The sequence below is a fragment of the Pseudorca crassidens genome, chromosome 2, assembly GCF_039906515.1.
Source record: "Pseudorca crassidens isolate mPseCra1 chromosome 2, mPseCra1.hap1, whole genome shotgun sequence".
In the NCBI taxonomy this organism is placed as follows: domain Eukaryota; kingdom Metazoa; phylum Chordata; class Mammalia; order Artiodactyla; family Delphinidae; genus Pseudorca; species Pseudorca crassidens.
Window position 1 is genome coordinate 14,073,914 of NC_090297.1, and position 143,770 is coordinate 14,217,683.

General features: G+C 51.4%; 1 protein-coding gene and 1 long non-coding RNA gene across 2 annotated transcripts; both read left to right on the forward strand.

Annotated features, from left to right (window-relative positions):
• The first annotated feature begins 17,821 nt into the window (after window positions 1–17,821).
• LOC137216232 (uncharacterized) lies at window positions 17,822–74,783 on the forward strand. The gene is made up of 2 exons (XR_010939654.1): window positions 17,822–18,135; window positions 74,021–74,783. It is a non-coding gene; the product is annotated as an uncharacterized lncRNA (long non-coding RNA).
• Window positions 18,281–74,783, forward strand: PAX7 (paired box 7; the record flags this gene model as incomplete). Its single annotated transcript, XM_067715612.1, has 7 exons — window positions 18,281–18,339; window positions 18,828–18,916; window positions 25,226–25,425; window positions 32,719–32,884; window positions 34,039–34,241; window positions 63,372–63,618; window positions 70,753–74,783. Coding segments are annotated over 7 exons (1,080 nt in total), but the record flags the coding sequence as incomplete, so codon positions are not given.
• Window positions 74,784–143,770: the final 68,987 nt, after the last annotated feature.

The following is a 143,770-nucleotide window of genomic DNA, read 5'->3' on the forward strand; positions in this document are numbered from 1 at the left end:
GGGGTGGGGGATGATTGAGGATTGAAGTAGTTGGCGCTCGGTTGTCAGTCCATCAGTTAGTCTTTGTTGAGCTCTAACTAAATGCCAGGCGCTGGGCTGAAGCAGGGAACAACATGGGAACATCCTTGCCCTCAGGGGCCCCTTGTTTGGCGTGGGGGACAGACAGACATACAGATGTGCCCCCCCCACATTCAGTGTGGGAGGTGCTTGGGGTGAGGCACAGGGGCCGTGAGAGATTTCAGGCTTTAAGTTTCATGAGGTGGAAATGAACTTACGGGCAAAGCAGAAATAGAGTCACAGATGTAGAGAACAATGTTTTGGTTACCAGGGGGGGAAGAGGGGAGGGACAAATTGGGAGATTGGGATTGACATATATACAGTACTATGATAAAACAGATAACTAATGAGAACCTACTGTTTAGCACAGGGAACCCTACTCAGTGATCTATGGTGACCTAAATGGGAAGGAAATCTTAAAAAGAGGGGATATATGTATACATATAACTGATTCACTTTGCTGTACAGCAAAAACTAATGCAACGTTGTAAAGCGACTGTACTCCAATGAAAATTAATTTTAAAAAACGGTAGAATAAGAAAAAAAGAGGTGGAAATGAATTTGTTTTTAGTTTTTCGCATTTCCTGTGCATCTTTCCAAAACTTTCTGAGCCTCAGTCTTCTCATCTGTAAAATAGGGTGAATGACACCCAAAGTACAGTGTTGGAAAAAGCCAAGTGCCTGGTGCCAGGCCTGCACACAGTGGGTCCTCAGGGTGCAGGTGCAGAGGTGGGCCTGGAGCCCAAGCTGCCTTCCAGCTGCACACAGGAGCCAGGGCTCCGCTCCCGTGGCCGGGCCAGCCTTTGAAGCTCAGTGCAGCTCCTTATTACTGCAATTAATTACCCAGGACAATGGCGCTCAGCCCTGCCCTCTGCCCGCGCCTTCCAGTGGCAGGGGGTAGGCGGAGGGCTCCCGGAGGGGGGGGTGTTAAGCGGCTGCCTGTTTGTTTATGGGCACTGGAAGCTTTATTGGTTTTACACTCCAGCCTGTTTTGAAATCAAAGGACGTTTCCAGGGAGGGGGGTAGAAGCCAGCCTGCCGGAGCCCAGAGAGTGGTGTTATTTATTTTTTGGTCCCTGGTTGAGCACAGCCTGGTCTCGGCCTGCACCGGTGTCCTCAGAGGCTGCTCTGGGGCTGGACAGCAGGGGTGGGTGCTTTGCCAGGGACAGGGTGGGCACTCAAGGGCGAGGGGGGCAGCCTCTCTTCCATGAGCTGCTGGCAGGCTGGGGAGAACGCTGAGTCGGGCGTGGCGGGCAGGAGCCTTGGCTTCCCAGAGCCTGAAGTAAGCACTTCTGAATCGTGTGACCGGGGCCCTGGCCAAGTCATTCATTCTCTCTGAGCTTCAGTGATCTTGTCCTCAAAACAGACCTAAAGATGAGGACCCCAGCACCCTTGCAGGGTGCACTAAGTGATGCTCAGCGACGTGAAAACATTCGGGAATCTTTATGACGTCGTGGAGTTTGTAGTGGCTTCTTTGTTCTTTCTTTAGTTCATTCATTCATTCACTTATTCTCTTGCCCTGTAAGAGAGGCTACAGCTGCAGGTCAGGCTTCTGCTTAGAATTAGACAAAAGAAAGCTGTTTCTAACATCCTATTAGTTCTTTATTATAAAAGAATTAACGTGCTTCATGTGAGCGCAAAAGTCAGACACCCGAAAAGGATACAGAAAGTAAAGAAAGTTGTCTTCCTTTTCTTTCTTTCTATCCTACAGAGTTAAATACTGTGAATAATTTGGGAGTCAGATCTTCTAGATATTTCTCTGCAGGGGAACGTGCACACCCGTACATATATTTATTTTGACGAAGTGGGCAATATGAACTGTTCTGGGCTTAAAAGTTCAGGTGTCAAGAAAATGTCAAACATCATTTTCTGGAGACTGGTACAAGAAGCTGCTTCCTCTGTGATGCCTCACGGGCCATGGGCTTTGTCAGTTGTTCTGTCACTGTTGATCTGACAAGTGAGACCTGGTGTGCTTTTGGCCCTGTGCCTGTCATTCTCACCTGTTAACTCCAGGAGCCATTGCTGCCCCTATTTCACAGATGGTTAAGACTGAGGACCAGAGAAGTAGAATGTTCCTTCAAGCCCCTTGCTAGAATGTAGCTGAGCTGGAATTTGAATTTGGGTTTTCTGATTCTAAGTCCTCTGGAATATTCTGGGGGGTGCGGAGGAGTTGGTCCCATCCTAAAACACAACTGCTGAGTTCCGAGGACAGACTCCAGATAAGAATGGCCCGGCCCCATGGCGAAAGATAAGGAGTGCTGACATTCACCTGACGGGCCAGGAACTGTTACGAGACTTTAACATGGCCTTGAAGTTAAGGCCGGCTGGTACCAGCCCATCCAAGATGGCTCACTAATACCACAGCCTTCCCTTCTCCCTCTTATTAAGAGAGAGCAGAGAGAAAAAAAGATGTCAACCCACATCTCATCCATTGGCATTAAGAACATGGGATCCCGGGGCCACAATTCCCTTTCCCATCTAGGATGGTGAAACTCACAGCTCCCCCAGATCCTTGCACTAAGATTGCGATTTGGAGCTGAAAGAAGCTTCTCCTGCATCAGATCCATCTCTTATATCAGCTCTGGAAGCATCTAGTCTGACCCTCTCACTTTCACAGATGGAGGGGCAAAGGCCCCAGAAACTTTAAGTGACTTGCCCAAGGTCATACGGCTAATTAGTGGCAGCACCGGGACCTATTCCATCTTCCTGGAAAGAAGATCTCATCCCTCTGAGGCAGTGGTGACCTCTCTCCTGGCCCCCACACGGCCTATAGCCACATCTGGGTTTTTCCTTCCCCACTGTTGAGAGTATTCCAGACCCAGAGGAGGGCAGGAGGCATAACAAATGGGGAGCTAGTGACCTGGAAAAGGGAAGACAAAGCCTGTTTGGGGGAGGGTGGGGGAGAAGAGCTGCTCCCAGGGCTGAGGGTGAGGCAGCCATGGTGGGAGTCCATTTACGAAGTTATCGCAGCCCTCTCCTCTGGCCATTACCTTACAGTTTACAAAGCTCTTCCAAGGCTGTGATCTTTACAACCCTCTGTGGAGTAGCCTTGTCACCCTGCTTTACCTATGGGGAAATTGAGGCCCAAAGGATGACATCAGTAGCTCAGAGCCACACAGTAAGTGACGGAGTGTCAGTCCAGGGCTGGGGGGGGGGGCATGGGGCTTTGGAATCATCTAGCTCTCTGCCCCCATTTTACAGATGAGAAAGGTAAGGCCCAGAGGAGGGGAGGCCAGGAGCTCACTCTTCGAGGACCTCCTCCCCTAGACACATACTGTTCCCCGAGACATATGACAGGTGAACCCCAAATCCTGTGGGGAAGCAGGACAATGCATGACCTTCCCCAGGAACCATGCCAGCTTCCTGATGAGGCCCAGCCTGAGATACCATCCTTTACTTCCAGTGATTCTAAACATGGCAGTGGAAGGTGGTGGCTAAGCTCCCAGGCTCCAGAGGCAGCTAGACCCCGAATTCCAATCCTGACTGTCCTGTGCTGTGTGTCCTTGGGGAAACGACCTAATCTCTCTGAACCTTACTTCTCTCACTGTGGAGTTTCGTTACAGATCATGGCTGAGTGGTTTACATGATGTGATGCATACACACAGCTCAGCAGAGAGCCTTGACACACCTCTTGATAAACGTGGCCGCTGATTATTTTTACTTCCAAGACAGACTGAGAGGGGTTGAGATTGGCCCAGCTCTCGGCCCCAGTGGCCTTGACAACACACCTGTGGTACGTGCCCTTCCCAGGTCTCCAGCCAGCACAGAAGGCCGAGGGACCAGGTGTCTTGGGCCTGCAGCTAGACAGATGTGGGCATGCGCAGGCTCGGGATTGGGGAGGGGAACGCCGCAGAGCTGGTGAAGTTTCCTGCACCTCCTTTATCCAGAGACTGCTAATTCGACTCATTCTGTTTCAAAATAATCATTTAATCTGCAGCTCCAAACCTCAGGCCTATCCCCAGCTGTTCTCCACACAGTGGTCTGGTTTCAGTCCAGGGGGACCCTGAGCACGCTAGCCTGTGGGGACCTCATGCGCCCTCCAGAAAAGATGTTGTTGGGTGTCCAGCCCCAGAAGGGCTAAGGGCACAGGTGAACACCCCTGCAAGTGCCGCATTCCCTCTAATAGCTGCCCAGTAAGATGCTCCAGGGTGCGCTGGGGCTTGCAGCCTGCCTGCCCATCTTGGCTCCCAATCAGAGTCAACTCCATGGCAGCCGGTGACTGTGGGCAAGGCTTTGGGGTGGAGGAAGGGGTTGGTGGGGCCCTGAGACGACTCTGGGAGGCATCCAGCCAATCTCGGAGCTCGGATACCTCCCCATTCATTCCCTGGCAAAGTCCTCGGAGTTCAACCCTTTGCCCAGGTGGTGCATGGCAGCGTTCCACCTGAAGACAGGCTTTGAAAGTCAATTATTTGAAACCGAGGAAGCCAAGGCCTCACGGGCCTCTCAGAGAAAACAAGCTTTTGGCAAGTTCAGAGAAAAGGAAACAGGATTGAATTTCCCTTCCGACTCACCTGGGGGAAAATTCAGACTGCTTGGTGGTGGGAGTACCTGGGAGCCTGGCTCCAGTGGTAGGCTTAGGGGCCAGGGGTGCTTTGGGGTCATCCAGAAAAGCCCCCGAGACATCCTACAGCTTCCCCCTAACAGCTGGTTCTAGGGCTTTGGACTACTAAGGTTGGGCAGTTCTTCCTTTGGTCTGACTTTATTCCCTCCTGCTGCAGATCAGAGCTAGATGCGTGTGCTGTCAGGCAAGCTGCTTTACCTCCCTGTGCCTGTTTCCCATCTGTGAAATGGAGGAGAAGAATAATACCCACTCCGAGGTTCTCGGCCAAGTGTAAAGCCCTCCAGAAGGGAAGGGCTGGGGACAAGTTTGTTCTGCGGCTGGGCTTCGTCTACATCCTTCAGAGACTTGCAGGGGAAGGAAGGATGCTTGGGACCACACACACCCCTGACCCTGCAGCAGCCCAACAAAGGGAGGTCCTTCTCCCAAGAAGCCTAGATCCTCACACAGTGACGCAGCGCAAGGAGGACAAATTCCAGGAGATAGATTCCGGGGGATGCGACCGCGGGGATTGAGGTTAGATTTAGGGAAATGCAGGCTCATTAGTCTCTACAAGTCGTGAGGTCCTGGGGGTGAGGAGGAAGATTAGCTGGGGGACGGGGGTGGGATTTACTCTGAGAATGTGGCAGAGGCAGGGGGATGGTGTGAATGACCTCCCCAGCCCAGCCCAGGAGCTCCTGCCTACCTGTCACCTTCAGCTGGGACCCCTGAGCCAGCCCAGCCAGCACCAGGGCTTGGGAAGGGTCCAATCTTTGCTCTTCTCTTCCCCCAGCCAACGTCAATGGGACACATGATCCTGATTCTCCCCTTTCCTCTGAAATCTCTTAACCATCCATCTCTTAACCATGCCACCTCAAGAGCTAAATAGGAGACAGGAAATTCTGGAGCAAAGCCCAGGAGCCTTAGCTGCACGAGAGAGTCAATGGGGGAGCTTTAAAAAATCTCAGTGCCCAAGTTGCACCCCAGACCATTACATCAGAAGGGGGGCAGTATTTTTAAAAAGCTCCCCAGGGGATTCTTATGAGCGGCCCAGGTTGAAAACCCCTGGGCCAGAATCAGAGCTGTGGGCATTCCAGCCACATGGACGCCTGAGCCACACCCTCCCAGGTTCAGCCTCCTCACCTGCAAAAACCAGACACCATCAGAACCCTCTTAGGCCGGAAGGCAGCTTAGAAGGGAGAGCATGTGAGAAAGCACGTGGTACCTAGTAGGTGCTCATTAAATGCTTGTTAAAATAATAATGGCTCCCAATCATGGAGCACACACTCAGTGCCAGGTATTTTGCATGCATTTACATAAGCTTTTTTCTGGACCTGGATGACTCCTGGGTTGGCACGTCTTTTCCCAGGGGGAGGGTTGCCTTTGTCCCGGTTTTGGACAGGCGGGTATGTCTGGAGGCCCTGGAGGAGGAGGACCCTGGCTGGTTCTCGTTTGGACACATCTTAGGTAACCTTCGGCAAACAGTGACTCAGCTGTAGCCGAGTCCCTTCCCCAGCCAGGCCTGTCTTCCTCAAGTTTCTTCCTGCAACATGTCAGGGCCCATGAGGATGTAGCAAGCGCCTGTGTCTGTTTTCCTTGGGGGCCCTTGGGAGGGATGGGGGTGAAGGACAGCGGGTCTCTCCTTTGCCTTCCCATCCTCAGACACTTACTTCACCTGAGCACCCACCTGCCTCCTGTATGCTGGAGCTCAGAGAGGCTAAGTACCAGCCCGAGCTCACCCAGGATTCAGACTCCCAGTTCTTGGTCTCCAAAGCCATATCTTGCTGGCAGCCTCTTAGTTCCACCTGGGGAACAAAAGAATGATGCTCTGATCCCCAGCCTGGCCGACACCACTCAGTTCCTGGCACTTGGCCTCACTCTCCTTTTTCTCCTTCCCTCCTCTCAGTCCTGGAGCATCCTCAGACTGGGGGTGGCAGCTGATGGCATTGCTTCCGGGTTTGCAGGGGAGGGTCAGGAGGAATTCAGGGCATCGTCTGAATGCAGAGCCTGCATCCCGAGTCAGTGGCCCCAGGACTTAGCTAAAACCATGACCATACTGGCAGCACCCTCTCCAGAGCCCTGTCCAGGAGGCCTGCTGTCGACCACCCCTCCTCCCGTTGCTGACATACCCTGAGAGTGTCTGCGGGTCTCTGGGACTAGAGGGGGACCTGACACCAGTCCCGGCTCTCCTACTGACTTGCTGTGTGACCTCAGGCAAGTCACACCCCGTCTCTGGTCTCAGTTTTTTCAACTGTAAGTTGAGTCCCAATGAGTTGGGACTCAGCGATCTCTCAGGTTGCTCCTAGCTTGAACCAACGGACCCTCTTGAAACAAAACGGAGATTTCAAACATTTAGAGACCAAGTTCATCTGGGGAAGCCTCCCCTTCCCAAACAGGGAGGTCGGTGCCGGCACCAGACCTGCAATCAACTCACATTCTGCCTCTCTGAGCCTTGGTTTCTTCACCTGTAGATGGAATAATAATCATTGCAACATGTTGCCGTAGTTAGGTGAGTTCACTAATCCGCAAAAAGCCTTTGAACAGCGCCTGGCGCGTGGAAAGCGCTTCGTGGGAGCGGTAATGACCACTGGGAATGGTTTCTCTGCATTCCAGAGCCCTCCTCTGTAAAGTGCGGATAACAGTGCCTACCTGGTGGGGATATTGCCAGGATTAAATGAGATAATAAGTGCCTGGACCTCGGTGCCTGGCCCATGGTCCCAGTTGCTGTAAACTGAATTATGTGTACGGGCGCAGCTGAGTCTTTCTCCCATCTCCAAGCCCCATCATGGGAGCAGGGGCGGTAGGAGCTGGGAAGTGGCGGGACGGAGGGGGTGTAGCCCTGCTCCGGGTGCCAGAGACACTCCGTCCCACATGTCCTGAGTGCCCAGGCCCCGGGGACCCGCTGTGCTCCACCACCCTCTTCGCCCACGTGGGGCCGTGGTCACGCCCGCCGCGCCCTCGGCGCAGCCCCTGCCCGGGCCTCTTTCTGCAGCCAGCTCCCCGACTCCGCCCTCTTGCTTCCCCTTGGGCCAGAGCTCTCAAATTCTAATTTATGAAACCTGTCCACTCAGAGCCCAGATCTGCAGCCCCCCGCGGGCGTCCGTCAATCCGTCGGTCTGTCCGTCCGTCACACGTCATTGCTGGTCTGGCTCCAGCGACTGAAGAGTGGGTGCCCAGCAGCCCGTGTGGGCTGCAGACTGTACAGATGACCGCCCACGCCTGTGTGACACCATCCACCTGGCTCCTGGTCCCATCAGGCTCCACTTAAAGGGATGTACCCTTAAATGTGGAGGGCGAAGGCAGAGCCGGGGATGCTTTCAGAAATGGAAATGGGACCCATTTGTTTATAATTTACTCTCTGACACTTAACGGGAACCCGATGGGACCAATAAAGGCCCTGCCCTCACCCAACTCCCACCTCAAAAGTGCTGGAGCCGGTCCAGTTCTCTGGAGGCAAAAGTATCTCAAAGTGGAGCGAACGGCTTTGCTCCCCCCGCTCCGCCCCTCCCCCTGCCTGCCCGCCCGCCTGCTCTCTCAACTTTTGAAAGACTCTTCACTGTTCCCAAGATCACTGGGGCTGCCAGCCTTTCCAGGCTGTGGGGCAGGATGGCAGGGGGCCTTGCTTTCGAGGTAGAGGAGGGCCCAGGAGGGGTTTGGGAATGGACTATAGCATATTCTGGGCACAAGATAGGCCAAGAGAGGGGGCCCGGTGATGGAGGAGAATCCAGTTTTCAATTTTCCTCAAGAGAAAAACGAGTGCACGAGAGACAGAATAATTTTCCAGTGTGCAGGCCCTAAGTAAAACCTCCTTGAGACATTGTGAGTTATTAAAGAGGAGGAAAGAAAAGAAATTGTAAAATCAGTTTGCCTTCAGCAGAACGGTACAATGCACTCTTATTTCCAGGGGAATCTAATTAGAGGGCAGGCGGCCCAGCCTGTGGGGGGAATGAAAGCTGGAGGCTGGGTCTGGGAGGCCCCATGGGCTGTGTGGGAGGAGGGCTGCGAGGGTAAAAGTTGGGGTTTGGGAGATGCATTTCCCTTCCGAGCATCACGGGAGGCTCGACTTGCTTGGATTCGAATCTTGCATCTTGGCTCTGACGTATGTCTTTGAGTTAGAGGCTTGATATGATCATCTGTTTCTTCATTTAAAAATGGGAATGAAAGGGCTTCCCTGGTGGTCCAGTGGTTAAAACTCTGCGTTTCCACTGCAGAGGTCACGGGTTCGATCCCTGGTCAGCGAGCAGGGATCCCGCATGCTGCATGGTGCGGTTAAAATAAAAGGGAATGATAAAATTCATTATTGCTGTAGTTGTCAGGATGAAATGAGGGAATGTATGATCTGAGCTGGACCCACACTGGGCCCTCTGGGTTTGTATATTTCTGTCCTTCCTCATCCACTACCTTACCCGTCTCCACGCCTCCGTCACTGACACCTTCCGAATCTCCAGGCACCTCGATCATCCCCTTGACTTTCAGAATCTCACGCCACCATCTCCCTCTCTTTCACCACTGACCCTCTGAATCTAGCCTCCAGGTCCCCTAGACTCCCGGTATCACACGTCTAGCTCAGCCTCTGAGGTCGCCAAGCCATCCCCCCCTCCTTCACCTTCTCCTTCGACCTCTTGCAGGATACTTCAGATTCTTTTAGTGTAAGATCAACTTTTTTGTTCAGAAATATATAACAGAAAGTAAAAGTCCCGTGAACTGTAAGCACGCGTGCACACACCCAGCGGGACCACGGCTAACAGCAGATGTGGGTCCTTCCACGTGTATTTCACAACGCACAGGATCCAGACCTTCCCATGATGTTCATCCACTTATCGAGGGCTGCATCCCTTCCCACCAATGCCACCCCATGCCAGAGAGCACTGTCTTTTCAGCAACCCTATCAGGGTGATTTGGGGCAAGCACAGTACGGCACTGCAAGGAGAGGGGAAGGAAGCAAAGGACTGTAGAGAAAGGGGCATTGGATTGTGAACCTTCTCTAGTTTCCAAGGCCTTGTCACTGCCCTCACTTAGTGAAAGGCAGATGGAGGGGCAACGGGGTCTGACCATAGGTTCAGACTCCTGATGGACCTGGGTTCAAGTCCTGATACAGCCACATAGAGCTGTGTGACCTTGGATAAGTCATTGCCCCTCCTCTGAGTCTCATTCTTACAACCAGTTCAATATCAGTGCCTGCCAGCTCTGAGTGTTGTGGGATGAGGCCAGTTATGTGTGCCAGGCGTAGCACCTGGCACCAGTAAGAGCATCGCAAATGCCTATTATCACTGTTTTATCCCCGTGGAGTTTTATCCCCACTTGTTCCCCAGAACTGGGAAGTCCAGTCCCTCACCATCTCGAAGCATGATTTTGCCCTCTGAGAACCACTATGTTTTCAGATTCCACCCCCTCCCTGCTGGTTTAACGTAACTAACCTATAGCTGGCCACATTTGGGGAAAATAACATTATTTATTCTATCAAGATTCAGCACCCCAGGGTGCGAGTGACAGATTTTATTTTTATTGATCAAAAAAATTTTTTTTTATCAAAAACACATCAAACTAGAAAAGGCGTAAGCAGCAGGATCAAATTGGATTTTAACTCCTTTAAAAACGGGCTCCTCCAACAGCCCACTTGCAAAGATGTCTGAGGCTTTGCAGGGAGGTGCTTGCAGTCCGGGGTGCCTGAGGGGTTCCGCGGCCGCGGAGGCTGTTTTGCCACCATCCTTCAGACGCCGCATTAGCATTTGGGCCGCCTCTGAGTGGACCAAACATCTGGATGTGGATGAGGGGATTCAGTGGAGTACCTGTGTGTTGCTTTACAGAGCGTCAATCCTCCAGACCTCTTGGAACCGTGCAGCTGGCTAGCTGGGGCTTTCAGCCTGGTGCCAGGTGTCTGGCGATGCATAAATACATTTCTAATGAGATCATTGTGCAGGATGAGTCTGCTTGCCAATAAGCACGTTGGCCTGAAGAGCAAACCTTCGTCAGCATCTGTCGGAACGTTGCAAGTTATTGCCGAGCTCTCAGCATATGGGGGCGGGGGGCAGTGCATTCATTCCATAAATGTGCATTTATTCACTCATTCATTCATTCATTCAGCAAATCTGTGTTGAGCTCTTCCCATGGGCCAGGCCCTCTTCTGGGCAGTGGGAATAAAGCAGTAAACAGAACAGATAAAGGTCCTCGTTCTTCTGGAGCGGAAACATCATCTCTTCAAATAACTCAAGCTGGGAGGCTGGAAGATGGGTCAGGGAGGAGGCATGTGTCAGGCGTGGTCCCTGACTTCAGCCTTTTGAAGTCACTGTTTTGATGCTGTGGCAGCTCTTTCCCCTGTTAATACCAGTGCACATCTGATTGCTGATGGTGGAGGGAAAGATGGTGGGAGAAGGAAGAGGGCTTAGGACAGAAGCCAGGGTAGATAGGAGTGGAAAGAGGTGGGTCCAGAGACTGGGGCAGGGCAGGGACAGGCTGGGCCCTGGTCAGGGTTCCAGACACCAGGTGGTCTGTCCTGAGTCTGATGACCCAGCCACCGTGGCAAGCTGCAGGAGCAAGGACCGCAGAGAAGAAAGTTCACCGCCAGACTGGCCCCCCGCTGGGTCCCCCTGGGTGTCTTCTCCCCCATCATTGTGAAAAAGATCTAGGGTTTTGGTGCGTGAAGCGCTGTGGGCTTGGCACTCTCAGCCGCTCTACCTCCATTCTGATAATAGCAAGAAAAGTATGCTTTTCCCTTTCCCTGGAGCAGCGTGGTTTTTGTTTGTTAGCTGTTGCTACTTTTCTTTGAATTTCTATGAACGGTGGTTCTCAAAGTGTGGCCCCCAGCAGCAGAGGCGGTATCACTGGGGTACTTGTTGGAAATGCAACTTCTTAGGCTCCACCTACTGAATCAGAAACTCCCCCCGGGGGAGGGGCCCAGCAATCTGTGTTTCCACAAGCCCTCCCAGGGATTCTGATGCCCTAAGAACCACTCCTCTAGGAGATGCTGGGGAGGCAGCTTGATTGACTTAAAACGTATTCGCTGGCTTTGGCCTGGAGCCCACCTTGGCTAAAGGAAGGCTTTGCCACTGAGCACCCGACAGGTCTCCACACCTTTCTGAGCGTTTACCAAAGAGCACTGGCCCTAAGAGATGCTTGTGAGGATTTCACGAAAGGACACAATGCATGTTGAGTTCCTGGCACCTAGCAGACCCTAAATAAACTGTGACCTCCCCCCCCTTCTATTACTGCATCACGTGAGGGAAACAAACAAAAGATGAAAGTATTTAACAGGACAAGTGCTGATCACCTTTGAAAAATCAACCCCACCAACCCCAACAGCAACAGAATCACAGCATCTTAGAATTTCAGAACCACACTATGTTAGAGCCAAAAGGGGAGAACTTAGTCCTGCCCCTCTTTTCACAGGTGAAGAAACAGAGGTTCACAGAGGCTGTGTGCCTGGCCCATGTGACGCAGCACACCAGAGCGTCCCTCTTCTCCCTCCACCCCCTTCCGGTCACACAGCCTGCCTCCTTCCCCCTTCCGTCCTGCCTGCTCACTTACTTTGCAGGAGGAGCCCCAAATGAGCCCCTCCCTAGCTGCCTTTCACGAATATCTTTTCAAGCTGGACATCTTGTCCATTTCATCCTCTGCTCTGTCACCCATAGCTGGCTTAGAACCTACACCTATGTGTGGAGTGAATGAATTAATATCTGGGGGCAGGAGCCTGGACAGGAGGAGAGGTCATCGGGCCCTGGGAACCCCCTGCCCTTGATGGGTGCGGTCGATGGCTTGCCGTGGACCCACCAGCATCCCAGCACTGGGACCTGGCTCCGAGCTGGTGTCTGCTTCAAGACCAAGTTTTCCAGGGCTGGGGCGTCCGCCTGACATAATACGTAACAGTAATTAAGAAATAAGCCGCCTTGCCCAGCTTCACAGCGATCATTTGGCTAAGTAACTACCATGGTCCAGTGCCTCAAAAATCACCAGTAGAGTACGCTCCTTATGGCCATAAAATTTCTCGTTTTCTGCCTTTCATCAGCCTCCCCCTGCAATCTTCGCCTTGCTTTATTTATACATTCGTCCTCAAACAATGGCAATAAACTCTTTCCCAGAGTGTTGCAAATCAGAAATTTGTCCACATTTTTCCACCACCTTCCACTGTGGACCTGCTCTGCCTGGGAACAGCCCAGCCAGGCCAGCTGGAGAGGCTGGGTTGCCGTAGATTGATGGGGGCACGACAGGATGGGCTTGTGGGGAGCGAGGGTGGGGAGCGGGCAGCAGGAGAATGCACCATGAAAGGCCAGGCTGCCCAGCGACCAGCCATAGACACAAGGGGCCCACGACCGGCTGGGGAGAGGTGGGGGGGGAGGGGCAGGGAGGGGAGGGGGAAGGGGCAGGGAGGGGAAAAGCCTTCCCCCACCTCCTCCCCCTAAGAGAGGAAGAAGGGTTGGGGACTACTGGCAAGCAGGGTTGGCCCTGGGCAGAATACGAGGGTCACGAAATCCATCCTTCTTCACCCCCACAGGAATCAGATGATCTTGGGGTGTCTTGTAGCCCACACTGCACTCCCAGCTTAGAATCCCAATCCCTTCTGGAGCTCCTCACTAGCCCCACCCATCATCATTCTTTCATCCAGCAACAGACATTTATCCAAAGCCCTACGTATGCCAGTGACTGTACTGGGTTCTGGAGTGTGACGTAACGAATAAATCAGATACAGCCCAGGCCCCCTTCTCAGGGTCATTCTTAGAGACCCAGGAGGACCTCTGGTTTTCAGGGATGGGGAAAAGGGGGCCCAGAGAGGGGTTTAGACTTGCCAAAGTCACACAGCAAGTTGGAGACAAAGGCAGGAACAAACTTCAGGCTTCCAGTCTGGAATCCCCTAGCCTTTCCAAGCAGCCCACAGGCTCCCTGGAGACCCTCCTCTGGGCAAGGTAATGGTCCCCTCCTCTGGCCGGGGTGCCAGCTGCCCGTAGCGGGCCTGGGCGTGTCACGTCTGCAGTGACTATCTGTATTTTAATCTGGAGTTCCCGGAGGCAGCAATAGGTGGAGAAGTAACTCACGTTGAAGGCTTTGGTGTTGGTCTACAACAGAGGGGAAGTCTGTTCTGTTAGGTGGGCTTCCCAAGTAAAGCTTTCTGCTCCTAAGGAGGAAGGCTGGACTCCATTAAGCGACATTAAGGGCCTGACTTGTTTTTCCAGTGATCCTGCTTCACTTTCAAACCCACGCTCACAGCACTGCCCACCTGTATGAGTGGTTCTCTTCGAAGGCGGTAGGGTTCTGAGAAATGCACTTGTTTCCGTGGTGGTGGACGGTAACTGCTATGGCTTTTGTCCGTGTGGGTCTGTGGGGCACCCAGTAAGGTGCACCTTGATATGCAATGTGATGTTAGGTTTCAGAGTTTTCTGGGAGGCCCATTTAAAGAAAGATGGAGGTGGGGCTGGATGGAAGTTGGATGGCTATAAATGGCTCCCGAGGGAAAAGGAATCAGCCCAGAGTCCCGAGAGAGAAACTGTGACTTTGAGGAAGCTTGAGTCATTTCTCCTTGTTGTGTTTGGGAGGGCAAGGTCCATGGTTTCTTCGTTTAACTGACAGCTGCAGTTTCCATGGGAGACTGTTATTAAGAACATTCTAGAATGATAGGAACTCAGAGCTATGCCCAGTCACCCCACCCTGGGGTAATGCCCAGTTATAACAGAAGAAATATAGTTTCCAACTTTAAGAAGCTGCCAGTCTTATTGTGAAGGTGAAGCCTCTACTCTGGAGTGTCCCCAACTTGATGGGGGAGACCTCGTTCCCATCCTCAAGAAGTTCAAATAAACCTTTTGCGAACTGGATGATAAGATAAACAGAACACAGGCCTTAAAACATTGGGACTTCCTTGGTGGTCCAGTGGTTAAGACTACACGTTTCCAATTCAGGGGGCACAGGTTCGATCCCTGGTCGGGGAACTAAGATCCCGCATGCCGTGAGGTGTGGCGAAAAACTAAAAACAAACAAACAAAAAACCCCACAAACTTAATTGTCAGTCCCCAGCAGGAGTTGAGGCCATGTGCTGAGAGGGTGGCATGGGGGGCAAATGCCACAGGGATTCCAGGAGAGCGCTCAGGGTGTGGCAGTCATGGAGGGCTTCCTGGACTAGGTGGACTTCAAGTCCAGACTTGAAGGATGGGGGAAGTGAGACAGTAGGAACTAGTGTGAGGGCACCATCCCAGGCCACTGCAGGGTACAAAGGCCTGGCAGTGACCTTCAGGGGAGGCACATTTGGGGCAGGGCAGGGAGGACCCTGAATGCCAGGCTCACAGGGGTCACCTTGATGGTGAAGACAGTGACTCAGGGGCAAGCTGCCCGGGTTTAATTGTCAGTCTGCCACTAAGTCCCTCTGAGCCTCAGTTTCCTCATCTGTAACATGGGGCTCATAGTAACACTCACCTCTTAGAGTTATCATGGGACCGACCACGTGACTTACCACGAGAAAGGCACATAGCTCAAAACACATCAGCAGCTCTTTTAATGTTTATTCTCCTGTGGCCTTCCTGCCCGGTTGTGCTGTAGGAGACTTTGTGTGGTCACAGAGCCCAGTCTTCAGGGTTCAGTGAGCCCCAGGTTTAAGCCCTTCCTCAGAGCTGAGCCTGGAGGCAGGAGGGTTGATGGATGGAGCCGGGGTCCTGAAATCACTTTCCATCCCACCTTCTGTGACGACTTTCCAGTGGCTGCAGCCTTCCAGGCTCCAGCTTTGAGGAGGGGGAGTGGAGGTTGGGAGGTAGAGGAAGGAGGGTCTGGGCAGGCTTGACTTCCCAGGCATGGGGTCCTTTCACGGTGGCTTTGTGGGGCTCTGACGGGTGGCCAAGCTGCCTCTTCCTTGCTGCCACGCAGGGCGGCTTCGTCTGGCCACTGGGGCCCCAGGTGCTGCCATTTCTCCTCACTGATTTGGAGACCTCACCCCAGGCCTCTCCCAGCCCAGCTTTCTGAGTGCCTGCCTTGGTCCCTTCATGCCTGCCAGCATTAGTGCCCCAGCTGGATGGCTTACTTGAGACCCTTGCACCTCTCCTCTCCATGGGCACCACTTGCCCTGGGATGGCTCCCCCCGGGGATGGGATGCGGGGTCCGTGGATGTGGCTGGGGTTGTGCAAAGCCTCCACCGTAGGAGAATAAGGAAGGAATGACCAAGAGATATTCATTCATTTGTTCATGCATGCTTGCATTCCTTGCCTTCGAGTTTTGTGCCAGGCAAATGTGCTTTTGCCCCAGAGGTAGAGGAAGTTCTCATTGTATTCGGGCATCAGTCGTAACAGCAATGATAATAACAACTAACACATGTTGAGCACTTACTGTATACATGGCAGTGTTGTAAGCCTTGTCTTGCAGTAGTTCATTTAATTTTCACGTATGACGACTCTGTGAGGTCAGCGCTATGTGATTTTCCTCCTTTTACAGATGAGGAAATTGTGGCCCGGAGGAGCGAAGTAACTTCCCTGAGTGAGTAGGGCAGCAGGCTGTGATCACTGCCTCAGAGGCGCCCCTTGGTGATTTCTCGAGGTTTCCATCTGTGCAGCTACACCGACAGCCTGAGGGGCAGGCGGATGGCAGTTCTTACTTCCCGTGGGCGGATGGGGAAATGGAGATGCCACGAGGACGAGTGACACGTTCAGGGTCACACAGCAGGTCGGGGACTGAGCCCAGAGTGCCGGCTCCCCGCCTGCCAGGCTTCTGCCTGAATGAGAAGAGAGACGGGGTCTGCTCAGCCAGGGCTGGGGGGGCCCATCACCCCCACTCTTGGAGCTCAGCCTCTGGACATAGTTTTCTCTCTTCCTTTCCTCCTTGACTCCCATCACTACCCCCATTTTAGAAAGGATGAGAATGAGGCTTGGAATTCAATCACACATTCAGCATCTAGAGCAGTAGGGCGCAGAGCCAGAATTCAAACTCAGGTGCCTCTGATCCCACAGCTTCTGTTCTGCCCACCTCTTCCCAGTGTCTGCCGGTGACAGGCTCGGCCACGCTCTGTGAGGTGGAGCCCCGTTGGCAAAGCCCCTTTCGGGAACTGACTCTGCTGTCTACCCAGCACTAATCACCACTCTTCAGCTTCAGCCTCTTGCCCTAAGCAGGCAAACATTAGTTTTGAACTCTGTCCCCAGGAAGTCTCCCCTGACTGAGTACTGGCTCAGGCAGTTCCAGCCCTCTACCAACCCACTCTTCTCTCCCACACGTGACTTGGGCTTGGTTCACAGTTTGGTGCAGACAGAGCTCTGGATCCATCATGAGAAAACATGGCTCTGAATTCTGGAGATGCAACTACACAGTACCATTTCAAACAGTACTACTTCCTTCTTCCTAGATAGTCCCCTTCCTGGCAGGAATGTATAAAGAGTGCCCTCTAGTGCCTGAGGACAGGACCATACTGTGAGCATAGAAGCCACAGTCAGAGAATACCCCATGTGGGCCTCGTATTTTGTAATGCGAATTAGCTACCAAAGGTTCAGAGTTTTTAAAAAAGGCAGCCTGCTGGGGTTTGATGGGGACTTCCGGGAGAAGGAAAAGTTTTCTCACGTTTAGGTTATGAACAAAGTGAGAGTTCCACCCAGTCGTCCTGAAGACACTCTCCTCCCTTCCCTCTCCTCCTGGAGTTGGCAGAGTGAAGTTGGGTCTCCGTCAGTCGCTGAGAAATAGCATAGGATTTGGAGTCAGACAGAACCTATTTGGACCCCTACCTCACCAATGCCTCCCGACCCCTCGGGAGGCCTCTTGGAGAGCAGGACTGAAATGAATCCGCGGGGACAGTTTGGCTGAGCTCCAGCCGTGAGGGCACAGAGGTGGGCACCCCAGACCCAGATGGAGAGGGTGCCGTCCTCCAGAAGGCTTCCTGGAGGAGTGGTCCCAAACTGAGTGGGAAAATGACGAGGCTTGATGGAAGCTCACACTTGCTGAGCACGCGCTTGTCCCTGGCACTCTTTCCTGGCCTTAATATACTCACTCATTTACTCATTCCTTCCGTTATTCAACAAATATTTGGGTGTCCACTTTATGCCAAGCACTGGAGATTCAGCAGTGAACAAAAGAGACAAAAACGCCCAGCTGCTTGGAGCTTGCACTCTGGTGAGGGCCAGGATGATGCGGGGAGGGGGGTGGGGACGGGCAGTAAAATGGAATATTTGGCATATCTGACTGTGCTATGTGCCGCGGAAAAACTGCAAAGCAAGGAACGTGGTTCTTGGGGGGAGGGGATTCCCATCATTATCCATATTTTCAACGTGTGGAATCTACACAATCCAAGCAAACTGTGTTGGGAGCCTGTGCTTTTTTTTTTTTCTTCTTTTTTGGTCGCGCCGCTGGGCTTGCAGGATCTTAGTTCCAGGACCAGGATCAAACCGCGCCCGCTGCAGTGGAAGCACAGAGTCTTAACCACTGGACCGCCAGGGAAGTCCCAGCAGTGCTTTTCAATGCCCTGATCCAGCCAGCAGCAAACTGCAGGCCAAGAGGGGAATGGGAAGGGTGTTCCGGGCGGAGGGCACAGCCTGTGCGAAGGCCCACGATTGCTGGGGCCGGAGACAACTGCTGGAGTCCAGGGAGAGATGGACAGGTTCTGGGGCAGGGCCAGGGTGGGGTGGCAGGGTGGGTTCGCAGCTAAGCGGGATGCTGAGTCACCCACTTCTGGGGCTGGGCTGACTGCCTGTGAGGCTTGATGGGAGAGCAAAGGGGTTATTGAGGACTCCTAAGGTCTGTGACCTGGATGCCTGGGTGCTGGTGCTGGGAAGGGTACCCGAGAGAAGTTTGGGCAGAGAAGGTGAGTGGGAGGGGTCGCTTCCAGGGAGGTGTAACTAGGGGTCTGATTCCCTCCTCTCCATCCACCCACTTCACCAGGCCTTGTGTGCTGTCTGGTCCGGCTCCCGCCGGCCCTACTGAGCTGCATGAACCCCACGCTGGTTACAGCTGAGCAGTTCCTGTGGAGGGGCTGGGAGGGCGCCTGCCACGGCCCGGGGCCCCCAGCTGAGCTGTAAATGACTTTTCCATTTTCCAAGACCTGCGCCCAGGCCTGTTTGGTATTCAGGGACACCCAGCCCACACTCACTGGCTCTCGGCTCTGCCCGAATTACTTGATTAAAACGCATATCAACTATTATGTGATTCATTTCTCTGCTGCGGCTGTGAGCCGGCCTATGTTAAACTGTAATAAAGGCTGGGCTGGGAGGCTGCGGGGACGGGGGAGCTCAGGAGCGGGGTGGGAGGGCGTCTCTGAGTTGGGGGGGCTGAGATAAGGACCCCAAACCTCAGGGCCAACTGCTGGCTTCCACGGATCTTCGATGACAAGGACTTGGTTTGGAGAAGGTTCAGCTCCCTCCCACCTTCTGAGGGAGAGGTGGGTAGGTCCAGAAATTGTGACCATCTCATTTCCATGCTTTTCTTTGGCAAAAGGGAGAACAGAGAAAGTTTGGGAGGGTGGGATGGAGAAGAAGCCACCTGGGTTTTCATGATCAGAAATGGAATTCTCCATCACCTGGGAATTATAGCAAAGTTGGCTTTCACTGGGCTGGGAGTCCCAAGTCCTGGGTTTTCTTCCTGGCCTCACTGGCCTGAGACTTCACCGACCATCTGTAAAATGGGCCTAATCCTGCCTGCTTGACACTCCATTGGGAGAGATTAGTGTCAGAACTATGAAAGGGCCTGTAAACTGTAGAGTGCATGCACAAGTATAGGCTCGTGACTGCTGCAGTGTGTCAGAGTTTGAAAGGAACCTTCTGAGCATTCTGCCAAGCTCTATTCATTTAAGGAGGCTTCATTAGGCCCCTGCTGTGTGCCAGGCACAGTCTCTGCTGGACTCAAGGATCTCCCTGTCCAGTGGGACCAAGAGACCAGAAACAGGCCAGTTTGATGTCTCCCGATGAGCTCTGAGAGCTCTGAGGATGAGAAGTGAAACCAGCCTGGCCTGGATGGACCCAGGACACCCACCAGCTGGGTTCTGCAGGGTGAACAGGAGTGCACTGATGAAAGGGTGAGGCATTCCGAGCAGAGGAGGCTGGAGTTCAAAGGCAGGGAGGTGTGAGACAGCCCAGCTGGGTCATTTAGGACTCTGAGAGCTGGACAGGGAGTGGTGGGGTGAGTCTGGACATGTGGGCAGGACCAATGATGGTGGGGCCTCGCTGGTGTAACTGAGGCCCCCCATGTCAGTGGCTGTGAAATTCAGCACGCTTCAAAGGAGGGGGCAGAGGCTGGGGTAGAGAACAGGAGAGCTGCCCCCCAGCGATTTTCTCTCCACTTCCATCAACCTGGCCTGAGCTGGACTCTGACCTGAGCAGACCTGCTTCCGTCCACCCTAAAGCTTTGACAAGCCAGACAGCTCTTGTCACCCGCTCATCCCTTATTCTATCCTCAGGCTGCTCTCAACTCATGGAGCTGTCTTCCTCGTTTATGCCTGTCCTGGCCCCAGTTCATCTGGAAGTAGTGTTTCCTCCATCAGACTGGGACATTCCTATCACAGGGGTGAGGCCTCCTCCATCAGATTGGAAGCTTCCTAAGCCAGAGACTGTTTTTCCCCCATAAGATCGGGAGGGCCCCAAGGGAGGGGCTGTTTCTTCCTTGCTCTGTAGTGGACTCCTCACATCCCTAAGCAAGACAGGATCTGGGAACCCAGAGAGAGGGTCCCTCATCATATTCCTCTCCTGGGGCTATCCAGACCAGCTCCAGGCTCTGTCCCACCCCCACTGGGGCCTTTCTATCCAGAGCTGCTTCAGAGCAGGAAGGCAGGGGCTGCAGATGGCCAGGAGGCTGCTCCCCCACTGGTCACCCCAAATCCAGCCTCTGTTTAATGGATGTGAGCCTGTGTCCCCCTCCCTATATGTCCCCCACCCTGTGCCAGCTGCCCAGGCTTCACCAAGAGGCAACCAGCTTCCAGTGCATGGAGGACTCAGCCCCAGCCAGCAGGGCCTCTCTGTGGCCAAGTCCACCTAATTCTATTAATTTAACTCAGAGGCTAAAGGGTTCCCAGGGGTGGGGAGGGGGAGAGGCAGCACAGGGGAAACCAAAGTGAAGGTGATGTGGTGGCAACAGGGCTCTTTGTGTCCCTTCTCCCAGTCCAGTGGGACCAAGAGACCCATAAACAGGCAAGTTTGATGTCTCCTGATGAGCTTTGAGAGCTCCAAGGATGAGCAGTGAAACCAGCCTGGCCTGGATGGGCCAGGAAGGCTTCCTGGGGGAGGACACCCGCCATCTGGGTTCTGCTGGATGAGTAGGAGTGCGTTGATGCTCCTTTTTTCTGTTATTATCATCATTATCCTCGTCAATAATAATAATCCTTCATGTGCCCTTTACATGTTCCAAATTACTCCCATAGTCTTCATTTCATTCTGTTCTCACAGCAGTCCAGTGAGGCATGCAGGGAAGTATCATTATCCTCATGTGTACCTCCGAGACAGTGGAGGTCCAGGGAGAGGATGCAACTTGTCCAAGGCCACACAGCAAGGCTGGAGACAGAGCTCAGAATCCAGGTGTCAGGCCTCCCAGAGAAGGACTCTTGACTAGACCAGAGCTGCCCCAGAGGGTCCCCGAAACTCCCTCTCAACCTGTCCTTCCGCCCCATCCCTCTCCAGGAATGAGCATGGGCTTACTGGCTATGTGGCCGCTCTCAAGTTACTGAACCTTTCTGAGCTTTGTTTCCCTATTTGTAAAAGAACCAATAGTGCCAGCTTCATAGACCTGCCATGAGGATGGCATACCAAAGAGTGGCTCCAACCTAGCATGGGGGGGCTCTTCTGCTGGGATGGGCCAGGATGGAGGCGGGAGATCTTTTCCAGGGGCCTGCAGTCCAGACTGTAGTCCAGCTCTCTTGAGATCTCTCTGGATCTCCCAGCTACTGGGACACGGCCCTGCTCTCCCCACTCAGCATCCGGAAGGTTGTTATGGCAACCACCATCATCCTAGTGGATCATTCCAGATCTTTTCAATCAACAGAGACTTGTGGGCCCTGCTCTGCCTTCTTTAGTCTGGGTTTCCATCTGGGTGCCTCTCTGGGCTCGAGGAGATCCCAGATCTGTGCTCAGTAAGGGGCAGGAGGGACAGGGAGATGAGGAAGAAATAAACACAGAATTCCATGAGGCACCTAGAAAGCCAGAAGTACTTTAGATGGCAAGAGCATCCAATGCGCCTGGGGCCTGACTGGGCACTGAGGCTGGGCAAGGTCTAGTAACAGAAGCACCTTGAACTTATCTCCAGTCAGTCATTTGCTAACTGCACTCATGATTTTGGTTACAGTCCTACAGCCTATTCTGTTATTTCCTTAATATTTTACTTGGTGCAAAAGTATCTTTAAAAACTGAATTCAAGGGCTTCCCTGGTGGCGCAGTGGTTGAGAGTCCGCCTGCCGATGCAGGGGACGCGGGTTCGTGCCCCGGTCCGGGAAGATCCCACATGCCGTGGAGCGGCTGGGCCCGTGAGCCATGGCCGCTGAGCCTGAGTGTCCGGAGCCTGTGCTCTGCAATGGGAGAGGCCACAACAGTGAGAGGCCCGCGTACCAAAAAAAAAAAAAAAAAAAAAAAAAACTGAATTCAAAGAAACAAATTCTCTTGTAAATGAAATATGCCTGTCACGTCCTATAAACAGATGGGAACCATAAAAACAAATATCCTAAAAACAAACAATGTCATTTAATTCTACCTGGAGACGAGTGCACGCAGAAGGATCTTGAGGCTTGTCCTCTCCTTGCTAAAAAGAGAGACCAGCGGCTCTAAAGACACGCTGTCCTGTGGGGTAGCCACCAGCCCCGTGCGGCTAAGTAAATTCGAAGGAAAATGAAATAAAATGAAAAACTCGGATCTTCAGTTGCACTAGACACATTTCAAGTGCTCGGTACTACACGTGGCTGATGCTACCGTATTGAACTGCACGGACCTAGAACATTTCCATCATCACAGGAAGTTCTATTGGACGGCACTGCTCTAAACTGAACTGAGACTTAATCAGTCTGGGGGTTCTCCCAGGACAGGGCTGTGCCTTCTCCATCAGGCTGGGGCTCTCCATCTCCTCCCCGATCTGACCTCACAGCTCTGAGTACGATCTCTGCCCATAGGTTTTGCCCCCAACAGCCCTGCTCCCCATCTCAGCTCCTGTCCGAGCCCAAGGGTCCCCACTGGAGGACAGAGCCCGGTGTCCCATTCCCCATCTACAGGCTGGCCTCCCTTGCTGCCTGCCAATCTCAGCTCTCTCCTTCTGAGGCCCCAAGGGCTCTCTCCTGTCAACGTCAGAAAATGAAGTTATGCAGTGAGTTTCAGGAAGTGAACCCTTGGGATTACTTATATTTGGCTCTGAGCCCCAGACGTGCTGGGGAAAGCACCCCAGCATGCCAGCTGTGACCGTTCTGGCCTCCTCTTAGTGACAGGGAGCTGGGAAAGGGCAGGGGGGTGGCTGGATCCGACCCCAGGTGTCTGCCTTTAGGGGTGAGGCAGGCAGCCATGAAGGCAGGTCTCCTTGCCATTGGTTTCCTTGTTGTGTGGCGTCACAATCAGCAGCCAATGAAAAGCAGGGATGACCTCCCGGTGGCCGTGTTAGCAGGATGGGGGAAAGGGGGTCTGGGGCAGAGGAGCATCGCCTCTGGGGGATGCAGCATCATGGGGATGGCATCACGCATCTTGCCCTTTGACACGCCAGGCCTTTGCGCATGCTCTTCCCCCCACCTGGAATGCCTTTCCCTTCACCTCCACTTGACATCTAAGAGGTTGCATTAGGTGTTGTGTTTTTTTCAGGGATGGGGGACAGTTGTCCCTTGTGGGAGGAGCCTAGACCTATCTGTATAACCAACATTTGAAGCCACTGGGTAAGAACAGGATGGGGGACAGGAGAGCAGGGTCTGAGTGTGGGTGTGGACACTTGCTGAGGGACTTTGGGTGTGTGATGTTACTTCTCTGTGACTCAGTTTCTCCCATCTGTGGTGTGAGCACATGATCTCTGAGGCTCTTCCAACTTGACTCAGGTGAGCTTCCAGAACACAGCTTACGTAGTCTGCACATGACACCATAGCAGGTGCTTTGTCAATGCTCTGGGGAATGAATGAATGACAAAACCTAGATGTACTCCACAAATATCAAAGATGGAGATGGAAAGGGAGGGGAGAGAGAAATGAAACAAGAAAAGGGAGAAAGCAGGAGTGGGGAGGAGGAAGACCATCTCTGCCGCTTTCTCTTCTCCCTTCCCTGGTTTCCTCTTCTCACCAGCCCCCTCCCCCATGCTCCTGAGGGTGCAGTTTCAGAGCCCTGGCTAGGGGGCTCCTTGCTAGCATTCCTTCTGCTGGATCAGGGATGGGCACGAGGCCCAAGCTTGATGGGGGTGGAGAGTCAGTTCAGCCCCCAGGGTGTCTTCAGCCCTGACGGCCGAGGAGCTTGATCAAGCCCTTCTTGCAGCCTCCATCACCTGGACCTGGGACAGAAGTAAATTCCTGTCCTGACAGCCCATCCAGGGCCCGACTCCTGGGCTCTCTGCACAGAAGCAAAGGCCTTCACCTACCCCTAGGCTTCAGGGTGGAAATTAATGGGGATGATGTGGTGGGAGTCATGGCTATGGTCAAGGTCATCAGGTGAGGTCTCTTCCAGCCTGTAAGATCACTCAGTGATCCTGGAACATCCCAAGAAGGGCCTGGGTGTGGAAGTCACGTAGTCCAAACGCTTCATACTGTAAATGGGGAAACTGAGACCCAAGGAGGAAAGGTAGCCTTCCTAGGGTCACAGTTCAGGGCATCTGGGGGAGAACCAAGCCTGGAATCTAGGCTTCCTGACTGCCAGCCCTTGGCACAAGCATTTGCTCCCTTCCTCCAACCTTTCCGTTCTTCCTTTCGTTAGTTTTTGCAATATTTTCCAAAAATGCAATAGTGTCATTGTTTAAATGATCATCATTTAAGAAATACTAAACTATAAATAAGTTTTAAAAAGAAAACAAAAATTCTGTCACCCTGAAGGTTAACATTTGTTGGTCTTTTGAGTGTAGTGTTCTATAATGTATTATGCACACTTTTTCCAAAAGTGGGATTGATCTCCACACACTGGTTGTACCTTGCCTTCTTCTTTTTTTTTTTTTTTTTTTGCTGTACGCGGGCCTCTCACTGTTGTGGCCTCTCCCGTTGCGGAGCACAGGTTCCGGATGCGCAGGCTCAGCGGCCATGGCTCACGGGCCCAGCCGCTCCACGGCATGTGGGATCTTCCCGGACTGGGGCATGAACTCGTGTTCCCTGCATCGGCAGGCGGACTCTCAACCACTGCGCCACCAGGGATACCCCCTTGCCTTCTTCTTAAAGTCAGGTTTATTGAGGTGCAGTGAATATTCAGTAAAATTCTCCCCCTTTTGGAGACTATAGTTCTAGGAATTTTGACAAGTGTGTTTCATCATGAAACCATCCCGAGTGCTATGTCATGGACATCCTTCCGTGTCAGTAGAAATAACCTAAATGCCCAACTACAGGGGTTATTTTTTTAAAGGAATGGCTGGGCCATAAGGTATTTAACCAATCCCCTAAGGTTGGGCAGAGAGGTTGCTTCCCAGCCTTCAGGCTGATAAATAGTGCCGGGGGGAACATCCTTCCTGTGCTCAGGAGGGATCTGAGACTCAGTGCCGTGGTGGCCTGCAGGTATGCACAAAGCACCCGTCCATCTCACCGGGCCCCCACCCTCTTCCTCCCTCTCACCTGGCTGTAGGCAACCGTCTGGATGAGGGCTCGGACGTGGAGTCAGAACCCGACCTCCCTCTGAAACGTAAGCAGCGCCGCAGTCGGACCACGTTCACAGCCGAGCAGCTGGAGGAGCTGGAGAAGGCCTTCGAGAGGACTCACTACCCGGACATCTACACCCGGGAGGAGCTGGCGCAGAGGACCAAGCTGACGGAGGCACGCGTGCAGGTGAGGGGGCGCCTGGGGCTTTGTGCTGTGGGCATCATCCGGAGACCAGGATTGGGAAGGTGGGAGTGGCCAGGGTCAGAGGGTTTAGTGGGCACCCCCCAGGGTGGGGATGGAGGTTCTGCAGCAAGTGATCCAGGAACCGTGTAGGCAAGTATTGCCCTGGCACTTGGTACAGAGTAAATGGGCAGCGAATGTTGACTGATTAACTAATCCCTAGGCAGTCCCAGGGAAGCCAGGAGCGGCAGTGAGGACTTGGATTGCCGACAAGAACTTCGTGGGGGGGCGGGGAAGGGGGTAGGAGGGATGGAGGAGAGACAGAAAGGGAGAGGAGAAAAGGGTGAGGGAGGGAGGAAGGAAGGACATTGGTTCAGCCACAAGAGAGGGAGCTCGGGGAGTAGAAAAGCCTCCAAATCTCTGAGGAGGGGAGGAAGTAATCAGGACACACATTCCAGAAGAGACGTAGCTTCCTAAGATGGGTAATGAGTTTCCTGTTATGAGAAGCATGCAAGCCGACTGGGAGCATGTTCCTGGTGAGTTAGAAGCATGCGGGGGAGGGTGGGCAGGCCTAGAACACGCCCTCTGCACCCTCAAAGTGCGTGCCTCCTAATCAGTGGGCCTGGGGGAAGGGAGGGCATGGAAAGAGCAGAGTCTGTCTGGGGTTCAAGGCCTGCAGTGGGGTGGGGGGACTTGCCTCCGCTCCCCAAGCTGTGCTCTCGGATTCCACGAGGTCTACAGTTCTCTAAGTCAGAGTCTCTAGGGGCCCGGCTGGGACGGGCTCAGGCTGGGTGGGTCGGGGAGGGTGCAGAGGAGGAAGAGAGGGGTCTGATGAACAGCTCCTGTGGGGGCCCATTCTTGGCCCGGCTTCTCTGTGAATGGGGGAGGCGGGTCTACAGAGATCCCGCCCCCAACTGTTCACTGGGGGCGCTTCCATCTTATCCAAGGGGGACCAGCCTTGCTTGGGCACCTACCTTATGCCAGCGGCAGTGCTGGGGGCTACTTCCACGTGACCTGGTGGAAGCGCAGACCGCCTTCTCAGGTCGGGATGGCCACTCCCCAAGCCGCAGGCACAGAAGCTGAGGCTCAGAGAAGCGACATGGGGGGAATACAGAGCCCAGCAGAGGCTGAGCTGGGCCTGGAACTCAAGCCTGATGGATGCCAAGCCCAGGTTCTAGCCATTCAGAAGGAAGAAATGGACTCAGAGCCTGGGATTTGCAAAGCAATAAAGTTCTAGAAGCAAAGTGGCATTTAAGCAATCCGGGGACCCGCGTACCTCCCTCTGCCCTCCCCACCCTCATCCTGGAGTCGGGGACCCTTGGCTGCCCCTGAGGGAGATCCTGAGGGGAAGGGGGCAGGCGGCAGCAGCCAGCTCATCTCATTCCTTCCCCTCCTCTCCGGGGTGATACCCGAGCCTGCCCCCCAGCCCCCAGCCTCCCTCCCCCGCCTCTGATCCCCCTGCAGCTGTTCTGGGCACATTCCTGGGTGCTTTCTCATTCCCACGTCTGGTGGCCATGGCTGCTTCCCACCACCTGGAAGCCTGACCGCTCCTTGTAAAATTTCTTGGCTGTCAGGGCAGTGCTTTTATTGGCCCAGGGGACTCAGAAACAGGTGTCACTCAAGGTCCAAGGATGGAGGGGGGCCTGGGAACAGGGGGGGCAGCCAGAGCTCAGGCAGACTCATGGTGAGGGGACCAAGGCCGCCGTCCTCCACCTCCCCCCTCAGGCTCTGAGCTCCCCAGGGTGGGGCGGGGTCTCCCCACAACCCTTAGCCTGAGAACTTGGCCTGATCCCAGCCGAGGAGGGATCAATACATGTTGAGTTTTTAAAAAATAAATAAAGGCGGACCCCAAAATCAAGACAGGAATAACAGAATATTTGTCCCAGAGAAGAGAAGGCTTGGAGGACACAGCTGCTCTGAGAGGCCCCTCGGAGTGGTGGGGAGACCAGGGCCGATAGGACCATGTCCTAAATCCCATATAAAGGTCTGCAGGGACAAAAACACAAGATTGGGAGCCACAGGCCGGGTTCCCATCGGTTTCTGCCTCTGATCAGCTGTGTCACCTTCAACAGGTCAGCTTCCTTTCCTGAGACTTAGTCTCCCATCTATAAATAAAGGGATCAAGCTAAATGAGCACTAAGGCCCTTAAAGCTCTAGGATCCTAACTTACTGACTATCAGAGCTGTCTTGTGAGGTGATGAGATCCCTGTAACCGGAAGTGTTCAAGGAAAAGTGCAATGTCCAGTGGATCGGAGAGCCTGGTGAGAGGGTTCCTGCTGTGGACAAGGGAGCAGGGACCTGAAACCCTCTGAGCACCGCTTTGATTTTAGGGCTGATGACTTCTAAGGTCTTGGCGTCTGATTCTAAGAGCCCGTGATTCGGGGGTTTTGCAGTCCTATGCCATCACATTTCAATGGTGCCGGGAGACGGGATACTGGAGTGGTTCAGAGTGGTCTCGGAGCCAGACGCCCATGTGTGGATTCTAGCTCCATCACTTACTCCCTCGGTCCTCAGTTCCCTCCTCTGCAAAATGGAGATGACAAAAATAGGGTCCACTTTGTTCTGAGGATTAAATGATTGCACGTAAACACACAGACACAGAGTCAGGAAGTGCTTGGCACACAGAAGTGCCCTGAGTAGGGGCCATTAGTATTAAACTCCACCTATTCTTAGTGGTTCCAATTCTGGCCACCCTTGAAACTCCAGGGTCATTCATCTGGCAGTCATGTTGGGTACCTGCTATGTGCCAGACACTGTTCTAAGCACAGGGGATTCAGCAGACAAGAAATCCTTGCTGTCATGGGGCTGATGTCCAAGCAAGCGAGGAAGCAGGTAAATATATGTCAGGCGGGGTTCTATCAGTCAAGTATGTCACCCCCTCTGCCTCCCTTCCAGCCCTGCCCCCCAGCAGAGGGTCGGGAGCCTCCTGGTGAAGCCCCGCAGGGCATTATGTGGTGTTATATGGTACCCCCGATGGCTGGTGGAGACGCCCCATCTCAGCCCACAGAAAGCCCAACCACCGTGAAGGGTAGGAAGGGGGCGTGAGGCAGGAGGACGCATGCCTAGGGCCCAATGACTCCTTTCCCTGGAAGAATCTTCATTGCTAAACACCTGGGGTCCCGAAGCCACCTTTGCATACATCTTCCTTGCAGGTGAACAGATCTGTTTCGTCCTGAGCTCCAAGATCCCTGAGCCTGTGTGTTTCTTCTAGAAACAGAGGCTGCAGGTCTGATAGGTCCCGAGGCCACCCCAGGTGTCTCCCACAACTGCCTATGAAAACATCTCACCCTTCAGATGACCAGCACCAAGAGACCAGGGCTGTGTGCAACTCTTTACATATGGCCCCAAATCATAACCCTGCTATTTGCCTGGGGGTGGGCTGGGCACTCTGAACAGAATTGCATTTTGGAGGCACTAGAGGGACTGGCTAAGTAATAACTTACGCCACATCTTTTCATTACACTAGATGACATTTATGATGCATTTCTATGCGCCAGGCACGACGCTCGGCACCTTACATACATAATCTTCATCATTCTCACTGTAACCCTAGGAGGTAGGGACGATTCGTCTCTCCACTTCGTAGGTGAGAAACCTGAGATTTCTCTAAGAGAAGCAACTTCCTAAAGACACACGTAATAAGTGACTGTCCTGGGACCCGAGCCCAAGTCTGTCCGTCGTGTCCTTTTCCTCGGTGCTACATTGAAAGAAGGGCCAGGTGAAATGTTCAACTCGGTAAACTGATGCTTCCTACAGTGTCCTGCTACCAGGGCTAGGTGTTGAGGGAAGGACCAAAAGTAAGTAATAAAATCCAGCCTCTACTTTTAAAGAACTCAACCCTGAGCAGGGATTCTGGGTGGGACACTGGGGCCACCACTGTCCCTCCTGGAGCCTCCATTTCCCCATACGTAAATAGGAAGCTTGAAGTACATACTGGCTAAGAGCCTTTCCAGCTCAGCCATCGGAGGCTTTCCAGCAGAATAAGAGTTGTAGATGCTGTTCTAAGTAAACACTTTGCCTGTGTTAACTCCTTTGAGGTCCAGAACCACCAAGAAAGTAGGTGGTTCTTAGCAACAAAGAAAATGAGGCCCAGAGGAATAATGGAATTTGCCCATCTTAGCTAGGAGTCAGAGGCAGGATTCAAAGCCAGGCAGTTGGGCTCCAGAGTCCCTGCTCTTAACCATCATGTCACACTTTGTGAGGACGGAGGTGCCTGCTGTGGTGGAGGCAGTCCTGGGGAGACAGGACAGTGAGGAAGAAGCGAGGAGAGGAAAAAAAAAGCAAAAGACGTGTCCTCTCCTCCAGGAAGTCCTCCTGGATGCTGAGAGGAGTTGGAAACCCCTCCTCAGACCTCCTTATAGCACCTTGCTTGCCACCTCATCTGAGCTGACTGCACCAGAGAGCAGCTGTCCTTTGACTTATCTGTCGCGTGCCCAGGCCAAGGGCAGCTTGAGGGCTGGGACTGTGTCCTGCTCACCTTCTATCCTTACTGTCCTGCTTGACACAGAGTGGAGTCCCAGGAACAGTTTGAGATGGGAAGGAAGGAAGTAAGGAGGGCGGGAAGGAGGAGGAAAAGGAAGGGAAAGGAAGGGGAAGGGCGAGAACGCTTCCAACTTGGTTGAGTCCTCTTTGTTTGAGGAACAGATGACCCATGCCGAAGAAACAGCTGCATGCAGTGAAACTAGAGCACGGCGTCCCAAACTTAAGTCTTTCTCTGACCATCTTCAGGACTTTGGCCACGTTTGCGTATTATCTGTATTGTCATTTACTTTTTAAAATAAAATTACTGTTTTTTTTTTTTTTTTTTTTTTTTTTTTTTTGCGGTCTGCGGCCCTCTCACTGCTGTGGCCTCTCCCGTTGCGGAGCACAGGCTCCAGACGCGCAGGCTCAGCGGCCATGGCTCACGGGCCCAGATGCTCTGCAGCATGTGGGATCTTCCCGGACCGGGGCACGAACCCGTGTCCCCTGCATCGGCAGGCGGACTCTCAACCGCTGCACCACCAGGGAAGCCCCAAATCAGTGTATTTTAAAATAAACATGCATATCACTCTCATAAAAAGGAAGGCAACTGGAAACACTCACACAAGGGAAAACAAGACAGCATGGGAAAGTCCTGCCGGAATACATCACCTGCCAGGGCGTCCTCCCTGTGCTTTAAACAGGGAGACTGGCGAGTGTTAGGAAGGATGCTGAGCGCCAAGCTGAGACTGTCTCTTCCACACGCCCCAGGCCCAGAAGAGATGGGAGTGGTTCAGGGTTATTTATCATCTGTGTTACTCACCTTTGGGGATGTCTCTCCACCTCGGAGTGTAGGAGCCCCACCCTTTGGGAAATGCTGATTTAAAACAAAGCCGTTCCCCACACCCTCCGTCTGAAGCAGGGAGCAGGTAACACTGCCTCAGTCGGACTGGCAGACATCTATCCCGCCCAGGACGCCCGTGGGGAAGCCCTCGCTGCCTTGGGGAGGTGGGGAAAAGCCAGGACCTTCATTTTATTTGGGAGCCAGTTTTTGGTCTTGATTTCGCTGCCACATCTCCTTTTTCTGTGAATCCTTAACGGAAGGAACAGCTGCCCTGTTCATCCAGCTTGGTAAGCTGAACACCGTTTCTCCCCTCGGAGAAAGGACAGCCGATACCAGGGGCCATAAACACCCCTCCGTCCCTGCTGAGACCGCCCTCAGGTCAGCAGACATCGTCCAGAGGTTTGGGTGTCTTAAATGATCCATGCCAGGGGATCCGTGTCTTCACCCACCAGTGGGGGGACTCCCTACTGAGCCTTGTGGCCAAACACCAGCAAAGGCACACCAGAGCCATCTCTGCCTTCCACTGTTCATTTGTTTGTTCGTTCATTCATTCATTCATTCATTCATTCAACAAGTATTCCTATAGAGCTGTGAGCCATGGGCCAGGAATTCTTGGCTTCTGCCTGTGAGGCTTAGGGCCTGAAGGGGAAACAAAGAAACAGATAAAGACAATAATTGTTTGTATGAGGCAGCTCACAGCTGGAGGCCTCCTGATAGAAGGGGATGGGGACCTGCCTGGACTTACTTTTGAGGCAGGGATTCCTCATTGGAGCAGGGGGGAGGCATTTCTGCTGAGCCCCGCAGGCCGAGGAGCCAGCCCTGGAAGAGCGTTTAGGTTGGAAGGAACATCGTGTGCAAAGTCCAGAGGTGGAGAAGCATTCTCTCACAGCAGCCCCGTTTTTCACACTCATTCTTGTATTAATATTTCTCTGGTTTGTCCCAGGGAATTTGCTGCAAATCCAGACACGAAGGTTCTAGGAAGTCAGACTGATTGAAGTTTGAACCTCACATCTATTACAGACTAGTGGTGTGGCCTTGGTCAAGTGATTTGACCTCTTTGAGCCTCAGTTTCCCCTCTGTAAATGGGACTAGAAGGGCAGGCCTCACGGGTCTATGTATGAACAGACGTACGAAGAGCTAGCACAGGTCTTGGAGGAAAGGGAGACCCAAAGATGTTAGATTGGGCTTCCCTGGTGGCACAGTGGTTGAGAGTCCACCTGCCAATGCAGGGAACACGGATTCGTGCCCCGGTCCGGGAAGATCTCACATGCCGCGGAGCGGCTGGGCCCGTGAGCCATGGCCGCTGAGCCTGCGCGTCCGGAGCCTGTGCTCCGCAACGGGAGAGGCCACAACAGTGAGAGGCCCACGGATCACAAAAAAAAAAAAAAAAAAGATGTTAGGTTATCTTCCCACTGGTGCTTAATCAATCCCTGTGTCTGTGGAAGGTGGGCTTTCCTAATCAAGGGGGCCCATGCAGCGAAAGCCAAGCAGGGTCTCAGGCTCCTGACAAAGAACTAGACTTTCACATCTGAGTGTGGCAGGTGGGTCTCAATTCAGGTGGGTTCTGGATCTGCGGCCTCCTCCTTGGGGGCTTCCTGGAGGAGGTGAGGAGTGAGCATGTGTATGAACAAGGGTGGTCACACATCTTTGACGGCGGGAGCAGCTGCAGGGAAAGAGCACTGGACTGAGAGTCACTCAGACCCGGCTGTGCCTCGCCGACCCACCCTGTCACGTGGACAAGTCCCCCACTCTCTCTGGGTCTCAGTTTGCTCATCTGTAAAATGGGGATCATGATAATGACCTCCTCATTGGGCGGTCGGGAGGACAGAATGGGATTGTACCTATGAAATCACTTTGCAAACTGTTCCGAGTTGCAGGGAGGTGAGGATCTCCTCCCACGGAAGAGGATGCTGGCTGGATGGAGGGTATAGCCGTGCCTCAGCTCCCTGCCAGGAGCCAAGCTGAGGGCTGTCCATGCTCCGCTCTCCATCCCCCAGGTCTGGTTCAGTAACCGCCGTGCCCGCTGGCGTAAACAGGCAGGAGCCAACCAGCTGGCAGCATTCAACCACCTTCTGCCAGGCGGCTTCCCGCCCACCGGCATGCCCACGCTGCCCCCCTACCAGCTGCCAGACTCCACCTACCCCACCACCACCATCTCCCAAGGTGAGTGCGCAGCCCCATCCAGGCATCTCAGCCACACCTTTTCATTCCCCTCCACCCCCACCCACTCCTTCCTTCCGTAACAAAGAAAGAATAAGAGGGTGTTTGGTTTCTCTTTAATGGCTGCCTGGCTGCTTTCATGGGGACAGACTATTAAGACAGAAGAGATGGGGTCCTGCCCTTGAACTACTAGGCTCTGCACCCAGGTGAAGATAAACAAGGTCGCCTCCATGCACCTGTTTAGAACAGAGCTTCTCAAACTGTAAAGTCACATGCGTCTTCTGGGTCTTATTAAAATGCAGAAGAGATGATGGTGGGCAGAGAAGAGTAACTCCCCTCCCTCCCTGGCTCCTGGCCCCCAGTCTGCCCTCCCCTTCCCACCCTCCGCCCCCAGCACACATTAAGAATCCTGCTACTTGACTTCGGCCTCATGGAGCCCCGTGGCCTCCTCTTAAAGGACTGGCAGGCTAGAGTTCTAGAAGCTGAGGAGAGGCCTCCCTGTGATTTTTGATGAGAAATTGAACTGTGGCCAATGGTGATGGTCCCATCTGCTGGAAGGCCTACGTGGAAGGGCTGGGACAGAGAGGAAGAGCAGCCCCGCAGCTAGGAACAGAACGGCAGTTCAAACTCTGACCCCCCACTCACTAGCCTTGTCACCTTGCACAAGGGCCCTGAGCCCACTGAGCCTTAGTTTCTTCATCTGTAAAATGGGAATCACTATTGCTTCATACCTTTAGACACTATTTGTAAGAGCACCTGGTGAGTGGTCGGCACTCATAAAGCGCTATGGGGACAGGCCTGGGCAGATTGACACAGTCCTCACGGAGATCTGACTTCCAGTCCAGATAATGTTTATTGAGCACCTACTACGTGCCAACCACTGAGAACAAGGCCAGCACGTAGTGGGTGCCTAGAGGTTGTCTGGAATGTTGACTGGTGGTCAGTCAAGACTTGCCAGTCCGTAGTGTCCTGCCCGGAAGCCAGTCGTCCCATCCCAAGTAGCAAGAGAAGGTGGTCCCCTCCCCGCTCCATCTGATGGAAGGAGGCTGGGAGAAGGAGGAGGCTCAGGTCTTGCCTTCCAAACAGGAAGTACTTGCCCTCCCTCGCCCTCTGGGGTGAGGCCACTTGCTCAGGCCCTCTCCTGGGTCTCTCCACAGATGGGGGCAGCACTGTGCACCGGCCCCAGCCCCTCCCGCCGTCCACCATGCACCAGGGGGGCCTGGCTGCGGCCGCTGCAGCCGCAGACACCAGCTCTGCTTACGGAGCTCGCCACAGCTTCACCAGCTACTCCGAGAGCTTCATGAACCCGGCAGCGCCCTCCAACCACATGAACCCTGTCAGCAATGGCCTGTCTCCTCAGGTAGGTGTCCCCACACCCCGCCCAAGGTCCCATCACCAGATGATCGCCAGTCCAGCCAGCGAGGGCTCTGGGGGACACAGGCTGACTCTCCCTTGGGGAAGAATGGCTGTTGGACACCTTGAGAGAGTTTAAGTGGGAGGCGGGGGTGCTCCTTCCACCTGCACTTGTCACTATTCTGTGACCCTTCACCCTGGGTTTATCTTCTTCAAGCCACAGACCTGGGTGACCCAGCGGGCAGATGCAGAGAAAAGGTTTCCATCACAGGTTTCCATATTTCTCACCACCCAGAGCTTATTAAACTGGCCCATCACCCCCCTCATGGCTGTTCAGTCCATAAAAGTCAGGCATTTTCGGCACGTTGATGGAAGCCTTGCACCATTTCCTATGGGATGCTGACTGGTTGGGGCTTTGTTCTAGAATCGGGAGTCTTTCCTGGATTCCATCCTGGGCTCCGTCTCCCACTTTGGTCACTAGGAGTGACCAATGAGTGAAAGAAAGGACCATGTACTACTGGTGGAGAGAACTGTGGCAATGGGTGGGGAGGGGAGGGATGGTTCTAGCCTGGGAACTCTACTCTCATTGGGTCTTGGAACTCTGTTTACTCACATGTGGTTGGTTGCTGGTTAAGTCACTCATCGCCTGACGGTGCTATTAGAAGCGGTGGGACCATCTTTAGATGAAGCCAGAAAGACAAGGCTGAGGCTGATGTGGTTATTGGAGGGTTTGGGGAACAGGACTCAGTGATGCTCGAAATCCTAGTAAATTGGAAGAACTGCTGAGCTCATTTTTGTCGCTATAACAGACTCTCAAATATCTGTGGGGGAAAGAATTGAATCCAAGTCTCATTTTACCTTGCCTCCCATTTTCTGAGACACCTCTGTCATGTCTGTGGTGAGAACACATGGGGTGCAAACTTATCTGAACAGCTGTAACGTGGTAGAAAAGGTGAGGCTTGGAGGGGGTTTAAATCCCAGCTCCTCTGCTCAGGGTGTTAGGCTAGTAAGCATCTTTGAGCCTTAGTTTATCTCCCATTAAACAAAAGAGTAATTAAACAGAGAGCTGCTAACCTCCTAAGAGGGGTATTCTCTGCATTCAATGTGCTAACAGGTCAAAGCACTTAGCACAGAGCCTGGCACAGAATAGGGGCCAAATAAACATTAGTTCTCTCACCCCTGCCCCGCACCCACCCCCACCACCCCGGCCATTCCAGGACAATATAGTTGGTATGAGAAATGTGTTACCTAAAGAAAAGGACCAAAGAGAAGGTCAGCTACATCCCCCCAGGCCACTTCCACCCAGCTACCTGTTTTTGTAAGTAAAGTTTTATTGGAACACAGCCATGTCCGTTCATTACATATTTATTTATGGCTGCCTTTGTGCTACAACAGCAGAGTTGAATAGTTTCAAAAGAGATCACATGGCCCGTAAAGCCTAAAACGTTACTGGCCCTTATAGAAAAAACTGGCTACCGTTGGTCTAAAATATTCCCCCAAATGTTCGATTTCTGCATGTTTGGGGGTCATTCCTATTTGCCTCAATTAACGTGTGTGGTTGAGGACTAACTGTATTTCAGTTCCATCATTTACTTATGGGTAAGATCCCTTTCCCTCTCTACACCCCAGTTTTCTCATCCGTGAAATGGGGTGATGTTAGCCCCTACCTCATAGGGTTGCTGAGGACTGAATGCGATGACCTAGGTAAAGCACTTAGGCCAGGTCCAGTGCAGAGCTGAATGCCCAGTGAACCCACGCAGCTGAAGGGAGAGCTCCCGGGGGGAAGCAGCAGGTCCTCGTGGGCCCCACGTTGGGAGGGTGATGCAGCCTGTAGACCAGAATGTTTTTCCAGTAGAACCTAATTGGCCTCTTTGGGGTTCAAGGCCACCAGCTCCATCTCATTAGTGCCAAGGACTAACTGGCCAAGCTAACCTTCCAGAGCCAGGTTTAGACATGACAGGATCCAGAGCTGGCTGGGTAAGGATGGCTGCAGAGACCCACAGTGTCCACACTCGAGAATGTGGTCCAGGCCTGGCCTTATGATACAAAACATATTGGAGGAAATCTGAAGAGGGGTGTTGAGATCAAGTGGGCCTCCAGCTCACTTTACAGGTGGAGGGCTAGGACGCGTCGGCTGGGCCAGGCCTGAGAGTCCGGGGCACCCGGCTCCCTGACCACGGCTCTTCCGTGTACACCCATCTCCACGTGGGCTGAGGTTCGTCCCCAGAGCAGCGCTTCTGTCACAAGACAGAGGAGAAACTAGCAGATTAAGGGGCCCCTGGCTTCCGGAGCCTATGGTTCAGCAATGGTATTAAAGAGATGTTCCACGCACTGTCTGAGCCCAGAATTGAACCTCAGGGAGGGAAGCAGAAGAACGGAGAGAGCCTGACCCACTAAGGTGAGCAGCCAGACCAAAGCCGACCTTTTCCCCACTTGAGCTGGACCCTCACCCCTCCTCTGAGAGACCCTCAAGGCTTCCGCCCCGTTCCTCAGGGCAGAGGGGCTGTGCAGGGCGTGACGGATTGCGTGAACTTTGGAGACCCATCGGGAGGTTCCCACCAAAGGTGTGAAGACAGATGGAGGGTCTGCCAGGGGCCGAGGGGACCAGGAGGTGAACAGCTGCTAGAGGGCAGGGAGAGGGCTGCGTGTGGGGCGGACGTGAGGGCAGGGTCAGGCTGTGTGTGCTTCTGCGTGTGTGAACCTCCGGGTTAGGCTACAAACACTTCCTGAAGGAAGGGGGCAGCGAGGGGGTGTTTAGGGCCTTATACAGAAATCCCTGGCATTTCCCTGTACTCCTTCCCCCATCTGACAGGCCAGCTACACATGGTCAGCAATCTCTGTGGTCTTGGGGTTCTCCACCAAGAGAGGTTCATTACCATGTCTGTCTTCCCAGCAGGAGGGGTTTCTCCATAGCTCACCTGGGCAACAGGGGGAGGATGGGCCCCACTTGGGCTGCGGGGCCAGCATACCCCTCCCTCATCCAGGATCGCAGGTCCACGGTTGCCCAGGTAGCCTCGGCCCTTGTTCTTAGAGAAGCCCAAGGGGATGCGGTCGGGGACCCAGCTGGGGCTCTGCTGAGCACCTGCTTGTCTCACTAACCGGCTTGCTGCTGCCTGGAGAGGACCTGCCTCCTCCCCGTGGGTTGCCCCGGGTCCTGGCCTCAGACCCAGCCTGGGAAGTGGGTGCTTCCAAACCTCAGAGCCTCCACGGAGAGTCTGCCCAGCAGAATCTCACAGAAAAGCCATTTACTCATCTAAGCTCTGGGCCTGTCCTCTGGCTCTAACATAACACACAGCTATGGAGTGCCGGCTATGGGCCAGGCACTGTTCTCGGCACTTGGGATAAATCAGTGAACACAGGGATGCAGGTCCCTGCTCTAGTGGAGCTGGCAGTGTAACAGGACAGACAGACAATAAACATAATAAAACAGCAAGGCATGCAGCATGTTTAATAACAATGTGGATGAGGACAGCTAAGCTTTCTGAGCCTCTGTGATGTTCTGACCCTGTTCTCAGTGCTTCCTATAGACTAATCTACTCGAGCGTCAAACCCTGGGTTCACCCATCGTTTCCAGAACCCGAGATTGTACCCACTCACACTGCCCTCCTGCCTCTCAGAAACGCCCACACATGCTCTCTTTTTGAGAGACTGGCTGGCGGCGAGGAGAAATCATCTCGGAAGCCAGTCCCTCCTTCTCAGTGGAAGGGAAAGCTCCTTCAGCCCATGTCATGGATGAGAACACTGAGGCCTAACTCAGGTTAGGGGCCAACAGGCAGAGCTGAGTCATATGAGAGGCTTAGATGACCTTGAGGCTTGGTTCCCTCGGGGCCTAGGCCCTCACCCACCCCCAGAACCCAGCCTGGTAGGATTAGGGACTCAGCACGTGGATGGCCCTGGCTTTGCTTGGAAACAACTCTTAGAAACAAGCTCAGGACAGCTTAGGACAAAAGGACCCTTTTGTGACATCACTTCAAGTGATCGGATTCCTGCAGGTGGATCAGTTCATACCAGCCCACGTGTAGGAATCACGAGCAGGGCACAATTTTAAGGGCGGTGGGCAGAGATAGAAAGGGGACACTCAGGTCCTTAGAGATTCCCCGGTCTGATGGGGGAGACACAGCCCCCAACCTGAGGCGCTCTCAGTCTGAGAGGAGGGACACGACTCTGTCCTCAGGAAACCCCTTGTCCTTAGATGCCCCAGTCTGATGGTGGAAGCACAGCCCTGTCTTGGAGAGTTCCCAATGTGATGGGGGAGACAGGCCACGGGGGCCATTCATAGCCGCAGCACTGACCAGTCAAAGCTCCCAAGCAAAGCATCAGGATCAAGGTTCTGCCGTTTCCGGGGTCATGTGAGCTGAAGGCCACAGGCAGGCTGCCCTGTGCTGGGGTCTTCTCCGGGGCCTGTGCAGATGTGTTACCAGGGGCAGCCCGAAGCAGGAGCTGCCTTCTCCCCCAGGCTTTCTTAGATGCGGACTATCAGAGTTGGCAGTGGAAACTGAGGCCCAGAGAGGGGGAGAAAATTGCCCAGATCACACTGTCAGGTTAGCAGCTGAGCTGGGACCCGCACCCAGGGCTCCAGACACCTCACCCACAGCTCCCGCCGCTGCTTCATGGGAAGGGGGAGTTTCTCTCCTGCCACCACCCCTCCTCTTGCCTCTTCATGACGTCCCTTGCGCATCGTCCCCTTTGTTCCTCTCTGGAGCTTAACGTGGAGGAACCTGTAAAGGGATTTACATATTTACAATTTCCCCCATGTGGAATTAATGAAAGATAGTCTCTAAGTGTGAAGTTAATCACACGGCTGTGATCACAGTACGCCAAGCCTCGTTGTCCTTTCCCTCCTATAATAGTTACAGTGACGGCTTACCTAGAATGAACGCTTACCGTGGGCCAGCCGTGAATGGGCTAAGTGTCATACCAGCTCTCACTCAGCCAGTCTTGGCGGCTACCTTGTGACCTTGGTTTACAGATGAGGAAATGGATTTGTCCAGGGTCATCCATCCATCCGCCCATCTAACAAGTATTAATTAAGCCCTACCACATGCCAGGCCCCGTGGTAGGTTCTGGAAAGTGGCAAAGCTAGGATTCAGATGGTCTGGCTCCAGAGCCCACTAGGCTGTTCTCTTTTATCTGCCCCGTAAGATTGGTCCTGTGGTCCATATGGGGAAACTGAGGTCTGAGGCCACAGTGGCAGTTAACGGCATGGTCAGGTTCATGGTTTACACCTTCAAGCTCCCCCTTCCTCCCTAGACCTGTAGGAATAAAGCTCAGGGCTTTTCAATTCTTTATGAACGGGGTCTCCAGAACGCCCCTCCATGGTAGAGTCCCACCACTGCCCTCCTGGCATCCTTTGAGGCCTCCAGGGGAGCCAGTCCAGCAAGGAAAGACACCCCATCAGCTGATCACCTACGGGATGCCACATCCCCTGTCAGCACTTTGCTTCTGTGAAGTTACTCTGGCCCCACAGAACTTGGGAGGAGAGACTCAGAGAGCTTAAGTAACTTGCTGAAGGCCACAGAGCAGGTGAGTGGTGGCGATGCAATTCTAAGGCAGATGTGCCTGACCCACGCACCTCACCTTCTCATCACCCTCAGCGGGATGAGATGGAGAAACCTCTCACACTGCGGACCTGAGCCAGGGCCCTTCGCGCGGTGGCCACTGGAAACTCCCTTTGCCTTTTTCTCCCCTCACTTCCTCTGTGTGTTTTTTTCCCCTTTATTGGCGACACCGCGTTTATAATAAGCATTTAAAATGAGTCTTGCTGGACCAGGGACAGGGAAGGAGGAGGGCGTAAGAGATTTGTCGGCAAGAAGACGGGGAGGGGGATCGTGGAGTGTTAAATAGCCCAGAATTTTTAAAAAACTGATGCAAATCACTGGTAGGAGAGAAAATTATGTGCAATTACGTCCTGATATTGGAAGGTTTTGCCTAGCCCAGGCAACAAGATCTCATTAACAAGCAGAAAATAAGATTGAAATGGTGCGTAAAAGGGCTGAAAAATGAATCTGAATGCTGCGTTTGTCCACAATTACCCCCTCCTTCACACATATTTTATTGCAATTTTTTTATTATTCTTAATCTCTCCATTCCTCAAAGCAGATTGGGGACATCCTGGCATTACTGGGGCGTCGGGAGGAGGTGTGGAGGATTTCCTGCTCCCCTGAAAGGAGACCCTTCTCTCGCACATTTTCCAAGGTTGGGTTTTGGAAGGATCAGAATTCATTTCTCCGGCTTAGCGGGTTGTAGGAACATGAGGCTTTAACCCCAGCCGAGTGAGCGCGCCTCTGGGCCCCGCCCAGCCCTTCCTTTTCCTCCCTTCCTGGCGGCCCCTTTGCCTCCAGCTTCCTTCCCTTCGCCTTCTCAGGGTCTCTTCCAGGCTCGTCCTTTCCCGGGAAGTCTCTCCTGGGAAGCCTGGGGCAAGAGAAACGGCCTGACCTCTGCCAACAAGCAGCCCTGAGTTGGAGTTCTGGTTCTGCCACTATCTGAGTTGCTGTGTGGCCCTGGGGCAGCTTGCCTAACCTCTCTGGGCTTCCTTTTCCTCATCTGTAAAAGGGAATGATAATCCCTACCTCTCAGGGGGTGCTGTGAGGACTAAGGGAGATTTGAGTACAGTGCCTGGCACGTAGTAGGTGCTTAATAAATTCTCCACCCACCTCCCCCTTCTGTGCCCTGGCCTCCCAACTCTGTTTTACTGCCACCTCATTTCTTCTCTTTCCCCCTTTCCTTCCCACCTGGAAAATGCCTGAGTTGGTTTCCAGTCTTGGGAAGAGAGGGTGACAGGGTGCAGGTAGCACCCCTCTCCGCAGAAAGCACAGGAAAGGCCATCTTCCTCCCTCCGCCCTCAGGTCCCAGGGAAAGATGAGCTGGGATGGAAGGAGTGACCGGCTCCAGTTGGAAGGACAGGCTGTGACGCTGGTTTTTCCCAGGATTAGGGGAAAGCTAACTGAATCACCTCAGCCACCTACCCATTGCTCATGGTGACCACTGGTGATGGTGTGGGGTCAGGGGTCAGCTTGTGGAAAGGACCGAGAACCTGTGGCCAGATTTTCTTGGACTTGAAGCCAAATGCCCTTTTGCAGTATCTGCCCTCCCTGACTGGCTTTCACTGCACCAGTAACAGCCCAGCTCCCAGACCTCCCCCACATCAGCCAGCCACATCTGCCAGCCTGAGTCACAGCCCTGATCAGGGTACTAACTGGAGGTCGTGAGGAGCGTCCACTTACCTCATCAGGCCTCCGCACACCCCCAGTGCCCCTTCCCCACAACTCCCGGCCAGGCCCACCCCGGGACGAGGATGAGCTGCAGGCTCAGAGAATCAGCCATGGGGTCCCAGGCGTCCTCAGTCCTTCCAGCCCCTGGGCAGACAGACCTGCCAAGACCCTGCTCTCATGTCCAGCTCTGCCTTTGGCCATGGTTAACCCACCAGTGGGAGAAGCTGAGTTATTTCCCCCCGGGCGGCTGGCCAAACAAAGCCACCTGCTCACGTCAATCAGAGGCCCAGCTCCAGCCCACAGGGAGAGGCCTGGGCAGAGCCTCGTCTCCTGTGAAAACAGACTCGTGTTTATGTCTCTGCCTTTCTCACCCCTTTTCCTGGGTGGAGGGGACTGAGTGGGTGGTGGACAGAAAGATGAGACCGGAATCAGGAACTTTCCAGAATACTGGTGATGGAGGCGGGTCATGCCTGTGTGCAGGCCCTGCTAGGAATTGGGGGGTCTAGCTTATGGCCTGGCTTCTGGGTGACTGCGGGATCTTTTCTTTTTTCTAAAGATTTTTTGATGTGGACCATTTTTAAAGTCTTTATTGAATTTATTTCAGTATTGCTTCTGCTTTTTATGTTTTGGTATTTTGGCCCCAAGGCATGTGGAGTCTTAGCTCCCCAACCAGGGATCGAACCTGCACCCCCTGCATTGGAAGGAGAAGTCTTAACTACTGGACCGCCAGAGAAGTCCCCAACTTTGGGGTCTTTTTACCATTGAGGGCAACCCTGGCTTTTTCTCCTTAGAGGACTGAGTGGGATTCTGGGAAGACGGCATTTTGAGCTCATCTCCCTGAGTCTGGACAAGGGCTGTGGATTGAGGGCTGCCCTCAAGGGATGCTCTGGGCCTCTTTTTTGTCCACTACTGATACATCTATAGCAATCAAGACCCTATACCTTGAGAAGATGTGGGCAGGAGCTGACCTCTGCCCCTCCCCATGAGCAGAGTAAGGCCTGGTATAAACAAGCGGGAAAGAGGAGACCTAGATGTTTCCACACACCATTTGATGTCAGGGACCACGGTCTTCAGTAGGACCCCAGGCGAGGCAGTGGTACTCTGTGTATGGTGATTCATTCTAGCGACACACAGAACTCAGTGTCTGGCCCATAGTAGGCCTCCAGCAAGTGTTGGTGAACCCCCAGGAGTATTGCAGGCTTGACTACACACAGCTGTGGTCCGTACCCAAGAGAGTTTTGAGGCAGCTGATCAGGTAGTTTGAATGTTAGTATGTTCAATTGCCTTCAAATTCATTTCTCTGGCTCCTGTTACTAACACAATGTATAGGGAGGCACAAAAAGGAAATAACACATGGCTGTCTCTGCTCTTACCGAGTATGTTTTAGGGGAGACAGTACTACCCCCATTGCACCACCAAAGAGCAATGAGAGAATCAGTTATTGACAGTTGAGAGGGATTTCTGGTCAGACAGGATAGGAAGAGCAGAGGAGTTTGGAAGAGGGAGGGCATTGTCAAAGAAGGCTTCCTGGAGGAGGAGTCTCAAAGGGCAAGGTAGCATTTGCTCAGGGGAAAATAAGGGAAGGGGTAAGAGGTTGGTGCAGACTGGACAGCAGCAAATAATATGGCAAATGCTAAAACAGTGTCTAATTCAGATACATCATGGGCTGAGTGAAATGATCATACAGACTAGGTTTTGGATCCCAGGTCTTCTATACTTACTTGCTATGTGACCACAGGCAAGTTACATGAGCTCACTGAGCCTCAGTTTCCTCATCTGGAAGATGGGGCCAATACTGGTCACCGTGTGGGATTTTGAGAAATAAATGAGACTATTCATGTGAAATACCTAAAACTATGCCTGGCAATAGAGGGAGAGCTTAATAAGTGACAGTTTTTCCCTCTTCGCTTCTCCCTGCCCTAATTAGAAATTGGGGGCGAGGGGAGGGAGGAGAGATGGATCGGGAGTTTGGGATTAGCAGATACCAACTATTCTATATAGAACGGATAAACAACACGGTCCTACTGTAGAGCACAGGGAACTACATTACATCCTGTAATAAACCGTACCGGACAAGGGAGAAATTGAATTAGCCATTCTTTTCTGGGACTGGAGGTCCGGCTCAGCCCACGCCAGGCCTGGTCACTGGCTGGAAAGTCAGGCGGTCTGAGTTCCCTCCAGACTTTGCTTCTAACGCACTGTGCGACCTTGGTAGATGCCTCTCTGCTCTGGGCCTGAGTTTCCCTATCGGTGCAATGAAAGTGAGAGGCCAACTTCTAGTCAGGAACCTTCCTGATGAGAGTCCGTGATTCCCGTGGGTTCTTTGTATGAGCACGTGAGTCCCAGCCTCTAGGTCTCTGGGTGGGGCCAGCCTTCCTCTTCACCCTCCTGGGGCCCCAGCCTGGGCCTGGGGAGCTTCCCAACAGGCTGGGGCTTTAGCCAACCAGACCTGCCTGGCTTGGTGGGAAAGAATGCAGATAGCGGATTTGTCCTTCTTTCTGATTAGCACGGGGCTGGGGCCTCTGAACCAGACAGTCCCGGCAGATAGAGGGGAAGAAAATGAGAGAGATTAGCATTTAATACAGCAGGCAGACTCAGAACTGCTGAGGCCCGTCCCTGGGGTCCGCAGCAGGAGGGAGGCCTCTGGGATGGCAGGGCAGCCGGACCTGGGAGGCCGGGCACGTACCCAGATAGGAGAGGCAGGAGTGACTTTGAGGGTCCCCAGAGGGCCATACTGTCCCCTGCCTCCAAGCCTTGGCACCTACTGCTCCCTCGGCCTGGGTCTCCTCCACCATCCTGTCATCATCTCAGACTCACTCGTACTTACTTTTAAAGACTTGGTCCCTTCCAGGAAGCCCTCCTGCACCCCCTTATGCTGGGTTAGTTGTGCTTTCCCTGTGCATTGATCACATTTTATCAGTATATTAAAAGTACCTGTGTTGGTAGACAAATACTAAGTGATAATAATAATGGTTCCATTTTCTGAGCCCTTATACCACAGGCCAGGTGCTGTGCTAAGCCCGTTATACGGATTATTCCATTTAATCTTCATAACATCTCCTTTGGACAGGGAGGGCCTGGAATGATTTCTGTCTTACAAATGAGGTGGTGGACAGTGGCACCATGCAGTTTAAACAATTTGTCCAAGGTCAGGAACTAACAAGTGTCAGGGCCTGGACTTGAACTCAGACTGCCTGGCCCCAGTGACCATGCTCTTAGCCAGTACATGTCACAAAAATGGTCTGTTTCCCACTCGCTGGTGAGATCTCTGAGGGCCGCAAACTCTTTGATCTCGGCTATTCCCAGTGCCCTAAGGGGCAGGAGAGGAGAGGCGTCAGGATACCAGCTCTGGAATCCCTGGGCCTGTGCCCAATCCCCAGGACCATCACTTCCTAGCTGGGTGCTTCCAAACAGGTTCTTCTCTGCCTCGGTTTCCCCCTCTGTAAAGTGGGGCTAATAAATACTTCCCATCTCATGGAACCAGTCTGAGGAGTAAGCGTGCTGATAGATGCAGAGCAGGTTGGCATCTCGCACGATGCCGGGTAGCTGTTTGTAGATGGGGGCTCCCAAGGCCACACAGTGAGCTGGCGCAGGACCAGGCCCCCAGCTAATTCTTCTCAGCATCTTTGAGTTCCCCTGCTCCTTCCTGCCTCCCTGTCTACCCTCCTGCCCTGCCCCAGCCTCAGCCCCAGGGTTCCCCCCTCTCTCCAGACCCTCCCACCAGTCCCTTCTCTCTGCTGGCCCTCGCCCCAGCTGGGAACATTTCTCCAACACCTTCAAGGGCTTGGGACAGGTATTTCGAGCTTCCCCTGGGAGTTTTGCTGTGGGGTTGAGGCTGATGGGGAGGAAATGGGCAGAGGAGGCTCCTCTCCTGGGGCTTCTGGGAGTATCCGAGACCTGGGCTAGTGTCCCCCAGGCATCGTGAGCGACCTTTGGAAGGTCAGGCCTGAGTGCCACCCCAGCTCCTGCGGGGTAATTCGGCCAGTCACCACCACTCTCTGCTTCCCTTTCCTTCTCAGTGACGAGAGCCAGCACTTTCTTTGGAGGGAGGACAGTCTCCACCCCAAGCCCTGCGCAGCCAGACTGCCCTCCCCCCGTCCTCCTCCAGCCAGTCTCCTCTCCATGTGCCCTCCCTCAGCCCAGAACTTTCTCTTGGGCCCAGCTGATGGGAAATTAACCGCTGCTTTCTTTTCTGCACTGATTTTCTTCCGCTTCCTTGTTCTCTCCTTTTCCCGTTTCCTCCCCCCAATCCCCAGCTCTCCTGCCCCTTTTCCCCTTTTAGCCCCATCTGCATCCGACCCTCTTTTGCTCCATCCTTCCTTCTCTCAAATCCAGTCCCCTCCCCCACTCTCTTCCCCCTAATCTCTCTCATTCTTCTCCCGGCTTCTCCCGCAAACACCTCTTCTTTCTCCCCGTCCAGCCCCTCCCCGCCCCCTCACCCTCTACCCCCTCCCGTTCTGTGTTCCCTCTTCTCCCCTTCTCTCCTCTCCAGCCCGCTGATGGTGAGCTCCAGGCAGGGACCGGGCGCGGTTCCGGCCCGGCAGACCCGGGTCGGGGCGGGGGCATCGAGGTGGGGGGATCGGGCGGGATCCGCGCGGCCGCCCCTCCCCGCGCTCCGCCGCCTCCACCGCCGCCGCCGCGCGCCTTTGATCCATGGCCCGAGGCCGCCTGACAGTGGAAAATGCGGGGAGACAAAACCACTCAGTCAGAGTGATTCCCAACAACTGTCTCCCCGAGATAAGGACGCGCTCGGGCTCGGCGACCTGCTTAATTCCTGCGGCCCGGGCCTGAGATCGGGGAGCAGCAGCGAGCCTGGCCGCCGCCCGGAACGCCGGGCCCGGCGCGGGGCTTGCGGTTGCGGGTTCTGCCTCCGTCGGCCCAGCGGACGCGCGCACGGTGGTTGGTGGCCGGTGGCCGAGGGCCAGGGGAGCGAGTGCGCTCCGCAGACAGGCACTTCCTTGCTTGGTAGCGCCTCCAGTGAGGGCTTCCTCCCTCATTCCCATCCTCCATTCAGTCGCTTCTCTTAGCCAAGGATGCACTTGCTGGGATGTTCTCACCCTCCCTTCTCATCCCTTAGCCAAGCCCTCTTCACTTCCTCTGAGAAGCTTCCCGTCCTCCAGTATGGGTGGCCGCACTCCTTCCCAGGGTAACAGATTTGCCTCTGAATTCGAACTTTCTGGATACTGCTCTCTCCCCCTAAAGCAAGAACCAGGCTTTTCTGGGGGCGCGTGGCCCCAGCACAAAGCCTGGCTCACAGCAGGGGTCTGATAAACAGCGGTGGGCCCGCATTGGACACAGCATCCATCGTATGCCCAGCCCCACGGTCCCTGCCTTCAAAAACCTTCCAGTTATTTTGGCAAAAGAAAGCAAAGGAAACCAGGCGCCAGAAGGCTCCACAGAGGAGGGGATGCCCCAGACAAGAGGGTGTGGGGAGGTAGGGAAGCATCTGTGGCCCTCACACCCACCTGACAAGAGAAATATGTTTCTCGGGGATGCCAGGCTAGGCTGGACTGGACTGACCAGCTGGAGGTCCACCTTGGCTTTCCCACCACCTTCCTTGGCAAACTGGGGTCTACCTTGGAGGTTCAGGAGGTGACAAGAGGTCAGATTATGTAAAGGGAGAGCAAAAGGGGACCTTCACAATCCCAGCCTAAAGCCCCAGGGCGCTGTCTGTTTGGGACAGAGAGAGCCAGCATGATCGGGGTGATGACAGGGGCCAGAGGTCATGGGGAGGCAGAATCCCCATCTCTGGGGTGCAGGCAGGATCTGGTTCTGTCAAGACTATTGGAGCGTGGGTTCTTAGAATGGGAGGGGATTCAGTTAGAGTCAGTGGTTCCCAACGCTGGGCGTCAGAATGATCTGGAATGCCTGTTAAAAATCGAAATTCCCAGGCTCCACCCTGATGGGTCAATACAGGACCTCTGCTGTGTAAAATACAGCTCTTCTGTATTTTAAAGGAGGCGCCATCTGAGGCAGCTGGGGTGAGGTCCGGCACATGGAAAGCACCGGATTAGCGAGCCTTCACCTTGTCAACATCGCATCAGCACCTTGACCCTCAACCCCCTTTCTTTAGGAAGTGACTCAGGGGCAGGGCTGTTTGAATTGAACTGAGACCCCTCTCCAGCAATCTCTGGGCTGGAAGGCTCCCTTGAAGTAGTTAACCCACTGCCTCCTGTTATAATAGAGACACCTGCGGTAGCCCTCCACACTTCTCACCGCCTAGAAAGACTCAGGGATTAGCTGGGCTTTTCCGCGGCACGGTGGGTGTGGCAATGGCCGGATCCTTCCAGAGGGTTGGTGGACAGCATTTACAGTCCTCTCTGCCTCTGCTCCAAGTGGCACGGGCAATCCCTGCTTTGACACAAAGCCCTGGGCAACCTTTCCAAGGATGGAGCACCAGGCAAGGAGAGGGAGACCCATCCCTGCCTGGCTCCCGTCCCTCCATCCTGCTCGTTTGTTGGGGGCCAGCAGAGAGCACGGAGACTCAGCATGCGGGCGACCCTCTTGCCAGACCGGGGTGTGACCTGCGGCATCGGAGGATTAAGGTCCCACGAGAGCCCTGGCAAGTGTCTTGACAAAGGGGATGGTCCAGGCTGAAATTGAGACGTGAAGCCTGGGGGCAGATGTTCCTGAGCCTCCCCCAGGGGCTGCCTTCCCTTCCCTATCACAGATAATGCCCCCCACCACGCCTAACTGCCCAGGCATCCTTCCCTGAGCCCCCTGGATGCTGACTCCCACCCCAGCCAACTCCAGTCTCCCTCTCTAGGCCTCTGGAGGAAGCGGCTGTCCCAACTGGGGTCCCACCCTGCTCTGGCTCCCAAAGAAATGGAGTTATTCTCTAGCACCTTTACTGTTCATAATGATTACAACAGATCCCCGATTTGTTCAGAACCAGAGGAGTCCACGATGTGCTTTTGCCCCCATTAGCTATTCGGTCCTCACTGAGCCCTGAGGGCCTGGAATTGTCAGAGGGGCAAAGCTCAAGGTCAGCAGCAAGGGACAATGTTGGAATCCAAAAGCCAGGTCCGCCCAACGCCAGAGATTCAGTTCTGTCCTCTGTGCCGGGCTGCCAGAACAGAACCCTGGCCTCTCCAGGTCTGGTCTGCACTTGAACAGGCGCCCAGGGGCTTCCCATGTTGAGGAAAGCTTGAGAAGTACTGGCTAAAATGACCTCGTTATGCCGTCCCAGCTCTCAGATGCCCCATAAGCTCCTTGAGTGACTCAGAGTGGACCACCCTGGGCAGCAGAGGAAGGGGAAAGGAAGGGGCCTTGGAGGGAAGCCACCGAAATCCCTCAGAGGAAGAAGCAGGGGAGCAGAGGAGATGGGCTGAGGGTTCCTCCAGCCTGTAGTCCAGTGCTGGGCTGACAACCAGCTCTACCAGGGTGCTGGCCTGGCCTCCCGGCCTAGTGGCCTCAATCCTGGCACACTAGGCTCCAGGGCTGATTTGGGAGGCGCCCCCTGTTGGAGGTGTGTAGGAGCGGAGGGCAGAGGGGCATGAACGTGGACAGACAGACCCACAGACCCATAGAGAGAATCAGGGTGTGAGATGCTGGTGGAGAGAAGGGAGGTCCGTCCAGACAGATATGCAGAATGGTCAGAGAAAGGGAGGGATGGAGAAGCGGCAGAGGCAGAGGGAGAGAGGCAGGACGAGAGAAGAGACAGAAACAGAGAGACACCCAGAGACCAAGAGACAGAAATGGGAAGAAAGACATGGAGAAGGAAAAGGAGAGAGAGTGTGCAGACAGGGACTGGGATGGGGAGCAAAAGGCAGAAACAGGGAGACACCAGGGTGACGGCAGTGATGGAAAGTCAGAGGCACAGTTGGAGGGAGATGAACTCACAGAAGTGGGATGGGGAAGGGAGCCCAGACAGGAGGGAGGACCCCAAAGCTGGAGGAGAGAAGGGGCAGAGGACTTGAGGGAGACACATACCCAGCTCTGCAGTCAGACTCAAGTGTGAATGCCAGCCCCACCTCCTCCTAGCTGTGTGGCCTTGGGGAGGGAAGGAACTTTACCTGGGGTTCCTGCCAAGCACCAGTGGGACATGGGAACCTGCCAGAGCCCAGCTCCTCTCCATGCTCCTTCTCTCCCCTATGGTCCAGGTGTCCATGGCAGGGACCTTTTCTCAAGCCCAGGCCTGAACCCCAGACGCCCTCCTCCCAGCCCTGGCCTCCTGGTGTGGCAGTGGTTGGTCTCCAAGCCCCCAGAGCCCAGGGTGAAAAGTCTTGGCCTTTTGATGAGTGTTTCCCTTTAGTTCCAGATGCCACCCTGACAGGGGCTCCCCTGTGATTAATGTCCCCACCCCCAAGGCCTGGGACCTGCCCCTCTTCCCCAAGCCAGAGCTGGTGGGTGTGTGGGCAGCTTAGGGACCGAACCTTCCAGAATCACCGCCTGGTTTTCCCTCTTCCTTGACCCTTCCTCAAAGCCACCCTCAGAGGAGCCAGTTAAACTCAGATGAGCTGAGTTTTCATCCAAGTCCCCGTTTTCTCATCTGTGTGACATTCATAATCCTGCAGCCACGGTTAGGAGGCTGTGTCAGCAAAGGGCCTGGAATCCCTTGGGGCAAAGCAGAGAGACCTCTGGGAGCCTGCTGGGAGGACCCTACAGCCCTGATAACAGAAGCACTAAAGGTGGACATAGGGCATAGAAGAACAACTTTGGCTCTGACAGTGACCCCGGGAGGTGAATTAGACAGTCATCAAACCATGTAGGGGGCATACAGGCTTCAGCCATTTGAAGGATCTTATACATAGTGGCAGGGGAGGGGACCATGGATCGTTGGGGGTACTGCCAGGTGGCGTTGGGGACTTCTGTCGGACTTGGGGACCACAGTTGGAGATGCAGGTTGAGTTCAAATTGGTCGTGGTCGAATGGGAGAGCTTTATTTTAGATAATAACTCTCCAGCTGGGATGGGTGGTTACGAGCTGTGTGATCTTGAGCAAATGACTTGACCTCTCTGGGCCTTGGTGTCTTCATCTATAAAATGTGGATGACAGCAGTACCTGTTTCACAGGGTTGTTGTGAGGAGAAAATAGGTTAACACAGGAAATGCTTAGGACCCTGCTTGGCATGGAGTAAGCACTGAAGCCTGTTAGCTGGGATTACAGATGGTTACCTTTGGAAGTGCAGTCAGCGCAGGGTCATGGAGTTGGATTGTATTGGGAGTTGGGAAACCGGCTGCATTGGGGTGCATGTGGTAGAGGATGGGGTGGGCACTCCATTCTGGTTCCTAGCCCACCTTGCCCAGCCCCCTTCTCAGATAACCCAGGGCACCGCCTTCCCAGCCCGCTGCACCATCAGAAAGCTTCTGTCTCCTCCCGCATCTCTCCCAGCCCGGGGCCTGCAAAGAGACAGCATCTCTCCGTGACCGTCCCCAGACTCTTGTTGTTTGGTACATCGGAGCCGTGGGCACGTTTCTGCTAATTTTGTGGCTGCCTTTATCAAATGGGGATTCACAGGCGCTTTATCCTCGATAAGTGGATTAGTCGGTGAGCTAAACAAGATGGTGTGGGACGCAGGGGCTGCTCCGGAGAAGATATTTGTTTCGCAAAGAATGGAGCCCGTGTTGCCTTCCCTGTGCAGGCGAGGCAGGCAGGGCGGTGGAGTAGCTGGAGGGCCGGCCCTCTGAGCTCCTTCCCCCCGGGCAGGGGAGCCCTAACTCTTGGGAACTCCCTACAGGGCAAGCAGGAAATGGGAGGGAGGCTGGGTCCCCAGAGAACAGGGTCCCTCTGGGGAGGAGAGAGTGGAACCCCGGGTTCAATCCAGCTACCTGTCATCCCTGGGCTCATCTGGAGTGTCAAGTCCCTGGGCGGCAGCTTCCTCCCTATCTCCTACCTTCTGATGCCCTTGTCTTCCCTCCTCCCCTTCCTCCTAGCCTTTTGCTTCCCTTTTGTTTCTTTTCTTTCCTCCCTCAAATACCTCCGAAGGCTTTTTGCTAAGTATTGTGAACCCAGACACGGATGAGACGTGGTCCTTGCTTTTACAGACAGAAGAACAAAACCAAACCCAGAAGCCTCCAAACATGGCAGCAAGAGGCAACTCTGGTTGCACACTGGGCTTCTCAAAGTTCTCTCCGAAGTCCAAAGTGTGTTCCCCCGAGGCCCCGGAGGTGGGCTGTAACAGATTTGTATGTATTCGCTTTAAAATGCAGGCTCATTTTGCATGCTTTGCCACTGTGGAGCTATACTTGTTGACCATCACAATAAAATTAATTAGCGTCAGGGCGAGTCGACACTCCAGGAAGTTGTGCCATGTTCTCTCGTGACTTGGTATATGGTACATGACGCCATGCAACATCATGGATGTTGAGACTGAGGGAGAGGCAGAGATGACTGGATGTGTGGAGTTTGGGTGACCAAGAGGCTGATGTAATCGTAGACAGATACAGGGAGTGCAGGAGGAGGGTTGGATCAGGGTAGATGTATGGAGGTCAAGGCCAGGGGGCTGCCCAGGAGGGAGCTCAGGACGGAGATGTGGATTTCAGAGGCCTCTCTCTATAGAGACTCGGAGACGGAATGATATGCTCAGGGGGGAGAGGAGAGAAAGCGGCTGGGAGGATCCTTGGTCCAGCTGTTCCTCTAGGCTGGATGAGAACACGGGGGACCCACATGTTTTCTTTTCCCCCTCCACTTCTTCTATGGGTGGCCGGGATGTTGAGGTCCCTGCTCTGTGCTGCAGCAAGAATCTGGTTGAGGGTGAGGGGGGAGCAGAGACTCTAAGAAGGAGAGAAAAGGATGGAGCAGAGCATCCCGGGTCCCCAGCTGGTCCTTAGCAGCGTCTGTCCTCGCCAAGCTGCCTCCAGCTGAGTGTGATTTTGCTATTTATTTACATGTAATTATTGCTATGAGGTGCAGATATTAACGCTGTCAAGAGCAATTTGCTCTGACATTTTTCACTCACTCAGTGCCCCCGCCACTCTCGATGGAGCCCAGGGCTCTCCCAGCCCGGGCCGCTGCTCGCTCGGTGGCCGGGCCGGAACCACCCAGCCGGCAAGGAGTGGCGTCAGTGAGCTCACCCGGCTCCTCCGCAAACTCATTAAACTTCGAAATTGAATTTGGTCTGGGAAAGGGCCGGCTGGGCCCTGCTCCACCCAGCCGAGGCTGGCTCAAGGCCTCCCCGCCCTGCCTTCCTCCAAGAAAACTGGGCAGGGGCTGGGCTGGCCAGGGCAGGGGCTGGTGGCTGAGGCTGGCAGAGGGCAGCTGGTGAAGATGGTGGAGGGTCATTGTCAGAGAGGTGGGAGAGAACACAGCCGCCAAGGCGGCCAAGGCATAAGGGTCAGGCACGGCGGCTGGAACCCTCTCGACCCCATTACCGGCTCACCCTACAAGAAAACCAGGCAGCTCTAACTTTGGGGGACGTTATTGCAATTGACTGCTATACCCACCTAACAAAGAGACGTCCCTCTGGGGCCCGGCAAGCACCTTAGGCAGCCTGCAGGGCGTGGTACCATGCGTGTAGGAAAGGTGCCGAGCTGGCCCTGCGGTGGGTCCCGGAGATAGATGCTGGAAAGAGAATCGACTTTGGAGTTACACCTTCTGAGTTCAAGCCCCAGTCCACCACCTCCTGATTGTACAGACCTGGGTGAGTTTTTTTTAGCTCCCCTGAGCCTCAGTTTCCTGATCTGTATTGGAACAGCCAATACCCATAGTTCATTGAACCTAAGGCTGGCCCTTTCTTGATCTTCTCAGAAGACCTCAACAAAACCTTTGCACACAGCTGGTGTCATTGCTACCACAGCCGTAGCAAGGTGCAATGGATGGTGAAAGGCATTCCAGTTCTAGAAAGATGAACGTCCACGTTGTTCTGACAGCTGTGGTAAGGAGTGAATGGCTGTGCCGCCCGCCCATAGTAGGTGCTTAATTACGGAAGGCTACGATCAGGTTTCCTTGTGAGCCTCTGGATAACCAGGGGCTGTTTTATACAAGAGGACACTGAGGTTTGTTCCTTTTTTCACTCGTTCTTTCCACTTAAGGGACTTTGCTCCTTGGAGAGGACCAGCAGGGCCTGAGCCATCATGGCCGTGAGTCCCTAACACGTTGTGATACGTGCCAGCTTGTCTGCCCAGGTACTAACGAGGCCTCCCTGCCACCACTCACTCCCTGCCATGGCCAATCTGCGTCCTCGTCTCTGGTAATTACTGAGGGGGAGAACTCCCACCACGCCAGGGGGCCCGAGAGCCCAGGCCACCCTGTCCCCCTCCTCCTCTCCCAACCTGGGCCCGGCCAAAGTCAAGGAGGCCCCCCCTCCCCACTCAGCCCTCCCGGCTCCCCCTCCTCCCTTCAGCTCAGCCAATTAGGCCCCTGACACCTGGAGCCTCTGACAAACTGTTTCTGTCACTTGCTCTCTGTCTTTCATTAGGGCCGCAGAGGAGGGGGAGCTGGAGGGGAGGGGGGCGAGATGGGATCTTTCATGCTTAGTAAGGCCAGATACATTAATTACAAAACGGCCATTTGCCGCGTGAAAGTGTGCTAATTAAATTTATGCAATCATTATCTTTAAATAGTCATATCTTTCCCAGCGATCGGCCCCTTCCTTCTCCAACTCCACCACCGCTCTGAGAGCGGAGTTGCGCTAATCCCCATCCGCCATTATCACGCCATCAGAAATGGTCTCTGAATCCCACCGCACCCCATCAGCTCCAGCACCCACCAGGGACCAGGAGCCCTTGGACCCATCCTGGCACAGACCCCTTCAGACTGGGGCTAACCCACGATCCACCTAGGGAGGGGGAAGCCAAAGTCTGCCCCCACCCCACCAGTGTTTCTAGATGCTTCTAGAAGTTTCCACATATTTGGAGGTTGACATCTTGTAGACCAAACACTGGAAATTTGTGTGTGTGTGTGTGTGAGAGAGAGAGAGAGAGAGTCTTAGCTTCTTGGACAATGAGTGGGAAGTCGTTCTGTGCATCCCGCCATTTTCGAAACAGCCTTTAGCTAAGCCGGCAGGGACCCCTGGGGAGAGGAGGGACCTTCTGTTTATTTTCATCCACCCAACTCTGTGCCAGGCCCTGTGCTGGGGATAAAAGATAAGTAAATTCATTCATTCACGGATTCACTCACTCAATAAATATTTGTTAGACATCTACTGTGTGATGGGCACAGGGAGTAAATAGGACAGCAAATGTGCCTCTAGCAGCTCTTGGTCCAATCCAAGGTCAAGGTCAGTCTGTGCCCAGGGGAGAAAGGGGGACCATGGCAGGGCGGAAAGTTTTCTCTCAGTGATGCCCTTTTTTGGCTTTGTCTCTCAGAGTATCTCCCTTCACACACCAGGAGGTTCTTACCACAGCCTTGGCTGAATCCTTCCTCTGCAGAAATTATCCTCCCTGCTTTCCTCTCCCATCAAACAGAGCCTGACTCCTGAGTCTTTTGGGGTGCGGTCTGTGGAACTCCCACGTGGAGGGAGGAGAGAAGCTGGTGGACTCTGGCGGTGGGGAGGGCCCTCCTGGCCAGAGATGACAGTCAGTGACAGCCTGTTTCCCGAGGGCCCTCTGAGCTCTGAGGTCCCCAAGCCCCAGTGTGTGCCCTTGGTGAGATCAACCAGAGGGGCAGACTGGACATGTGCCCAGACACACATGCTGTACCCATTAGCAACACTCACACGTGAGAATCACAAACGATACTCACACACATGAACACACAATACTATCACACGAACTCAGGAGCACACATACAGAACTCACATCTGCAGACGTACTCTCATGGGTACATGTGTGCACGTACGAGACATGCACACACAGACTCACAAACACACATACAAAATTCAAATATACATACACACAGTACTTTCACGTGCACCTGCGTGCGTACACACCCACGCTAGTCTCACACATGCAGTATCCCCCATATGCTCCCGTATAATACACACACACACAACACACACACATACACAGTGTTAAGAATGACCCAGAGCCACATACGGTAAGTGAAGACCACAGCCATTGCAGGGCAAGAATACCGGACTAAAAGTCAGGGGTCGAGGGTTCTTGCCCCGGTGCTCATCCCCTAGGTGATTCTGGGTGAGCCCCTCCTAAGCCTCAGTTTCTTTATCTGAGAAATGAGGTAACAGCGCTTCACAGAATGGTTCTGAGGCTTAAAGGGAGATGGCTTTCGAAACTGTAAGGTGCGGTGCTCGTGCAAGAGAATGGCCTTCATGGAAGACTGGGTGGGGACAAGCGTGAGGGGAACAGGAGCCAGGGGGCTGGGGCTGGGGTCGGGCAGGGGAGGGATCCTTGCTTGGGCACCAGCTTTCCTGGTTGGCGGGGGGCTGCTGTGTGAGATGTGGCTGGTGGAGGGTGTGGCAGGCGAGGGCCACAAGCAGAAAGATGGAAGGCGAAGTGGGCGGCGGCGACAGGGGGGCCTGCGGGAAATCTTGTTCGGATACTCCAAGTCAGCACCCGAAGCCCATTACCGCTGTCCACAGGAGGCAGGGAGAGGGGAGGAGGCCCAGATCCTCTTAGCGGAGAATTGAGCGCGAGAGAGGGGGAGCAGTGGTGGTGGGCGGCTATCCGGGTGGGTGATTTCTCGCTTGCACTAATCCCAGCATGGAGCTGGGAACAGGCGGCGGGATGGGCAGGTGTGCGTTTGTGAGATGTGTGCCTGCGCTGTGTGGTGTGTGTAGGTCTGTTTGCCTGTGTGCATCTGCGAAGTGTGTGGATGGCGTAGGGGTGGGCAGTTGTTCATGTGTCTCATTCTTTGTGTGTCCGTGTTGGCTTGTCTGTATAATGCCGTGCTTATCCCGGTATGAGTGTCTGTGTGTACTCTGTGTGCGTGCCCGTGATTTCACCCACATGGGTGTGGAGTGTAGTCATACTGTGTGTGTAGCAATAATAGTGATGATCTGAGAGCAGTGGTTCTCGTAGTTGGCAGCATACTAGAATCATTGGAGAAATGAGCTTTTCAAAATCTCGATTCCCAGACCCTCAGACCAACTAATCAGCAGCTCTAAGGGGTGGGGTCCTGGCATCAACATTTTAAAAGACTCTCCAGGTGATTGCACTGGGCAGCCAACATGGAGAAGCGGTCTCCGGGCGGAGAAACCCCAGGGGAGCCGCCCTGTGGCTTCTCCCCAGCTCTTAGCCTGCCCTTATGGGGTTTATCTGGACACAGAGGTGGACTTCGGACCCCAGACCCTGAGAGACCAGGGCAAGTCATGAGCTGGGCTTCCCCGGCTCATCCTCAGCCTGGGACAGTCTGTGGTCCAAAGAGACATATTTCATGTAATGCAGACGGAAATTGTGTTCCATTCCTGGCAAGCTGTGCCCTTACCTTCTCTCCCTGACAATGGGAACAGGCTGCTCCCCAAACATGCCCCTCTCAGCTCTTGTGGAAGTCAGGAGGATGAGTTAGTAAGCGGGTGGACCAGGCAGGGCTGCAATCAGACCTAAGGCTTGGAGATCAAAGCACTTGTGTGCCAAGCGCTGTGTGCCAAGCCAGCTGGTCATTTTGGGGCCAAACCGGAGCCTACCGGCAGGAGGGGTGCCCGTTGTGAGCCCCAGGACCGGCTACACTGCCGCTAGTTTGCGGGGACAACTCTGCCCGAGTGCAAACCATTGCCCCTCTTTGAGCCTCCATTTCCCCATCTCTGAAGATGTGCCAGTCTCCGAGGTGCCTCCCAGCTTTCATGTGTGTATTTCGATGTGCTTACGTGCAGGTGTGTGCACAAAAGTGCATTGATGAGTTTAAGAAGGGTAGGTGGATGTACGTGAAGTTTATCATGACAGTTTATCGGAGTCTTGATGAAAAGCCATGTGGTGGTCTGGAGAAGAGGTGTTTTGAGTTGTCTCACCTTCTGGGATGCAGATCTGTGTCCCTGTGGAGGTGCAGTGTGGGCTGCTCTGTGCAGTGTGTGTGTTGTGTGGGTGTGTGAATTCTGGGCCTCGCTATTTCTCAGCTCGAGACTTCATAGATTCGCCACTCTCTACAAATGAGCACATTCAGGGACCCTTGGGGACCAAGGCAAGCCATGAACTGGGCCTCCCCAGACCATCCCCCGGAGGGGTATGATGTGTCCACGTGACACATGCCTTGCTCCCTTTCCAGAGTGCAGGCAGAGTGATGCTCCTTGCAGAAAGCACCCACTGTGTGCCAGGCCCCCTGGGGGAGAAGAGATAGAAGAGACAGGGTCCCTGACAGGGAGGAGGTCCCTGACGGGGAGGAGGTCCCTGTGTCTGCCTCGTCTCAAGCCATGTCCCATCTAATCCAGGTGGCATGTAGGGGGAGAGGAAGAGGAGGGGGAGAGCTTACATTTACCGAGAACAAATGACACGCCCGGCACTGCGTAAGCATCCTATGTGCATTGACTCATTTAATCTTTCCAATAACCCTATAGGTAGCTACAATTGCTATCATTCCCATTATACAGATGAGAAAACTGAGGTCCAAAAAGTTAAAGAAATTGCCCATGGTCACAGCTAGTCAGCGGCAGAGCATGGATGCCCATGCAGATATCCTGGCCCCCAATGCTGCAGGGAAGCCCCTCAGAGCACTCACTGGCCGAGTGTCTTTGGGGAAACCACTGTCCCTCTGAGGCCTCAGGGTCCCCTTGTGGCATTGCAGAGGCGGGGCTCCCCACCTGCTGCCTGGTCACTGGTCCCGTGGTCCTTGGCCTCATTCTAACCCCAGTCTCATCTCCAGGTCCACCATCCCGACCTCACCAGTCTCGGCCCCTGCCCCTTCCTCCCCCCCTGCATCCTGCCATGGGCCCACTCACCCACCCTGAACCTGGCCATGGAGCCCCGATGACGGTGATCACCCCTTCTAATTGCAGCCTCGCTCCCAGAGCCACGTTCGGTTATCACAGAGGGTGCAGATCTCACAGCTCAGCCTCCTCTGTCCCAGGCCCTCGGGGCCAGCTCAGGAACGGAGGGAATTAATTACATTTTTCCCATCCCCTTCTTTTAAAGTAGGGGAGCGCCGGCACGTCCCGGGGGAGGGGGCGGTGAGCAGAGGATGTGGGAGGGGGGCTGGTGCTTGGCTCCCGCGGCCCCCACCCCCCAAAACCTAGAAGCCTCTCCCCGGCGGCAGAAGGTGGCGGGGTGAGACCGGCCCCTTATTGATTTAGTCTGGTGGAGGCTGGGACTGATTTAGAGCAGAGGGAGAGGAAGGGGCTTGGGGGGGGCATGGCGGGTAGAGGGGGAGAGGAAGGGATGGCTGTCACTCAGCCTGACAGACAGCCCAGAGATTTGCCTTCAGATAAAACCTTACAGATGTGGAGGTCGGTATTGATTTTGAGTTAGTAACGGTAACGTACCAAGAAGTGATACATTAGTGAAAGCAAGGTCACCGGGGAAAAAAGTAAAACCCACCGGGGGAGAGGCCTTAGCATACTTGAGGGGGGTGGATTACCGCATCAGACCAGGACTTCCTCAAGTTCAAAAGTTTGCAGGCCCCAGACCTCAGCTGGGCCCCTAACTCTGGGCAAACGCTTCCTGCTTCCGCGGGCAAAGAGGGACTCCCGGGGGCCCATGGGCCAGCCACAGGCTGGCGAGGGCCACGTAGGCCTGCAGGGCTCTGTGCAGTGCGGTTGCCGAGGGCCTCTCTCTCTCTCGTGCTCTCCAACACAGCTTGCTGTGGGGAAGGAACACAGCTAGGGGTCAGGGAGACACGGGTTCAAATCCCAGCTCTGCCACTTACTGGCGGTGTGATCTCAGGCACTCCTTTTCACGTTCCTGTGCTTCGATTTCCCCATCTGCGGAATGGGGGTAATAGCCCATTTGCTGGAGAAGTCATTCAGTGCTCCCCTCTCTCACCTCTCTTTATTTATTTATTTACTTCTTGCGGTACGCGGGCCTCTCACTGTTGTGGCCTCTCCCGTTGCGGAGCACAGGCTCCGGATGCGCAGGCTCAGCGGCCATGGCTCACGGGCCCAGCCGCTCCGCGGCATGTGGGATCTTCCCGGACCGGGGCACGAACCCGTGTCCCCTGCATCGGCAGCCGGACTCTCAACCACTGCGCCACCAGGGAAGCTCCCACCGCTCTTTAGATGGGTCCGATCCCATCAGCTTGGAAGTGGTCATGCCTTGAGACAGGGGTTGGATGCAAGGGAAACCCTTTGATCCCCAGGCCTCCAGGCGCTCTGGAAGAGAGCGGGCACATGCTGCACATCCCCCTTTCACACCCACCCCAGATGTGGATTTGATTTGATGTCCCAGGGCAAATCCCATTGAACAAGTGCCATTACAAGGAGAGCTCCCTGGGCCTGAGCTGATTCTGAGCTGTCTCTTAATGACCCAGGGTCCAAGCCCCCCAAGCCACTGGGCACCACGTGAGCTCCTTCTGACAAAGCATTCCAGGAAGGCTTGCAGCTCCGAGGATGTTCAGTCTTCTCGTTGACCTTCTTGCTATGTCTCAAACCTGAGGTGTTCCAACCTCAGGGCCTTTGCACTTGCTGACTCTTCTGCCTGGAAAACTCTCTGCTCTGTCTTCCCTTGGCTGGTTCTTTTTGGTCTTGCTGAATCTCACCTCTCTGGGGAGGTCTTGCCTGACTACTCCACATACTCTATTTTTCTTCCAGAGCGTTTATCAGTATCATAAATTATATTATTTGTTCATTTATTTGTTGTCAGCCTCCTTCACTCGACTGGCAGCTCCAGGAGGTCGTGGAGCTGCTGCTGTTCATTACTGCATCTCAGCGCCTGACTTAGTGTCTGGCACATATTAGGTGCTCAATAAATATTTGCTAAGTGAATATGCATGAATTCAATGGGATTTTCTGAGCTTATAGTATGTAGCAGGTACAATGTAGGCACTGAGGCTGCAATGATGGATGAAACACAGTTCCATCCTGCCCTCAAAGAGCTCGCAGTCCAGCCCTATCTCTAGCCTGGCACATAGTAGCAGTCTGTGAAACGTTTGATCAATGAATAAGTGAATGAATGAAGGATGTCTTCAGGAAACACTATATGGTTTGGGATAGCTGGGCCATAAAGTGCAAGGTAGGAATGGGCGGGAGGAGTTGGGACAGGCAGGTAGAGGTCCAGTCACAAGAAGACTTTGCCCTGTTTATCTGGGAGGTACGAGGAGCCACAGATAATTCAAGCCATGTCGTCAGATTTGGTGGTGGTTGTCTACAGGGCTCTGCCTTGCAGGATGAGTGCTGGGTCTATGCACAGCTCCCAGCCCATCCCCCAAAGCACCCACCTCCTCTCCCTAACCACAACCGCTTTGTCCCCTCCATCCCATCCTTTCTGGGGGTGGCATCTGGGTGCTGTGCAGGAGGTAAGGATTAAACTGGGGTCTCACCAGAGCTGACAAACCCTCACAAGAGTCTCCCAGCCCCACACTTGTCGTTTTGAAGGAAAAGAAATGGGGGCCTGTGTGTTTTCCCCAAACCTCTAAGTTTATTCCTGGGGCCCAGGCCTCCTTGAAGGGAAGAGCAGGGTTAGTGTTGATATGGGGTAGGGAATGAGATGATGGTGATTTTCTTAATTTAGATGGAAGGTGGGAAACTGACAGGCAACCTGGAAGAGAATCGGGTCTCCTAACCCCAGGGCAGTGTGAGATTCCTGAGTACGGCGCCCACCCCCCGCCAGGCCCACCAAACACACACACCAGCAAATTCCTCAGACCCAGGACCCCATCTCAACACTCCGAGAGCAATAAACCCAGCTCAGCGGTGTCAGACGTCCTCACACACCACCCCCTTCACCGGGCCCCTCTCACCAGCACCCCTGGGTGGACCCTGCCATGAGAGAGGCCTCGGAAGTATGTTCAACAAAGAGTGAGTTTGGGAGAACTCAGCTCCCTAAAGACACCCAAACTAGTCCAGGTGTCTCCTTCTCCCAGACCCATCCCCGTGTGTCTTTGCCATCTCACTGGGTTGACACCCCATGAAGTCCCAGCTAAACCCCCCCAGCTGCGGTGGAGACAAAGTCCAGCCCCAGTGGGCCTGGTGCCCTTGACTTTGGCTCTGGGAGAGGGTGAGAAAGAAAGGACAGAGGGGGGTGACCCCCAGGGCTGAGGGGAACGTTCTGGGTACATTGTGTGAAGAGTCAGGGGGAGGCTGTGCTCATGGCATTTCGGAGGAACCAGGCCCCCCAGGGGTGAGGGACCCCACTGCACACCCCCACCAACAGCTGCCAGGGAACAAACATCTGGGGTGAGAACCCCTACCGTGGTTAAAACCCATCTTGGAGAGTCAGACTTGCCATTATCGGGGGAGTGGGGCCAGGCCTGGACTGCTCCCTGGCAGACCTGCTGTGAGATCTGGGGAAGCCACAGCCCTTCGCAGGCCTCAGTTTCTCCATCCGAGAAATGGGCCTTATGGCTCCACCTCACACCTCTGTGCAGGGCTCTGCACCGGGAGAGTCACACGTGTCTGTTGCTAAGAGGAGGGAAAGGTAAGGAGAAGGGGAAGAGGAGCATTAGAGGATCTGGGGCTGCTGATACCTGAGCACTTTCCACACACAGAGCCTGTCTCAACCTCCCAGCCACACTCTAAGGATGGGGGCGGTCACGGGGTTAAGGGACCCCTGGCGGGCTGCACAGCCAGTAAGTGGAGGAGCTCAGTGTCTGCCCCTGGCCTGAGGATTCCACATCCATGCCCTCCACCCCGCCCATGCCTCATGCCTGTGGCAGGGATGGGTCAAAAATGGGCAGGTGAAAATTTTCACAAGGTGTCTAGTTGGCAAAAAGATCATTGCTCCAATGCCCGAAGCCTGCTTTCTCCCCAGGGGGGTGCGTGGGGACATCAGAGAGCACACCGTGTGCCCAGCATGGATTGCAGCATGGCCCTTCAGCTCCGTGCTGAGCAGATTATCAGCCAGACTGACCACCCTGGCCCTGGGGCCTCCCTCCCCATAAAGGGTGGCATTACCAGGAGGCCATCAGGATCCTGAGCCCTGCAGGTCAGGTCCACAAGGGCTGCCTCTTTATCCCCCTCCCCGTCATCTCTCCTGGATTGACCAGGACACCCCACCTGCACCTCCCCCTGCCCGCACCTGCTGCCTGCACCACCTTTCCCACTCTATCTCCAGTAGCTGGGCCACCGGGATGCCTGGGCGCCCTCCTCTGGGCTCCCACAGCCCCCTCTGCTGCCTCTACCATGCCCCTCATCACTCCATATTCTGATGATCTGTTGCTAGTTGCCACCCTCACCAGACCCAGAGACTCCTCCGGTCAAGGTCAAGGACCATGGCTCTTCATCCTCTGAAGTCCCAGGGCCCGGCCTGAGGCCTAGAGCCATAGTCATCATCAATGCATGTTTGTTGAATGAATAAGTGAACACACCAATGAACCAACACCAGGTTTTTAAGCTGAGTTTCTAGAGACAAGCCTCACCCTGTCAGCTGGGGTTGCCAGCACTGATGGTGAGTTCCTGTTTGCTAAACCAGGCCAAGCAGGAAGGGGGTGATGGTCACAGACACCCGGGAGCTGGCAGAATCAATGCTGTTTGAAAGCATTGGCCACGTAGGGGCAGAAGCTCAAAGTCAAGAGCATAGTAGCACAGGATGGGGGAGTAAAGCTGGACAGATCCAGAGTCTTTAACCTTTGTGTTGGAAGATGGGGGCATCCCAGTCTGATGGGAGAGGCATAATTAGCTGGTTCATTCATTCATTCAGTCAGTCATTTGTTTATGCATGTATGCATTCATTCATTCAGCAGACAGAAATAAGGTGCCCCTCAGAGCCAGGCCTAGGAATAGAGAGGGGAACTATGCCTGCCCTCTGCCCCCAAAAGCTCTCAGTGGAGGGAGGCTCCATGGGCCAGGACTTGACCAGAGAAACTGCTAACCGTCTTGCCCACAAAGGCAAGCAAGCCACGTAAATGGAGGATCTCAAGGCTGCAGGGGCCTCAAGGGAGCAACTCCAGCAAAGGCCTGTCCGAGGCCAGCCTGGCATCTCCCCTGCTCACCCTCGCGTCTGCCAGGTCCTTCCTCCGAGCCCCGCCCGCCTGCCATGGCGCCAGCACTGACGGTCTCTCCCCCGCAGGTGATGAGCATTCTGAGCAACCCCAGCGCAGTGCCACCGCAGCCCCAGGCCGACTTCTCCATCTCTCCGCTGCACGGCGGCCTGGACTCTGCCACCTCCATCTCGGCCAGCTGCAGCCAGCGGGCTGACTCCATCAAGCCGGGAGACAGCCTGCCCACCTCCCAGTCCTACTGCCCGCCCACCTACAGCACCCCCGGCTACAGCGTGGACCCCGTGGCTGGCTACCAGTACGGCCAGTATGGCCAGAGTGAGTGCCTGGCGCCCTGGGCGTCCCCCTCCCTCTCCCTGCCCCGCCCACCTCCAAGGACCTCCCACTTACGTGTAGAGAACAGCAAGGTGGTGCTGGGGTGCTGGTGCCCATTTCATAGGTGAGGAAATGGAGCTCCAAGAAGGCGGAACGGCTGTCCTAAGATGATGCTGAGACACTACTACTGTCTTAGAGCCGCGCTGCCCCATAGGAACTAATACGAACCACCAGTGTCATTAAAATTCCCTAGTAGCCACGTTTTACAAGTGGAATGATTTTTACTAACATTTTTTATGTAACCCAGTATATCCAAGAGGTGATCATCTCGATGTGTAATCCGTACAAAATTAGTAATAAGGTTTTTTTTACACTCTTTTTTTCGTACACTGTCTTTGAAATCCAGCCTATTTTCATTCAGATGCTGTTTTCATTGGAAATACTTGATCTGCATTTAAGTTGCATCAAATTTACAACTGAGGAAGTAGATTTACACACCCAAGTTGTTCCAAATATACTGAAAAGTTTCCCAACCACTAAATTAAAGCGAATTTCAGTTTTTAAATTTAAGTTGGATAAAATGAAATCAAAAGGTAACATTCAGTTCCCCGGTTGCCCCAGGCACATTTCAAGTGCTCTGGAGAGCCGCGTGTGCTGGTGTCAGACAACGCCCCGCGCCTGCGTGAGAGATCCTGCCCCTTTCTCCCCGCCCCACCTCCGCTATAGGGCAAGGCAGTATCTTGAGTTATCTCCCCTGCGCCCATCCTCAGCCTTGGTTTCCCCAAACCGTGAGCTGGTCTCAGGCGCCCATCCCAGCTGCCACACCCTTGGCACCTGGCCTGGGGTTAGAGATGGCAGACCCTCAGACCAAAGGCTGCAAAAGGCGGGCTGGGCCACAGCCTCCAGCTGGACGGGGATGGACGGACAGACGGACGGGGCAGCAACAGGGCCAGTCAAAACAGCCCGGGGAGCCAAGGTCACAGGCTGCCCCTCCTGCCCCGCCCCCGGCAAAGGCGTCACCTGCTGGTGTCAAACCAATCAGAAGGGCATGTGACAAGAGGGTGTGACCTTCCAGCCCCAGGGCTTTTCTGTGCTTCTCTGCCCTCAGTGTAGCCCTGACCCAGCCCCACTGACCTCTGCTTCCTAAGCCCAGACCCACCCACCCATCCTCACGCAGCCTTGGCCTCCACGGCTAAATGAGGGCCAGCCGTGCCGGCCTCCGCCTCCCAGCCGTGTTCGCAGCCCCTTCCCTGTATATGTGCGTGTTCACGTACGTGTATCTGGGCGAGTGCGAATACATGCGTCATGGATACCTTACAGTTTGTGTGTGTGTGTGTGTGTGTGTGTGTGTGTGTTTCGGCATGCACGTGTAAGTGCACACATCTTGCGTGTAGGTATGTTTATATGTATATATGTGAATGTGTGAGTGGCACATGTGGGTATATGTGTATATGACACACGCGTGTGAGTATAAATGAGCATATCGTGTTCACGTGGTTGCATGTGGGTTTGCATGTTAACACTCCTGCACACGTTTGGTCATGTGAGTATATGTGGCTATAACACATATGCACGTGTGTTGAAGTGTGTACCTGTGGCTCAGTGTCTATGTAGGTGCCTGTGTTTGACCTACGTCGCTATGTGGAATGTATAACAAATATGTGTGCATGTGCGTAGGGGTGTGTGTAAGTGTACGAATATGTGTTGCAGTACGTACATGTGTGTTCAGCATGTACATACGCTGGAGTGTGGAAGTGTGTGTATTGGGGAGTATGTGTGTGTGCAGAGTGTACATACGGCTGTGGGTCTGCTTGAGTGTGTGCATAGGTGTGGCTGTGTGTACTGGTGTCCAATTGTGCATCTGGGTGTGAACACATGATGCTGTCTGTGTGTATAACTGTGTGTGAATGTGTGTGCATGGGGTCATAGAACACACGTGTGCGTGTATATCTGCGAGCAGGGTGCCTACATGTGCACGGGAGTGTTTCCAGAGGGGCCAGGGTGACCCCCTGCCCCAGCCCGTGTTCCCGGGCACGGAGCGGGACACACATGCTCTTGATAAAGAGTTTAGAGCAGCTCCAGTGGCGGCGGCGGCAGCCCTGGCCTGGGGCAGGCGTTAGTCACACCCGGAGCCCTGTGCCCCACTCCAGGGGCGCCTGCCCAACTCGGAAATAAAATTAACCCCAAAGTCAGCACGGGGGCCGCGAAGGAGGGGGGATCAAAAGGAAAAGGGCCCAGGAGGCGAGAAAGGAGTTTTGTTCCCCTTTGCTGGGGAAAAGCTGGCCAGTGATTTCCTCCCCTGTCCCCACTCACCCTCCCACTCACCCCCCCATCCTCCCTCCGCCCTCCTGCCTCTGGCTCCCCCTCCTCCCACTCACTCCCCCTCTAGCTCCACCCTTGCTCCCCTGGCTCCTCCAGGGTCTCTCAGAGCACCTCCTGGGCCACCTTCTCCTGCCCTCCCAACTCAGACCCCATACCCCTCCACCCACCCCACAGAGGCTCCAGGGGCAGGCTGGGAGGGGCCTGAGGGAGAGTCTGCCCCTCCACCACCACGGTGTGGGCAAGTCACCTGCCTCTCTGAGCCTCAGTTTTGCCATCTGCGAAATGGGGGCCCAGGGATTAGACTCCATCGTCTTGATGTTTTCCCCTGGTACCATCCCCCTCACCTTTGACATCCTGGGACAGCCCAGGGACACACGGTTTTCCCACTGACCACTGCCCCATGTTCATGGGTGGCCAAACCCACCTATGACTGGGCTCCCACAGCTCATGTGCGAGAGCCTCATGTTCCAAGCCGTGCTGTGTATGCCCAGGGCCACCTGTCATCTTCTCACATCCGTGCCATGCATGAGGTTAGCCCACTGGGCACTGGACGAAATGCATGTTCCTCATTTCGTGTAATCCTCAAAAATCCCAGGCTATTTGCTCTCAGGTTACAGATGCAAAAGCTATGGCTCAGAGAGACGAGGAACTTTCCCCAAGGTCACACAGAAAGTGAGTGATGGACTCCAGGTCGCCTAACTTCAAACCTAGTTCTCTTTGGGCCAAACCACAAACCTGTATAAGATCCTGAGTAACGATGCACACCTTGACCCACCTGGGTGTGGACTCATGTGCACAACTTCACATGCACCTGTGCATGGACAGAGATTTATTTCTCTGTGGGTATTCACTAATGTGTGTCTATACATAGCTTCAAGGCAGAACTATTCAAGATGTATGTGTATAAAGAAAGGAGAAATGATGGTTTCTTGAGCATCTACTATGGGTCTGGCATTCCATCCTGACGGCCACCCTGTGCAGGGTGCAGGATTATTCCCATTGGGCAGATGAGGAAATGGGATCCCAGAGAGATTGGCTGCCTGAGATCACCCGGTGGTACGTATCAACGTGCACACGGCCACACCTTTAGCCACGGAAAGCATCACTTTCAGGTGTGCCTGGAGTCATGTGGGCCAAACTCTTAAGCAGCAGAGTCCACCTCCTCTTCCCGGGCCTCTCCTCTTCCCAGGGACACCTTCACACCTTCCTTTCCTGCTCCCTACCATCGTCCATCCATCCGTCTCTCCCCGTCCCTAAAGGGGGTGGGGGCAGGGGGTGCAGGGACGGGGCACATGGCAGATTAATACGGCCCTGGTGTTCCCAGAGGCCAGGGCCGTACTAATGATGGGGCTGATAGAACGCAGAAGTGTGAAAAGAATTTTAATAGATCTGACAAGTCTAATAAGAATTTGTGTCTAGAAGGGCCCTCCTCTGGGGCCGCGGTCCTCCTCTGGGGCCGCGGGCTGACGAGACGCTGACGGCTGAGATCTGTTTACTGGTTGGCATCGCTGCCACCTCTCCTGCCAACTCCCGATTAATCTAATTTGAGACATTTAGAGCCCAGGCTCAGGCGCGAGGCAAAAGAGGGGAGACGCAGAGAGACAGGAAGACAGGAAGGGCCATTGACAGACGCCATAATGAGAAATGTCACAGCCCTGCTCCTCGCCGGACCCCGGCCTGACCCCAGGGAGAGGCAGACTCTGCGGGATGACGGGTGCCCTTGAAGTAGGCTGGGTCGTAGGTAAATTTTGGCTTGGTGTTTCCTCGCTCATCTTGACCACAAGCACCTACTGTGCGCAGGGCTGTGGCTGGTGACAGGGAGAGGCTAAAGAGGAAAAGACAGAGTGCCCAGAGGCACAGCAGGACAAATTCAGCCTCCTCCAGCTCACGTGCCGTGCGCGTGCCTCTGGGCCAGCCATCTTTCTGAGCCTTGGTTTCCATGTTTGTAAAATGGGAACAACCGTATCTAAAGCATGGGGCTGTTGAAAGAATCAGATGAGATTTTGTCCGCCTAGTACCTAGTGGTTCCCATCCATCATTGTTATCCAAAGCCAGGCCTTTCTGCCCCACCTGCAGGAAGAGCTGTGCCCTTAGACGAGTCACGTACGTTTCCTGAAGTAGAAAATGGGGCCATTGCAGGCTTTGGGGTATAGAGTGTTCCATGCACTCTGAAGTGCTGTACACGAACAAGGGTGATGCTGTAGGAGGCTGCTGGGTGGGGTTGGTCAGGGGTGAGTAGCAGCTGGCATCAGACTGCCTGCATTTGAATTATGATTGCATAATTTAGGAGCCCTGGGATCTTTCAAGTTATGCAGTCTGTCAGGGCAGGGCCTCAGTTTTGTCATATGCAAAATGGGGATGATAGTAATAATACCAACCTCACAGAGTTGTTGCGAGAATTTTAAATGAGATGATGCACATGAAGTGCTTAGAACAGGACTGGCAGAGAGCCAGCTCTGGGGAAACATTAGCTTCCCCTCTTCCCCTTCCTATTATCACCCTGACAGTGAGGCCTTCTCGTGGGCAGGACCTGGAGCCCAGATGGAACTGGCTCCAAGTAGCTGAGATGGTGTGGCCACAGCTGCCGGGTCCCCCTGAGGCCAGAGATGGGAGATTTTCCCACCCTCACCCAGAGCAAGGGCTACATCCAAAGCAGGTCACCACCACTCTGTCCTACCTGCTGGGAGCCTGGAGGCTGAATGACCTCAGAGGCAGCACCCAAGGGGCCCAATTCAGTCCCTAGAGCCTGGGAAGCTGAGGGGCACAGGGTCCACACACTCCAGAAAGACCCCAGGGCTCTTGCACATCCTTTAGGAATCTAGGAGGCCATGCCCTGAGCACTCCGTGCCTGGCATCTTAAAGCCCATTATCTCATTTGATTCTCGTAACAGCCCTTGAGGAGTCTGGAATTTGTTCTCCCCATTTTACAGTCAAGGAAACAGGGCTGGAGAGGCAAAGTGATTTGCCCAAAGCCACGTGAGCAGGAGGTAACTGGGCCTCTGAATTGCCCCATTCACTGTTCCTTTCCTTCTTGCACCATCAAAGGGCATGTCCGCTTACTAAGCCCCAATCCCGGGAGCCCACATCTATCCAACTCACTGTGTGCCGGGCACAGTGCTAGCTAACCACTTCATATACATTTTCTCATTTAATCCCAATTACCCTTCAGCCTAGGTGCTATTATTATCTCCCAAGGAACCTGAGGCTTGGACAGGTGAGTTGGTATGCCCCAAATCAGTTTGCCCTAGTTTGCATCTAGGTCATTTGAGCCCCTAGGCAATACAGCCTCCTGGAGCTCAAATTATTTTTTAGAATTTTTTTTTTTTTTTTTTGGCCATGCAGGGTGGCATGCGGGGTCTTAGTTCCCCAGCCAGGGATTGAACCTGAGCCCCCTGCAGTGGAAGCGTGGAGTCTTAACCACTGGACCGCCAGGGAAGTCCCACTGGAGCTCAATTATTGATACAGCCCATCTCACCTCCCCAGTTGCACTCCAGCCATGCCCATCACCTCCTGGCTCTACCCACCCATCCCAGGCAGGAGCCCCCAACTTTGAGGAGACATGTAGAGTGTTACAGGGCCCCTCAGTGAGCAAGTGACAGAGAGGGTGTTGGGCCAGGCCTCGTGATTCCTACCATAGTCCCCTCTCCATCTTCCTCTCGCCTCTGGATCCGAGGGGTCCAGGGGGTTGGATTGATCACAGCCACAGATTCTGGTTTGGGAGGTGGCATCTCTGTGCCTTTCAAGAGGCCTTGGTCACATGCCAGTCGTCATTTGGTCAGGGATGATTTCTGCTGCAGCCCCAGGCAGGCACAATTAGGACAGTGAGGACAGAACACACGTAGACATACCTGCACACACATACGCACTCACCCGGACACATGGACCTGGCTTAGGTAGAGCTCACCTGTGCAGTTACCTGTACATGCACAGATGTTCCCACTGTTTTTCTACACATGTAGGTGCACACCACTCACCCACATCGGTGCACACGTACATGTACTAGTGTTGTTCGTGCCCATTACTACATCCCGGAGATTCTCGTTTCCACGGTTCACCACACGCAAGTACACACCCTCAAACTCTCATTCTTCTCCTCTGGGTGACCGGAAATGACAAGGCTGAACGTCTCAACTCCCTACATTACAGGCTCCTAGCTCCTCCTTCTGCATGGACCCCTCAGCTCCCCGGAAAAATCTCCTTTGATTTTTGAGTACGAGGTCTTGCTTTGCCTCATCCATGAGCTGGGCTTAGGGTCCAAAAAAGGCAGAAGGACCTTGTCCTCATTACTACCTGGATGCCATGGGACTCACTGGATGTCCCCCAGAGCAGGGATAGGTGGAAAGAGGAACTAATTCTTCTCTAAACAATGTGATACCCTCTGTACTTCCCTACAGAATCCACGAAAGAGCTGGGTAAATAATGTGTTAAGCAAATACGTGCTGAATGATTGGAGAGGAAGTGAGAGAAAGAGCTTCATGAAGAAATGGATGGATGGATGGATGGATGGGTGGATGGGTGGATGTGTGGATGAACATATGGAGAGGCAAGGAGTGGATGGACAAACTGAGGAATGGATAAATGGACAATGCATAGATGGATAAATACATGATTGGATGGATGGATGGATGGATGGAAGAAGAGATGGATAGATGGACAGAAGGATGGATGGATAAATTAATGAAGGAATAAATGGATGGATAGATGGATATATGGATGGATGGATGGATGGATGGGTGAACGGATGTGGGGCAGATTGAATAATAGGCAAAAAGAACTTCAATTTCTAGGAGTTTATCTTTTTTTTTTTTTTTCCAGCTGCTGTTGATTACCTGGCCAAAAACGTGAGCCTCTCCACGCAGCGTCGCATGAAGCTTGGGGAGCATTCGGCTGTGCTGGGACTCCTGCCTGTGGAAACTGGCCAGGCCTACTAGGGCCCCTGGGGCGACTTGCCCCAGCCCAAGTCCCAACCTAACCCTTACTGATCCCTGAGCCTCCCAGCCTCAGTCCCTTCATTGCCCTGGGGTCCCAGGAGGCCAGGAAAGGAGCCCATTCCCTTCTCGTGGCCAGCGCTCTGGAGACGAACAGCCCATCCACCATTTGCCTGTGATTAGGGACCTGGAGTGGCCCCCTTGGAGTCTGCCCCCTCACTGTCCCCCCAGGAGGGTCTCTGGTCAGCCTGCAGTCTTCCCCCGGCCGAATCCTGTCGTGGCCTCTGTGCCATTTCAGACACAGAGATCACAGCTCACCCTGAATAGAGTACCTTGAGCGCCCAAAGGAGGATGGTGTCTGGGATGACGTCCTGGAGCCCTTTGGCCCCAACTCCAGTTGGTCCCCTGGCCAGAGGAGGAGGTGGAGCTCACAGGGCCGCTCTGGGAGTGCTGGGAGCCGGCCCTCCCGGGTGGGTGTCCGGCTCAGGGCCAGAACCGCGGCCATTCCTCCTCTGAACACTGGGACTTTAGCAGAAGGGGGGACCCTAGCCCTGAGGCATTCCCAGGGAATCACCTAGGAATTCTGAGGACTTCAGGAGCCTCTCCACACACCTCTGCTGGGTGGAGGGGGGAATCCAGCCCAGGCAGGGGGACTGGGACCACCAGGAACAGGCTTAGCCGGGGGCGGGGCCGTGTGGGTGGGGCTTGTCGGCAGTGGGCCAGCCCAGGGTACCAGGACCCAAGCCAGGCATCCGGAAGCAGCTTTGGGCTCTTAGACTGAAGCCCCAGTTCCAACTTTGCCCACCCCACTTAGGGCCTGGGGAGCCCACAGAACCTCCAGTTTTCTCATTCACTGAATCAGATGGCAGGGGGAGGGGATCAAGTCTTGAGGACACATAAGTGAAGAGGCAGGCTCAGAAGAGGTTTCTGTAACTGGGGTCCCTCTGCTTGTGGGCAGCAAACCTTTGTTGCCAAAGGCTTCAGCTCTATGCCTCCAAGTCCACAGCCCATGGAGCTTCGATTTCTCGCAGAGCCTCCCTCAGAGACCCAGGCCTATCCCCTGCATGCCCTACCCTCTAGGAACGGGGCCTCCATTGGTCTGGGAATCCCTTTAAGCTGCTGCGGGTGCAGAGAGCTTCCCTTGGGGCTCTGGAGGAGGGTTCTTGGATCATCAGGGACTGGCTGCCCCACAGACAAGACCACAGATTCTCCTTGGCATTTGCGGGGGAGGCATGTCCCTGTCCCACCCAGAGGTGCATCTTTCAGTGTTGACACATTCAGCCAAGATGCCTCTGTCTTCTGATCCAGCACAGCTGGGTGAAGAGATGTGGCCAGTCTTTGAGCCACCACCCCTGGGCAGAGGGGGACACCAAAGGTTCCGGAGAAGAGGGCAAAGTTGCCTGCCTTGGCCACTCCGGTTGCTCTCCCAAGCTCCCCTCTCTTTACAAGTTGAGACCTTTGGGGAATGGTTCCAGCCCCTGACTGTGGCCTCCCTTGAACTTTTCACCACCTTCACCTGTTGAGCAAAATTATATTCATCTTCTCCATCGCCATCATTATAATCTACACTTAGATCACCTGTATCAAGTGTTGCTGGGTCAAAGGCACTTGAGATGGGAGACACAGCACTGAATCCATGAAGACCGGACCAAATTGCTTGGCCCTACCTGGGCACCTGAGGCCACCTCTTTGCTCAACCCATGCCTCTTGCCCTCAGCCAACAAGACACTCCCAGAGGGAAGGGCTGCTGCTTTGAGAATCAACCTGAGTTCCTCCCTACTGGGGAGCTGGGTTGGCAAGATACTAGGACACTTTCCTGCATGGACATCACCTCTGTGACAAATGCTCACCTGCTTCTCAGCTTCAGACTCAGTAATACCAAGCCTGTCCTGGACCATGACCAAGGTGGCTTGTATCTCTGGTTCTGAGGAACCTATTATTAATTGGGGACGAACAGACTCTGGTAGCCGCGGACACCCAGACGTGTGTGGCCCATCAAGTTGAGCCAAGGTTTCAGTGGGAGCCTCCACGGCAGGAGACTTCGGGTTCTTCACGCTCTGGACAAAAAGGAAGGGCGTGTTGTGTGTTGGTGACCCGGTCCAGGCTTTTGTAACTGTCACAGCCAGGAAGCAGTTCTTCCTTAAGATCAACCACAATCTTCATCCACATTCCTTAAGTGGTCAATCTTTCCCCCTGGAGGCCTGTCTCAGAAATCCTTTGAGCCGCCTTAGGTTACCCAGGAGCAGGGATCTCAGGCAGGTGACATCAAAACCACCCAGCCCTACCCCCAGGAAGTGACATTCCAATGCTAGGACCAATGACAGGTATCTGCCCCCCATGGCGAAATGGGAATAAACCAAATGATTTCTCATTACGTCCACTGTCTCTGGAGTTCTCCCAAGCCACCATCTTAGTAGAAAATGGGTCTTACTCCCCCAGGGGCTCCACGCTCCTCAGAAATAGACCCTGACCCTGACAGGTTTTCCTAAAACCCAGTGTATTAATGTGTCTAGCCAGCTCAGTCTATAAAATTCAGTCTTGTGTTGGCAGCTTGCAACTTCACCAGAAAGATGATCTTGGGTGAGAGTTACAAGGCCTCAAACTCTTGAGGGTTGATCACAGGCTGAGGAAGAAGGCCTGAATCCCAGTGGCTAGGCCAGCCCGGAACAATCCCCATCCATCCCTGTAAATAGATTCCATAGCAAAATAAAAGATATTTCCCCCAACTTATCACAAGTAGCTGTTGGTCCTACCTATGGGGGCCCCCTCTTCTGAACTCATTGTACATTAGTTGGAAATGTGGTGATGTGCTGTTCGTTTATAGGAAGTTGACTTTATATATATATATATATATATATACACACACACACACACACACACACACACACACACACACACAAAATGGAACTAAACCCCCCACAGTGCGTGTCATGCTAGTGCCAGGGACCATCTGTAGGGATATATCTGCATATCGTGTGTTTCAAATTATACATTCCGGTCTCTCTTGGGTTCTTTCATTTTTATTGCTTTGTTTTTCATTTGGTATTTCTCTCTTGCTATTGGAAAAAAAAAAAAAAGAAGTGATATGTAAGAACCAAGCTATGCTTTTATACTCTTACGTTTTCCTTGATTTACATTTGCCGTTCTTTTGCCAGAGGAACATGAAGGAGAAGAGAGCTAGAGGAATGAGAGAAGAATCGAGAGAGGTTTGCCCAGAAGAAAAACGAGAAGGTCAGGTTTCCAATCTGACAATGGCTTGAGAACACCGTGGGTCCCAGACATCGAGCACTCCACCGAAATTCTATGCTGTTTGCGATGGAACGGGTGAAGAATTCTGAGATTTGGATCCTGGGACTTGGGAAACTCCCTGATGGCCCCCAAAAGACACGCTCTGGGGCCTCTCTCAGGCTGATATTCTCCTCAGGCTCCCGAATTTGCCCTTCACTATTGGATGCTTTCTGAGGTTGACAGATCTTCTCCCCTCCTGCAGAGGCACCGAACCAAGGCCAAATGGGGGTCCTTCAGCTGCCGTCTTGAAATGCTCAAAGACATCTGTATATCGAATGCTTTCTCTGCCAGCTCTAACGAGGCCAATCCCCTACCTGGGAACTATCTGCATAGCACTCTAGATCATTCCTTCTTCCTAGTAACTGGTTGCTTCCGTGTTTGACTCACAGCCATTTTCCTCCATGTGGGAGTGAGTGTGGGTGCATGAGCGTGTGAGTGGTGTGTCCGCGTGGGCGTGTGTGGGCGCGAAGGTGTGTGTTTAAATATAATCGCACCATAATTTATTCAGCTATATGAAGTAGTAGACTAGAAAGAGAAACTGGCATTCGCTTTAACTACCTGCTTGTAAGCGCTTCCTCTGTAACTCAGGCGTAACTGTTACATATACATTAAAGAGAAATTAAAAGCATCTCCGAGATTCCGTGTACTCAATTGATCGTCATGGTGCGGCTGCCCTTAAAAGGGGCTGGGGGCCGTCAAGAGCTTTGACCTAGTTTATTGGGTGTGGAGGAGTTAGAACTGCATTTCTCTTGCACCCCACCTGGCCCCCCAGTGCTAAGCAGATGCTGGACATGTAGCGAAAGCCTCAGCAGTATTTCATTAATGGATGCCATTCTCAAGTATCCCTCTGGGAAAACCTCAGTTCTCTTCACCAGGAAAAATGTTCCTGCCACTAAACTTAGAACCCTCTGTGGTCATGTCCCAGTATATAAAATTTGGAAGGTGGGAGAGAGCTCAGAAGCTTACCTGTTGCCGTAGAAACAGGGCCTGATGTGGAGATTCTGGGCAGGTGAATTATTGAGGGAAAGCCCTCAGGAGGAATCCGTAAGGGAGTAAAGGAAGCAAGATAGGGCTGGGGAAGGAGCTGGCAAAGAGGAGGTCTTACTTGGCGTCTAGCCCCACCTGATACTGCAGGGAGCGCTGGAGTGTGAATCGTAGCATGGAGTCAGTCTCACCTTAAGACCAGGGGACTCTCGTTGCACAAGTCAGTCATTCATTGGCTGCTGGCTGTCTCTGGGGATGTGGATGGTGGGTAAAGGGCTCATGTGGCTAAGCACCTCTGGTTAAAGTGGCTCCTATGGGCTGAGGGCAGTTCTCCAGAGAAAGGTGTGGAAGTGAGCCCTTAGCAACAACATTCATATCAGTTAGAGGACAGGTGCGCTGGCCCAGTGAAAGGGCCTCTGGGCAGGGCCAGCACCATCTACTCCACATGTGTTCCCCTGGCTCTACACCAGGGCACCTGTGTCATTCCAGTGGGTAATCTGAACGGGGCAGCAGTGAGGTGGAAGAGTTTTGGGGAGAAAGTGTAGATGAAACATTGGTAAGGCGGATGGGAAGGAAGGACCTGAGTCCATCCAATCCAGCCAAGTTCTCTTCCCAAGTTCAGACCGATCGGAAGGCTGCCACGCGCCCTTCTCCACATAGAATCCCTGCAGTGTGATGAGCTCTGTACCAGCCCCCTATGGAATCAGGCAGTTTATGTCAGAACCAGGGCTCCCAACTACGTTTCACCCCAGGTCTGTCTCCCTACCTACCACCCCGACCAAGCAATTGTCATTCAGTAAATCAGGAAGAGACGGGGGAGAGTCAAGAACTAGTCAAGTTCCATCCTGACCTCTGCATATGACTCTCTGTGGGTCCTGAGACAATTTTCTTCCCTTCTCAGGCCTTATTTCAGTATACTTTTTAAAAAGCAGGCTAGGGGGCTTCCCTGGTGGCGCAGTGGTTGGGAGTCCGTCTGCCAATGCAGGGGACACGGGTTCGTGCCCCGGTCCGGGAAGATCCCACATGCTGCGGAGAGGCTGGGCCCGTGAGCCATGGCCGCTGAACCTGTGCGTCCGGAGCCTGTGCTCCGCAGCGGGAGAGGCCACAGCAGAGAGAGGCCCGCGTACCGCAAAAAAAAAAAAAAAAAAAAAAAGGCAGGCTAGATGATATCTAAGGATCTTCCAGTTTACCAAGACAATAAACTGAGCCAAAGGCTGGTCTTGGAGCAGCCCAGAGAGTGTCCAGAGAGTGGCTTGGAGCTGTCCATCACCGGTGCTAGGGAAGCAACACAATGAGTGCTGAATGTAGGACGCCAAGTTGCTCCAGACACAGACCTGCCCTTGGGGACCCCCAGAGAGTTCTCTGACCCCCTCTTAGGGAGCTTTCCTATGGATCCCACTCAACAACCTTTGTTTATAACTCCAAGGAAAACTGAGAAACATAGTCCCCTGCCCAGGCACACTACTATCCAGAATAAAGTCAGGTTTCTGTACCTAAGAGAAAAGAGAAGAATGGATATTAATCAGATAAGTGTATCAGTCAGCTACTGCCACAGCAATGCTACATAACATAGCCATCTCTGTTCCTGGTCTCATTTGTCAGGCACACCTTATGGTGGGTGAGTTTCACTGCCTTTCCTTGAGAAAATTTACTAGTGAAGGAAAGAGTCTCCTGAGACAGGAGATAAATGGAGCCATTGAGATGAGGAGGGAAACAGAACAGAGACTGGGGCTTCTGAGTATAGTCCTGTCTGTTACAAAGTTAAGTCTAGAACGTCTAGTCCTCCCAAGAATTCAGCTTCCAGAACTCTGTCCTGTCCACTCCCCAGGCTGTCATTGACTCACTCTGAGCAGAGAACCACTCCTGCTTCTGATCATGTAAACAGCTATGGCAGGGAGCAGAGAGTCACTTCCCAGAGGCACCAGGGAGAGAGCATTCAAGCCTCCAGTCACCTCCACTCTCTCCCCTGGAATGAGTCAAATGTGCTTTCTCAGGTAAAGCCCTGCCCTTGGTCCCAGATGCCCTCTGTGTGACTGTAGGCAAGCCACTTCCCATCGTCCTTTGAACAGAGATAAAGTCTGTCCCACTGTATCAGGTTGGAAGGCAGTAACCAACGACCCCAAATCTCGGTGGCTTAAAATACCAAAGGTTTACTTTTTTTCTTGTTCGTATTCACGTTCAAGACTCTGATGAGTCAGCCTGCTAGAGAATGGGCATCATCCTGAGTGTTACTTGTGGCTGGTACCAGAAGGAAAGAGAGAGGTATTGAATCATGCTCTGCCTCCTAAAGCTTCCACCCAAGTGACACAGGACACTTCTGCTCACCCTCCATTGATGAAGCAAGTCCTATGTCCACATGGACTTGAAAGGGAGCAGGGAAACCTAGCCCACCCTGTGCCTGGGAGGTGGGAAGTGGAACTATTGGAAGCAACCCTCAGGACCACCACCTCCACCTGCCACAGAGGGTTTACACTAGGATCACATGAGGCTAAAGATGAGAAAATGAAAGCAAACATCTCCTTAAGCACCTGCTCTGTGCTCTTCTCCTGCAAGTAGGGAGGGCCAGGGAGTAACACTAAAAGTACAGACATAGACAGTCTCTGCTCTGTGGGAATGGGTACACAGTCTACGAAGCTTCTGTGATGTGCCCAGGCACACAATTTTTGTCATATCATCAGCATAAAACCCTTGTGAGGTGGGGATCTCACCCTTAATGTTTGGGGAAGAAACCAAGTGTCAGAAAGTTAAGATCACTTGCCCAAGCTCACACTGTTTGTTAGTGGAAGAAACCGAGCTCTCCAAAAGAAGGCTTCCATGTCACATTTCAAAATAATTTAAAATTAAAGTGCAGGAGAGAAAGAGCTGGGGTCTCGTCTGAGGGTGGATGCCCGGGGTCCCTACCCCACAGAAACCAGGGAGAGCTGCCTTCTACAATCTGGCTCAAACGGAGAGTCCTTTCAAGGTCAAAGAGCCCGGCAGGTCAGCCCCTCATCTGGTGATGAGACAGCACCCAGACAATGCACAGGTATCAGCAATGCAGTGGCCCCTCCCAGAATCCGTATCATATTCATCCTCTGAAAATAGGGGCACGTTGGCTATGAGCTTTAGAGAGATAAGACACTAACATTTATGGCGCCTACTATGTGCCAGGTGATCTTCATCTATTGTTCTAGTTAACCCTCCCAGCATCCAGATGAGGTAGGCACTGTGGGTCCCACTATTCAGGTAAGGAAATGAATCCACAGAAGTGAAGCAACTGTCTCAAAGCCCCCCAACCAGGAGGGTGAGGAGCACAGATTCAAGCCCAGACCTCTCTGGTCCAGTGCCCTGCCCATCATAGCCAGTTGCCTCCCCAGAATGGAAATATGACCGAGGAGGGCAATGCTTCTTGAAAAGAAGTGTATCAGCTAGCCACTGCCACAATAATGCTGCATAATGAGCTGCCTCAGAATCCAGTGGCTTGCAACAAGCATTCATTCTCACCTTCACCTGTGGGGAGGTTGACCATGGTCTGGCTAATTTTGGCTTGGATGGTGTGGTAGGCATAACTCTCTGTTCTCCACCAAGACTCCTGCCTCTTGTTGTACATGCCCTATATAGTCCCCTGCCCTTGAGCGTGGCTGGGATCTGTGAAGATGATGAGATGGTCACTATCATGACATGGTTATATTATCTGGCAAAGGTGATGGGATAGTCACTCATGTGGTTACACTACATTACATAAGACTCCATCACAGCAGAGTGGAGTGAGGTTTTCCTACTGCCTTTAAAGAAATGAGATGCTATGTTATGAGAGGGCCACTGCTAGGATATGAGGTCACCCTCTAGGAGCTGAGAGTGACCCTTGACTGACGGCCAACAAGAAAGTGGGGACTTCAGTCCTACACAAGGAACTGAATTCTGCCAACACCCTGAATGGGCTTGAAAACAGATTCTTTCCCATCAAGCCTTCAGCTGAGATCACAGCCCCTGTCAACGCCTCGACTTCAGCCTGGTGAGATCCTAAGCAGAGGACCCAGCTATGCTGTGCCCAAATTTCTCACCTACAGAAACTATGAGATAATAAATGAGTTGCCTTAAGCCATTAAGTTTGTAGTAATTTTTTATGCAACAATAGAAAAACAATACAAATGGGCAGCTGGGCTTTAGGCTCTACCGACAATAACTTTTCTGAGAGGACCATGAAGAAGGAAGGTACTGGGCCATGATTACAGATCACCAGAGTTCTAAGGGCATTGTGGGTGTGCGGTGGTCCCGTTTCAAGCCCCACTTCAAGCTTCTTTCTTATCAGATCTACTAACAACCCACTGGCCACGGCAAGTTTCATGGGCAAGCCCAAAGTCAAGGGCTGGGGAGGTCCATTCCACACATCTTGAAGCACAGAAAGGGTATGGATGTCGAATTCTATCACAGGGGAGTTAAGGACTGGGACCCATTATACAAGAAATTTAGCAAAATAAAAAAATTGTCCGCTTGGTTCCACCTCCTCTACTTCCATGGGTACACAGGTGACCAATAAGCAGTTACCTCCACGTATTTGAAGTCCGTGAAGCCCCCTTCCCCAGCCCTGCAAATCTATCTCTTGAAGAAAGGCTCAAAGAGAGGCAAGTGGGATCTAGGAGAAGTTAGGGTGAGGATTAGGGGATCAGTATGAGGTTTGTGTGTATCAGGAGCAGCTTTGGATAAGACTGGTGTTGGCACGAGCATCCCCAAGCAGAAGGACTCAGGTAAGTGGTGGGGTAGGGATGGCTGGATTCCTTGATTCTCTGGGCTGGGCCACACCTGCCTGACCCTATAGAACTCCCTCCTCTTGTGAAGTCAGGCTTGAGGCCAGCCTTTGAGCTACCCATGCCATAAGGATAAGCATTTCCTACGTGCCAGGGACTTTACGTACATCATTTTTTTTCTACATTTTTAAGAGGGCAGACTCTGAAGTCAGACATCCTATGTTCCCATCCTAATGTCACAACCAGCTAATCTTGGGCAAGTAGTCTAAACTCCTCTGAAGACTCAGTTTTCTTGTCATTTATAAAACTGGCATGATGATGATATCAACTCCCAAGGTAGTTACGAAGATTAAATGAGACAGAATAAAGAAATGTATTTAATTTCTTTAGCCCTGTGTTTCACAGACTTATGTGACCACAGAATCTTTTATCGTAGGAGTGCTTATTAACATTATGGGGTGGTTCCTGTAGCTTCCTAACAGCCAATGGAACATGGGAAACCCGGTAAGTTACCCAAGTACCAATGTCAATGAGAACTAAGAAACTTGCTAAAGGAAGGTTCTCCCTGGTATCTTCCTAAATAGGACAGGGTGATATAAATAACAACTCAAGAATAAACTCCTGAAATGCATTTAATGTAATGATTGATGTAGTTGGATTTAGGTCTGCTATTTCATTATTTTTCTGCTTGTAACCTCATTTTTTTTTTTTTTTTTTTTTTTGGCGGTACGCGGGCCTCTCACTGTTGTGGCCTCTCCCGTTGCGGAGCACAGGCTCCGGACGCGCAGGCTCAGCGGCCATGGCTCACGGGCCCAGCTGCTCCGCGGCATGTGGGGTCTTCCCGGACCGGGGCACGAACCCGCGTCCCCTGCATCGGCATGCAGACTCCCAACCACTGCGCCACCAGGGAAGCCCTGTAACCTCATTTTTAATTCCTCTGTTCCTTTTTTCCTGCCTTATTTTGGATTTTTAAAATATATTTTAGTATTTCACTTTCGTTTATCTCTTGGCTTTTTGGCTCTCTCTCTCTTTTTTTTCATGGCATTTCCCCACACATCGAAGTGTTTATTCAAAAGGTTCATTTAAAAAAAATATTTTGGCTGTGCTGTGCAGCATTTGGGATCCTAGTTCCCTGACCAAGGATCGAACCCTTGCCCCAGCATTGGAAGCACAGAGTCTCAACCACTGGACCACCAGGGAAGTCCCTCTATCTCTTTATATTAGTTCTTAGTGAATGGTCTAGGGATTATAATATACATACCTAACATCGTCACAGTCTACTTAGCATTAATATTTCACAACTTTTTTTTTTTTTTTTGCGGCATGCGGGCCTCTCACTGTTGTGGCCTCTCCCATTGCAGAGCACAGGCTCCGGACACGCAGGTCCAGCAGCCATGGCTCACGGGCCCAGCTGCTCCGCGGCATGTGGGATCCTCCCAGACCAGGGCACGAACCTGTGTCGCCTGCATCAGCAGGCGGATTCCCAACCACTGCGCCACCAGGGAAGCCCCTCACAACTTCTTATAAAACATAGACGCCTACATCCCTTGATATTATAGTTGTATGTGTTACATGTACATAATCGAACCTTCCCAAATAATGTAATACTTTTTTAAAACAAGCATATATTTTAAAGAACTTAAGCGGAAAAAAATGGTCTGTTATATTTACCCAGATATCTACCATGTCTGCTGCTCTTCCTTTATTCCTGAAGTTCCAGGTTTCCCTCTTATATCAGTTTCCTTCAGCCAGGACTTCCTTTAGTCTTTCTTTTAGCGCATGTCTGCTGGTTAAGAATTCTCTTAGTTTTCCTTCATCTAATATCTTTAATTCATCTTCATCTCTGAAGGATATTTTTGCTAGATATAGAATGCTGGATTGATGGTTATTTTCTTTCTGTAAAGATGTTGTCTCAATGTCTTCTGGTCTCTATGATTTCTGATGGAACACTCACAGTTCCTTGAACTGCTGTTCTCTTTTACGTAACATGTAGTTTTTCTATGACTGTTTTAATGACTTTATCTTTTACTTGCAGAAGTTTGATTAGGTTGTATTTGGGCATGGTTTTCTTTGGGCTTATCCTCTTTGGGACTCACTAACCTCTTGAACCTGTAAATGTATGTTTTTCACTTAAGTTTGGGAAATTTTCAGCCATTAAATTTTATTTCATATTTTTCCTATTGTCTCTTACTCCTCTCATTCAGGGATTCCAATGATAGATATTAGATCCTTTCTTATAGTCCCACAGGTCTTTGAGGCTCTGTTAATTTTTAAAAATTTTTTTCTCTGTTCTTTGGATTAGATAATTTCTATTGATCTGTTCTCAACCTCAATGACTGTTTTCTCTGTTATCTTTATTCTGCTATTAAACTCACCCAGTGACTTTTTAAATTTTTTCTGATATTGTATTTTATAAAATTTCCACTTGGTTGTTTTTGTAGTTTCTATTTCTCTGCTTAGAATTTCTATTGTACCTTTCCCTTTATTTCAAGAATGTTTACTTTACCTCATGAGGTATGATAATAAATATAAAGTCTTCAATAATTCTGATATCTGGGTCATCTAGAAGTTAGCATCTGATGTCTTTTCCCTTGAGAACTGGTTTAGAGTTTTCCGGTTCTTGATACACCAAGTAATTTTGAACTTTTTGAATATTACATTCTGAGTCTCTGGATCTGTTAAAAATCCTCTGAAGAATTGTTTGTTTGTTTGTTTTGCTGTTTTAATTTAGCAGACAATCAACCCATTTAAATTCAGATCTCAATGTCTGTCTTGTCTTCTGTGAATGGTGGTTTCAACCTCACTCCAGTGTTCAAAGCCTTTGCTATGTTGTTTGGGTCTGCCCTGTTCACGTGCCATTCAGGGGTTGGTCTGGGTCTTGAATAGTGGTTTATATCAGTCTTCAAAGCCTTTGCTATATTTTGTTTATTTTTAAAGTCAGAACTATGTTTTTTATTATTAAGCAAATGCTAATGAAAGCACTGAGAAAAGACTTACTATAAAGATGAGAAAATTGAACATAAAACTGTATTTTGGTTGCTGATAGAAAAATCTAAAAAGTCAGAGTCTAATAAAAAATCAACTAGACTTAAAAACAATTTGTTAAGGTGGCTACGTATAAGGTAACTATACAACAGACAGTAGATTTTCTTTATTCTAAGCAGTGATTGCCTAAAAGCAGAAGTAGGAACACATATTCCATTCACAGTCATGAAAAAAATTATTTAGGAATAAATTTTAAAAGAAAGCCACAGAAGTTATGTGAAGAAAACTGAAGTCTTACTGGAAGACAGAATAAGATTTGAACAAATTGAAAAGCATATCTTTTTGTAGGTTTTTTAACCATTTTTTAAATTGAAGTATTGTTAATTTACAAGTTGTGTTAGTTTCAGGTGTACAGAAAAGTGATTCAGATATATCTATAAGTATCTATCTATCTAGATATACATATATTCTTTTTCAGATTCTTTTCCATTATAAGTTATTACAAGATATTGAATATAGTTCCTTGTGCTATACAGTAGGTCCTTGTTGTTTTGTGTGTTTTCATGTTGTTTTGTGTTTTCATCTGTGTTCCATGCACACGCAGCCTGAACAGGTGCTTGCGTCAGTTCACACGCAGAATTAGGTTTTCCCCGTCCCCATTTCTCTCCTCTTGGAGATTTCCGCCATATCTTCTAACTCCCAGGGGCCCCCTTTTCTGGTCCTTCCGGCCAGAAAAACAGGGTTTTCTCAGTGTTTTAGCCTCCCAGGATGTCACATAGCTGCATGTGACTTCACCCACCTTCAGGGAGACAGCACAAAAGATTTTAAAATAATAAAACCCTGGGATTTTTCCACACTCTTCGCAACATGAGGCCCCTTTGCCTGCTTTCTCTGTCCAGAGGGGTAGATTTTCCCTACTCTTAGGCATCCACTTGCCACCACTGCCCTCATGGTGGTGCAGCAACTCTGCAAGGGTTGGCCTCAGGGCATAGCTTTTTAAAACAATAAGAAGAAAATAGAGATTTCTCTCATACCCTCTGGCTCACAGGGACATTTTTTCCTGGTCCTATGGCCAGAAAGACAAGGTTTTAGAGCTTTCCACCTGCAGGTGAATGGGTCCCGGGTGGCCACGGATCCATAAACTTTCTGCCCACGGACCCCAGGCTTCTGTGCCTTCTTGGACCTCAAGTTCTGCAGGCAGTTTTAATGCTTGGAAGTTCCTAACATCACCAAAAGAAGCTGCTAAAAATAGTGGGTTTTTAATGATGCTTTTTGGGGGGGTTGGGGGCTCATATAGCTTTTTAAAAATTGAAGTATAGTTGATTTAAAATATTGTATTAGGTTCAGGCGTACAACATAGTGACTCAATATTTTAATGAATTGTGCTAATGACAAATTTACATGTGTTGGATACTGCACTAAGCATTCTGCATATACTATCGCTCTTCATTCTCGAGGCAGCTCGTTTTATGATGAGAGGTTGGGGTGCTGCTCTGAGTCTCATCCCTAGGGAGTAGTGGAGCAGAGTTAAGCCCAGGCCCAAAGGATCCCAGAGCCTGCCCTGAACCACTGGGTTTACCACTTCAAAGCCATAACCTCCCCATGAAGCAGTGGACTGACAAGGCAGTGGATCCCAGCTGTTTAAAACTTTTAAAACAAAAGAGAAGACATTTCTTTCTCTGTCAGAAAGAGGACCAGGATCCCAGTGGGAATTAGAAGCTGAATCTGGGGTGGCTGAAAAAAATTATGAGTGCAGTGCCAGGCTGAACTGAAGAAGGACATATGTGTCCCATCTGTTTGAGCAACTTAAAAACAATTCATCTCAAAGAAACATTTTCCTGAGAGGCTGGTCTATGGCAGGTCCTGTTCAAGGTGGTTCAGAAACAGTTGGGAAGTTGGGAAGAGACACGTAGAAAACTTCACTGGCAATGAGTGGGGCTCTGACCGAGGGAAGCCCGGGGATGAGTGGTTCCCATGCCTGGATGCCACCTGGAGGCCATTTAAAGGGCCAATACCAGACCCCACCCCAGCCAATTACATCAACATTGTGGTGGGGTGGGGTGGGTAATTTTCGAAGTGTCCCAAGCGATTCTGAAGTTGCGATCAGGACCGAGACCCCCTGACTCTCTGGGAGGAGGCTTGAGGTCTACCCAACAGTGTATCTAGGCTCATGGGGTGCTGAAGGAAGGTGGGAAACCAGGGAAACATAAGACATAGGAACTTTATTGAAATCCATGCTGGCTGCCATGCGTGCTTGAAATGAAAGTCAAGAAAAAGGGGGCAGTGCAAATGCAAAGACCCCCAAAGAGGCCAAGACAAATAAGCCACAAAGTTGCAAGAGTAATTTTATAAACGATGGTTGATAGCTCTATAATCTCCAATCAGATGTTAATTCTCATTGTCTTATTTTATCATTTTCTTCATCCATTAGCATCCTCCATGTTGAATGTACATCCTTCAGCAGAGTTTTGAAAAACGGCTCTGTGTGCGCTATGAATTTACATAAGTATCTTTGTGCTGCGGATTGTCTTCCGTTTCTTCCGTCCTCAGGTGACACTGAACTTCATCCACGTGACTGTGCTGGAGCATCAGCTCTGTGTGCTATATAGCCTTCCATCAGATGTTACCTCTCCAACCCCTGAGGGGTGCACGCCCAGGTGGCCTCCAGCTCCACACACCCCACAACTCCACAGACAGTGCTAAATGAACATCGCAGCGCCAGCCCCCTTGCAGACCTGGCCTAGCACCCAGCAGTGGAACTGTGAGGCCATCAGGTACGGCCGGATAGCCCAAGGCTGTCCTAGGGGGATCTCATCACCATTTTCCACATTGGTGGTTCTGTCCCAGGAGGACAGATTGGCCCATGAATCCCATCTCCAGAGCACACAAAGTCCATTCACACAGTGTCACATTCAACTATAGTTCCTCCATGACAGAAGAACAAACACTGTGAAGTTAGGGGTATAGAACCCAAGATCACCCTTGCTTTTTTTTTTTTTTTTAATTAATTTATTTATTTATTTTTGGCTGTGTTGGGTCTTCGTTTCTGTGCGAGGGCTTTCTCTAGTTGTGGCAAGCGGAGGCCACTCTTCATCGCGGTGCACGGGCCTCTCACTATCGTGGCCTCTCTTGTTGCGGAGCACAGGCTCCAGATGCGCAGGCTCAGTAGTTATGGCTCACGGGCCCAGTTGCTCCGCGGCATGTGGGATCCTCCCAGACCAGGGCTCAAACCCGTGTCCCCTGCATTGGCAGGCGGACCCTCAACCACTGCGCCACCAGGGAAGCCCCACCCTTGTTTTGACTCTCACTTCTTTCAGTCTTTGGGGGTCAAGACCATGCTTAGGTTCAATACTTTGCTGGAAGGACTCACAGAACTCATTGAAAGTGGTTCCACCCACGATCATGGTTTAGGACAGCTCGAGGATGCAGATTAAAAACAGCCTAGAAAAGAGATGCTCGGACAGAATCCAGGAGGGCTCCAAACACAGAGCTTCCTGCCCTGTGGAGTCACAGATCATGCTACCTCCTTCCGGAAAATAGGTATGACAATACCTGTGCACGCAGGCTATTGCCAACCAGGAAAGCTCACCTGAGCCTTGCTGTGCAGAGTTGTTTTGGGGAAGCCGAGGTTGACTGCCCACGTGGCTTACCTGCAGTCTCCAGACACCAAAGGCTGATCCTTTAGACAGCCCCTGTTATATCTGCCAGGAGAGACGTGGCTCTGTGCAGAGGCAGACAGTCCCCAAAGGTTGGTGGCCCTACACAATCAAGGTTTGTTTTCTCCTTCGTGTTCCTACACCATTTGGAATGCTTGGGCCCCCAGGTCACTGTAGCTGAGAAGGGAAGTGGGGTTGAGGCACACTGGCTCTTAATCGCCTCAGCCCAGAAGCTACCCATCATCTCCTCTCCTGGAATTGGCCGCATGGCTCCAGCTCACTGCTGTAAGGCAGTCTGGGAGATGTAGGGCCACCCGTGGGATATTTGTTGAGTGGAGGCCCTTCCCCCAGCAGCAGCCTTCTGAGCATGAGATGATCCCCATCCTTTCCCATCAACCCAGGGGAAGTAGATGGGCACTGATTGGGAAACAGTTCTCATGGAGTCAGTCCATCCATGCCCTGTAACCGGCCAGAATTCCTGGAGAGCTCCCAACACCCCGTGCCAACTCCTGAGAGGCTGAGAACATCGAAATAATTCAACCAGCGCAGACAGCTGATGATGAAGGAACGGGGCTGTCCCCCCAGGAGAACAGAGGGAGTGAGGGAGAGGGCTGAATGGGCAGGAGCGGCCTTTCAACTGTGGCTTCTGCAAGGATCTTGCTAGCAGTTTGGCCATTAGGAACTCCAGATGAGGCTTTGTCACAGCTGAGGCCAAGAGGGGACTTGCATGGACTCAGAGTCCTTCATGGGGATTAGGAGTTTTGTCCTCACCTAGCTCTGTGGGCAACCCGGGGTTAGAGTCCCTCCAGGGCCACCATAGGGCGTAGAGCTTCGTTGGTGACCAGGGCTGGAGGTGGACAAAGGATACTGCTAGGAGGAGTTCTGTGGTGAAGCTGAGTCTCCCCATCCCCTTGCAGACACTGAGGTCCTTGCAGTGAAGAAAGACAAGCTGCTATGACCCCAGAGGAGCCCTGCTCTCAGCCAGGTCCTTACTCTGTTCAGGAACTATCACATATACTCGGTATTATCTCATTCAATCCTCACAACAACCCTGCAAGCTACAAATTATTATCCCCTCACTTTGCAGATGAGGAAACTGAGGTCTAGAGAGGCAAAGAAAATTACCCAAGATCATACCAAAGGTAGTGAAGCTGGGATTTGAACCCAGACAACGAATCAGTATCCACACTTCTAAACGCATTGTATGATGGGAAATCCTACAAGAGTAAAGATGTAGCCATCACCTGGCTTCAATAATTATCAACTCACCACCAAGCTCATTTCATCTGTACCCTCGCCCACTTCCCCTCCACATCCATGCTTTGGAGCAAATCCCAGATCCCACCTCATCTTATCCTTAGATATTTCAGGAAGTGTCTCTAATAGATGAGGAAGAGCCCACATTCTTAACCACAGGGCCTGGCACGGAATGGGCATCAATAAATATTTGTTGAGTAAATGAATGATATCTAAGGGCCCATCAAGCTGAAAATATACCTACAAGTCTCTAAAAGGCAGCCGGGAGAGGTGGGAAGATAATGGGCTTTACCATAAAGTTTGGGTTCAGACCCGGCTCTGTCCATTGCAATGGCTATGGGACACTGGGTGAGCTCACGGACACCACGTGAACTTCAGTTTCCTCCTCGGAATCTGAGCATCATGACACCGTGACTTGCAAAGTTGCAAGGCGTGAACGAGAACATGAATATGGGCACATGCCCAGCAGACAGCCTAGCTGAAGCGGGTGGTCTGCAGGAAAAGAGGTCAAGTGACTCACCTAATTTCTCTGTGCCTGTCTCGTCATCTGTGAAATGGGATGATAATAATACCCATTCCAAAGGGCTGCTGTGAGGATTGAGTTTGTCTATGCCTAGCACTTAGTAGGTGCTCAACATGAGCTATTAAGCATTAGAAGCCTGATGCATGGACAATAACCATTTAGGATAATGGTTTTCATGCTGTAAGATAGAACAGATAAGGAACAGGCTATGCTGAGGATTAGTGATTCTCAACCAGGGGCAATTTGGGTCCGCCCAGGAGGCGTTTAGCAGCCTGGAGATCATTTTGGTTGCCACAATTGGGTGAGTGGCCTGCTCCTGGCATCCAGTGAGTGGAGACCAGGGAGGCTGCTAAACCTCCTACAATGCACAGAACAGCCCCTGCAGCAAAGAATTATCTGACCCAAATGTCAATAGTGCCAAAGTTGAGAAAGTCAGGATTAGAGGACGATCAAGAGGGGGTTAGCTCCATCACACAGAGGCTGGGAGACTGAGACTTCAGTCGTCCCACACTGTGCCCAGACTCACTAAATTAACGGAATTTTTCCATCTTTATCAGACAGAGTAGCAGCTGATCTGGTCCTTTCCAGAAGGCAGATGGATGGGGCTACGTGTCCGTTTTCAGTCGGGTATGCTGTGGCTAATAAAGTGTCTTCTCCACGCTTGTGCAGCTGGTCTGGGAGTGGCCAGGTCCCGGAGGATGGAGGATGCTGCAAAATGAGGGGCCCCAGCTCCCAGCCGGAAGGAAGGGGGAGCAGAAGTTCCATTAGCAGCTGTATGTGTCTCTGGTCCCAACCTGGAGACCAGGGGAGGGGTCTGGGATGGGAGGCGCAATCAGAGCAGAAGCGCGGTGAAAATTGTGCATGGGCTTTGGAACCAGATGGACCTGTGTTCAAATCCTGGCCCTCTCAGTTACCACTGGGTGACCTTGAAATGGGACTTAACCCCTCCAAGATGATTTGTTTCCATCTATAAAATAGGTGTAACAATACCTACTTCATAGGAGAATTTATTCCAACAAATATCAAAAGCAAAGGCCCAGAGAGGACAAGGGTGGTTGTCCAAAGTTCCAGAGTAACCAGAGCTTGAGTCCATGTCTTAAATCTCAGTCCAGGCCCTTCCCAAAAAATTCATTCATTCATTTGTTCAGTCCGCCAATCGGGTGAAATGGGCTGGGGCCCGATAATGGGAGGCCTTGTAGACTCTGGCAAAGAGTTTGGATTTTATTTTAATAAATTATGTAGTAGAGATTCAACAGGCCTGTTCAGCCACGCTAGAGCCGAGAATTCCCAGGTGGAGAAAACGCCACTTGACAATCCTGTATCTGGAGGGGAGGGTGATGCTCCACGGGTGACTATGGAAGTTTGGTTGGTATTAAAGTTTTGCTGAGACCACTTAGGGAGTGAGTGAGGTAGAAAAGAAAAGAAAAGAGAGCCAAGGACTGGGCTGCAGTTACTCCAGCCTTTAGAATTCAAAAAAAAAAGAGAAGAAGAAGAAGAATTCGGGGAAAGAATCAGTGAAGCAGCAGCTGGGGACAAGAGGACAAGCAGGGGAGGATGGTGCTGGAAGCCAAGAGGAGAGGCAGGGGATGAGGCAACACACTGGCACATAGTAGGTCCTCAGTGAGATGACATAAGCAAAGCGTCTAGAAGATTCTAGGCCAGCAGTAATTGGTAAATACCATCATTAATGCTTAAACATGCTTGGAAGATTGCCAAGAAAGCACCCCATCTGCAAACTCCTCGCCACTGCCCATCAGTATTAGCCCCTCTTCAACGATGCAGATTCTCCCCAGCCAGGCAGGCAGGCAGGCTTGAGGCCCCAGCCCTCCAGCCCCAGGATCCACTCTGGTTGAATCATTTCAACATTCTCGGACTCCCAGGAGTTGGCACAGAGCGTTGGGAGCCCTACAGGAATTCTGGGTGTGTAGGAGGCATGGATGGACTTGCCATGCGAACAGGTCCCACCACCCCAGCACCTGTTCACTTTCCCTGGGCCGATGAGAGAGTATGAGGATCATCACATGTTCAGACGGCTGCTGCTTGGGGAAGAGCCTCCACCCAACAACTATTCTGTGTGGATCACAGAGGGATGGGTGAGTGGGACAGGGCGACAAAACATACCAATGTCTAGGCCCCCCCAGACCCATTAAATCAGGACCTCTGGGAATGAAGCTCAGGCATCATTATTACTACTACTACTGCTGCTGTTATTATGATTTTTTTTTTTTAGCTCCCCAGTTGATTCTGTCATACAGCCAATATTGACAATCAATGGGGAAACTGAGACCCTGGAACTCTAACCCTAAATCTCTCCTACCTGAAATTCCCCCAGGCTACAAACAGAAGGATGGCATTCTCTTCCCTTCATAAATTAATGTCCAGGGAAGAAGTGTGTTGGGTGGTGAGAGCCCAAGAGACTTCATTTGCTCAGGCTGCTATAACAAATTACTATAGACTGAGGCTTTAACAATAGACATTTACTTGCACGCAGTTCCGAAAGTTGGGAGTCTGAGGTCAGGGTGCCAGCATGGTCAGGTTCTGGTGAGGACTCTCTTCCTGGCTTGCAGATGGCTGCCTCCTGACTGTGTGCTCACATGGCCTGTCCCCTGTGCACTTGGAGCTCTGGTCTCTTCCTCTACTTATAAGGGCACTAATCCCATCATGGGGCCCCACCCTCATGACCTCATCTAACCCTAATTATCCAAAGACCCCATCTCCAAATACCATCACATTGGGAGTTAGGACTTCAGCATATGAATTTGGGGGGCCACAAAAACGTTCAGTCCGTAACTGAAGCATTGATGAAAAACCCAACTAGGTTAATTTTTAGCTGTGTGGCCTTGGGCAAGTCATCCCCAACCTGAGTCCTAGAAAAGGTAAATCCTTAAATAGCAATTGCATGACTCTTTACAGTTGACAAGGCATTTTGACACACACAATCTCCTTGAACTCTCCCCCATAATCCTGTGAGGGAGAGGGAAATTATTAGTTCCATTTTCTGGTTGGGGAAACAAGGTTCAGAGACAAAGTCACTCACCAAAGGACACTCAGCTTGGGTTTGAGTGCAGGTGTCTTTCTCCTTTGCCAAAGGGAGCCTGGAATTAAGAGGAACCACATATAGTCTCCTCCAAGACAGTGCCTGGAACATAGAGATGCTTGGAAATTGTTGGATGAAGGATGGAAGGAAGGAAGGAAGGAAGGAAGGAAGGGAAGGAGGGAGGAAAATAGGGAAGGTGGGAGGGGAGGAGGGAGGGAGGGAAGGAGCTGGGCTAAAAGATGGGAGTAGGTGCTTCTAAACAGGGTCCTCCAATGACCAAGGAATATGTCCCAGTGAAAGGAGAGCAAGGAATTAACCACCTGGGCAACTACTATATGCCCAGGAACATGCTAACCCTTTACACGTGACATGGGGCACTTGAAGTTGTACCTTTGCTAGAAGGGATCCATTTTACGTGGAAAATTAAGGCCCAGAGTAGGTGAATGGAAAAGAGCATCTAACTTCTGGTCCAGAGCCCCTTCTGACACTTCCGTTTTTTATTTTAAATGCTATATAATTTTTTTTTGGTAACTCTGGGTAAAATTCCTCTGAAAAAACAAGGCCCCAGTTATGGTTTTGGCCCCAATGAGAAATTCTGTGTCTATAAGGAAGATGGCAAACTGTTGGTAACTATTGTATAAATACTGGCTGATTGATTTTCTTCCTGACACCCAAACTTCCTTAAATCTCCCACCCTGTAGTAACTGCTACCAAGAACTGATGCTTCTGACATCCCAGACACTGGGCTGAGCACTTTACCTATGCTGTTTCAAGGGTTGGCAAACTTTTCCTATAAAGGGCCAACAGTAAATATTTTAGCCTTTGCAGGCCCTGTGGGCTTTGTCGCAACTACTCAATCTGACGAAAGGTGACAGCAGCCATACATAAACCCAGCAGCGTGTCTGTGTTCCAGTAAAACTTTATTTATAGACAAAAATTTGAATCTATATAATCTTATGTCACAATATATTATTCTGTTTTTGATTTATTTTTCAACCATTAAAAAATGCAGAAACCATTCTAAGCCGGCAGGCTGTGTAGACAAGCGATGGACGGATTTGGTCCACCGGCCATCGTTTGTTGATAACAACCAGATGAAGTAGATTTGGTTTTTATCCCATTTTAAAGATAAGGAAACTGAGTTTCAGAGAGGTTAAAGAATTTGTGTCAGATCACACAGCTTGCTAGTGACAGAGACAATCCGGCAAAGACAACCAGACTCTTAACCACCCTGCGGCCATGTGAGCACAGAAACTTCCCTCGGGGGAAGTCAAGCTTCCGATTTTACAGACGGGGAAACTGAGGCCCAGAGTGGGGATCAAGGCTGCAACCTGCTCAGGGGTGCAAAGTTAGGTGGAGAGAGAGCCCTGCCCGGCCCCCTGACTCAGTCCCGGGCTTGTTCCTCCACACTGTGTAGCTTCCTCATTTATTCCAATTAATGATCATTTATTAAGCAGATCTGGAAATGCTGACATGAGAGTCGTAGGTGGGGGCGGGGGGTCGGGAGGGGGCAGAAGTGAGATGGGCAAGAGGCGCTACGGCATCCACACGCATCCACACACATCCACACGCATGCACACACATCCACACGCACACACACACAACGGCTTCCATTTCCTGAGATGTCCACCTGCTTTTATGAATATAAGTGGATTTGTAACAAGCATTGCAGCTGCATATAAGGCATTCAGACATGGAGACAATTTTACTAGATAATAGACTATCATGCAGGATACAATTTAAATTAAAAAATGCAATTTTCACCTTGAAATGAACAAATGATTACAATTTCTATACAAATTAAGGCATTCAGCCTCTCTTTCAGTAGTGGCACCAGCCCATGAAATATGACATAATTACCATGAAATACATTTTCAAATATTTTGATTTTTGTCCGCCGCTTTTTAAAAAACATAGGCCGCCTTCTAGGTCTCCGAGTGTGTGTTGGCATTTCCCACCTTCTGGGAAAAACACATTAAAAAGAAAAGCCAAAGTCCCCGAAGATGAAGTTGGCCCCCCTCGCTGCCCCCCATCTCCCATCTCCTCACCCCTCAGAGTTCCCTGCCCTCCCCCTCCTCCTGCCTTGGCTCAGAGATAAAATTGAAAAAAGGCAGACGGAGGAGAGGGGACGCAGGCGACCCGCTCCAAAGCCTGAGATTTATCTAAATTGCTACGCTTATCTGAAGAATCGCATCTGTTGGTTATCTCAACGCCAGCCACTCCGACCCTCCATCTCTCTCTTCTCTGGAAATCGCTTCCCCAGCCCTCCGCTCTCCCCTACCAATGCACCCCCCTCTGCAACCTCCAGTCTTATTTTTTAATTATTTTTCCATCCTGTTGTCTCTTTATGGCTGAAGACGAAAGGATGAGAAGCCGCTGCCTGTGGCTTGCTCCAGCCCCCATGGGTTAGATAAAGAACTGTGGGGTTCAGCAGGGGTGGAGGAAGCAGGTGGCCAGTGGGTCTTAGTTCCTGAGTGGGGCTCTCTGTTCAACGCCCAAGCTGGGTAACTTTGATGAAGGTCATTCCTACGCTAATCCATCTTTTCCCTGTGTCTGTAAGTCCACCATCTTGAACAACCCATCCCTTTGGTCTGAGCTTTGGGTGGATGGACCTCTTGGACCCTTAGGTCTGCACCCAAATCACCTAAGAGCAGACATCCAACCTTTCACCTGGTTCTCGGTCTTGGTTCTGAGCCTCCTGCCCTGACCCATCGTCTGCTGTGGGGGCCTCAGCACCCCCAAACCCCCGCCGCTGCCCTCAAGACTTGGTTCCTATCAGTTGTGTGTTCTCACTTCGCTCTCTCTGCCAGCTGCGTCCTGCCGTTCCCTCCTTGATGGTAATTCTGGCTCAGCAGCAGTCCATCCTGGGCTAGTCAAGAGCCTGGCCCGAGTGTCCTCCATTCAGCATGGTCAGCCTTCTACCTTCTCTTTGAGATGTAAAAGGAGCCTGAGGAGAAACCCAGATCATAAGATGCCGGGCTTAGAGCCCCTGGCTTTTTCTTAGCATGTTTGCTTTTGTTTTCCAAGCACTTTCGCTTGCTTCAGCTCCATCCCATCTTGCAACTGCCCTGCGTGGAGGACCTCACCCACAAGGAACACACAGAGAGTGTTACCGAGGAAGTAACCAGGTATTCTAGACCCATGCGGGAAATTGCCAAAGCAATTCCACACCCATTGCCATGGCTCCCAGCTGTTTGTCTGGAAGATACTTCATGGAGCTTTGTGAACTTGGACCATATCCTCTTCCTCCGACTCCATCCTACCTTATGCTCCACCCACTCACCTACCTTCTGACCCCAGGGCCAGATGAAAACTGGGTCATACTCCAGCTCAGAAAGCAGAATGGGCTGTCCTAGTGGAAACAGAATGGGTTTTAGGGTCAAGCATTCAGAGTCTCAGAATCTAACCTCCATCTGTTTCTTGCTCTCTGACCTTGGCCAAAGAAATTGGTTTCTGTGCCTCTGTTTTCTCACCTAGAAGATGGAGGTAATGATACTTCTACAAGGAGGCTGTGAGAACTAACTTTGAGAGCATGTGGCAGGCTTTCAGCAGGTGTGAACTTCCTCCCCTCATGCAGTGGCTCCCAGCTTGCTAAGGGATTTTGAGATATTAAAAAAAAATCTTTCCAGGTCATCAAGAAACCCCAAGCCCCATAATGTCTATCACTTAGAAACATGTTGGAATTTGGAAGTGAGTCAAGTTACTATGCGTGAAGCAGACACCAGAGTATTGAAAGATGAATGTGTGAAGGTCCAGGGAGGGGTGGTAGGAGCTGAGGGGAAGCAGAAAGGAAAGATTATTATTTTAAATTATTACAAATTATTGCTATAAATAGAATAATGTTTATTAAGTGTCTGCTCTCTGTTACAGGCACTGCGCAAGGGTCATTTTCTCATTTAATCTGCACAAAAATATTATGAGGCTACTTTTAGCCCCATTTAACAAAATGGAAAAACTGAGTCACAGAGAGGTTATGTTACTTGCCTAAGATCACACAGCTAGGAAGTGGCAGAACTGGAGACCTGGCTCTTGAAAACTGCCATAGTCAAGTGTTCTAGGTAGACCAGATGACTGTATTTTCCCAACTATTTATTTTTGTCAGTAAAAAGATATGAGCATATATCCTTTGTTTTTTTTTTAGATTCCATATATATGTGTTAGCATACAGTATTTGTTTTTCTCTTTCTGACTTACTTCACTCTGTATGACAGACTCTAGGTCCATCCACCTCACCACAAACAACTCAGTTTCGTTTCTTTTTACGGCTGAGTAATATTCCATTGTATATATGTGCCACATCTTCTTTATCCATTCATCTGATGATGGACACTTAGGGTGCTTCCATGTCCTGGCTATTGTAAATAGAGCTGCAATGAACATTGTGGTTGTCCCAGGAAACAAAGTCATGTCAACAGCTAGTGGGTTGAGAATGACGTGTGCACAATTAGCTTTATTCCAAGACAGAATTCACTGATGCCTAGTATAGGAGGCAGTGTTACCAAGTACCCCTGCGGCACTCTGGTCAGACCATGACCTAGGGAGCAGCTGAGGCAGTAGGTGTGGGGGGATAGGGGATGCATAGTTAGGAGGAGGTCAGATTCCACTTGTGGTTCTGCACAGCCTCCCATGTGGCTTGAACAGATCACAGGGTATCTCTAGGCCTCTTCATCTTCATCTGTAGAATGAAGGTCTGACCTGAAATCAATGGTCTGCCCATATTTCCACAAGCCTCCCAAGGTACAGAAGAGGGACCATGGGTGCTGTGCCCAGGGCATTTGGAGAAGGCGAATAACCCCAAACAGCCCACTCCAAACCAACGTTCGTTTAAATGGTCACATTTTTTAATCTTAAAAATGCATTCTAGGGACCTCTCTGGTGGTGCAGTGGATAAGACTCCACACTCCCAATGCAAGGGGCCTGGGTTCAATCCCTTGTCAGGGAACTAGATCCCACATGCATGCCGCAGCTAAGATTTCGCATGCCACTACTAAGGAGCCCGAGTGCCGCAACCAAGGAGCCAGTGAGCCGCAACTAAGACACAGTGAAACCAAATAAAGAACTAATTTTAAAAATGCATTCTAATTTTGCATTCTGTTCCCACGTGCATGCTGTAACGTAAAGATGGTGCCAGTTCACTTCTGAATTTTCCCCTCACAATTCTGTCTATAATTACTACTACCAAGCCCCCCAAAAGTTATACTGCCTTTTTGCTATGGCTTTGCCTATCTACAGATTCAGCAAAAGACAAGATCCTCTTCAATAAGCCCTTCCAAAGACAAAGTTCTTCTAGTATAACGTTCTGTCAGTTATTATAATATCCACACATTGAGTCATTTTAACATCCTAACGTTATGACACCGTCACCCTTGATTATAACATTATTCTAACATGCAGGCGCTGCCTCGTTCAAACATTCAATCTGTCTGGTCTCCACTGAAGCCCTCTAATCCTCAATTCACCTGTATCTGATTCTGTCATGGACAGGGTGGTGGCCAGACCCTCGGTGGGACGGTGCAAACAAGCCCCATGAACAAGCCCTGGAGAACCTTCTGGTAGGTACCCAGGCAATATCAGCCTCTCCCCTCCCTCTTCCGCCACACAAGTGGAACAGAGTTAAGGCAATTGGTCATCCTGGGACTTCCCTGGTGGCGCAGTGGTTGAGAGTCCGCCTGCCGATGCAGGGGACACGGGTTCGTGCCCCAGTCTGGGAAGATCCCACATGCCGCGGAGCGGCTGGGCCCGTGAGCCATGGCCGCTGAGCCTGCGCGTCCAGAGCCTGTGCTCCGCAACGGGAGAGGTCACAACAGTGAGAGGCCCGCGTACAGCAAAAAACAAAACAAAACAAAACAATTGGTCATCCTGAATATGGAGCAAAGTGACTATCTTATAAGTTGTTTGAAACCCTCTTACGCAATGTAATAGCAGGTTAACAATTGTTATTATAGCTAACATTCACTGGATGCTTTCTAAGTCCATGCAGTACATCATTTAATGCTCACAACCACCTTACAGGTACCATTATTGTTCCCAGTTCACAGGTAAGAAAATGGATACTCAGAGAAGTTCAATGACTTGCCCAAGTACCACACCGCTGACTGTCTGACCTCAGCTCATGCCTCTGTTGACCCAATGAGTATAGATGGAACTGTGGGGAATGAGGAATCAAATCCAGAGCCTGACACATTAATTAAATACGTATTGAGTAAACGAATGAGTGAATGTTCAGTCCTCTTAGAACTGTAGCGACCTTAGGAAATCACCAACCAAGACTCAGATGAGTGGAGGATTAACTCTGTTTTAAAGATGACAGGTGCTCAGAGTGGCTAAGCTTTTTTGCAAGATCACACAGCTACAGAGTGACAGGGATGGGGTGGTAGGTGGAAATGGTTGGAACACAGGTCTGCTGCACGTGGCAGAATTTTCTGTCCTTAACTCAGCTGCTTTGACAGCTGGGCAGGGCCATCATGGATGCCTTGGAAAGTCGTTTCCACCAGGTTCTAATGGTTTTGGATTCAGGGACTTCGGAGATGCTTTCGGGGAAACAAATGTGAAATTTATGTCACTCAGATCAGAGCCCTGTCTGTGATGGAAGCAGGAATTGCTAAGCCACATATTAAAATAAAACTGATTGGGGATAATGGGGGCAGGGAGAATCAAGATCCTTAAACTCCTTCATAATCATTGGCCAAGGGATTCCACCCCCGGGAATCCAAGTCTCAGAGAAAAAAAACTGTGATGGGGGCAAAGCTCTTTTAAGTGAATGCTCAGGAAACTGAAATAAAACGAGAACAACCCAAAGGTCCAACAATAGGAAGATAATTATGGGAAATATGGTATTTCCACTCAATAAGCTATTCTGTAGCCATTACAATGGACATTTATGACATCTGTAACCACACGGGGAAAGGTGATGCCCCAACAATGATCCACATAATTTAGAATAGAAAACTGGCTTTTCTGATGTGATCTCGAGTGTGTTGAAGGGCGTAGAAGGTAGACCGGAAGGGACAGTATGAACGTGTTCATAGAAATTGCCATGGAGGACAGGATTGCGGGGAGTCGCTTTTTACTCTCCAAAAGACGCTCTATTACTCTGATAACTAGAAATTCATAAAACAAAAGACAGACAACGAGTCAGTGGGAGAAAGGAGGAAAAAAATGCCCTCTTCCTGGTTATCACCTCTTGTTAATGAGCAGAAGTTGCCTCTACACGGGAAAGGAAAATGGAGTGAAGGAATTTAACAAAATCCAAAAAGCTTCAAGCCTAAATGTGTCCAGTGACTAAGAAACAAAAAAGGCTGTGAGGCTGCAGAGGAAAGCTCTCAGCCCTTTGTCTCCCGATGCACAAGGAGGACTCCTGGGCTGGTGGCCTCTGCTCCTCGTCCCATTCTCACATGAAAGGGGTGGAGTGTGGATGGCCTCCCCGGGCCCTTCTTGCCCAGATGCACCAAGGCCACCTCCCATGAGCCATCAGCATGGCTTCTTCCAAACAGAGGAGTCCATGGTACTCAGCTGCAAAAAAGAACGAAATAATGCCGTTTGCAGCAGCATGGATGGACCTAGAGATGATCATACTTAGTGAAGTAAGCCAGACAGAGAAAGACAAATACCATGTGATATCACTTATACTTGGAATCTAAAATATGACGCAAATGAACTTATTTACAAAACAGAAACAGACTCACAGACATAGAAAACAAATTTATGGTTACCAAAGGGGCAAGGGGGTGGAGGAGGGATAAATTAGAAGTTTGGGATTAGCAGATACACACAAGTATATATAAAATATTAAATAGATAAACAACAATGTCCTACTGTATAGCATAGAGAGCTATATTTGATATCTTGTAATAAACCACAATGGAAAATAATATGAAAAAAGAATGTGTGTGTGTGTGTGTGTGTGTGTGTGTGTATAACTGAATCACTTTGCTGTACACCAGAAACTAACAGAACATTGTAAATCAACTACACTTCGATTAAAAAAATAGTAATAGGGCTTCCCTCGTGGCGCAGTGGTTGAGAATCTGCCTGCCAATGCAGGGGACACGGGTTCGAGCCCTGTTCTGGGAAGATCCCACATGCCGTGGAGCAACTAGCCCTGTGAGCCACAATTACTGAGCCTGCACGTCTGGAGCCTGTGCTCCGCAACAAGAGAGGCGACAGTGAGAGGCCCGCGCACCACGATGAAGAGTGGCCCCCACTTGCCACAACTAGAGAAAGCCCTCGCACAGAAACGAAGACCCAACACAGCCATAAATAAATAAATACAAACTTTTAAAAAAATAGTAATAAACAGAGGGTTCCAGTTTCAACAGGACACTCATGTCACAGTATGCACAGCCCTCACCCCCTGGCTGAGCAATTGGGACTGAACAATAATACTTATTTTATAATTAATAATACTTGTCAAAGCAGCCCCCATTTATTGAGCACCTTATGTGTAAGAACTAAGACTCCGACACGCATGACCTTACTTAATCCTGGCCACTACTCATGAGGCAGGTACTGGGATTGTCCCCTTTGCAGATCTGCACGGAGGTTCCACTTAAGCTGCTCACTCAAGGGCCAATGGCAGAGCTGGGACTCAAACCCTGGTTTCTTTTTTTTGTGGTACGCGGGCCTCTCACTGTTGTGGCCTCTCCCGCTGCGGAGCACAGGCTCCGGACGCGCAGGCTCAGTGGCCATGGCTCACGGGCCCAGCCGCTCCGTGGCATGTGGGAATCTTCCCGGACCGGGGCACGAACCCGTGTTCCCTGCATCGGCAGGCGGACTCTCAACCACTGCGCCACCAGGGAAGCCCCAAACCCTGGTTTCTTGACCTTTACCACCAGGCTCGGCTCACTAGGCAGGAGCCTGGTGAACATCAGCTGGACCCCTGCAGGTAAGAAAGCATTTGTCTCTCTGCTGCCATAAGGAAACGTGTGGTGCTCGCTTCAGCACATATACTAAAATTGGAACTAGACAGAGGAAATATGTGGATGCCCTTCAGTTATTAATCACGGAAAGGTCTCCAAGAGATCCAGTTAGGTTAAAAAAAATGCAGAACTGCATGTATAGTATATCACCATGTGTATGTGTATGAAAGAGGGAAAACAGAACATGTATACATGTGCTTGCTTGAACATATATAAAACCTCTGGCAGCTCCGTGAGAAGCTGGTTACATGGGTCGTCGTGTGGAAAGGGGGACAGGGAGAGATGCCTTTGTCCTTTTGAATCATGGGATGTATGAGTCAATAGCTAAAAATTTTGACACTTAAGGAAAACAAAGGACGCATTGGTCTTGAAAGCACAGATATGCTGTCATCACCAACCATGTGCTCATCAGAACAGTCTCTGAACCATCTCTTCTGAGAAGCTTTGGGGTTTCACAGCATTAGGCTTGCATTTCCTCGCTGTCGTTGCTTGAAAAGCTTATTTGGACCATTGGGCAGTTCTTTAAGGGAGCCTAAGTTAGTGAGAGCCCCAGAAGTCCAAGGGCAGGGAATGTATGAGATGGTCAAGGTTTGAACTAGAGAAGCTAAGAAAAAAGAGACACATATCACACACACACAAAGAGAAAGAGAGAGACACGCACACGCCCCCCAAAAGCTCAAGAACACTGGACCAAAACAAAAAAGACAGAGAGGATTTTATTCATTCAACAAATATTACATCAGCTCCTACTATATCCCAGAGCTGTGTTGGGCACTGGGGTGTGGCAGGGACAACATGGTCACAGTTCCTGACCTCAGAGGGCTTATGTTCTAGTAAGAGGAGACAGATAGTAAGCAACGGAACAATTAAGATTGAAAATAATAATTGCAGGTGCACTAAGCATGGTGAAAGAGCAGAGGATGACAGGCTGAATTAGATGCCTCTGAGGATGCTATATTTACAGGTACCTGAATGATCCAGAAAAGGCAACCACCCAGAAGCTAGGGAAGGGCATTCTGGGCAGAAGGAACAGCAAGTGCAAATGCCCTGTGGCAGAAAAGGCTTGGCACGTCCAGTTTGACTCTAGAGCAGAGTGAGGCAAGGGTTCCGTCAACATTTTACAGGAGGAGAACTATTTAATTTGTTTTTAAGACACAGGTAACACTTCAATTTATTCTCTCTGTAATAGTTCAGATAAGACAAGGTGACAGAGACCCCTTCACCCACCACTGAAATTAGTCTCCCTGTCCAAGTCCATGTCTGTTGTCACTTTGGTGTTCACTCTTCCAGATTCCTTTCTAGGCATTCAATATATACACAGATATGCAGTTTGGGGTGGGTGATCACATGGGATCATATCGTTCGTTATTTTTCCGCCAGTTTCACTTGCTATATCTTGAAGATCTTTCTTTGTCAGTCCCTGTAACTCTAATTCATCTTTGTAAATTCACCTCTAATTTTTACTCCATAAACATTTATTAAATACCCACTAAAAGCCAGCCAGAATATGGAGATAAATAAGACCCAGACTCTGCTTTCAAGGAACTTACATGGTAGGAGAAAAGCCAAACATCAAAGTAGGCATTTAAGCATCCGGGAACTGAGGGCTTGGAGGGAAGGATCAGAGTGTACGTTGATGGGGTCGAGGCGCGGGGTGGTGTGGGACAGGCAGCTAAGCCAGTCAGGCTGTGAAAGGAGAAGCATCGGTCACAGGAACAGGAAGGGTGGGCAAGCAGGAGTGTTCCAGGTGAAGAGGAAGAAACACTCCAGACAGAGATCACAGTGTATACAGAGGGAGGCATGGAAAAGAATGGCAGGTTCAGGGAGTCACAGTAGCTCAGTCTGGCTGGTGGGCCTGGTACATGGAGGGAAGGAGAAGCAGGTAAGCCTGGGGGGCAGGTGGACAGGACCCAGTGAACCATAATTTCTAGCACGTATGCTGTACATGCTACATGTTAGGTGTTGTCCTAAGCGTTGCCCATATTATCATCTTTCATTCTTGCAACCATCCTAGAAATAGGTACTCTTATCTCTGCTTAAATATGAGAAAATGAGACACAGAGAGGTTAAGAAACTAATTTGAGGACACACTGCTAGTCAGTGAAGGAGTCAGGGTTCAAACCCAGGCTGTGAGTGCTTTAAATCACTTCATTTCTCTAGGTCACAGTGACGGGGCAGGGAGACAGGGTGAGTGGTCTGCTGATGCCTGCCAGGCATTTGTACATGTATAAAGAGGTAGCCAAGGGCTTCCCTGGTGGCGCAGTGGTTGAGAGCCCGCCTGCCGATGCAGGGGACACGGGTTCGTGCCCCGGTCCGGGAGGATCCCACATGCCGCGGAGCGGCTGGGCCCGTGAGCCATGGCCGCTGAGCCTGTGCATCTGGAGCCTGTGCTCTGCAATGGGAGAGGACACAACCGTGAGAGGCCCACGTACCAAAAAAAAAAAAAAAAAGATTGTAAAGAGGCAGGCTGGCAGCGGACCCACCTCAAAGACCGGAGTACCTGTGCAGCTGGGGATGCACTGGGGGAGGAGCAGGGTATCTGCCTGCAGGGACCTCACAGGTGTGTGGCAAAAAGCCGCTGATTCCGGACCAGAGAAGAGCACAGCTCGTAACACGGGAGCCCCTGAGAAGTAGGGGAAGTTCCCTGTGGCCTGCTGGGGAAGGGGTGGGCTTGTTAAAGGATGCCTCAGAGGAACTGTGGACAAGAAGGGCCTGGGGCGAGGAAGAGGAGGAGGATGTGGATCTGTGGCTCTCCTGCCTGAGTCCCCAGCAAGCATCATCAGGAGAGCTTGTTAAACACAGACTGTTAGGCCCTACCTCCAGAGTTGGAGATTCAGCGGGTCTAGAATGGAGCCAGAAAATTTGCATTTCTAACCAGCTCCCAGCTGCTGCCAACAACTTTGAGCATCCCTGATCCAGATAAGGGTGGAGCAGAACAGACTCATAAAGGCCCTGATTCAGTGCCTGACCCCTGTGATGCCTCAGGTCATGGTAACTACTCTTATATTTCCAAGGAAGAATTTGTGGCACAAAAGGGCTGAATGACTTGCTGAGACCGCAACCTCAACCCAAAGCTTGGTCTCCCACTCTGTCCCCCCGGCGTCTTCCATAGGGAGCCTGGGAAGGCCAGGAGGTCCCTCCAGGGCCTGTCCTCCTGGCCCATCACCTGGCCCTCAATCCTTCCTCTGCTGAGCGGGGGTGGCTGTAAAAGTCTGGGAAATGTGGTCAGGCCCAGGGGTGCCTCAGCCATTTGGGGGGGCGGGGGCAGCAGTGGGCACAGAAATTGTGGAAGAGAGAAAAGGATGGAGGGCATCCTGCGTATCATTCAACAGATATTCATGGAGCATCAACTGTGTTTCGAAGATGTTTGGGGAAGGACTTATGTTTCAGATGGGAAAACTGAGGCCTTCAGGGGAAGGGACTCACCTGGGGGTGGACCTCGGACTGGAACCCGGGTCTTCCTGACCTGGATTCCCCATTGGATGAGGGGCTCCCCGAGCTAGTCTAAGCCTCTGAGGCAGACTCCAGGAGATGTCTGGCCCCTCCTTCTGCCACATGTGTGCTGGCCGGAGACCCTGGAAGGCGAGAGGGGAACACCTGCCATTTGCTGAACCCCTGCTCTGTGCCAGTTCTCCCTGAAACACTGAAATGCAAGGAAAGAAGTTCCAAGTGATGAGGTGACTTCCCCGAGGCCGTTTGGTGAGCACCTACTATGTACCAGGCTCCTGCACCAAATCAGCCCTTCACATACGCGGAGCAATGCTGTGAGGGCAGAGCTGGTCAAACAGGTGAGGCAGATGCGGCACAGAGAGGTCCACCAGCCACCCAAGGTCACACAGCACTTCCACCCTCAGCTGGGGAGATGAGGATGCTTTCTGGAGGAGGGTGGACCTGTGTAGACCGAGGGTGCCTGGGTTGGGGTGTATGTTTATCCCTCCACTGACCCTGGGCCCTGGGCCTCATACCCGGTTTCTGTCCTCTATCCCAGCAGCTGTGCCTGCCCCCACTGGCCCCCCGACTGTCACGGATTATCCCAGGGACCCTGGGGACAGGGGAAGGAACATCTGGATCCTGTTACAAGGCCTGGCTGGGGGTCCAGGGCGGGGTGCTAAGGCAGCAGAGCACAGGGCCTAAATGAGTTTCAGAGCCCCAGCAGGGCCCTCGTGTGGGCTGGCGAGGGGCCGAGGGGCTGCAAGCCCAGGCTGAGCAGGAAGGTGGGATCAGAGCCTGCCAGAGAAGCCTTCCTGAGCCGCCGGGGCCAGGCAGGAGGTAGGATTATGGAATTAGTTCAGGAGGCAGCGCTGGGCAGGGGTTGGTGAAGGCGGCCCCAGGCGGTAGCCCAGCCAGGCTCCATCCCCAGCTCCCTAGGGAACACTGGGCACTGGGGCCTCAGCAGGAATATGGTTTGGTTTAGGGGCCAGACCCGCGGAACAGGTCAAATCAAACTCAGCTTGAAATTCCAGGCTGGTCACGGCAGCTCAGGTGAGGGCTGTGTGCCAAAGTCAACAGCAAGGCCGGGAGAGGTTGCACAGGGCATGGGTGGCAGTCCTCACCAGACAGCATCCGAGGGGCAGCACTGCTGTTCGGGCTTCGGCACGCCCTGCTGGGTACCGGGGAATCGGGAGAGGGGGCCGGGGGGGATCACGAGAAGGTGTCCCATAGTGACAGTTTTCAAAGTCCTTACTGTGCTTTTAGAACATTCGGTTGTCATGGAAACTCCACCAAAATGGGCACAGTGGACATCCACTTGACGGATGAGAAAACGGAGGCTCAGTGAGGTCAGGTGAAGGGACCGCTTACTGCAGGAGGTGAAACTCGAGCTGGAAGGGGGAATGCGTTCCAGGAGGAGGATACAGCAACGAACGAGGCAGCACTGGCCACATGTGGGGTGGGTGCCTGTGGGGAGTGGAGGCTTTGCCTGGGGCCCTGTGAGCGAGGCTGAGGACTGTGTGTGAAGGGCTGTGAATGCCAGAGTAAGTGCTTTGGTCTTTGTCTTGGAGGCAATAGGGAGCCACTGAAGATTCCTGGGCGTGGCATTGCCATGATCAGAGAGGGGTTCTCAGAAGACTCATCAGGGCAACTCTCACAAAATGGGTTAAAGAGTTGAACACAGCAAGGGAGGCAAGCAAGGGCTGTGTAGGCAGGGCCCTGAATGAATGGGCCCCAGGACAGAGACATCCCAAGAGAAGGAAATAAAATAATCCTTATAATTATAGCTTGACGTTTACCGAGCACTTCCAAGTGCCGACCACTGTTTCGAGCACAGGCAATATCTACACAGGAAGTAGCATTATTGCGCCTATTTTATAAATGAGGAAACGGAGTATCAGAGGGGCCATTGGCCAGAAGGTCACAAAGCTAGTAAGTGGCTGAGCTGGGGCTGGGATCGAGGCCTTCTCCCTCCGTCCAGGGTATAGTTTCCCCAGATCACACTGCCTCCCCACAAGTGCATGGTGGAGATGGCAAAGCTGGGGTGGTGAGGTTTAGGTTAAGGGCTCCGGCACCATAAGAAGCAGGGCTGGATACCAAGGCTCTGACACTCGGTGTCCTGCCTTCCTGAGCCTCCCTGGGCCGAGCCTGCCCAGCAGACACTCAGCCCTAAGGCATGTCCCTGAAAGCTATGGCACAAAGTCTGAGCAAGAGAAACCTCAGACCATGGGCAAGTGCGTACAGATGATGGCAAGGGGGTGGCATTTATTCTCCCTCTGTCCTTTAATCTGGGAAGGCTTCTTAGCCGGGGCGGAAGTTCAGGGGCAGAAGGCAGAGATGGGAAGATGGAAGAAAGGTGAGGTGAGAGGTCATGACAGGTGATCGCCACGAGGACGCCATGGTGGAGCCCTAACCAGAGCGCCTCCCCTGCACCCCCTCAAGCTTTTTCTAGAAAACCCTAACACTCCTTGAGCGTCACGGGCACTGTTCCAAAAGTGTTACATGTATTGGCACATTGATCTCCCCAGAATCCCTACGAGGTGGTGCTGTATCGCCCCCATTTTACAGATGAGGAAGCTGAGGCACAGAGAGGCAAAGTGGCTTGCTCAAGGTCACAGAGCACTAAGTAGCAGATCCAAGGTCCCAGCCCAGGTCTGTCTGACTGCAGGGCCCACACACCTAACACTGTAACACTGCCTCCCAGGCCCTGGTCCACTAGGGACTTCACACCAACACAGCTCAGATTTACGAGTGGAATAGTAGAGGGTTTCTCAACGTTCAGTGGATCCAGAAAGACGGGTTGGCTGGCTTTGCAGAGAGGGTCCTCATGATGCTATCTGCCTTTTGATAACGTCATATCCGAAGAGCAGAATGGTCTTGTCGTTAAGAACCTGCGTGCAGAATCCAAATGGTTTGGGTTCAGATCCTACCTCTGCCGTTTACTGCTGTGTGTCCTTGGGCGAGTTGCCTAAGTTTCTCACACCCCATCTCCTCTGTTTCCTTACACGAGGAAATGGGATGCATGATAATACCTACTTGCCTCTCAGAAGAGTTAAGTTGTAAAGTGTTTTTTAATGTTTTTAATGTGTTTGTAATTTTGCCTGGCAGAAAACAAGCCCTCAGTAGATGGATGTCCTGGCCTGGGTCCCAGCATCAGGGTGACCTTCACATTATCAGATCCCTGTGGCTCTGGGGGCGGGTGCCTCCTGCCTGAGGAGGGACCATCAGAGAGCTGAGACCCAGGCCATCACAAAGCATTGTCATCTCAGCGTCTGAACCTTCCCTCCACACCCTTGCACCCAGGAGACATGCTTGCCTGCTGCCTCTCCACCCTCCACAGTGTCCAGGCCACCCAGGTCTGACCACACCTGAAAGTCCCAGAGAGCCTCAGATGCGAGGCCACACACTCACCTGGAGGCCTGCCACCATGGAGGTCTTTCCTCCTGGAGCCAATGGAGTCCAGAGCCCAGCCTTGGGGTGACATGACTGGGGTGCAAATTGGTTAGTTGTTCTGTGTCTGTAGGCTGATCACCTACTGTGTGGTGGGCACTGTCCTTGGTCCTGAAGATCCAGTTGATAACAAAGTCCCTGCTCTTACAGGGCTCACATCCCCATGGGACAGTAAACAAATATAATGTGAGATGTAAGAGAGCATGTGAGGACCTGACGGGGTGCAGTGAAGGAAATAGGGTGGGCCAAAGAGGGGAGGAGGGAGGATGGAGTTTTTTGGAAAAGAACGTTGTAGACATCTCGGAAAACAATTTTAAAAAACTAACCCTTGGCTTCCCTGGTGGCACAGTGGTTGAGAGTCTGCCTGTCAATGCAGGGGACACGGGATCGTGCCCCGGTCCGGGAAGATCCCACATGCCACGGAGCGGCTGGACCCGTGAGCCATGGCCGCTGAGCCTGCGCGTCCGGAGCCTGTGCTCCGCAACGGGAGAGGCCACAACAGTGAGAGGCCTGCGCACAGCAAAACAAACAAACAAACAAACAAAAACTAACGCTTTGTTCCTCCTTGAAGCATTTGCTCAGTTAAGTGATAGAACTACACAGATTTACAATGAATACAGAAACCAAATTCTTGGTAGGGAACATTTTATAAAACCAAGAATCACTTGATAAAATGTCCTTCCCTGGGAACCTCCCTAAATTATGGCCAGCTGGGGAGGAGCTGGGCTCTGCTTTGGGCTGCCTTGCTAAGCCCAAAATGAAGCCCCCCACCCTGCTAAGCCTCAGTTTCTTTAGCTATAAAATGGGGTCACCACCGCACAACCCCACCTGATAGAACAGCTGGCCAGGCTCAACAAGGGGATCTCTAGAAAGCTTTCATACAGTTCACCCCTAGCCAGGCAGGCACTGCGCTAAGCAGCATTGCTGAGTGCCTGCTAGATGCACTGTGTGACGCTCACAGCTGAGTCAGGATCTGGGGGTCCCTTCCTTGCTCGGCTCTCCTCCACGTCCTGGGATTCAGTGGTGCTAAACTCTCAGCTAGGGCTCAGCCCCTCGGCCGGCCTGGCTGGTCCTCCCCAGGCAGGAAAGGGCACATGGCTCCTTTAAGGCAGGCCCCAGCTGGGCTTCTTGGATATTGGAGCAGGACGAGATTAGGTGGCAGAGGCTCGGGGCCCAGGCCAGATGCGCCTGAGCGGGGCCTCGTTATGTATTCATGAGCTGTGAGGAAAAGAAATAAAAGGATTCATTATCAACCAAACTGTTACTAATGACATGTACCTGGAGCCCCAGCACCTCTGGAAATCTAATGCGACACACTCGGAGAGCAAATGTATTCCCGGGCTCTGCGCGTGGCCAATGGAAAATGTCTCCTTCCCGCCCTTCCTCATTGCCATTCACTGGGGCGACATTTACAATTCTTCTGCCATTATGTCCAACCAGGGCCTCTGAGCCTCTGTCACGACCTGCACATTAGCTGAAAATTGGAAATTCCACAGCGTGGCCGTGGCCGTGGCTATGGTGGGCTAGGACGCAGCGGGCCGTGGGAACCAGAGGCACACTGAACTGAGTGAGGGGGTACCGAGGGGCAGGGGCTTGGGGACAAGAGGATAGACAGTGCTGCCGGCCTTTGGGGTCCTGCTGGCCCTGATCCGTCCCCAACCAGGTCACCCACGACACCAAGCCCAGCCCTGGGGTACCAAATCCCCTTGGGCGGCCAGGAAGACGACCCCACCCCCTTTACCTATATACCTTTGCACTCCCTCCCACCCCCATCCTGCTGTGAGAGTCCTGCTGCCCCCTGCATAACCATCCCAATCCTTTGTTCCCTCAAAGCCTCAACGAAAGTAGTTACAACAACCAGACAAGGAACATTAGTCCAGATCTTATTTTGCTCCAGGGGAGCACTGCATGGACACTGTCTCACCTGATCTTCACCACCATGCTCTGAGGTGGGTTCTCTTTTGATCCCCACTTTACAGATAAGAAAACCCAGGTTTAGGGCTCCCCTGGTGGCGCAGTGGTTGAGAGTCCGTCTGCCGATGCAGTGGACACGGGTTCATACCCTGGTCCAGGAAGATCCCACATGCCGCGGAGTGGCTGGGCCCATGAGCCATGGCTGCTGGGCCTGCGCATCCGGAGTCTGTGCTCCGCAATGGGAGAGGCCACAACAGTGAGAGGTCCACGTACCGCAAAAAAAAAAAAAAAGAAAACCCAGGTTTGGAGAGGTGAGGGAACCTGCCCAAGGTCACACAGCTAGGAAGGAGCAGACCTGGGATTTGAACCAGGGCTAGGGTGCTTCTAGGAGTTGGGCCTTGCCTTGGCACCAAGTGAAAACCCCAGTTCAAAGCTCAGCTCCTCCAAGAAGCCTTCTCAGGCAGACCTCAGCCCACTGTGATGAGACTCCTGGGATGGGCACCTCTAGGCTGGCTTGGATCAGCTGTCCCACGGCACAAACCATGGACTTCTGTTTAATGCACCTTCATGGGAAAGATGCAGCTGCCTGTCCTGACGGCTATGCCCCAAGGAGAAGGTGCCCCATCAGCTGTGTTTTCTGCATCCTTCTGCAGTGTTTAGCACCCCTCAGGTGCACAGTTAAGTCTTGGCTTAATTGTCCCATAAGCTTCGGAGGCAGAGCTAGGATGGACTGGGAGAGCCAGAGAAGACTCGTTTGGGCCCTACCCAAGGAAGAGCTTTGAACAGGATTGATGGATAAAATACAGTATTTCAAATAAGCAATGAATAACTTTTTAGTATAAATATGTCCCAAATATAGTTTATCTGAAATTCAAGTTGACTGGGTATCCTGTATTTTTATTTGCTAAATCTGGCAGTCCTAGCTTTGAGATATCCCAAACTACCCCACAAGGGGTCTGGCTCACCTGGGGATATGAGTCAGTGCTCCAAACCACTAATTCCCAAGCTCTTAGAAGTTTCAGCTAGAGATTCTATTTCCCAGACCTCCTTGTGATGAGGTGTGGTCACATGAGTAAGTTCTGGTCAGTGGGATGTGAATAAAAGTGACATAGGACCCTTCTGGGTCATGCCTTAAAAGGAAACAATAGACACTTCTCTTGCCCTTTCCCACTTCCTGTTTGCTGGGTTGCAGATGAGATAGCAGGAGCTGCAGCAGCCATTATGGACCCAGAGGTAGAAGCCATATGCTAAGGGTGGCAGAGTTGCCCTAGCAGGGCTGAACCACTTATTTCTGGAGTATTACTCAAGGTGAAAAGAAATTAAATAAACAAAAAACTTCTAAGTTGTTTAAGAAACTGTATTGTTGGGTTTATTTTTTCTAGTACCTTATACTAATATGTAATACTAAAATACTCTCTCACCAAAATGTCAGCTCCCATGAAGAAGGGACTTAGACTTATTCACTGTTATAATACCAGTGTGTGTCACCAGTCAAGTCATCGATAAATATTTCTTGAACAAATAATGAATGAATGACCTGGATGACCTCTAAGTGTATGTTAACAAACAGTTGATTAATCAATTAATTACAATCATTAACATTTAATGAAAGCTTACTAAATCATTTTATATATATCAACTCCTACAACCCTACCCTATGGGTAAGATTTCTATCCTATGAGGTAGGAACATTCGTATCCCCATTTCACAAATGAACAAGCTGAGGCAACTTCTCCCAGTTCAGAGAGCAGATAGGTGCTGGAGCCAGGGTGCAGGCTGTCTCTGGGGCCCTGTTGCCTAACTTCATTCTGACTCTTATTAGAGAAAAAATGAGTAAATGGGTGAGTGAAAGGGCAACTCTATAGCTTTATTTATACATTTATTCGTTTATTCAACAAATATGTCCAAGTATGTGCCAGGCACTATTCTAGAAGCTGAGAATTCAGCCATGAACAAGACAAACAAAAATCCACTCCTACAGGTCTAGTCAGAGAGACAGACAATAAACAAGATAAGCAAAGCACATAGTGTTGCTGTAGGATTCCATTTATATGAAGCTCAAGAACAGGCAAAACTAATCTATGGCGATAGGAATCAGAACAATGGTTGCCTCTAGAGGGAGGATTGCCTGGAAGGGGCATGAGGGAGCTTTCTGGGGTGATAGAAATGTTATGTATCTTGACTGGGGAGGTGATAACATGATTGTATACATTTGTCAAAACTTTTCAGTTCCAGGTTGGTGAACACGTGGAGGTGCTAGGAGAGTGGCTCCTGCAGAGGGCATGGAAGGTCCACACCCTCTCCCCATACCTGCCCTCTGCATGTCTTCCATCTGCCTGTTCCTGACTTACATCATTTTATAATCAACCAGTGGTCTACCGTGTGGATGAAAGGCTCTTGGTGCTGCAGCCAGGAGTCAGTGCTGTGCCTCTGACGAGGGAGAGCCAACTTCAGCACACTGGTCTACAAGAGACTTCCCAGCTCCACGTAATATCAAATGGCGAAAATCTCCCAGAGATCTCCATCTCAACACCAACACCCAGCTTCACTCAATGACCAGCAATTTACAGTGCTGGACACCCTATGCCAAACAGCTAGCAAGACAGGAACACAACCCCACCCATTAGCAGAGAGGCTGCCTAAAATCATAATAAGGCCACAGACACCCCAAAACACACCAACAGACATGGACCTGCCCACCAGAAAGACAAGATCCAGCCTCATCAACCAGAACACAGGCACTAGACCCCTCCACCAGGAAGTCTACACAACCCACTGAACCAACCTTAGCCACTGGGAGCAAACACCAAAAACAACCGGAACTAAGAACCTGCAGCCTGAAAAAAGGAGACACCAAACACAGTAAGATAAGCAAAATGAGAAGACAGAAAAACACACAGCAGATGAAGAACCAAGGTAAAAACCCACCAGACCTAACAAATGAAGAGGAAATAGGCAGTCTACCTGAAAAAGAATTCAGAATAATGATAGTAAAGATGATCCAAAATCTTGGAAATAGAATAGGGAAAATACAAGAAACATTTAACAAGGACCTAGAAGAACTAAAGAGGAAACAAGCAACAATGAACAGCACAATAAATGAAATTAAAAATACTCTAGAAGGGATCAATAGCAGAATAACTGAGGCAGAAGAACGGATAAGTGACCTGGAAGATAAAACAGTGGAAATAACTACTGCAGAGCAGAATAAAAGAATGAAAAGAACTGAGGACAGTCTCAGAGACCTCTGGGACAACAGTAAATGCACAACATTCAAATTATAGGGGTCCCAGAAGAAGAAGAGAAAAAGAAAGGGACTGAGAAAATATTTGAAGAGATTATAGTTGAAAACTTCCCTAATATGGGAAAGGAAATAGTTAATCAAGTCCAGGAAGCACAGAGAGTCCCATACAGGATAAATCCAAGGAGAAACATGCCAAGACACATATTAATCAAACTATCAAAAATTAAATACAAAGAAAACGTATTAAAAGCAGCAAGGGAAAAACAACAAATAACACACAAGGGAATCCCCATAGGGTTAACAGCTGATCTTTCAGCAGAAACTCTGCAAGCCAGAAGGGAGTGGCAGGACATATTTAAAGTGATGAAGGAGAAAAACCTACAACCAAGATTACTCTACCCAGCAAGGATCTCATTCAGATTTGATGGAGAAATTAAAACCTTTACAGACAAGCAAAAGCTGAGAGAATTCAACACCACCAAACCAGCTTTACAACAAATGCTAAAGGACCTTCTCTAGGAAAGAGACACAAAAGAAGGAAAAGACCTACAATAACAAACTCCAAACAATTAAGAAAATGTGAATAGGAACATACATATCGATAATTACCTAAATATAAATGGATTAAATGCTCCCACCAAAAGACATAGACTGGCTGAATGGATACAAAAACAAGACCCATATATATGCTGTCTACAAGAGACCCACTTCAGACCTAGGGACACATACAGACTGAAAGTGAGGAGATGGAAAAAGATATTCCATGCAAATGGAAATCAAAAGAAAGCTGGAGTAGCAATTCTCATATCAGACAAAATAGACTTTAAAATAAAGACTATTACAAGAGACGAAGAAGGACACTACATAATGATCAAGGGATCGATCCAAGAAGAAGATATAACAATAGTAAATATTTATGCACCCAACATAAGAGCACCTCAGTACATAAGGCAAATACTAACAGCCATAAAAGGGGAAATTGACAGTAACACATTCATAGTAGGGGACTTTAACACCCCACTTTCACCAATGGACAGATCATCCAAAATGAAAATAAATAAGGAAACACCAGCTTTAAATGATACATTAAACAATATGGACTTAATTGATATTTATAGGACATTCCATCCAAAAACAACAGAATACACATTTTTCTCAAGTGCTCATGGAACATTCTCCAGGATAGATCATATCTTGGGTCACAAATCAAGCCTTGGTAAATTTAAGAAAATTGAAATTGTACCAAGTATCTTTTCTGACCACAACGCTATGAGACTAGATATCAATTATAAGAAAAGATCTGTAAAAAATACAAACACATGGAGGCTAAACAATACACTACTTAATAACAAAGTGATCACTGAAGAAATCAAAGAGGAAATCAAAAAATACCTAGAAACAAATGACAATGGAGACACAACGACCCAAAGCCTATGGGATGCAGCAAAAGCAGTTCTAAGAGGGAAGTTTATAGCAATACAATCCTACCTTAAGAAACAGGAAACATCTCGAATAAACAACCTAACCTTGCACCTAAAGCAATTAGAGAAAGAACAAAAAAACCCCAAAGTTAGCAGAAGGAAAGAAATCATAAAGATCAGATCAGAAATAAATGAAAAAGAAATGAAGGAAACGATAGCAAAGATCAATAAAACTAAAAGCTGGTGCTTTGAGAAGATAAACAAAATTGATAAACCATTAGCCAGACTCATCAAGAAAAAAAGGGAGAAGACTCAAATCAATAGAATTAGAAATGAAGAAGGAGAAGTAACAACTGACACTGCAGAAATACAAAAGATCATGAGAGATTACTACAAGCAACTCTATGCCAATAAAATGGACAACCTGGAAGAAATGGACAAATTCTTAGAAATGCACAACGTGCAAAGACTGAATCAGGAAGAAATAGAAAATATGAACAGACCAATCACAAGCACTGAAATTGAAACTGTGATTAAAAATATTCCAACAGGGCTTCCCTGGTGGCGCAGTGGTTGAGAGTCCGCCTGCCGATGCAGGGGACACGGGTTCGTGCCGCGGTCCGGGAAGATCCCACATGCCGCGGAGCGGCTGGGCCTGTGAGCCATGGCCACTGAGCCTGCGCATCTGGAGCCTGTGCTCCGCAACGGGAGAGGCCACAACACTGAGAGGCCCAAGTACTGCAAAAAATTTTAAAAAATTCCAACAAACAAAAGCCCAGGACCAGATGGCTTCACAGGCGAATTCTATCAAACATTTAGAGAAGAGCTAACACCTAATCTTCTCAAACTCTTCCAAAATATAGCAGAGGGAGGAATGCTCCCGAACTCATTTTACGAGGCCACCATCACCCTGATACCAAAACCAGACAAAGATGTCACAAAGAAAGAAAACTACAGGCTAATATCCCTGATGAACATAGATGCAAAAATCCTCAACAAAATACTAGCAAACAGAATCCAACAGCACATTAGAACGATCATACACCATGATCAAGTGGGGTTTATTCCAGGAATGCAAGGATTCTTCAATATATGCAAATCAATCAACGTGATATACCATATTAACTAATTGAAGGAGAAAAACCATATGGTCATCTCAATAGATGCAGAGAAAGCTTTCAACAAAATTCAACAGCCATTTATGATAAAAACCCTGCAGAAAGTAGGCATGATCCCTTCCTCAACATAATAAAGGCCATATATGACAAACCCACAGCCAACATCGTCCTCAATGGTGAAAAACTGAAAGCATTTCCACTAAGATCAGGAACAAGACAAGGTTGCCCACTCTCACCACTCTTATTCAACATAGTTTTGGAAGTTTTAGCCACAGCAATCAAAAAAAAAAAAAAAAGGAAATAAAAGGAATCCAAATCAGAAAAGAAGTAAAGTCGTCACTGTTTGCAGATGAAATGATACTATACATAGAGTCTCCGAAGGATGCTACCAGAAAACTACTAGAGCTAATCAATGAATTTGGTAAAGTAACAGGATAAAAAATTAATGCACAGAAATCTCTGGCATTCCTATACACTAATGATGAAAAATCTGAAAATGAAATTAAGAAAACACTCCCATTTACCATTGCAACAAGAAGAATAAAATATCTAGGAATAAACCTACCTAAGGAGACAAAAGACCTGTATGCAGAAAATTATAAGACACTGATGAAAGAAATTAAAGATGATACAAATAGATGGAGAGATATACCATGTTCTTGTATTGGAAGAATCAACATTGTGAAAATGACTCTACTACCCAAAGCAATCTACATATTCAATGCAATCTCTATCAAACTACCAATGGCATTTTTCACAAAACTAGATCAAAAAATTTCACAATTTGTATGGAAACACAAAAGACCCTGAATAGCCAAAGCAATCTTGAGAACGAAAAACGGAGCTGGAGGAATCAGGCTCCCTGACTTCAGACTATACTACAAAGCTACAGTAATCAAGACAGTATGGTACTGGCACAAAAACAGAAATATAGATCAATGGTACAGGATAAAAAGCCCAGAGATAAACCCACACACATATGGTCACCTTATCTTTGATAAAGGAGGCAGGAATGTATAGTGGAGAAAGGACAGCCTTTTCAATACGTGATGCTGGGAAAACTGGACAGGTACATGTAAAAGTATGAGATTAGAACACTCCCTAACACCATACAGAAAAATAAGCTCAAAATGGATTAAAGACCTAAATGTAAGGCCAGAAACTATCAAACTCTTAGAGGAAAACATAGGCAGGGACTTCCCTAGTGGTGCAGTGGTTGAGAGTTTGCCTGCCAATGAAGGAGACATGGGTTCGTGCCCCGGTCCGGGAAGATCCCACATGCCGCGGAGCAGCTGGGCACGTGAGCCATGGCCACTGAGCCTGCATGTCTGGAGCCTGTGCTCTGCAACGGGAGAGGCCACAACAGTGAGAGGCTTGCGTACCGCAAAACCAACGAAATGAACAAAAACATAGGCAGAACACTCTATGACATAAATCAAAGCAAGATCCTTTTTGACCCACCTCTTAGAGAAATGGAAATAAAAACAAAAATAAACAAATGGGACCTAATGAAACTTAAAAGCTTTTGCACAGCAAAGTAAACCGTAAACAAGACCAAAAGATCACCCTCAGAATGGGAGAAAATATTTGCCAATGAAGCAGCTGACAAAGGATTAATCTCCAAAGTTTACAAGCAGCACATGCAGCTCAATATCAAAAAAACCAACAACCCAATCCAAAAATGGGCAGAAGACCTAAATAGACATTTCTCCAAAGAAGATATACAGACTGCCAACAAACACATGAAAGAATGCTCAACATCATTAATCATTAGAGAAATGCAAATCAAAACTACAATGAGCTAGCATCTCACACCAGTCAGAATGGCAATTATCACAAAATCTAGAAACAATAAATGCTGGAGAGGGTGTGGAGACAAGGGAACCCTCTTGCACTGTTGGTGGGAATGTAAATTGATACAGCCACTGTGGAGAACAGTATGGCGGTTCCTTAAAAAACTACAAATAGAACTACCATATGACCCAGCAATCCCACTACTGGGCATATACCCTGAGAAAACCATAATTCAAAAAGAGCCATGTACCAAAATGTTCATTGCAGCTCTATTTACAATAGCCCGGAGATGGAAACAACCTAAGTGTCCATCATCGGTGAATGGATAAAAAAGATGTGGCACATATATACAATGGAATATTACTCAGCCATAAAAAGAAACGAAATTGAGTTATTTGTAGTGAGGTGAGGTGAGGTGTAGTGAGGTGGATGGACCTAGAGTCTGTCATACAGAGTGAAGTAAGTCAGAAAGAGAAAGACAAATACCGTATGCTAACACATATATATGTAATCTAGGGGGAAAAATGTCATGAAGAACCTAGGGGTAAGACAGGAATAAAGACACAGACCTACTAGAGAATGGACTTGAGGATATGGGGAGGGGGAAGGGTAAGCTGTGACAAAGTGAGAGAGTGGCATGGACATATATACACAACCAAACATAAAATCGCTAGCTAGTGCAAAGCAGCCGCATAGCACAGGGAGATCAGCTCGGTGCTTTATGACCACCTAGAGGGGTGGGATAGGGAGGGCGGGAGGGAGGGAGACGCAAGAGGGAAGAGATATGGGAACATATGTATATGTATAACTGATTCACTTTGTTATAAAGCAGAAACTAACACACCATCACCATTGTAAAGCAATTATACTCCAATAAAGATGTTAAAAAAAATTTCTAACCATGCATGTAAGATCTGCACATTTTACTGTATACAAATTAAGCCTCAGTAAAAAATAAATAAAAAATATATATGTATGGAAAAAAATATGGTATCAGATGGTTCTCAATGCTAAGAGGAAACTAAAGAAGGAATTAGGGTTGGGAGATTGGGATTTTACATAGGATGTCCGTGGAAGGAAGGAAGGAAAAAAGGAGGAAGGGAGGAATGAAGGAAGGAAGGGAAGGAAAGGAAGGGAGACGAAAAGAGAGGATGGAGGGAGGGAGAAATGGGTGAATAAATTAATGAAGAAATGAGTGAATGAGTGAATAAAAGCCACGTCTTGTTCAGAAAGGGGTATTCACAGCGGACATTCAACCACCCAGCGCTTCAGAGCCTTGGGCAATCAAGCTCCTCCAATGTGGGAGGGGCAGGGGCAGTTACTACTTGAGAAGAGCCTCTTGCGTGGGCTTCTGACAAGGAGTAGCGTGAGGACAAATCCTAAGTCCCACGGTCTAGGAGATAGACATCATGGGACAGACGCCCCAAGATAACTGCTCTGCTAATTCGGGGAAAAGATGCCCCCACCTGCTCACCCTGCTCCCCCAACCCCACTGTCTCTGCAAACATCTCCTCCACCCACATCACCCTCCCCAACAACAATAAATAGCACTGGGACCACTGGAAATCCACATGGAAAAAACGCGATTCTTAAACCCTTCCTCACACCATATCCAGTCATTCTGGATGGACGGCAGGTCTAAGTGTGAAAGGTAAAATAATAAAACTTTTACAGGAAAAGGGAAGACCGTCTCTGTGACCTGGACGTAATTTCTTCAACTGGTCCCAGAAAGTACTAACCATGAAAGAAGACAATTATAAACTAGACTATATTAAAATCAAGAACTTCTGTTCATCAAATGACATCATTAAAAGGTGAAAATGCAACCCACAGAGAGGGAGAAGGTATTTGCATATATACGACAAAAGACTCATGTCCGGAATAGTAAATTTTTTTCTACCAATAAATAAGAAATAGAGAAACCCATAGAAAAATGGTCAAGAGACTTGAACAGACACTTCACCAAAGAAAATATCCATGTGTCCTGACAGTGGTAGTTGCTTTTTTCCCAGAAAGACTAAATTAAAATGCTATATTTTTCACTACTAAAGACTTTTTAAAAGTTCTCATTCGTTTCTGATTCAAAGACAATTAGCATTAGCTTGCTAAGTGAAGTACAAGTGAAGTGTCCAAGCCCTCCTGTAATTGCAGCCCACCCCGTGATAGAGAGCGTCACTGAAGCAAAACACATAAAATTAGCACTTGGGTCCGTGCTCACCCTGAACTTCATCATTGCTACCAAAGGCACATGCTAAGATGCAGGAAGAGGAATGCTAAGCTCTGACCTGCTTTAGCCCTTAACCCAGTCCCTGTCAATCCACTCAGTGGAAAAACAATCCTGAGATACGCTGGGAGGCTAATACTCAGGAAAACTTCCCCCAACCTCTCCCATCACTGTGTGATCCAATCAATACCTCTCTCTCTCTCTCTCTGTCTCTCTCTGACACACATACACACACACACACACACACACACACACTCACACCTACTTCAGCAATGGCCACCAGGAAGTGTATATTGTTTTTTTGAAAACAAATTTACGGTTACCAAAGGGGAAATGTGAGGGGGGAGGGATAAAATTAGGAGTTTGGGATTAACATATACACACTACTGGGACTTCCGTGGTGGTCCAGTGGTTAAGAATCCACGCTTCCAATGCAAGGCGCACGGGTTCAATCCCTGGTCAGGGAACTAAGATCCCACATGCTGTGCGGCAAAGCCAAAAAATATATATATATATATATTTATATGTATATATATGTATGTATACACACTACTATATATAAAATAGATAATCAACAAGAACTTAATGTATAGCATAGGGAACTCTACTCAATATTCTGTAATAACCTATATGGGGAAAGAATCTGAAAAAGAATGGATATATGTATATTTGTAATTGAATTGCTTTGCTGTACACCTGAAGCTAACACAACATTGTAAATCAACTATGCTTCAATATAATATAAAACTTAAATTAAAAATATGAAAAGTGAGGCTTCCCTGGTGGTGCAGTGGTTGAGAGTCCGCCTGCCGATGCAGGGGACACGGGTTCGTGCCCCAGTCCGGGAAGATCCCACATGCCGCGGAGCGGCTGGGCCCGTGAGCCATGGCCGCTGAGCCTGCGCGTCCGGAGCCTGTGCTCCGCAACGGGAGAGGCCACAACAGTGAGAGGCCCGCGTACCGCAAAAAATAAATAAATAAATAAATAAATTAATTAATTAATTAATAAAATAAAATAAAATAAAAAGTGCTCAACGTCATTAATCATTAAGGAAACGCAAATTCAAACTACATGGCAGAATGGGAGTGAGGAGGAGACACCAAGCTTTGTTGAGGATGTAGAGCAACTGCTGTCAGGGGTGGAAATCGGTAAAACTACTTTGGAAAACTGTTAGGCAGCGTCCGTGGAGCTGACCATATGCCTTCCCTAGGACCCAGCCTTTCTACTCCGTGATACCCATCCAAAACGAGTGTTTACGGTCACCAAAAGCTTGCATGCCCCTGGCAATACTGTTCATAGTAGCCCCAAACTGGAAACTCTCCAAATGTCCATCAACAGTAGAGCAGATAAATAAATTGAGGTCTATTCATGCAACGGGGTAGAATACTGCAGGGCCATGAGAATGAATGAACAGAGTACAGCTGCGGAAACCAGACAGAAAGGGTGTACACTGTGTGATTCCATTTCTATGAAAGTGGTTACCTTCGGGGGAGGGGGAGTGGTGCCTGGCAGAGGCATGAGGGGGGCTTCTGGGAGCTGGTGGTGTTCTGTTCCTTGATCTGAGTGCTGGCTACACAGGTGTGTTTACCTGGAGAAAATCCTTCTAGCTGTATGCTTATGAATTCTGCTCTTTTCTGTGTTTATGTCCTATGTCAATAAAAAAAATTTTTTTTAACTTTAAAGTCACAATTTGGCCACTTACAGCCAGGCTCAGCTCACCAGCTCCTTGGCACCCTGAGGTGACATCTACTTTTCCAAACACTCTTAGTAGCTGAGTTTTTAGCGAGAACTGGCTTTCTTTGTAGTTAGGGGTATATTTTTCCAGGAATGGCTTTCTTTTTTTTTTTCTATGGTTTTTGAGAGAGAGAGAGAGATGGAGCGCTGCATCAGGAATGTCCTGTGACGTGGGGTCAGTGGGAAGCTGTGGACACTTCTGGCCAAGGAAGGGTAAGTGGGGCTCTTATTCCACATATCCAGCACTTTGGGAATCACTAATCTGATGTTTTCCATCCAGTGTTACTTACCCTTCTGCCCTGAGAGCCCACCTCAGTACCTGGTATAGAGAGATGCTCAATAAGTGAAAATATGCATATAAAAGTAAGTGAATGAGTTAAACAAACGCTCCATCCGTAGCACCTCTGATGCTGGTTACACACCCCCAGTGGGAACTCATCCCCTCTGGAGGGAGCTTGACCACTGCAGAGCTCTGGTTGTCAGAAGGCTGCCCTGGGTTGAAGCCCTCACCTTTCTCCCCATCCTCCTCCCATTTCCCCAACCCCCCTCCAGCGTAAACCTCCCCCAGGGGCATGAGTCCCAGCCACCTCCCCACACACACCACCTGTCAGAACCAAGGAGGAGGAGGGCTTGCTTAGGCAGCTGGGTGGGAAAACGAAGGCAGGGTGCTTCAGAGACCACGTTGTGTGTTCATTCACTCACTCATGTAGTCACTCATTCAGCAAACCTCCTCTGGGTTCCCGTTCCTGGCTAGACGCTGAATGAGGCATTAAGAACAGAGATGACCCAGCAGTCCCACTACTGGGCATATACCCTGAGAAAACCATAATTCAAAAAGAGTCATGTACCAAAATGTTCATTGCAGCTCTGTTTACAATAGCCTGGAGATGGAAACAACTTAAGTGTCCATCATCGGATGAATGGATAAAGAAGATGTGGCACATATATACAATGGAATATTACTCAGCCATAAAAAGAAACGAAATTGAGCTATTTGTAATGAGGTGGATGGACCTAGAGTCTGTCATACAGAGTGAAGTAAGTCAGAAAGAGAAAGACAAATACCGTATGCTAACACATATATATGGAATTTAAGAAAAAAGTGTCATGAAGAACCTAGGGGTAAGACAGGAATAAAGACACAGACCTACTAGAGAATGGACTTGAGGACACGGGGAAGCGGAAGGGTAAGCTGGGACAAAGCGAGAGAGAGGCATGGACGTATATACACTACCAAACGTAAGGTAGACAGCTAGTGGGAAGCAGCCGCATAGCACAGGGAGATCAGCTCGGTGCTTTGTGACCGCCTGGAGGGGTGGGATAGGGAGGGTAGGAGGGAGGGAGATGCAAGAGGGAAGAGATATGGGAACATATGTATATGTATAACTGATTCACTTTGTTATGAAGCAGAAACTAACACACCATTGTAAAGCAATTATAAAGATGTTAAAAAAAAAAGAACAGAGATGAATAAGAAATCGACTTGCCCTCAAGGTGCTCACAGTTCAGTAGGGAGGAGGTCAGCAGGTAAAGATGCCTGCGTAGTGCCTGGCTGCACTGGGAGCCAGTTGGTTGAAGGGGAGGGGGGACCTGGCAATGACAATCTAAGGGGGAGAGAGATTCATAAACAAATGATCCCACCGCGTTGAGTCTTGCCGGAGTGGAGGTAATAATAATACTACAAATAACAACAGCCGTGCTCTAAACGCTGTATATTTATTATCTCAACTCATCTTCCTGATAATACTATCATTACCTTCCATTTTACCAATGAGGAAGCTGAGAGATTAAGTCACTTGGCTCAGGGCAGACACGGCTAAGGAGTGATTCAAACCCTTAATTGTCTGGACTAAGAGCCTCGATGTCTCCATGTGAGTCGGGGAGTCTGGAAGCATGGAGGAAGGACATCTGCACAAATCATGGTGGAGTCTAGGGAAGGCTTCCTGGAGGAGGTGGCCCTTGATCTTGTTCTTAAAGATGTTGAGAGACTGATTATACAAATGCACAATGGCCACACCATACATAAAAATAGAACATTGACCCCCAACCTGCCGCAACCTGCCCAGGAAACCAACTCCTTATCTACAACAAACAGCCCAGGAAGTCAGCCTGCTATCAGTCAGCCTCGCAGGAAGCCAGCCTGCCATCTTGAGTGACAATTCATGACGCTAAACAAGAACTTTACAACAGTCGGCCCCAAATGGCCAGGACATGATTAATAACTGGCAGCTTCCCTCATTTTTGCCCTCACTTCCAACTTAGGGGCAACCAGAGAAAGCCAGATATGTTCCACTGACCATGACATAGGATGCCCTGCTTCTGGTTAGTTCATCTGCAGATTCCCTGTGCCCATGGCCTCCAATCAGGACACACCTGAAGCCTTCACTTTTTCCCACTATAAATCTTCCCCACTTCTCTGCCTGCCTCTGAGTCTCTGCCAAAACACAAGTGACAGTGGCTGACTCCTTGCTATAACAAGCTCAGAATAAATAGCCTTTGTTTTTCTCCTTTGGTTGGACTTGCTTATTCCCACCATGTTCAGGAGTTTGCTGGGTGGCTCAGAGAGGAGTATGTGCAGAGGCATAGAGGTGTGAATCAGCCAGCCACAGGGGATGGGGAGATTAGAGGTGAGGGTGGTGGAAAGGAGCCAGGAAAACTCCTACTCAGCCAACAATGCCCAGTTCAAGAGTTGCCCTCTGCACACACAGAATAATGAATACTTTTGGGATCTACAGAGACCAAGTGGACCTGCTCAGCCAGTGCTCCCCTGGGAGCCCGAGAGGCAGCTCACATCACCAGGTGAGGCTGTGTGGGAGTGAGCAACCCCACTGACCAGATGGGGATTCCAAGGCCCAAAGCCTTCTCTGCTCCAGGCTGCTCAGAGCCTGGGCCCAGCCCCGCACCCACAGCCCTGGTGGCCCTCTCCCCTCACGTGTCAGCCACATCTTCTCCACTTTCACTGCCCTTCCTGGGTGTACTAACAGGCACAGGCTGGCAGAACATTCTGATTTAATCAAGGCTGGAGACAGGATCCTCCCGCTGCCACTGCTTGTACTGCCCGAGGCCCAGGATGCTCAGATTAATTCACAGGATGTCACAGACACTGTTCTGCTATGTTTGTCATCTTCCCCAGCCAGGTGTGAGGTTTCCCAAGGCCCTGGACATGAGGTCTCAGCATCTGTGCCCAGAGGGCCCCTGCCACCACCGCTGCCCTCACATAGACCTCCCCCAGCTCAAGTAGATGGGCTGCAAGTGAGACTTATTAAGCCAGAAGAGGGGCCTTGGGCAGGATGCTAATTCAAATGTCTGCATCTGGAATGGGCCGTGAGATGGAGAGAGAGAGAGAGACGCTGACCCGAGAGGCAGAAGATCTGAGTTGGAGTCTCAGCTCCAGCCCAGGGGAACGTTAAGCTCCCAACCACTGCCCCCACCAATCCCCGCCTCTTTTCTTCTTCATTTCAACAAATGTTGTCTGATCATGCACTGTGGGCCAAGGGCAGGGGATGCTCCAGTGAATAAGACATGGTTCCTACCTCCAGGTGGTCAAAGTTCTCTGGGCCTCAGTTTCCTCATCTGCAGAATGGGACACCCATATCTCCCTGGACCACTTCACAGGGCAATTGTGAGGATCCTGGGACATTGTCCATGTGGCCATGTTGAGGGAGCAGTGGAAAGAAGACCCAGCAGGGAGTCAGGAGGTCTGAGATCAAGTCCCAGGCAGCCACAGCTAACTGACGAACTTTGGGCAAATCTCTACCCCTCCCCGAGCCTGTCTGCTCAGCTGCAAAATGGGGAGAATACAAATCATCAAAATAAGAGTTATTTGCTACTATGAGCCTGGTCTAAGCACTTTACAGGTATAAAATGATGGAAGTCCCACCACCTCCCATTGTACAAATGAAAGAAGCTGAGACGCAAGAGGTCAGATAGCACGTTCAAGGTCACACGGTGGCAGTGCTGGAGCCAAGTGTAAAGCCCTGGAGCCTGCTCTCTTCACCCCTCGCGCCCCACCACCTCTCACCTCCAGCCACATCTGAGGTCCATAAGCAACTGGCCCAAATGACCAGGCACCCCTACGCCTGCCACAAAGTTCATGTAAAACAAGGCACCTGCAGTGCTCCTTTGAGGTCCTCAGCTACCAGGTCTGATTTCTTTTGTAAGTTTCTTGGTATGTGTTTTTACATTTGTTGGTTTATTTGTTTTTTTAAATCAGACCAAGAACTCTTCTGGGGTCAGGGCTGTGCCTCCCGCATTAGACAATTTTCCCAGGGCAGGTGCTGTATCTCTCCCATCAGACAGGGAGTCCCTCAAAACAGGGACTATTTCTCCCCATCATTCTGGTAGTTTCTGGGGTGAGGATAGGAGGAGAGCACTGGTTCTCACCCCAGTTTTGCACCTGACTGTCCTTAATTGCCCCAGTTTCTGAGGGCCAGTCATTCCTGGAGACATCTGGTCTACCTCCTCAGGGGCCCCAGCTGCTGGGTGACCTTCTCCAGCCGCCTTGAAGAAATTAAATACCCTTTCCTAAATTACTGCCAGAGTTGGGCAAATGTGAGAAGCCTGGAGCTGGGGGCATTGGCTGCTAAAGTGCTAAAGAGTTAATTCAGTTAGCCGGAGAGAGAAGCTGGGGCCTTCAGCCTGCCTGCAATCACAGCCCAGCAGACATCGGCTGGACTTTCCACACCACTGCCAGAGCTGCCCAGCTCCCATATGAAATCCCAGCTTCTCTTCTACCCTCCCCCCACCCTCTGCGGCCCTCACAGTTTCCACTTATACAAAAGCTAAGGCTTGGAAGGATAAGCAAGCCCAACTCTATCTGGAGAGCCACAGCCTGACCCAAGGCCACCCAGCGAGTCATGGATTTCTGACTCTGGTTTCAAGTTCTACTTTTGCACCTGCTGTTCCCTCTGCCTGGAATGCTCTTCCCCCAGATCTGTTTGGCTCCCTTCTCCTCATCCTTCAGGTTTCAGTTCAACTGTCACCTTCCCTGATCACACATCTCCAACACAGCCCCACCCCACTCCCCAGAAATTTCCAGCCCCTTCCCTGCTTTATTTTCCAAGTGCACTTGTCACCAGCCAACATTGTCTTATCTCCCTACTTCTCATCTGACTCTGCTTTTGGACAGTTAGCTCGGTGAAGGCAGGGCGTGGCTGCCTGCCGCATGTCCTTCTTGGTGGCAGCTATATCATCAGCACCTGGCATGTAGTCGCCCCAATAAATCTTTGTGGAATGAATGAATGAATGGGGGTCCATGAAGACCCTGCCGCATGGGACTTGGTCCTCTTCTTCTGTGACGGTGGCAGGAGGGATACCAGGGGGCCGGCACTGCAGGCTGCACCCTTCCCACAGCCCAGCTGCGGCTGCAGCCACCTCTGATTAGGCCCCAATTAGCAGAGAGGCCTTTCAGCCATCAGCTTCTATTAGTCGCTCAGATTTTAGCTGCGAAGTCTGGCTAATGGCCAAGAAGGTGGTCTCCAGAGAGGCCAGTGGGGGAGGAGGCTTGGGAGGTCTCTGTGAGGTGATTGTCTGGGCTCCAGGGGAAAGTCTGGGTGCAGTGTGGGGAAGGGGTACAAAGGTTAGGGGCTAGGTGGGGTCCACAGCCTGGGATGTCGCCTACTCTTCTGTCACAGGGTGAGCAGCTCACTCATCCACCCCCTTCCCTGCTGTAATTCTGTCTCTGCCACCACCATGTTGTGTGACCTTGGGCTGGTCACTTGCCTTCTCAGGGCCTAACCTCCAAGACTGCAAAGTGAGAGGACTAGATATTTTATTTTATTTTATTTTATTTTACTTATTTTTGGCTGCGTTGGGTCTTCGTTGCTATGCGTGGGCTTTCTCCAGTTGCGGCGAGCTGGGGCTACCCTTTGTTGCGGTGCACGGGCTTCTCATTGCGGTGGCTTCTCTTGTTGCGGAGCACGGGCTCTAGGTGCACAGGCTTCAGCAGCCCGTGGGCTCAGTAGTTACGGCAGATGGGCCCTAAATCGCGCGGGCTTCAGTAGTTGCAGTGTGCAGGCTCCAGGGCACACAGGCCTCAGTAGTCGTGGCACACAGGCTTAGTTGCTCTGCGGCATGTGAGATCTTCCCGGACGAGGGATCGAACCCATGTCCCCTGCATTGGCAGGCGGATTCTTAACCACTGCGCCACCAGGGAAGTCCCTGGACATTTTAGGGGATCTCCCAGCCGAGGGATCCTGAGGTTGCGTCTGGCTGTGATTCACACCTTGTCTGGATGTCCAGGAGCCTCCACCACCTCCCTGCCTCTTCTCCCGTCTCTCTGACCCAGCCTCCACCCTGCAGCCAGAGTCAAAACCCTGCCTCCTCTGCTGCCTCGTCTCTCACCACCAACCCACCGGAGCCCCCTCTTCCCTCCACCAGGAACGCCGTGCTCCTCCCTGTGGGCACCTCAGCACCTCCACTCTTAGTTTGTCTGTGATGCTTTCCCCAGCTCCCCTCAGCTTTCCTTCTGCTCCCCAGATCCAGACACATAGAATCGCTCCCTACTCTGGGCCCCTAGAGCACTTTGTTTCACCAACCACGTGACTTCATCACATTTCTCTTGACTGTTATCATGAGCACAACACAGTCTTCACATCATTCATCTCTGTGTCCCCAGTGACCGGCAAAGGGCCTGACGACGACGACGATGATGATAACAGTAGTAAACATCGATTTGTTGAGCATCTACTATGTGCCAGGCACTACGTTGTGTTCTTTATGAGAGTATTCCGTTCGACCTTCACAATAACCCTATAAAGGAAGATTCTTTAATTACCCCCATTGTACAAAGGAGACAAGTGGGGCTCAGAGAAATTAAGTAACTTACCCAAGGTCACATAACAAGTGGATGGCAGAGCCAGGATTTAACCTCCAAAAGCCTGGCCACAAGATATGATCTCCTTTTGAGAATGTTATATGCTCCCCTGTGTTCTAAAACATTTAGTTGTTGCCAAAGAAGTTATGGGAACATTGGGGAGGGTAGTGGGAAGAAACCTCCCTTAGGACGGTCGGTGATGTGCAGCAAAGCCTTAAGAGTGGTCCACGCTCTTTGATCCAGGAATTCTGCTTCTGGGAATCTGTTCTAGGTGAGCGGTGTGTTATGTGGACCATGATTTATGCACAATGATGTTCATCACAGCATTATTTATAACAGGGAGAATAGGAGAATGGTGAAATTAAATATGATAAAGGGTTATGCAGTCATCACGAATAATGTTTATAAAGGGTTTGCAATAACACAGGCAGCGAGGGCTAACGTTTACTGCTGGGTAAAAAAAATCAGGGTTCAGGATGGCACAGAAGCACATAAAAAGAAGTTCAGCAGCACCAGGTATTAGAGAAATGCAAATTAAGACCACGATGAGATATCGCCACGTGCCTATTAAAACAGCTAAAATAAAAAATAGTGACAACACCAAATGCTGGTGAAGATGAGGAAAAACGAGCTCTCATGTGGGAATGTAAAGTGATACAGCCAGTCTGGAAAATAGTTTGGCAGTCTCTCAGAAAAGCTAGGCATATACGTACCATACAACCTAGCAATTACCATCCTCAGCATTTATCCCAGAGATATAAAAATTGATGTCCACACAAAAACCTGCACATGAATGTTCATGTGTAATAGCCCAAAGTTTAAAACAACCAAAATATCCTTCAATAAGTGAATATTTAAACAAACAGTGGTACATCCATACCATGGAATACTACTTAGAGATAAAAAGGAATAAACTAGCGATACATTCAACAGCTGGAATGAACCTCTAGAGAATTTTGCTGAGTTTAAAAAAAAAAAAAAGACCTCAAAAGATCACATACTATATGATTCCATTTATATAACGTTCTTGAAATGACAAAATCATAGAGATGGAGAACAGATTCCTAGCTGTCAGGTTAGGACTGGTGGCTGAGAAGAAAATAGGTGGAGCACAAGGGAGACCCTTGTGTCCTGTATCTTGATTACAGTGGTGGTTACGCACACCTACACATGATAACATGGCAGAGAACTAGGCAATTCAGTGTCAGTTTCAACATCAATGTCAGTTTCCTGGTTTTGGTATTCCACTGAAGCTATGGGAGATGTAACCAGTGGGGGAGACTGGGTGAAGGGTACACAGAACCTCTCTGTACTCTCTTTACAACTTTCTGAGGATCTATAATTATTTCAAAATAGAAAGGTTTTTAAAATGCAGGATTCAAAGTATATACAGCATGATCCTCATGATGGAATAATACCTGTGGGGAAGCGGGAGCCACCCTGCTATGAGCTGGTAAACTTGATGAGCTCTGACCACTGCTCAGACATTACCTTATTCCCATAATCTTCTCATGACAGTAAAAGGGATTCTTATCCCCATCTTACAAAGAGGAAACTGAGTCACAGAGAATTTGAGTGCCTGTCCCAGGGGCAGAATGGAGATAGGAACCCAGAATATCTGACTTTCAACGTCCCCCCACTGCCTCCACCTTAGATGGGGTTTATTTTCGTCTTTACACATCTCTTTATTTTCTCTAATAAGTGTGTCTTACTGCAATAATCAGAAGAAAAAATAAGCAAACACTAGAAAGTGTTCCTTTGTGGGTTGCCTGCTTGTTCCGGAGCCTGTGACACCGCAAGTCTACAATTTCTGTCTCAAAGACACTCTATCCTGGCTGCTGGCACAATGAGACCCACCCCCAGGATGCTCTGGCCTGAGTCCCACACACTTCCCAATTAGAGACAGTGGGGTCTGCAGACAGAGCCCTAGGTCTGCTCTACACCAGATAGGAGCCTCTGGGCAAGACCTTAACCTGGGAACCTCAGTTTTCTCATCTGCAAAATGGGAATCAACAACACTTACCACTTCTCAGCATTGTTATGAAGCCCCAGTGGAATATGACCACTCACTGTGTACCTACTATGTGAGAGCACTCAGTTGTTTGAAAAGGAAAGCCTGAATTCAATGATCTGCCTCAAATCCGGCCTGCGGCACGATGGGGTAGAGAGAGCTAAGCAAACAACATCAGGGATTATTACTGTTGTTGTCTCAGTCTAGCTGGCCGCAGCCCTGTGTATCCAGATGGGCGCGGTGCCTTGGGAATTGGGTGGACCCCGGCAGGATGGAGCCTCTCTGGGAATGGCAGGCCCCAGAGGACTCAGAGGAGCAGGCCACAGCCCACAAGCTCAAAAGACCCCAAAAGACCCTGCTTCACCCATTGGTTTTCCACACTGAGAATCAATTTTCAAGGGTGTTTCCCAGAAGCAGTCTGGCCTCTCTGGTGTCGTTATTCATCTTTCCCTGGCTGCTGGCCACCTCCTGGCCAAATCTTCTCCCCTCTCACTGCTTCTTGCATTTGAAGCCTGGAAGTGGAAGGGCAGCTGGGCAGAAGGCTGGTTCCCGTAAATGCCCCCACCCCTCTGTGAGTCTGGATGCCAGCACGCCATCCACCCACCCCATATCCTGGCCTTCACCAGCTGAGGCCCTTGGCAAGGCTGGACCAGGAATGCCACACTGGGGCCAGGAGTGCCTTTCCCAGGCTGGGGCTTAGAGGAGCACGGTATGGGCCAAGCAGGCAGCGCTGGCAGCGAGAGAGACTTCCTGCCCTCACAGAGGAGATGAGACCACTGCCAGCTTCCCATGCCCATCCCGGTTTACAGATGTTCAAGGGAGCGTTCAGGGGAAGCACGAGGATTAAGGCGGGGCGGTGGGGGAGGGTGGGGAGATGTGGCCAGGAAGGATGGGGGAGAGCCCTGGAGAGGCCGCAGGGAACAATGGAACAGGCAAGGAAGGAAGACACAGGCAGCCTCCACCGCTGACCTGCTGTGCGACCCCAGGTCCCGCATAGCCCTCTCACGCCTCCATCTGCCACCCAAGAGGGTTGGGAAACATGGTTTACTTCACGGTATTTGCTGAGCACCTACTGTGTGCTGGGCCCCAGAAACAGAGCAGTGCAGGAAACGGGCCCCCTCCCCTCCCTGCCCTCTGGAAGCTGACGGTCTGCGGGGAAGGCAGACATCGCAGGAGTTCGGTGAGAAGTGTGGGATCAGCAGCAAAAGGACCGAGGAGAAGGCGCGAGTGACAGGAGTCAGCACCGCCCCTGGGGACCAGGGCGGGCTTCCCTGGGGAAGCAGAGACCTGGAGGAGTGGGAGGTGGCCAGGTGTCCCAAGGATGGAGCAGCAGGGGTGGGACAGAGGACGCCGCCTTCGAGGACAAAGTGAGACAGGGACAGCTGGTGTGTGGTGACGATCAAAGGATGCCAGGGGCTGAACATACCGACCCTGTAGGTCAAGGCAAGAATTTTGATCTTTAAGAACAGGAGCCACTGAAGGTGAAGATGGAATACGATCCGCATTTTGAAAAGTTTCTACCCAGAACCCAAGTGGAGGGATCCGATGGAAGAAGTTCTGCTGGGCCTGAGGCTAGTGCCCCTCTGTGCCCCTCTCATGCCCAGCGATGCTTCAGTGGAACCCCAGGGTTCCAAGAAACCCAGTTTGGGAACCACTGGGCTGGCCGTCCTCTAAGGGCCCTTCCTTCACCGACATTCTAGGCTCCGTGAGGATTCTAAGACATCCCCAAGTGGCACTCATGGCCCATGCTAACACCCACAGGCAAGGCTTTGACTAAGCCCCGATCCCACCCCTCTCCATCCCAGAGGGGCAGCTCACCGGCCGTCAGGCACAAGACCTCCAGGTCTCTGGAGGCAGGGCCAGAGAAGTGAGGGTGGGTGGCCCCCAGTAAAGGCCGCACCTTCAACTGTGGAGTGCTTCTCACTTCCCTCCTCTTGGTGATCTTATTGGTCCTTTAATACCCAGATCAATTGTCACCTCTTAGTAAAGCTTCCTCAGACCCCTCCAGGCAAAATAATCCCTCCCTCTTTCCCTCAGGCTCTGAACCCTGGGTGCCACTCCCACTATACTTGCTGATCTTCTGCCAGTCTGTGAGCCCCCTGAGAAATGGGGATTCATCTGTGCATTCATTCATTCATTCATTCCCTCATCCCGCAGGAGCTGGGAACGCTGTGATGAACAAGTTAGAGGGCCTCCCTGCTCTCACAGGACTCATGGTCTAAAATGTGTTTTGTTCATCAGGGTACATCAGGGGCCCACCCAGGGCCTGGCATGGAGGGACCCCAGGGAGTCTTTGCTGAATAAGTGAATTTGAGAACGAAGGAGGGTAGATAGAAAGAGGGAAGGAAAGAAGGAGTGTCTGAGGGTGGAGTGGGGGAACAGGAAAGCCCTGGCAGGAGAAGCTTTGTGGGTCCCACCTCCCCCAGTCTAAACCCACCCCACGCTGTTCCCCCTTTCTCCTTCAGGCCTTGCCAGATACCCCGGTCCCCTCCCTAACCCAACTGAACAGTGAGCGATTCTCTTTCAGTCCAGGCTGGAGTTTTTCAAAAGGAAAACAAGGAAAGGCGGTGGAAGCCAGATGACAAAGCACACACGTGTGTCTGCAGGACACAGACTCCTCAAGGCAAGTCTGGTTGGAGCAGCGGAAGAGTCATGGGCCATGGCATTGCCTCAGTCTGGCTGGGTGAGCGCTGGACCCAGAAAGCAACAGCATCCCCCAAACAGCACCACCACCACCACCACCAGTGACAATGTTAGCACAGCAACACCACCCAGACCAACACACATGTTAGCACTACCACCATCCCACCACCAGCACCACCAGTGACAATGTTAACACAGCAACACCACCCAGACCAATACACGTGTTAGCACTACCACCATCCCACCACCAACACCACCAGTGACAATGTTAGCACAGCAACACCACCCAGACCAACACACGTGTTAGCACTACCACCATCCCACCACCACCACCACCAGTGACAATGTTAGCACAGCAACACCACCCAGACCAATACACGTGTTAGCACTACCACCATCCCACCACCACCACCACCAGTGACAATGTTAACACAGCAACACCACCCAGACCAATACACGTGTTAGCACTACCACCATCCCACCACCAGCACCACCAGTGACAATGTTAACACAGCAACACCACCCAGACCAATACACGTGTTAGCACTACCACCATCCCACCACCACCACCACCAGTGACAATGTTAACACAGCAACACCACCCAGACCAATACACGTGTTAACACTACCACCATCCCACCACCAGCACCACCAGTGACAATGTTAGCACAGCAACACCACCCAGACCAATACACATGTTAGCACTACCACCATCCCACCACCACCACCACCAGTGACAATGTTAGCACAGCAACACCACCCAGACCAATACACGTGTTAGCACTACCACCATCCCACCACCAGCACCACCAGTGACAATGTTAACACAGCAACACCACCCAGACCAATACACGTGTTAGCACTACCACCATCCCACCACCAACACCACCAGTGACAATGTTAGCACAGCAACACCACCCAGACCAACACACATGTTAGCACTACCACCATCCCACCACCACCACCACCAGTGACAATGTTAGCACAGCAACACCACCCAGACCAATACACGTGTTAGCACTACCACCATCCCACCACCACCACCACCAGTGACAATGTTAACACAGCAACACCACCCAGACCAATACACGTGTTAACACTACCACCATCCCACCACCACCACCACCAGTGACAATGTTAGCACAGCAACACCACCCAGACCAATACACATGTTAGCACTACCACCATCCCACCACCAGCACTACCAGTAATCATGTCAGCACTACCATCGTCAACACCAACACCAATACCAGGAACAATGTGAGTACGAACAAAACACCAGGAATCGTTCTAGAACCACCAACAACAACAACACTGACACCACCAATAATCACGTAAGTACCACCACCATTAACACCAGAAGTCATGTCAGGACCAACACCAACACCACCAGTAATAATGTTAATACCACTACCACCAACACCAGCACCAGTGATCATGTTAGTATCACCACCATCAACACTACCAAGACTAACATCGTCCACACTGATACCACCAGCAATAGTGTTAACACCAGTTCCAACACCAATATCACTAATAATGTCATCAGCACCGACGCCACTAACACCACCAGGGATCATGGTGGCATCACCACCAACAACGCCAATACCACCAGAAACAGCATCGGCACCGACATCACCAACATGAACCTGACCGCTCCCAGTAACAACAAAAAGAACAACCTCAACACCAACCACTTCAACATTACCAATAGCAATAACGCCACCTATAACTACAGTGAGTCCCTACAACCCCAGTATCACCAGTCAGAACATTAACACCACCACCACCAACAATGACAACCTCAGCACCAACACCAAGCAATTCCATGTTGCCGACACCAACAGTACTATTCCTAACAACACTGCCACCGATAACAACATTAACACCAACACCATCATCGTCAACACTGCCATCACCGCCAACTCCAACACCAATAACAAGAGCGTCACTGTTACCAACGCTACCACCAATTATACCACCAACGCCATCTCCACCATCAACAACAACAGCGACGATTATCCCAACAACAGCCACACCTACTCCATCAGCCCAGCAGCAACAACGTCAACACTGATAGAAAAGCCAACAGTGCCATTAACATCAACAATGCAAACTCCCTACCGACACGCCACCCCTGGCAGCACTCACTTTGTGCCAGGCACTGTGCCAGGTCCTCTACACACATGATTTCAACCAATGTTCATCCCGACTCCACGCAGTACCTACTATTATCACCTCTTCTTTAACTGTGAGACTAAGAAAGTTAACGGTATGTTTGAAAAAGAGTGTTGGCTCCTGACTCCCAGCCCAGCGCTCTTGCCACTGTCTTTGTGCCTGGAAATCCTCGCTGCTCCTGTACTGTGTGAGGCTGGCCTGACATCTCTTCTCCCTGGCATTTCCTGGCTGTGGGACCTTAGGTGGATCTCTCCAGGCCTAAGATCTCTCTTTCCTCCCCTGTCCAAATGCGACAGTAAATCATTATATCCCTGCGTGGTAAGCAGACTCCTGCGATAAGGTAAGTAGGTCATCAGGCAGGGCCCCCAGCACCCAGAAGGCAAGGTGTGGGTAGCAGCTGTTATTGTTACTAGGGTTGGCAAGAAAAAAAAAAAGAATGTCCTCATTCTGTAGATCTGGGCCCAAAGTATTCATAGGGCGTTTGCAGCAACAAGCATAATAATAACAGCTAGTGCTTACGGAGGGCTCACTGCCTTGCCAGGCAGTGTCTCAAGTGCATCCCATGAGGAAATTGAGGCTCAGGGATGGTAACTGATTAACAGAGTGAGGAAGTGGCAGGGGCGAGATTTGAACGCAGAAAGTCCGTGTCAGCCTGTGCTCTTAATCACTAGTCTGTATCTCCTCCAGTAATATAATTAGCATCTACTGAACACCTACTATGTGCTGGTGCTCCCCATGTATTATCTCTAATCTTCACAACAACCTTGCAGAGTAGAGAATACTGACCCTGTGATGACCTTGAACTTGGGCTCCCCACTTTGGCCAGCTCCAAAGTGGGACTCTCACCCCCACTGTCTCCCACCTCCCCATCTCCCGCTCTGTGGTGCCCTGGCTACCCAAGAGAAACCTCAGCACCCCAGGGGCAATGTCCTTGGGCCTCCACCCAGGCCAGGTCTATGCCAGAGGCTGTTCAGACTCAGAAGGCGCCAGATTCCGGGTCTGCTCCCCTGGCTTTCAGGGCTCCAAACAGCCCCCTTAACTCGGTCACAGCCCCAGGAGAGCCCAGGGGCCGGCCGTTGGGTTTTTGGCAGCCCCACGAGCAGCTGCCCCGGCAGAAGGGTTTTGTCTTTCCAGGCTGGACGGGAGAATCCAGCTCCCCTCCCCAGTTCTTGTTCCCAGCGAAAGACCTTGGCAGAACCCCTGATCCTCTCTCCTTCCCTGGGACGGATGGCTTCCAGCTGCCTGCCTCCTGGCCTGGGAAAATTCCTAGGAGCTCTGCAGGTCCCCGGATCTCTGAAACTTGAGTGGCCCTTCCAGAGCTCCGACCCTCTCCCTCCACCCCACTCAGGGCTCCCTGGGGCACCATTTTCCTTCAACGCCCCTGCCTTGTTTCCCTAGGAAAGCCCCAATAACAGTCATCACAGAAATAGAGCAATTTCAACCTGGGAGGGGCTTAAAGCAGAAGAAATCCTCCAACCTTGATCCCCTAGTATGTGCCAAGCCTGGTGCTAGGCACCTTCCAATCAGTGAGCTGGTGCTTCCAACTTGCTTGTGAATTTGATGTTTTATAAACAGGGAAACTGAGGCTCAGGGAGTCAAGACACTTGTTCCCAGTGCCGAGTGACGGCACCTCTGGGGGATAGCTCGCATTGGTCCAAGGTCTTCCACATCTTGCCTGTCCAACCCCCTCACTCCAATGGTGGGGAAACAGGAGAGGTGGCTGGCCGAGGGGACAACGGTTAGGGGTGTCCAGGCTGGGCGTGAGCCCGTGTGCATCTGGCTCCATTCAATCTCTGCCTCGTTGTCCATCTTCAATCCCTCCTCCACCCTGGAAGCAGATCAGTTCTTGGTGCAGATCTGAGCATGTCTCTCTCCGGCTCTTAGAACCCTCAGTAACTCCCATGGTCTTCAGGACTCGTCCAAGTGCATGGTCCTGGCTCCACAATCAAGGCCGAGACTGCGTCCCTCCCTGCCTCACACCCTGTACAAAGTTCCCCAGACACATACTGCCCTGCTGGGTCTCTGGGCCTACGCAGAGGCTGTTCCTTCAGCCTAGCTTGCTCTTCCCTCGCTGCCTGTGCTTCCCACTGCACTGTCACTGCCACCGACATGTCTGCCTCCCCTACCCGGCCAGGGTTGGCTCCCTCCCCCTCTGGGGATGCTCCAGGGCCCACCACCTTTTCTGGGAGGGATGCAGTGTGGTACAGCCGCCGAAGAGCCCGGGCCTTGGACAGACCTTGACTCGCATAGCAGCCTCATCACCCGGGCAATTCTGGTGGTGCTCAGAGTCTGCAACGGGGACAGAGGTCCCCCCAGGGCCCTCCCCCATCACGGCCTCCACGAAGGACTGAAACAGCCAGCTTAGGGAGAGTGAGAGCAACAGGTGGCATCCCCGCCAGCGGGGCCTTTCCCACACGCGGCCGCCAGCTGGGGAAGATGGATGGGCCCTCCCCGGCCAGGGCTGTGGAACAAGGGAGCTCATGTCACCAGGGGCTTCACATCCCTGGCTGGAAAGGGCCATAAAATGTTCCGGAGCCAGACACAGGATTCAGGCCATTTTTCCAAGTCGTGGGAGATCCGGGATTTTTCTTTCTTTTTTTTCTTTTTTAGGACAAAAGAGAGAGAGAAGAAGAAAAGACCTTCCACGGTGCTGTCCAGCCCCCGCCCCCGTTCCGTTTGCCCGTCCCCCCCCCTTCATTTGCCTGTCCCCAGGCACGGTCAGGAGACACCCACAGCTCCCCGGGGTGGCTTCCTGCTCAGGGTACATCGTGACCTGCTCTGTCTCCCCCGGGCTCTGTCCACTTCTGGCCGGGCGGAACTCTCCGGGCTTTACTTTCTCATCTGCCAAATGGATCGATGGGCCACAGACCTCTAAGATAGGCCCCTTCCAGGTCTGTTTTCTACAAGCCTGGGTTTATCAAGGGCGGATGAGGGGTTCCAGTGGAGTTGCTGAAAAACCGAGTCAAAAGCAGAGAAATTAGGCAGCGGGGGAGGAGGGCTTTCCCCCAACTCATGTGCCACTGAGTCAGGCATTCAAGTAAATATTGCATAAATGCAGGAGTTCTTCCTGGGCCTCACTTTTCCCTGCTGAGATATGGGTGTGAATGTGCTTTTGATCCTTGAGAACTGGACCGCTGGGTGCTAAGTGCCAGAGACAATGCCTGCCATGGTTTACACGGATCTCTGGATCTCTGTTCACAACCCCCTGCGGGGCCACAGAAGGGGTGTAAAAGGGAAATTAACAGCTTGCCCCAGGGTCACCCAGAGTGGGATTGAAACCTGGGCGTTTCAGGCTATGCCCTATCCCGCGGCCTCCCAAAAGAAGGAACTCAAACAATGCCAAAGGCTCTGAGCAAACGCCGAAGAAAACCAGGAGCGCCTGGTCCAGAAGGAGGGACCTATGACTCCCGGCCCTGCATCCAGGGCTGAACTTCCACTTGGCCATCGCAATGCCCGTGCTCCTGTAAAACCCGAGGGGCCGAGAAGCAGCGGTCCCCCCAGCCCATCCCCGTCAGCTCTTGGCCCTCATCCCACACCACGCTCCAGGTCAGCTCCCTCCTTGGCCTGTTCGCTGCTTCAGAATCAAAGCACTTTGGGAACACCCCCCCACCCCCATCTTAGCTCCTTGAAGACAGAAACTTGTCATTGTTTTCTTGGGCCTCCAGAGCGCTTAGCAGAGCGCCTGCCACTGATTCATTCCTTCAACAATCATTGATTGAGGACCCATTATGTGCCAGACACAACAGTGTAGGCCCTGGAGACACAACAGCATCTCCTTCAGCATAGCTCCTTTCCTTATGGAGTTCGTCTCCTCATGGGAGGGACAGGCATGGATAAAGCCCCTGGGTCTGTGCTGAGAGCCAGGGAAAAGCGAGCAGGCTGCTAAGGATGGTTGCCTTAGGGTGGTTGGAGGGGAGGGGCCATCCCTCTAAAGAGATGATGTTTATGGGACTTCCCTGGTGGTCCAGGGGCTAAGACTCTGCACTTCTACTGCAGGGGATGTGGGTTCAGTCCCTGGTGGGGGAGCTAAGATCCTGCATGCCGCACGGTGTGGCCAAAAAGAAAATAAAATTAAATTAAAATGAAGAGATGATGTTTAAACTGAGACTGAAGCATAAGGAGGATCTGGCTTACTGGTCCCTGGGAAGTGGGGGAAATTTAGCCCTATTCCCTCTACTTACACATGGGGAAACTGAGGCCCAGAGAGCTCACACAGCCCATCAGAGGCGGAGCTGGAACTAGGTGCCAGATGGCTTGACCCTCCCATGAGGACTTGGTTTCTTTTCCTCCCCATGAGCCCAGAAAGGGGGCAGGGGAGGGTCTCTAAGCCTGAGGCCCAGCCCAGTGAAGAGGCAGGGGAGGTGACCCCTAGAAGGGCCTCTGGAGCTGGAGAGGGGGCTGAACTCCACCTGCAGGGCACAGAGCCCCTCCCGACACCAGCCCAAGTCTCCCCAAGGCCAGCCGCCCACCCCACTGACTGGGCTTCAGAAAATTGATTTTCTAACAGCCATCCATCAACCCAGCACGTCCAGCTGTTGGTATGACACTTGCGTCCCCAGAGCCTCGTCCACCTGAGGAAACTGTTCCTAGAGCCCTCCCCGCCCCCTGCTGCCAAAATGACCTCTGCAATTCCAGGAGCTGGTTACTGGACACCAGAGAAAACACCTCCCCTGCCACTCACACCCCTGCCCCCATCAGGACTGAAAGGGGTCTTCAGGGTCACCTCGTTCAACCCCTTCCCCAAGATGCCTCCCTACCTCGTAACCATAGTCTGCTTGAATACCCCTCAGTGACAGGGTGCTCAGCCCCTACTGGCGTAGCCCCGTGATAACTGAGGGTCCATTGAGTAGGGAGCAGTTGGGAGTGGTCATTATTTTAAGTTTCAAGATAACTAGGCAAGGTGATATTATTCTTCTCATTCAAGGACGATAAAATTAGGCTCCAAGGTCACCTCGGCAAGGTTCCCAGCTGAGGACTGGCTCACCCTAAAGCTGGGGGGTGTCGCCAGACCTCCTTCATAATGTTAACAAGTCCCTTCACCCTGGGGTTTCTTCCACCAGCCTTGGTTCTACAGAAGCCCATGTGATCTTCATCCCAGGTCACTCCTGAGGGTTCTGAGCTGGGGCAACACCTTCAGGCCAACTTCAAGCTTCTCTACTTCCTCAATCCAAGTCCACCAGCTGTGCAACTGGCTGTGATCCGGGGTAATGGAAACTGTTATCTGGGCCTCAGCTTCCCCGTCTGTAAAACGGATATACCAATCCTTGAGAGAGATAAGAGTCTCTTACTATGGATAAACTACACCAGGGGTCCAGGAAGGACCCTGTTGTAAAGACCGTGGGGCCCAAGACCAAGAATCAATATTCACCCTTGTTAAAGACAGTAGGATAGGGGCTTCCCTGGCAGCGCGGTGGTTGAGAGTCCGCCTGCCGATGCAGGGGACACGGGTTCGTGCCCCAGTCCGGGAAGATCCCACATGCTGCAGAGCGGCTGGGCCTGTGAGTCATGGCCGCTGAGCCTGCGCGTCCGGAGCCTGGGCTCCGCAATGGGAGAGACCACAATAGTGAGAGGCCCGCGTACCGCAAAAAAAAAAAAAAAAAAAAAGACAGTAGGATAACCCCTAATAAGATAAGCAGGAAGTTGTTGGGATTCCCAGATTAGAGCTGACGAGTGAGCCCAGAGAGGGGAGGCAATCCACCTGAGTTCACCCAGCTTCAAATGGGCAGACCTTAAGCCAGAAGCCATCCTCTAATCCAGAGGCCTTCCTGCAAGTCCCTGGGGGCAGCCAAGACCCCAGAACACCTACCCAGCTTTCCGTTAAGTCCCTCCATCACCCCGAAGGACCTAGTTCGGCAGGGTTTGTGGGAGAGCTGTGCCCACCACTGGTAGGAACAGGATCCCAAAGGGTTAAGGCTCTGCCCGGGTTTGCCTTGATCCTTATAGGCAAGCAGGACCCCAGGCAGAGTGGGGGCTTGGGTTTCATGCCCCCCCCACCCCGGCCTGGCTATAAAATACAATCGTGTCTTGCTGCTGATTGATGGTCTTGGGGGAACCTTGAGGAGGTGGGCTGGGGTGAGATCAGATTTTCAAGGGCTCAGCCACCGATATTCTATCTGGGGCCCTCTGGATCCCGCCACGGGCCCATATCCACAAGCCGCGTAAGTCCTGCAGGAGGCTGGGGAGTGGAGAGGCCAGACAGATCGTCCTCCACAGCCAAGCCACAAGGCAGAGGGTCCCTGGGCCCAGAGCCTGCCCCGAGAATGGCCCCCAGGGTTCCCTCCAGGACTCCCGAGAGGCTTGGCCTGTGCGATCACTCATCCATCCATCCGTTCATTTCTCAAGTACATACTGTGCCTGGTCAAGAGCCTCCGGAGGTGAGCAGAACCAGACATGGTCCTGGGCCTCGTGGAGCTTTCCATCTAGAGGCCCAGGAAAGACCAACTCTGAGATTTCATTCCCACACAGGGCATGTGGGATTGAGGGCCAGGTCAAGGCTGAAGCATGGACTGGGGCTTGAGCTCTGCCTCCAGGCTGACCTAGGCTCAAACCCCAGCTCTGCCTCTTAGGAACTAACCTTTCCATGCCCCATCTATAGAATGGGCATGAAAATAGTACTGCCACTTGGAGTACCGGTGTGAGGTAACAAATATAACATCTTAACATCATGCCTGGCATCGGGTAATTAAATAAGTAATGTTGCCCGTGATGCTCTCAGATCCTGGAAGAGTGCCTGGCCCTCCATGGGAATGAATGAATGAGTGAATGAGTGCACGCATGAAGGTGGTGTGCCGGCTGCACAAGGTGCTCTCTACAGGACGTCTCATTTCACTCCCACCGTGAAGGTGTGATGCGGAGAAACTCTGTCTCAGGAAGCGACGTGCCCCAGGCTATTCGGCAGCCTCCACAGCCTCCTGCGTGCCTCAGCTAGAGACTTAGCACCCCCGTAACTGAAGTCCCCGTCTTTGCCCTCCCAGCTAATCATGAGTTTCCTGGGGACAGAGGTGGTGCCCATCTGTGTCTGGGCCCTCCGGTCACTCATTTAGCTCCAAGACCAGAGGAGGGATGAAGGGAAAGGAAGAGAGAGAAAGGAGGAGGGGAGAGAAAAGGAGGACACCACGGAGCTCAGCAGCACAAGGAGAAACTGTCTTTGCAGAGCAACGCGGGTCCTCTTTTCACCCTGTAGACGTCAGCCATGATGCTCAGAGCCCCGCATGGGGACACCTGGGTCAGCGCCTGAAAAAGCAAGACTTGGCTTTCAGAACAGCCCCACTCAGGTCTGCCTCTGAGGAACACGCTGGGAGAGAGCTGTTTAAACCAGACCCCCCTGAAGACCCCTCAGTGCCCCCCACCCCTCGCTGAAGCTCACCAGGACACCAGTGCCCGCTTCCCCGGGGGGCCCCTCAGAGCTACACCGACCACCCCATCACATGCCCACCTCGTAGCCCAGGCCACACCCCTCTGGCTGCATCCATTGCTCTTGTGTTCTGCCTTCGGTGTTGGTCCGCGTGAGCACACGTGAGTTAAATGTGTGGGCTTGAGAGCCTGGCTACCCGGATTCAAACCCCACCATCACCTAACAACCTTGGGTGAGTCATCTCCCCTCTCTGAGCCTCATTTTCTCCCTCTGTCAAATGACGATAATGATGGGGAGATAGTGCGGACTGTTGAGTTCCTACTAACCCTGGCACATAGTAGGTGCTCATTTAGCATCTGTTGACTTGTATGAGCAATCGTTATCTCCAAAGCCCCGTCAGGTTACCTGAGCACATCCCCCACAAACACACTAAGAAGGAAGAAGAGCCCCCAGCCAGCAGCTGGCCCTCAGCCCTGCCCCCAACTCCCCTCTTCTCAGCACCTCCAATCCCCTGGCCCCAGGGTCCCTAATCCACCCCAGAGTGACACGGAGCAAGTGCTCCATCCCAGCATTCGCCTGCTGCGAGGGGCCAGGGGATCACACAGGCCAGGAGAAACCCAAGCCCCTAGACCCAGCGGAATGTCAACAGCAGATTAGACCTCCTGCTGTTCCCAGGACCCAAGAAGAGAGGCGGGGCTCTCACCCCGGAGTCCTCCCCTACCATCCGCTCAGGGGTAGAGACCAGGTGCCCACCCCATCAAAGCCTAGAATGCCAGAACGGTTGATAGAGCCTCTTCGCTCATGTCACAGAAGCTCAGAGAGGGCAAGGGGCTTGCCCAAGGTCACACAGCAATCTTGTCCAGAACCAAGGCCAGATTCCTGCTTTCTGCTCCCAGACCTCATCATCTTTCAGTCCCAATCTCACTATGTGACTTGCTCTGACTGTGATCTTGACCAGGTCAATGAAGCTTTTCTCCCTCATTAAGTCATCAGTTAACAGTCCTCTATGTCTCAAACACTCTGGACTGATCCAGCCCCCACCCCCCGTGCTCCCCACCCCAATCTCAGAAGGTGCCCCCAGGTCTCTTCAGCCAGGTGCTCAGAGAGGGTTTGCAGACTGGCAGCCTCGGGGACCATGGGTGTTTTATTTCGGGAGGTGAGGGGGTTTTCGCACTGTAGCTGTGGGAGGTTTAAAATCCATATTTCTAGCCTCTCTTGAAAAAAATGTTCAGGCTACATAGTTCCCCAGAGCCCCACCCAACCACTTTGTCCCTTTACAAGAGCAACCTGGCCTCCTCAGGCAAGTCAGTCCGTTTGCAACCCCTTTAGGGTTTTCCGCGGGGCAGGGGAGGGGATGGGGGGGTGGGCTTAGAAACTAATCTTTATTGAGTGTTTAAACGCTGCTCCAGCCATTGTTCTGGGCACATTACGTTTGTTAAGATCTTTAGTCCTCATGGCAATGGGAATTCCTGTTATTCTCTTGATGAAGATTCCAGACTCAGGACCGTCTGGCACACGAAGACCACAGTCCAGAAATGGCAGGATCAGAACTCAGGTCTGGCAACTCCAAAAGCCAGAGCACCCACCACCTCTTGTTCAAAGCACCAAGCTAGGCTACTGCTTCCCAGCCTTACATTTCCAAGCCTCAAATTCTCTCCCGATCACATCGTTTTCTCGTTGGCCTCTCCTGTCCTCCCCATCCCCTCAAACCCCTGGAGTGGAGCTGAGTTTAGAGGAGACATCCCGCCAACACACCAGCATCTGACCCTCAGGACCAATTTGCTGGGGTTTGACTTCTACCCTGCACTCCCTTTGTCACCCCACGGTGCCACCATGATGCTAAGACAAACAACAAGGGTCTGGCCAGGCCACCTTCCCCCTCATCTCCCTTCCTTCCTCCCCTGAATGCCCCCAGAAAAGCCACTCCCTTTGCTATGGCTGTCCTGCTCTTCCGTGCCTCCCCACCGCAGTTCCTGGGCCCCCTGCCTGAAATCCCCTGCCTGCCCACTTCCCCTGGCCCACACCTTCCCCTCCTAGACTCCGCTCAATTGCATCCTCCCCATTCCAATCAGGCTTGACCTACTGCTCTCTGGTAGATATAGGTTTCAGAGTAGATTTCAGTAGAGTTGAATTTGAATCCAGCTCTGCCGCTCACCAGCTGAGTGACTTCGGGCGAGTCACCATCCTCAGCATACCTCCCCT